Source organism: Limanda limanda, chromosome 10 (genome assembly GCF_963576545.1).
Source record: "Limanda limanda chromosome 10, fLimLim1.1, whole genome shotgun sequence".
Lineage (NCBI taxonomy): Eukaryota > Metazoa > Chordata > Actinopteri > Pleuronectiformes > Pleuronectidae > Limanda > Limanda limanda.
The window spans coordinates 731,468-875,646 of NC_083645.1; the positions used below are offsets into that span (position 1 = coordinate 731,468).

General features: G+C 40.4%; 5 protein-coding genes across 8 annotated transcripts; 4 read left to right on the plus strand and 1 right to left on the minus strand.

Moving 5' to 3' along the window:
• Positions 1-10,986: 10,986 nt before the first annotated feature.
• Positions 10,987-30,529, plus strand: trappc11 (trafficking protein particle complex subunit 11). Of its 2 annotated transcripts, none has more exons than XM_061079111.1 (30): positions 10,987-11,260; positions 13,310-13,538; positions 13,797-13,966; positions 15,420-15,490; positions 15,797-15,911; positions 16,032-16,131; positions 16,291-16,364; positions 17,769-17,865; positions 19,825-19,958; positions 20,990-21,149; positions 22,407-22,500; positions 22,655-22,734; positions 22,989-23,067; positions 23,664-23,718; positions 23,994-24,139; positions 24,710-24,771; positions 24,972-25,104; positions 25,353-25,483; positions 25,821-25,946; positions 26,067-26,260; positions 26,376-26,524; positions 26,699-26,820; positions 26,941-27,060; positions 27,212-27,277; positions 27,659-27,815; positions 27,953-28,064; positions 28,847-28,938; positions 29,097-29,230; positions 29,892-30,059; positions 30,145-30,529. In XM_061079111.1, the coding sequence occupies exons 2-30, from the start codon at positions 13,332-13,334 to the stop codon at positions 30,187-30,189; spliced, it is 3,393 nt and encodes a 1,130-aa protein (XP_060935094.1). In that variant the 5' UTR covers positions 10,987-11,260; positions 13,310-13,331; the 3' UTR covers positions 30,190-30,529. The 2 variants fall into 2 exon arrangements, with proteins under 2 accessions (XP_060935094.1, XP_060935095.1); XM_061079112.1 differs by having other exon boundaries at positions 20,990-21,131.
• Positions 30,530-38,349: 7,820 nt separating this feature from the next.
• spdl1 (spindle apparatus coiled-coil protein 1) lies at positions 38,350-45,103 on the plus strand. Its single transcript, XM_061080000.1, has 14 exons — positions 38,350-38,398; positions 40,119-40,280; positions 40,537-40,713; positions 41,609-41,803; positions 42,049-42,198; positions 42,410-42,508; positions 42,645-42,755; positions 42,847-42,987; positions 43,268-43,374; positions 43,749-43,869; positions 44,222-44,288; positions 44,394-44,585; positions 44,696-44,774; positions 44,922-45,103. Exons 2-14 carry the CDS (start codon positions 40,119-40,121, stop codon positions 45,067-45,069), a joined length of 1,749 nt encoding a protein of 582 aa, XP_060935983.1. The 5' UTR covers positions 38,350-38,398; the 3' UTR covers positions 45,070-45,103.
• Positions 45,104-46,160: 1,057 nt separating this feature from the next.
• Positions 46,161-51,434, plus strand: sil1 (SIL1 nucleotide exchange factor). Its single transcript, XM_061079442.1, has 10 exons — positions 46,161-46,264; positions 46,580-46,815; positions 47,117-47,195; positions 47,379-47,465; positions 48,199-48,294; positions 48,889-49,010; positions 49,429-49,525; positions 49,613-49,777; positions 50,345-50,509; positions 50,663-51,434. The coding sequence occupies exons 1-10, from the start codon at positions 46,163-46,165 to the stop codon at positions 50,858-50,860; spliced, it is 1,347 nt and encodes a 448-aa protein (XP_060935425.1). The 5' UTR covers positions 46,161-46,162; the 3' UTR covers positions 50,861-51,434.
• A 3,853-nt stretch (positions 51,435-55,287) lies between these two features.
• Positions 55,288-97,413, plus strand: uvssa (UV-stimulated scaffold protein A). 3 transcript variants are annotated; one of them, XM_061080143.1, is made up of 15 exons: positions 55,288-55,392; positions 55,687-55,822; positions 56,561-56,714; positions 57,023-57,199; positions 58,134-58,254; positions 59,033-59,500; positions 59,844-59,953; positions 60,150-60,278; positions 81,771-81,888; positions 88,396-88,603; positions 90,002-90,136; positions 90,609-90,792; positions 90,880-90,991; positions 96,275-96,455; positions 96,870-97,413. In XM_061080143.1, the coding sequence occupies exons 2-15, from the start codon at positions 55,698-55,700 to the stop codon at positions 96,961-96,963; spliced, it is 2,316 nt and encodes a 771-aa protein (XP_060936126.1). In that variant the 5' UTR covers positions 55,288-55,392; positions 55,687-55,697; the 3' UTR covers positions 96,964-97,413. The 3 variants fall into 3 exon arrangements, with proteins under 3 accessions (XP_060936126.1, XP_060936127.1, XP_060936128.1); XM_061080144.1 differs by having other exon boundaries at positions 90,005-90,136; XM_061080145.1 differs by lacking the exon at positions 90,002-90,136.
• Positions 97,414-100,792: 3,379 nt separating this feature from the next.
• Positions 100,793-105,888, minus strand: nkx1.2lb (NK1 transcription factor related 2-like,b). The gene is made up of 3 exons (XM_061080146.1): positions 105,583-105,888; positions 103,548-103,761; positions 100,793-101,520 (listed from the first exon to the last, which is right to left on the minus strand). The coding sequence occupies exons 1-3, from the start codon at positions 105,886-105,888 to the stop codon at positions 100,793-100,795; spliced, it is 1,248 nt and encodes a 415-aa protein (XP_060936129.1).
• Positions 105,889-144,179: the final 38,291 nt, after the last annotated feature.

Here is a 144,179-nt window from a genome sequence, read left to right on the forward strand (position 1 = left end):
TGTTTAGGTATACCTGTCATTAACACAGAGAAATCTTATGTTATATTGAACTTTAGGTCCCTACAAGGAGTTTTTAACTGGTTATGAAACAGTCTTACTTTAATATAGCTGCCTCTTTATTACCAACATTAGCATATGAGACAATCAGGGAGAAAATTGTCATTTTCTTGAAATATTCTCAATGTCTGTGTTAGGGTTGGATTAACCGTGAGGTCAGACGCAAACGATTTACTGCAGTCTTCTTCTGCATACTGCTCATGGTGCATCACTGCCACCTACTGTAGTCGGAATTTACAACAGTTAGGCCAGATAAGCCTACGTTTACATTTCCGCCAGTATGAATTTCAGTTTCAACGCTTCTATCCCCCTCGAGATCCTATGTACCCCAGAGACCACCAGCATTACCGTCCCACCAGTGAAATGATGCAGGTTGCGGAGGGAAAAGGAAACCAAAGCAGTTGAAGCGAGCCGGGCTATGCACTAGGCTAAAGGCTAACCCATACAGACTAGCGCTCCTGAATCTGCTCCTCACCAACTCCAGCTGTCATCATCACAGAGGCCTGGATGAACAACAACATCCTGCATGCAGTGATCGAAGTTGTCAGCTGGACTATTTACAGAGGGGCCCTTACGTGGGACTTCAGGAAGAGCAGAGGAGCTGGTGTGTTTTACATGAACAAAAGCTGGTGCATTGCAACAGACATTGTTTACAAACACTGCTTTCCAGACCTAGAGCTCCTCACAGAGAGGTGCAAACCATTCATTCTTCCAAGGCAATTCACAATAATAACAATTATGGCAGTATATAATGCCCAACAAGCTAAGGCTCAGGTAGCATAAGAAAAGCAGCATGACGTCATCAACAAACAGCTTTGTAATAAAAATGGGAATTTCTCCGCCAGAGATGAATCAGAAAGAAAAAAATGCATTACCTCATCGCTATGCATCCTAGAAATAGCTGTATCTGTTTTTCTCTCCTTCCAAAACAAATGAACACGCTTGCTACAATGAGGATTTTACGACAGCAGACAGTGGAAACCCTACCACTTTTGTCCACAGAGGCCGTAAACGTTCATCATATGCAAACTAATTCGTTCAGTTCATCGTTTGCGAAAAATATGAACTTGTTCAATTAAAGGCAACACTGTGCAGCAGGGCTTGGCAACCTAATGGCACGCGGCGCCATAATTATTGGCACGCAGTCGATTTCCTATTAAAGAAATGTTCAAAGGATTTGCTGTCAAGCAGCCTGTATTATTTAGCTTGAATGATGTTAACACCTCCCAGCCACTAGGTGCCAGTAATGCACCATAGGCTGGATGCCAATCGTCATTAAATAATAATAAGAAGAAGCCTCCCAGCCGGCGCTGCTCGCAGTTACCCACATGAATCTCAGCGAATTGCAGCCGCTCAGGTGTATTGCCGATGGCATGTCCACTGTCTAAAAAACTGAAGGCCCGGGCATTTCAGCCCTCATGGGAAGAAGACTATGGCTTAATTTTTAATAAGGACGTGCTGTGTTCATGTATGTTTAGAAAATGTCCAGCGTTTAGGGCCACTTTGAGACAAAGCACGAAAAAACGTTCAAAGACCAGGCAGGGAGAATCCATCAAACGTACAGTGTCCAGGTATGAGAAGCAGGCCAACTCTCTCGAAATATTTGCCACTGCCAAAAACCATGGGGCTGAAGCAAGCTTTCGCATTGCTCACTGCATTGTGAAGTATGGAAAGCCATTTACTGATGGCGAATACTGTATATAAAGGAGGCTTTCCTCTCTAGCTCAGAGGTTCTGTTTGAAGGACTACCAAACCAAGAGACAATCAAATCAAGAAACATCCCCATATCAGCTCGAAGTGTTGAGCGACGCATCGAAGAAATGGCAGAAAATTTCAGGGCGCAGCAAACAGCTGGGTTGAAAGACAATTGATGAGAGCGTTGACGTGAACGACGTACCGCGCTTGGCAGTCACGGCAAAATACTGTGATTCGACTTTAAGAGAGGAGCTCTGCTGCTTCAAGCCAATGTCCGAAACAACAAAAGGTGAGCACATAGCCAGGGTGGTTATGGAACATTTTGAGGAGCGAGGCATTGACATTGGTAAGATTTTTGCAGTAACAACAGATGGCACCCCCACCATGGTCGGGAGACAGAGGGGAGCAGTCAGATTAATAGAAGAAAAATACATGTATACATGTACAATACATGCATAATACACCAAGAAAATCTCTGTGCAAAGATATCAAAGTCAAATATTGAAGAGGTAATGGCTACAGTGGTAAATATTATTAACTTTATGGTTAAGCGATCTTGACTGACGCACCGACTTCCTGGCTGAAAAGGGCCAAGACTTCCCAGAACTTGAGGACGAGAAGTGGGTTGTGAAACTCATGTTTCTCGCAGATATTACGGGTCATCTCAACAAGCTCAATCTCCGGCTGCAAGGTGCAGGGCAAACTGTTTTGGACATGTTCAACACATGGACAGCTTGGACAGTCGGCAAGTTAGGAATATTTGCAAGTGATGTTAATAACTCCACTTTCCACTACTTCAGACACGTAAGGGAGTTTTCCTCGCAGCCCAGCAGTGGTACCGCTGAAATATGCAAATGCTTGAGCAAGCTCCAGCTGGAGTTCACAACACAGTTTGGGGACTTCCAGAAGTATGGACCTATGTTATCTTTCTTGATCAAGCCTGAAAACTTTCATGGACATGAATTCGATGTATCTCTGATAGACTGGTTGGATACACAGGGCATGGAAATGCAGCTGATTGAGCTGAGGAGTTCAACACTGTGGTTGACTAAGTTTGCAGAGCTACGGAAACAGCTGGAAACCACAGCAGTGCAAGATTACAGAACCTTCATCTTCACCTGCTGGACATCTTTACCGGAGAATTTCAACTGTCTCCGGAACGTTGCACTGGCTTTACTGACAGTCTTCGGATCAACGTATCTGTGTGAGCAGATATTCTCACAAAGGAAGAATGTGCTCAGCCCCTCCCGCAGTCGTTTGACCACTGACCACTCCGAAGCATGTGTGCAACCTAAAGTCACTTGTAAATGACCCATTAATGCCTTATTGGTTTTTTGATACGTTTATTTTGAAATGGTTTATTTTATTTTGAAAAGGCACTTCCTGGTAAATAAGGAAGCGATCGCTACTTTGCCGGTGCATGAAAAGTATACTCGTTTGTTGGTTTTAGCGCCTGGCTGGAAAAGGGCACAAGTTCTTACGGTGTGTTTATATGTCACGGACTGTAACAAGAAGGAAAAATAAAGGACTGTGAACCATCAGTAAAGGAGAATCTGACCATCATTCAGCCGGGGATGCTACAGTAAGAACTTCACCTCATCAGTCTCCGCTGCTCTGATCGACACACAGGATTACGGCAGAGGGACTCGATGTGATGGGATAAGATTGTGACTCTCTCTCACAAAATGGAGGCACCTGAGGAATCACTTTTGGACAACGGAGACCAGGTGACGGAGGTTTGTCAGCCTAATGAAGAGGAGAATCTCCGCCGCTCTGATCGACCACGGAACCCCACGGAAAAGATGCTCGCATTTCAGAGAGAGGAGGCTCAAAGAAAAGAAAGAAGGCTCGTCCAACTTTATGAACAATGGAAAACTCAGGCACGCGAAGCAAGAGAACAGCTAAAATTGGACATTTCTGAGAGCAAAATGATAACTCTTATAGAAATCCTGGAGAAAGGTAGGGATGATGTTACCAGTATATATGTGGAAATTAGAGATCACATCACTCCATCTAGAGATATAAGACGTCGTGTGGATGCCTGCGATGCAGTCACAAAAGACATTATAAAAGTTGCATATGAACGGATGTCAGGCATAGATGGAGAATTTGACAGTGATGTAGTAAAACAGCGTCTCCGTGAGCTGCTTAACAGAGACTATGCACGCTCCATCTATGGATCCACAGCCTCACCTTCAAGTCACCACTTTAGTGGCAAATCCAGCATTCACTCTGTGAGCTCCATTGTAGCGGCTAAAAGAGCTGATGCTGCAGCAGAGTTAGCAGTTAAGGAAGCAGAGTATGAGGGGTTATTGGAAGAGGAAAGACAAAAGGAAAGGATTCAGCTCCTAGAGGAACAGCAGAGGAAAGATCTGGAAGTTCAGAAACGTGAGTTGGAAAGACTGAAGGCAGAGAAGGATATTAGAGCTGCATGAGCCAGATTAGTGATTTACAATCAGGAAGTGATGCAAGAGGCCAGTGTGTACCCTGATCACAACACTATGAGACAGCAGCATGTGTTTCAACAGCAAACTGTGTCTTCAACTCCCATCCAGCAGTCTGCTCATGTCCCACAAACTGCATTACCTTCACAAACAGATGTGTCACGTCTTGCTCAAGCAGTTCAAGATTCTATATCCCTGAACAGGCTCCCAATGCCAGAGCCATCTGTATTTACTGGTGACCCCATTCAGTTCATCGAGTGGAAAGCTTCATTCATATCATTGATAGACAGGAGGAACATCTCTTCAGCAGACAAGCTGCATTATTTGAGAAAGTACGTCGGGGGTCCAACCATGCCTCATGTTAAAGGACTTGACATTTTGAATGACTGTGAGGAAAATCAGAAATTAGTTCAAAAGCTCCCAGACTGGGCAGCATCACGGCGGAACCGCCAAGTCACCCAAGTTATGAGAGACAGGCAAGAATTCCCAAGCTTTAAAGAATTTGTTTCCTTCATGGTGATGGAGGCAGAGGTCGCCTGTAATCCTATAACATCATTTTATGCTCTTCATTCTACAGAATCACCTAGAGAGAAGCGTTATGTCTATGAAAAGCTGAACAGTAAATCTAGTGTTCTTCATACTCAAACAGTCACAGAGACCGAAAGCCAAGTAAAATCAAGGCCAAGTTCAAACCCATCATGTATCTTCTGTAAAGACATTAACCACCATCTGCACAGCTGTCCTCAGTTCATAGAGAGGTCACTGGAGGATAAACAGAAATTTGTGAAGGAAGAGAGACTCTGCTACGGCTGTTTAAAACCAGGCAATATTGCCAGAGATTGCCGTCACAGACACATATGTGACACTTGTAAGGGAAGACATCCAACATGTCTCCACGACGACTACCACACTAAAGCCGAACAAGTGCTGGTCTCAAGTTACGACATCATAGATGAGTCAGCAACCTCATTGTCTCTCAGTGTGGACACCGAGGACCAATCTGTAAACACCTCCATGATTGTGCCAGTCTGGGTCTCCTCCATCAGCAATCCAGGTTTGGAAAAGCTTGTTTATGCCCTGCTGGACACACAAAGTGACACAGTCTTCGTTGACCAGGACATTAGCAAAGTCTTACAAACCAAAGCACAACCTGTGAGACTCAAGTTAACAACCATGATGGGAAAGGATGTCTTGAAGTGAAAGAGTTTCAGGCCTCAGAGTGCGTGGATACGACTCAAGAATCCTCATTGATCTTCCTCCAGCTTACACCAAGGATTGCATACCAGTGAATCGAAAACACATTCCTACCTGTGAAACGGCAAGGCACTGGAATCATCTCAGCACCATAGCAGATGAAATTCCACCACAACTGGAGTGTGAAGTTGGTCTCTTAATAGGCTACAACTGTTCAAGGGCACTGGCACCAAAGCAAGTAATCATGGGAGGAGATAATGAACCGCACAGATTTAGGTTGGAGTATCGTGGGATGTTCATCACCTAATCTCGAGTTACCATCTATTGCTAACACGTGTCACAGAGTTGTCGTCAGAGAACTTCCTCCAGTTACCTCATCAGACACTATCCGGGTCTTAAAGCCTGACTTCAAGGACGTGAGTAAGGAAGGCAAAGCTGTGTCTCAAGATGACATTCTCTTCCTGAATATGTTAAACATTGGAATTCAAAGAAATGCTCATGACCATTGTGAGATGCCACTCCCCTTTAAGGAGATAACTGAAGATAGCTCAGAGAGAGGGAGGAGAACAACCAGGAGCAGAGAAAAAGAGAAAACAAAGGATGGAGAAGAAGGAAAGGAGAAAGGTGGATCTCCTGTGGGGGAGGAGCGACAGCGCCACCTGGCGGACAAGAGGGAGAAAATTTTAAAATCTCTTCAAGGTCTGATGCAGGAGGGAAGAAGAGCGACGAAGAGGAGAAAGAAGACGAAGAACACGCAGAGAGTTGGGGACGTAGCAAAGAAGATCAAAATAAAAAAGAGAGTAAGTCAGAGGAAGATGGAAAAAACGACAGACATTCACAAGAAAGGGGAGAAGAACCAGATGAAGACGTCTGACAGCAAGACAACAGCGGAGAAGGCAAAGAGTAAAACAACAGGAGAATTGACAACGAAAGAAAATCAAAGTGGACAGAAGAACGAGGAAACGCAGCAGCAGAGACATGAAGAAAAGAAGGAGGAGAGAAAAATAAGAAAAGATCGTGAAGGCGAAGCCTGGACAGGGAACAAAGTTTCAGATGAAGACGATGATGGGAGGAACACTGGCGGGGGCGTTGATGGACTGGTAAGAAGAGTGACGATTCGTCTTGGAGAGCAGAAAAGGGAAAAGGAAGGACGGCGTCCTGGCAAACCCTCTATCGTCGATCGCCGAGTTCAGAAGCTGATTCTGCTACGAGAGACTGTTTAACCATCCTCTTCACGCCACACCCATATCCTTTATAGTATTGGAGTCATTATTTAGTAAATCATTCGTGTTTGCATCCCATATCGTTCTGAAATTCACTCGTGATTTGGTGGGAGTGTAAATGACCCATTAATGCCTTATTGGTTTTTTGATACGTTTATTTTGAAATGGTTTATTTTATTTTGAAAAGGCACTTCCTGGTAAATAAGGAAGCGATCGCTACTTTGCCGGTGCATGAAAAGTATACTCGTTTGTTGGTTTTAGCGCCTGGCTGGAAAAGGGCACAAGTTCTTACGGTGTGTTTATATGTCACGGACTGTAACAAGAAGGAAAAATAAAGGACTGTGAACCATCAGTAAAGGAGAATCTGACCATCATTCAGCCGGGGATGCTACATCACTAACTACAACCCCTAGATAATAGAGCTCAGCAAAGGAAAGCAAGGACAGGGATCACACTGACTGATAGGCATCAGTGTATTTGTTGCAGGGCCTACACATGTGTTTACATAGTATGTTGCTGTCTGTGCACCTCTTTTTCTATGACTCAGATGTGGATGTTTTCATGAGGTAACATTCTTGTATAGCCCTAGTACTGTTATTTATGTTTGATCTACTTTTGTCCACATTGGACAATTCCAATGCAATACTTGTAAATGAGTTACTGAAGCAGTGTTTTGAAATGGTGTCAGGGCAATCTGTCATGGGGTGGGGAAATTCTGAATATGAGTGTGGTTGGTGGGGTTAATGACAAACCTATTATTGCATAATGAAATAAACAGATTATTTAAAGTGTTGTTGCCATAGCCAATATGGATGGAAACAATGACATGTCTGTTGGATATATGACTGTTGTTCAATAATAAAACTCAATGTTAAAAATAATGTTGATATGGCACACTAATTAACAAGAAAATGTCACATTGGCACTTATTGTGAAAAAGGTTGCCGACCCCTGCTGTACAGGGAGCCATTGCAAAAGGGTTGACGAGCCAAAACCAGGTCCGGGGCGTCAAAAGGTTGCCTGGATGTTGCTTAGAAACCGACACTGCCTGTGGCTGTGTGCACACTGGGCGTCCTGTGAGCTGTGCAGGCAGGCTGGGTGATTTCCCCCAGTCTTGGTGGTGCTGTGTCTTGACAGTGCGCACTCTGGCTGGGCCAGTGAGCTATGCACCCCCTCCTGGGTCCCAGCCCCTACTCTCTGCGCTCTCGCTGGGGCAGTTGAGCTCTGCATGGCTCCCTGGGTCCCTGCCTCGGAATGATATGCTGACATGTGCTTCTGAAAAGCTTCATGTAAACAGCTTAAAGTGCCTGCTAAGTAGTGCAATATATATATGCTCTGCAGAATTTGTTATGTTTTGTACATTTTCTACTGTTTTGTGTGACTAATTGTTAAGTTTTTATTTACTTATTTGTAGCAGCATTGCTGCAACATTGCTAATTAAATTTGTTTTAATTTATTGAAGAAGGTTGATCTTTCAAATAAATATGTGTGTTTGTTGTTGCTTTACCTGTTCTATATTGTAATACATACTGAATTTGCATGTTTTTTCAAATTGTAAGATTCACCAGGCACATCCTGACACCTACTTTCTAGCAAAGATACACAATCAGACTCCCTGCACACTGGACATTTAACTGCGCTTTGCACAGTGCACCATGGCGCACGATGATAGGCCCCTATGTTTTTATTGACTCATAATTACATACACTTCCACCACAGTATGGCCTCAATCAGAGTCAGTGCAAACAGTGTGTGTAAAACTAAACGCAATTATAGAGGCTATGTGATTAAATTAAACATTTCATCTCTCATCCAAGCGGGCTCTTCAGTTCACTTCATCAGTTCTTGTTATTAAGGAACAGATTCATATCTCGTGGCCACGACTTGTTATGTCTTTCCCACCCATTATTATGTTGTGGCCCCTTTGTATATGAAATACTATCAGTAAAGGAAAACAGGGTTGAGACATACGTCTTGTATATTGGGTTGTGTTACATTTTCACAATACTTGTGTAAAATGTTGTTACTGGGTAAGATTGTAATGGAAGGGGACCTTAGATATTTTTCTTGGTAGTTATAAACATTGGACTTTCACCTAGAAAAACTGCATTTTGCTCTCTTAATATGTTTAATTTGCGATAAATCACAAGTTAATCTGAATGTTCTTTGGAGTTATTTTTGGATGTTTTGGCCACAAGTCTGACAAACGGCCTGGCACTCTCCATGTGGTCAAACAATATGGACATTAGGAACAAGGGGTGACAGGACCATCCCAATGGTGTTTTGCCACTACAGTGACATAAGTCGTTATACTTGTAGTCTATAATTCATACTAGGAAAAGCTTTGTGCATTTCTATTTATAGCATGCACTAGGCCTATAGCCTGCGATATATATTTGACTAACTTCCCATGGGACGTCTGGGAACTCTCCGGCTGTACTTTCCCCCACTACTCTCATCCACATTGCAAAATAAGCACAAATTCTGACCATGGAAAGTGTAGAATCCGTCACGTTATCTGAAGGTCATTAAGAATACGTATCTTAGCATCACCAGCTCCACTCCTCTGACCTGCTGTGCGCCTTTAAGGACGAAGCACCGATGTCCCGTTCGACGACCTAGTGAATCACGCATACCACACCTCAATATGAAATATTCAATTAATCGTGGTTTGATTTGTCGGAATCTACACAGCTCTACAACGAACCCGAATACAACACATTCAACAGTATAGCTCTACTCTTTAATTCGGCTGGTACACAACGTATTAATCTTGTTCAAATGTTCAGCTTACCGTTTGTTACCGTTCAAGTAGTGCGCTGTTATTTGGTTATAGACAAATACCATTTAAAGTTTGAGTTGTATAAAATTTGACTTACTCAGGCGAACTAACCACAGGACTTAATCTGCTCCGAAATACACTGGGTCCTATTTAAGTAAGTGTAGCCAACATATTTAATAATATAATAGTATCGTATCTCCATTCAGACCGAAGCTGGAAACATGTGAGAGTTTTGAAGGCAGTGTCGTTTTTCATTTAGCACGCAGGCCTGTTTGTATCCGGTCTGTTCCACCCGATAACGTGGCGGTGGAGATTCACTGCATCATCCTCCCCACCCAGGCAACGATGTGCCGACCACACCGTCATCTTCATATCTGGAGGCGCATTCACCCACAAGGTAGCGTAGCCCGAAAACAATCTCATACTTGACTTCAACCATCCTTATATTCAGATAGCAAATCCACAATCGGCACACAACGGAATGATGTGTAAAAGACACTCACCTTTAATAGCCTGTGGCAGGAAAACCTCCTGGTCCTCTCAGCTGTTCCTGCTGCTGGAATGCTCTTCCATGGCTGCAGCCCGATCCGTGTCCTGACCGCAGCAGGGGATGCGGCTGTCTGTTGAAGAAGGCAGGATGACAGGAAGCTGTGGGCTCCGTACTCCTGCAGCACCTTTGGATTTTAACTTCTTTATCCAGAGGGTGTACGATGCGTGTTGTATCTGTCACGATGCTGTAGTTATCTTTTATCATAAATTAGTATCCTTATAGATTCTATAACTAATAATTTATGTAACCATATTCTGTCATATATACTATTACTTGTAACTTCTAATTATAACTTGTTATTTGCAGATATCTAGCTAAATCTATTTTAAAAATTCAAAGTTTTTAAAAGCTTTGAATCATTTGACCAACTTTAGAACCTGCATTTCTCTTAAAATTAAGGGTAGGTTATCGTCTACAGTCTTCAGATGCTTTAATGTGTTTCCTTAATTGGATTGAACGCACATTCAAATACCTGTCCCTTTTCGAAAAGCTGCTTTCATCTCCGGCCACAGCCTTGTTCAATGTATTATTGTATATTGCGCGCACACACAGGGGTAATGTTAACGTAACCTTCAAGATGTCCTCAATCTAGCTTGACCTACACGTTTTGTGTTTTAATTGTGTAGTTTTGTGGGGTTTTTTTGTTAGTTTTTTGCTATTTGATTGTACAGCATCTTGGTCAACTACTGTTGTTTTAGAACGTTCGTGCTACATATATTTGACTTAACCTTCCGTATTAACAGTTTCCCGTGGAAAATACGATAAAGATGTATGACGGCTACCACCGTCATATTGGTATCATACAAAACTTGTCATAGTAGTTCAAGTTTCTCCAGCTTATCATTTCATATTATTTAATTTCCTCTACCGCTAAGCATTCCAGTTGAAATTTGAATTAGATAAACGATCACCTTCATTTGATGTATATGCCAATATTGATCAAAATAATTAATGTAATCAATTGTAAACGATGAAGTTTGTGCATAGCTGTTTAATTTTGAAAAGTCAGGCCGGAAGTGTTGGTTTTGCCACAGGCAGCTAACTAGGTCACTAGCCGGTTGTTGCCTCAACAGCAGCGGCGGAACTATTCGTTGATATTGACATCGGTGACTAGCTGTCTAATTGCTACTAGAGCTGGGACTTGGTTGAAGCAAAGTCACACAGTCTATTACTGCACCGGATGTGTATATGCTAGTTACATTTCCAACCTCGCCCTCTTGCAAACGCAGACTGGCAACAGTGGAGAGCAGCTTGCTAGCTCGACCAGGCTAGCTGTACCTAGCATTACCAGTTCACTTGAAGTAATGCAGCTGAGGTAAGTTGCTGGGTAATGTTTCCTCAAGTTCACATTTAATTCCATCTAACCCTAACCCATAAAACCGATTTGAAGATTCTAATAAGACAACAGCGATTCTAGTAGTGTTGGCCGAGTCAAGTTAACTAACTTCCGCTTTCGTCTTAACGGTGTGCAATGTGCATTTCTACACACTGCTTGTAATAATATTGCATGTCATCCGCTGATTGTATTTACAGCACATTGTTTAATGGATAATACATGTCCCAGTGTCTATTCACATGTTAGCTCCAGTAGAGGTGAGCTTGTTGAGCTCAGCATGTACGATGTAAACAAGTGTCACCGTTCAAAGACCGACCCGTCAAACATAACTGCAGCATTAGGAGCTAACAAGATCCGCTGTGTACAGCTAACGCTAGCACTCTGATCTCGTGACCTGCAAGTTGCTCGCTACAAAGCCTCTGTCTGTTCAGGTCCGGTTCTTCGATGAGCGTTTGTTGTTGTTTTTCTCTAATGGCATTCCACTGATCTCTCACGCTAGATTTATTTTATATGCATTATAAGGGCCCGAGTACTGATCAAAAGTCAGGTGAGGCCCTATTGAAATTGTAAGGATTATTATTATTATTCAGGCAAATTAATTGGCTTTTTGAGGGCTTTACCATGCTGAAATTCTTACCAAAATTTGCAGAAAGTTAGAAAGTGGTGAAAATTTACGTATTCCGAAGGAAATTTCAATGGGCGTCGCAAAATGGCTCAACGGTGCCCCCCGAGACCCCTGGAACGTGTTCACATTGACCGGTCTTCACAAAAATCAATATACAGGTGTAGCATGACCTGACAAACAAAAAAGTCTTTAGGTGCAATTGGAAAAACACAACAGGAAGCCTGCTATTTTGCATTTAGTGGCCATTTTGGCCATATTCCACATTTTTACTTTGATGTACTTGTACCAGGGCTTTCATCCGTATCAACTTCAAATTGAGATGAGTGTCATCACAACAAGATGGAGATAAAAACTGACTGAGGGATTGATTTTTCGTCACACGGTGTGACCCTGGCGTGGCGTCAAAGTTTGATTACACGCCATTAAAACACGATGTTCTGTAACGCGGGCATACATGGACCATGAATCCTTTGATGCTGAGCCGCAAACAAACAACTCCACTCCTGCAGTGTCAGTCTGCCTAGATCAAAGGAAACCTTATGTCTTGCAAAGGTCACGTCTCTTTCTCGCTCAGAATTGGGACATTTCCTCAAACATTGAGGTACGGCGCACTAAAAGAGTCCACTGTGCATTGTCTTATCACCACCAAACTGCAGCTCTGTGTCAATATTTCCTCAACATCATAGCGCCACCTACTGATTCGCCATGAAACAGGAAGTACTTTGTAAATCCACTCTGCATTATCCAACCCTCCCAAAATTACTGACCCATGATCAGAGTCCAAGCCTGAACAGCTCTGTGTCAATATTTCCTCAGTCATTATTATTTTATTTTTTTTGTTTAAAACCTTACTTACTAATAGCATCATAAGTATACCAAACTGTAGAAACAGAAACGCAACAGAATACTGATTACACGATTCATCAATGTGCAATTTGGTTTTACTACGTTATAGCTGCTGGCGGTAAAAGGCTGTTTTGCTTTGTACATTATTGAATTGCAATTGCCGAAACAGCATTGGAATTCTATTAAGTACTGATAAACATCTAAAATCAAACCCTTGTGAACCCACTATAAGTATAACGTTGAAAAAAACAGAAAAATTAAATTATTTGGAATAAGATACATTTACACAAAAACATCCCTTGAAACCTTTTGTTGGATGATTGAACACAAATTAAATGCAGAAGAACACTGGAGACACTGACTATCAGAGAATGTACAGAAAAGCTGCCTGAATGTGTTGCCACGGTGTGGTTATGCCTGCTTAATGTGTTCTACTGTATTGTTTTCTGTTGTATTCTGTTCCTAACGATCCTTCATTCACTTTAACTTGAAGGAATCCTGAAATGTCCCATTTTAATCAAGTATCTCTTTTCCGGTTGTTGCTCTGCCATGTGAAGGTATATCCATTAGTGAACAATCATGATGGCAGGTTCCCAGTGGGAGCTTCCTCCAGAGTTATGTTGTCGGCCCATGGCCTTTGTGGCTCTGACCGGCCTGGATGTGGTGTACAATGCTGTGCACAGAGCCATCTGGGATGCCTTCTGTGCAAACCGTCGCGCAGACAGAGTCCCCATCTCTTTCAAAGTTCTCCCAGGAGACCATGAGTACCCTAAATGTCGCACCAAGGTGAGTGGCAGATAGAATTCAATGAAAAGTTTGTGAAAAGTTTGTAAAATGTTTGTGAAAAGTTTGTAAAAAGTTTGAAAGTAATGTCCCAACAAACTAAAGTGCATACAATTGTAACACTCGCTAAGTGTACTTGTCTGTGCAGATGGTTAAAACACCAAAACAATATTTTTTGTGAAATATGTTATTTTGTGTGAGAACTGAGAAGGGTGTTTTTCTCAACGTTTCTATACATATGTATCTTTTCTGTCTATGCAGCGAACCTCCTATGAGTGGTACATCCCTAAAGGCATCCTGAAAACAGGCTGGATGAATAAACATCTGAACCTGGTACCTGCTCTGGTTGTTCTCTTTTATGAACTGGATTGGGATGATCCAGTGTGGAAAGAGAAACAGTCAGAATGTGCCACAAAAGTGGAGATTGTCAGGTCAGTTTACCTTCTGTACCCTTTTGCTTCTTGGGGATTGATTGGGACATTTTTCTGCATAGTTTTCATGTATGTTCTGTATATGTGTGGGTCCAAAGATGATATAAATCCTTTTTTAGAGACATTTTGAGTTATTCAATAGGCCCCTGACTTTGAGGTTTTTGCGTAAATGGAGCTATGTACATGTTGTTTCTCTGGCCCGGTACACTCCAGGTAATGACATGTGGTTTTTGTGATCCGATCACAAGTGGAGGGCTCTGAGTGCATGTGTTCACACCTTGCATTTGAATGTGAACCTACATGCGTCTAATGATCAGATCTCAGATTGGATTTCACCTCCCCACGAACATGTTGTCATTTCTTCTCACGAAGACCAAGTTATGTTGTTTTTACTCAGTCTGACAACACAAGTGTGTTCAATGCATGTGTCGGCACGATGAGAGCTAAACAGAGTAAGAGAGATGAGTCTGAATGAATCCTGTGAAGCTGCACTGTGAAGAAAGATTTGACCAATTCAAGGAAAGCATTATTATGGGTTGATCAGTGTGGATTTTGGGGTGGTGGTCACACACAAATCAATGAGAAGAGAAAAAATAAGTTTGATTCATGGTGAATCTCTAGTGGCTCAGAGGATATCAGCTGAGTAAGAAGTCCTTCATATGTGGCCCAGGACAGATATACACTGCTAAAAGAATGTGGACATAAGTGTCCCAGACCACCTCCGAATGTAGTCATGCGTGTCCACTTGTGACAGGATCACCAAAAACCATGTTCATACCAGGTGTGTGAATTCAGTGAGGGACAATTCATTTCAGTTCAAGGATTCATTGGGTCAGTTATAGTATTCTATTTATTCACGATACATTAACCCAGTGTTAAGAATTCTAAAGGTGAACTTACCATCTTGTTGCTACTTTTCTGCACTGTTTATTCTGTTTAGAAAATGGACTCTGCTCATTTTTTCCAGTTCCTTTTACCAATTTATATATGTACAGAATGTCTGTTTATAGTGAGCACTAAGTTTTGAGGTGAGAGATGTTTGCAGAAAGCGCTCTAAGGAACAAGCACAGCTGAATAAAATAGGATTAGTAGATTTATAATTTTTATTTGAATACATTTAATACACACAAACACACATATGCACTCTCCGACCAATGCAGCTCTGAATGATGTTTGTTGTGTGTATGTGTCTGCTGATCTCGGACTGACATGGAGCAGATGGAATTGATAGACAAAACACATCCCTCTGTTGGGTTTCTTAGCATGCTGCTTCCCATGGTCTTAAATAGAACTCTTGGCACTAATTGTAGTTTTCCCCATTGTACCAATTCACAGACATAAGGTAAGGTAGTCAGGGAAGCATTGAGAGGGACTGCCCTGCACATGCTGAGCATTAACTCAACTACTGTAAATTCCACCTGCAGATATCTGTGCTTTCTCTGTTTGTCTTTAGGACCAGCCTTCAGGGCAGGAACACCAAGGTTGCTGTGGTTCTAATCCAGAAGAAAACTCCTCTACCTCCAGGTATAGACCTCCACTGAATCCTATAAAACTAGACATGTCCAATCCACATAAGTTTCTCTCTGTATGTGCACTTATTACCAGTCACTTTCTGACTGGTTATGTTACAAAACAACTTTGTAGTACTGAATGACAAATAACTCTACTTGCTTTCGTTCCCTGGGATTGTTAGACATACTAAAATAAAAGCAGCTTCAAAAACATGAATGTGCATTTTTGTTTAATAATAGTTTTGTGATCATAACAAAACCATTGTAATCTTCTCTGTGTTTAACTGGTTTGAAATCATCAGTATTATTGTGTGTACAGGGGAGGACCTGGTAGCATCAGAGAGAGCAGCAGCTCTTTGTAATGCGTGCGATCTGTCAGGCAAGAGTCTCTTTGTACTGCCGCACACTGACCACTTGGTGGGCTACATTATAAGGTAATTAACTATTTAATAGATACTGTATGGTCACCGATGGGGCAGGAGTGGAAAGTTGGAAGCTAAAGTTAGTACTGCAGCACTCAACTGGTTTGATTCAGAAAATGACTAATCCTGCAGGTTGGAGAATGCCTTCTATGAACATGCTCAAACGTACTACTACACTGAGATTCGTCGTGTCAAATCCCATAAGGAGTTCCTTAACAAGACAACACATCAGGTATGTACAACCACACTGCACCCACTAATTGAGAGTGGAGAAAGTCTGAACATCTGTCCAATCTAATGCAGCATATTCACTGTACACATTTTTTCAAATGGAAGCAAGCAATAAAGTAAAAACTACTTTTACATGTCAGATCCCTCTCTGTGTTTCCAGCTGCTGTTTGTCAGACACCAGTTTAAGATTGCTTTCTTCAGTGAGCTGAAACAGGACACGCAGAACGCTCTGAAGTGAGTCTCAAGCCAACAATTGACATTTGTTTTTCACTGACACATTACTGTGAGCAACTCTTAAGGGTAAGGAGATGCTCATTGAATCAGTGCACTGTTCACAGCTTTAAAATGAAAGAAGATGTACCTCAAATGAAACAGTAAAAACAAAAAATAAATCATTTTCTTGCCACAAATAAATAAAAAATCAGTCAGTAGCGGGCAGAGGATGTCATTTGAGTATATTTGCAATGTGGCCACATGCATCTCAGACCACCTCTGAATACGATGCAAGTGATCAGATCTCAAATATGCCCTCAATGTTTCATGGGTCAACTTCTGAGTGGATCACCTGAACCTGATGTCATATTACATGCCACAGTAGGGCCTCAGAAAGTAAGAAAGTCTTCTTAAGGTCTTCTAAAATAATGACCAACATGTTATGTGTTATTTCTCAAGAAACGTTTTTAAACCACTAAAAATGTCCACTGCTATGCTATGGTATTGAAGCATTTGGACTGCGTTCATACCACTGCACGTCCACCAGGACATGAACAAGATGCTCAAGGTCCTTACACCGCCTCATGTCTGCTGTGTTGTGGCTCGACACACACTCTGTCTGTTAGGTGACTTGTGTTCGAAAGGGTTAAAAACCAAAGTCTGAGGAGTGGGACCATTTCATTTGCTTCTGGAAACTGTTCATGTTTGACTTTGTGACCTGTGCATTTCTCGTTTTTTATTTATAACTTTATTTACTTTGAAGTAGTAGAGGCAAATTCTATGTTTCAGTTGTATGAAATGTTACTGACTTGGGAGCAGAAAGACAACTATAATTTTAAATTATATTTTTCTTAAGATGGTAAATTTTGCACAGTGTGTTGAAAAAGTGCATGCCTTGTGTTTATACTTTCAATGACTTTGTTTAAATTACTTAAATGCACAGTGGCAAAGCCACCGATTTGTTGTTCTTGTTTCTGTAATGAGCAGTTAAATAAAAATGTAATAGTGGGAAAGAATATTTTACACTAAATGTATCTAATATTGTGTTGGTCATATTTAAATCATTCATTACGTTTTGTTTTGGGAAAAAAGAGGATAAAATAAAAAAATCGCATTTTAAATCGCAATATTGGGGTAAAAAAAAATCGCAATAAGATTATTTTCCCAAATCGTTCAGCCCTACTTCAGATGTTTTACCACCATTATTTCCCAAGAGTGTGTAAAACAGAAGATTGAAAAACTGATAGATAGAAATTTTACTTCTATTGTTTAAAGTATTGAAGTCTTCCACTTCATCAGTTCAACAATTTAACTAACCAAGTGCATTTGGGTTATTCTTTGTTCAGATATGATAAATGGTTGCTCTTTACCTGAGCTTATAATTGTCAAAGTGTTACCTTGCTGAGTGTGTTTGTGTTTTTATAGGTATTACAGAACTGCATACAGCCTTGTCCATGAGCTCAGAGCCCACGAGACCAACATGTTAGAAATCAAAACTATGGCTGGATTCATCAACTATAAGGTATGGCTCTCGTTTTTTTTTTGGTGAGTCAAAAATTTTCCTACTGCCACTGGTGGGATGACAAAGAGTGTGAGAGCAGTAGTCATCCCTGGGTGGGCTCTCAATTTCAATCAAAATTTTTAGAAAGATAAGTAACAACAATGGAATAATTTTACATAAATTTAGCCCCTAGTTAATCAGAATAAGACCAAACAGAAGGCCTCCGACCTCTAAAGGTTCATACTGGTCTAGGAGCGGAAATTGATATTTCTGTTGGTGAGAAGACGGTCACTATTCTCTTAGAACAGAGGGAACGTCGGATCCCAGTACATCATCAGTGTACAAGGCTGAAGTTAAATGAGAGTCATAGCTGTAGTAAATCTGCTCATCATAGTGTTAATACACAGACTACTTAGGCCTCTGTAATTATTAAATGATGATTCAATGATTTTCAGGATGTTATCTTAATGTTTACCTGCTGGACCAGTGCAAATAAGGATATGATCTACTGGCCATTGGGAAAAATGTTTGAGACTTGAAATCAACAGTATTATACTTTGGCGTCAGTCCTAAAAAGATTTATTTACCTGAATTAATCATTGTTTTAACAATGTCTAACAGACCCAGTGACCCTAACTGAAAAAAAAAACAATTTTATGTGACCAACATGTATATACTGGTTCTGACAAACCTGCTCATGGTAGATCGCCCAGTAGTAAGTTCTATAGGTTCACTCTAGGGCTGCAACTAACGACTATTCTGATAGTCGATTAGTCACCGATTATTGAAACGATTAATCGACTAATCGTATTATGAATGACACAAATTCTCAATTGCTCTTATTTAGCAAGCAGCTTTTAAATTTAGCTTGAGGTTGTTCGAGGCATGTGATGACTGAAAATAAAGGCAATAAATATTGATACTTCATTAAAAAAAAATGTCTTTTAATAAACTTTGTTTCATATAAGGGTACTGTTGACACAAAAGCAAAGACAAATCAAGTTTTTGTCCATTTAAAAGCAAGGACAGGCAAAGTGCTAATAAAACAAATAAATTAAAAATCAAGTATTCATTTTTCCTGTTAACAAAAATGACAGGGAAAGTAACAGCAATAAAAACATCAACAAACGAAACTACAGTCTTCTTCTGATTAAATAATTGTGATTAAAAAAAGACGTTTGTCAGGCAATAGGATAACATAACAATTTTAAACTCGTTAATAAAAAGTTTAAACCATATTTTTGTAATGGGTGCTAGAATCCTGCGCGCAGGTTTATACGTTTAAATATAACATCTGACAGAGGCGAGTCCGCATCGTCTCCGTTACGAAGTCAAATGTGCGTGTCCTGCTTCCATGGAGAGCAGGTCCGCCGTACAGATACTGCAGATAGTTTTTTTCGGGCTGTTACGGGTGAAGTTCTCCGGAACTTTTTACTTTCTGGTGCGCGATGCTGCTGCAGCGGAGGACGCCATTGGACCGTGTTTTGACGCTATTGCACATGCGCGACTTTCAGAGATAGGAAGGAAGCGAGATGGCTCACTCCTCAGCTACTTTCATCAGCACCTCCGGTAAAACGACGTTTAGTTCAACTGCACGGCACGAAAAACACGTGTTATGACGTAACCAACGAATCATCGACGAGTAAATTCGTCGGCGACTATTCCTGTCATCGATTTTTGTCGACGACGTCGACTAATCGTTGCACCCCTAGTTCACTCAGAAACATTTTCCTTCAATGAGGTGTGCCCATACTACTCTTGACAATCAGTCACAGTTGTGTATGCAGAGAACTTGATCTCAGCTTTGAATTTTTTCGGCAGAGGAACAAGTAAGGTCCAGTGGAAGGGGAGCATTAGTATCAATCAAAAATAAAAAGGAAATCAGAATAAGCAAGTTTGCGCATAAAAATATATAATGCGGTAATAATTCTAGATGCATTTTTCAATACTTTTCCTTTTTATCCTTTATTGTCTGTGTAGATCTGTCGTCTATGTTTCCAGCACAACACTCCTCTAGATGCTATTGCCCAGTTCAGGAAACACATTGACTTGTGTAAGAAGAAGATTGGCAGTGCTGAACTGGCCTTTGAACACGCTGCATGGATGTCTAAACAGTAAGACACAAGCGCATGCACCTTTGATTGTTCTTGAAGAAAGTATTTCCCATTAATTACCTAAACTGTGTTGACCAGTCTTAATTTGTCCTGAGACAGTTTCATTATGATCTGAACGTTTCCGAGGCCCCTTGTATGCCTGCAACAGCCATTGGCCAGAGGCTTTATGTTTTCAGTTTGCCTGTCTGTCCATCCATCCATCCATCCATCCATCCATCCATCCTTCCTTTTCGTGTGAACGTGATATGTCAAAAATACCCAATGTGAATTGTATTACATCTGGCAATACATTCACTTGGACTCATGGATGACCTGATTAGAATTTGCTAGTCAAAGGTCAAGGTCTCTGTGAAATGTTTTGTATTGTGAATGTGATATCTGAGGAACATCTCAAGGAAATTATAAAAATTTGGCACACATGTTTAGGTGGACTCACGGATTAAATAATTCGATTGTAGTGGTCCAAGGGCAAGGTCATGGTAGCTTCAAATTTCGTTTTTGGCCTCTTGATTGTGATGTCTCAAGACTGCCCTGAAGGAACGTCTCCAACTTTTGAGAATTGGCAACTGGGACTCAAAGATAAACTAATACTAGATTGCAGTGGTCATAGGTCACAGTGACCTCATATGAGTATGGAAAAAAAGTTTTTGAAGTCGGAAACTTACCTAGTTAAAAGAATCTCTCAGCTACTCTGTGATGAGACTCTGCTCTGCTGCTGCACAGAGACTTTCGGTCTATAACAGCAGCATCAGAAATCCGTGTTTTTTTAATTACTTCTATTATTAGAGAACCATGGTCAAATTTAGAACCTATTCGTCAATTATGATGCAAATGATCATTCAGCCACTTTGATTCACCAGAGCAAATTTCAAAGGGAAAATACTGTGACCAATACACTAAAAGCACAGTTTTCTTTACAGTCTTCCATACACAAATGTCAGGATCTAGTCCTTAACCCTGCTTGCCTGCCCCTAATGTCTAAAGGTCAGGACTCAACTCTTACTTTTTGTCCATGCTTACTTTTTTGTCAGGTTCCAGTCATTTGGTGAACTGTTTGATGAAGCGATAAAATTGGGTCTGACAGCCATCCAGACCCAAAACCCTGGTTTCTACTACCAGCAGGCTGCCTGTTACAGCCAGGAGAGGAAGCAGCTGGCTCAACAGCTCAGTCAGGTGACAATATTACTGCTGGTAAATCTTCCCTATCTGTTACTGCAAGTAATAGTACTGCTAGTACTACTACTAGACATTTATCATCTCAACTATTACTGCTACACTTGTACTATTACTGCTGCTAGTATCACTCTTAATAATATACATGAAAGCTACCTATCATTTGCACATATACTGTTTGTTTCAATCAGAGCAGGGAGAGTGCCAACATATTACAGGTCCTACTTAATGTTGCTAACTTTGCATAGCTTAAGGCCGGAGCATGCTTCTGCGTTGTCAGGGGCCCGCAAGCACGCAGTTGTAACGCAGGACTCGTTCTCATTCATGGTTTTCCAACCGTTGCGCGTGTTGCCATGCAATCTCCCGCCAGAACACTGGCGGAGTAATGTTTTTTGTCGAAGTCGGCTCTTCTTCGTGTGTGGCACGAAGGAGAGCGATTTATTTACATCGCCACGGCGGCTCCTCAGCCTTTTTCTGGCGGAAAAATCCGCCGGTCAGTGACGGGTTATACTAGTGGACATAGTTTCGGATCTCTTCTGCCAAGTGCTCTTCTATTTGGTCCATATTCGTTCTTCTAAATCTTCCGTGGTTTCCGGGCATGAACCGGAAATGCGACTCAGGAAATGATGTAGTTAGCAGATCAATCTCAGCCCTTGCGGGCGGGTGACGCTTGCGGGGCTTTGCCGTCTAGTTAGAAAAATTGGCCGACGCACTTAAGCACGTAAGAAGGGCTACGATAGCCCTTCCGGGCCCCTTACGCTTCCGGGCCTGTGAAAACGCAGAAGCATGCTCCGGCCTTTAGTGTTAACTGATTAATTAAAGGGACAGTTCCCACAAAAACTCACTCGTTATCTACTATGTCGATGGACGGGTGTGTGTGTGTTTGAATCCACCAAACACTTTTGGAATTTCCACGGTAAACAACATTGCAGCCAAATCCAATACAATTGAGGTAACTGGGGACCACTTCAAACTCAAAAAAACAACAGTAAAAAAAACCTAAAATGTTGTCTGCTGTCCTACCTGGGGCTTCGTTCATGTTGGCATGCACTCACTGCTCATTAGCTCTCACCAAAGGGTGTGCGAGATGACATCAGCAAGAACTCTCAATAAGTACCGGTAGCATCGTTTCCAGGTGAACTATCCCTTTTAATATATTCAGTTGCAGAAGGATATTGCACATATTATTTACCACCTTAAATCTGACATGAACGACAGATATTATTTTAGCTATATTAGTTGAATGTCCAATTAACAGTTTATTTTTGATAATAGGTTGGAGCGAGTTATCCTTCCCCTGACCCACTGGACACCCAAAGTGGAGCACTGGACTTCTATGGGCAGAGATCATGGAGACAAGGACACCAGAGTAAGCACAAACACACTATTTTTTCAATAAGGGAGTCATGCTTTCACAAAAGAAAGTGGAAAAAAATGACGTAATTCAGTCGGCGGATTCAGTCTCTGACATGGTGTTAGAAATGTGTTGGTTATACATGAACTTTGTTATGCTTGTACTTCAGGTATTGATCCTCCAGATGCAGAGAAGGAAAAGACAGCGATTCTGGCTCTGCAGATCAAAGAGGGAGATGTACCACATTCTGTAAGTACAAACACTCCCTTAATATATGGCTGTGGCCACATTGTAGGGTTAAATGTGACAGTGATATCTGTCATATTATTTTGGTTTTATTAATTTGACATGGTTAAATGATGAAGTTTATTTGTAGAGGAATTCATTACTGTGTGCTGCCCACTTTTAAAAAGAATGCACCTTCTGCTGTTACATATTGATATTCCCTGCAGTGCCCCCCCCCCTAATAAAGCATGCTCCTATCTCTGGCTCTGCCTCTACAGGAGCTGATAATAGCACTTCTCAGTAATGCTGTTGCCCAGTTTAAGAAATACAAGTGCCCCCGAATGAAGAGTCACCTCAGTGAGTATCATTGTGCTCTTAATCAATGTTCTGCATACCTCTACAAGAAGATGACATTTTCCCCATGTGAACATTTGAAATAGTAAAATCAATAAGTGGGGGTCGGAGTTGCCACAAATAAATCAATGCAGATGAAACACTGAGACGTGTTTAAGGTTTTCCGTTCATCATGTGAATGTAGCAAGTCAGGGGACATCAGCTACATAGGTGGTCTTTCAATCTGGCCCAGGACACATTTCTGTTCACACTGCTAATATAATTTGGTTACATGCGTCACAGACCACCCCTTGGTCTGAGTTAACGGATCTCAAAATATTGTGTCTTAGGTGTGATCACACTTTTACTTTGAGCTGACCACTTGGGATCAGACTCAAATCAAGCAGGTCTCGTAATGCTTCCAATTGTCCTACAGGGTATTCCACTTGTATCCGCAACTTGTGTTATATATTCAATATTTCATACACTTACACCAATCTGTCTGCTGTCATTGTATTGAGGAGAGCTCATCTTCAGATTGATGATTGGTGATCTTTGTTGTTTTGCTCCATATTGTCCATATTTAGCCTTGTAATGCTACTTATCTGTCTGTCTCTTAGTGGTGCTAATGGGAGAGGAATACTACCATGCTAAAGACTACACCAAAGCCCTAAAGTAAGGAAAATACACATTTGTCTGTAAATGACACTGCTGTGCTCTGATATCCATGTCGCTGTTTACAGAAACAGCTGGTAGTCATGTTTTTGTAGTTCAAACTCTCATGCTCTTGACCTAACAATTGCAAACTTCAAGCACTTTTATAAAGCGTTTAAATTAATTGTCACTCACCACCAGAACATATCATGTGTAGCTTCGAGTCTTGTCGAAAATCCGTGAATAAGATCTCTCCTCATTAAACATTTGTGTGTGCATGTGTGTTATGTTATCAGGCTTTTGGACTATGTGATGTGTGACTATCGTACAGAGCGATGGTGGGGACTCCTGACAGCCATATTGACCACAGCTCTGCGCTGTGCTTATCTAATGGCAAGTGTCAAAGACTACATCATATACTGCATGGAGCTGCTGGGCAGAGGTAAGCAACCAGGCTACCAACAAATACTGAGACCATTGTAAGGTAATATGGTGCATTACCATTGTCTACCAGGTATCCATCGTACAAGAGGTAGACTCTACTCATTGTTTTTAGTCTATTTAACTTAACTTGAGATGGTTCTGACCTGACTTACCGTGGCTGTGATTCCTTAAATAGTGTTTGTGTCCTGGTCAGATGTTTTCTTGAGTATAATATAGAATATAATGAATTCTGAATATGGCCTTTTAAATCAACAGAACTTAACAAAAAGAGCAAATCTAAAGAGTACAAAAGTATTTTTGTCTTTTAAAACCCTCACAATGTTGATAGGCAGCATCTTGTTAATGAGTGCATCAGCCACAAGTCATGTTGTCTGTCTTTTCCTTGATAACGCTTGAGTGAACATTGTTTTTTATTTATTTGAGATCTGCAAAAAAAAGTCATTAAATGAGGTCTCGCTCTGACCTATTCAGGAAATGATAACGTTAATATGTTTTTAATCTGAGGCAGTCGCTGTTTTAGTGCTCTGAACTAACCATACTTAAAGCAGTGACTTAACTGGTTTTCTAGCATCAACACTGAAGCAAGAAGAAAAGGGAAGGATTGAGAAGAATCTCATCAAAGCCATGATGGTGAGCTGACTCAATCTGCTTCAACACAGTTTTTCTACCAAACATGCTTAGATACAATGAAAAAATTAAATACTGTGGAAGAAGTAAAATGGCCTGTGTATGTTATGAAGTTAGTCCAGACCAAGGTGACCAAGGACAGTTTAAGTTTATTCTCTTACTTTGTTCAAATGTTTCCTGTCCTTCTGTTTGATTGTCCCCAGAATGAGGTTCCTGATCCTGAGTCAGAGTGTGATCCAGCCTCTGTTAGTGCAGCCAGGTTGCTGTGGAATGACCGCATGGCTTTAGCTGGATCAAATGACCTCACCATAGAAGTGCAGGACTACATACCATTTAGTTAGTATTCACCAATTACACACATACATTTATTCAAAGTAACTCATGACTATTAGATTCTCTTTAATTACTTTTTCCCCTTGCCGTAAGTCTGGTAAGCCACTAATGAAAACAACAATGTGTCATTTAAAGAGTACATTTTCAAAGTTTTCTTTTTTAAAAGTAATTAATTCTAACACTAACCCTATTAAATTCACATATTTGTGTACAGTAGATGCATAATCAGTTGTTTTTCTCTCCAACTTCAGTCCAATGTAAGGCCAAGTTCCACTCTCCCAGTTTCCATGTAGACCAGCCCATCCAGCTTCAGGTCTTCCTCCGAGCTGACTGTCCTCATCCTGTATCACTTAACAAGCTTGCCGTCAGCCTCAGTAACCAGGTACACACATAAACATACAAAAAACACAAGGAGCACATACAGAGTTCTATATTTCAACATTAGAGTTGGTGTGTTCTAAGTTATATAACCAGTAGCTGCATTTTTTGTGAGTCGCAGTCACAGAGTACTTTACGGTACTTTATTAATCTACCTTGTGTTTTTATCTCCAAAATATATTATTGACCGTCTGCAAACATTAAAGAAACATTATAATAAGGATATACTACACATCAAGTGCAAGATTGTAGCTCATGTGGAACCTCAAATTGAATGTTTAAATTTACAACGTTTTATTCGTTTTTCTTAAATGCTAAAAAAATGATATGTTTGTGTGTAGGAATACAACCAGTGGTGTGTGGTGGAGTCGGCAGGTCAGGAGAGTATGAACTTATTGCCAGGGAAAACCAAATGGTACAACTTCAGCTTTGTAGCCAAGACTGAAGATGTTGGCAAGAAGATTGAGGTAAGTGTGTGTGTGTGTGTGTGTGTGTGTGTGTGTGTGTGTGTGTGTGTGTGTGTGTGTGTGTGTGTGTGTGTGTGTGAAAAAGAGGCAAATTGTTTGTAACTCTGTTATTTTATGTAGATGACAGGTATTGAGGTGATGCTGGGGAGTGACGTTGGCCGCTGTGTGTTTCTGAGCTGGAGAGGGGCAGGTGGAGATGCAGCTTCTACCCATGAAGCCTTGCTGGCCAGTAGGTCATCACGCCGATTGGGGCGAGGCATTGAGACACGGCCAGAAATGGATTGGGACAGCCTGATCATGCAGCAGAGCACCATGTAAGCTTTGGATAAGATATTACACAAACCGAGTATTTCTATTAGTTTTTGGCCACCTTGCACTTAGTGCGACTGATATTAGAAATCTTATGTTTGTTTGTGTTTGTGTGTTGAGGATCATCTCGAGAGTCCCAAAGATCTCAGTTAAGCTGAGCCACCAGCCTCCTGCCCTCAACAATGAAATGTACTGCATCAGCCTCACTGTCCAATCACAGGAGGAGGGTGTGGCAAAGGATGTAAAACTAACAGCTGGCCTCAAACCAGGTACTTTGATAAAAGTACTGCAGAAATACTGTTAGAAAACCAGGCTCCCATTACAAGCACAGTTAGTCTACTTTGTCTTATCCAACAGAATGATAACATTTTTGTTATTTTTAGTTAGTGTAGATCAGTGAAGACTATATATATTTATGTTTGTCTTGATATTGATCTATCCAGGCCAGGATGCCAACCTGAGCCAGACCACACACGTTACATTTGATGGCTCAAAGGTTTGTGATGATTCTGCACCTGCTTTACTTCCTGACGTCCCTCTGGGTGACCTGAAACCAGGGGAAAAGGTACGGACACATTTAAAAGCCTATATTCTCGGTTTGTTTTTCCTCAGAAAATTGTAGAACAACAATGTTTTGTGCATTGTACCTATATACACAAATTATTTTGTATGTGTTTGTTTCTAGTTGGAGAGCTGTATATTTGTGAGGTGTATTTCCACTGGACCACGGGTGTTCCTATTCCATGTGGCCTACAGCATTGATACCACTGTGGATGGACGACAGATTGTCTGCAAATGTCATAAGGTATCTAACCTCATTCTCCTTTAAATGGCCGAAACACCGTTTTCCATATATATGTAAAGTGCTTTCTATGTTATTCTGTTATTTTTATTTAAGATACTGAGTACTTTGTTTTTCAGTTGGTTTACTCTTCTCTTGTTTTGTTGTCTTTCAGGATGAGACGGTTACCATAGAGACTGTGGTCCCATTTGAAGTGTCTGTCAAGTTTGTATCCACCAAGGTGTGTAGCATTATCAGTTATAAGCAAATCAAGTGTAAAAGGGATCTGTTTGCAGTCCCATTCTTTTGAACACGATATTTAAAAAATGCTGTGAGGGAATAAGAATTCCTTCAAATTTGACAAATGATAATTTGGACACAAAGGTGAACTGATAAGAGTTTAGTGGTTAAAAGTCAATAGTCAAGGTTAGAAGACCTCATGTTTCTTGTGAATGTGAAGTTTTTTCTCTCCATAGTCACCTAAAGCCCTTTGGTCACTGTGGGAAATGTTTAAAGTCTCGCTCGACCTTCAACATAAAGTGCCTTGAGATAATGTACAATGATTACATTCCAATTATCTGATTTTGCGCTATACAAATAAAATGGAATTGTGTGATTGCAGTTTGAGCCATTGGACCGTGTAGCAGTTGACATTCCCTTCCTGTTGATGACAGACATCCTCTCCTCATCTCCCTGGCCTCTTCTGTTGGCCTCCTCCTCTCTACAGCTTCTTACTATGACCAGCAACACACCTGAGCTTCATTCACAGCTACAGGAAGGTACTTGACAACTTGTTAAAATTCTCTTCCAGACACTTCTTTAAAAATTCATAGCTGTTATTATTTATTCCAATACAAATATTGATCTGTAAATCTCATGGGTGTAATGTTCTGTGTGTGTGTGTGTGTGTGTGCAGTGGTTTTGCAGGAAGGTGAGTGTGCCAGTGAGTGCTTCTGTCTCCGCTGTCCACCATTGACCAACAGCAATAACACAGTGGCTACAGGACAGTACTTGATATCATGGAGGAGGTACACACACTCACACACAAAGGAATAATACATGAACATCTATTATTTCCTGGACACTTGCCCCAATCCCACCATAACTATAGACCTGAAAATCAGCCTTTTCACAGTTTAGAAGGCATCATCACCCAGGACAAGCTGTGCCCGATTAATGCGTTTTTTGTATGAACATTTTCCACAATGGTAGCCTGAGGCCCTGATCAGATCTGGTCTCAACATCTGTCATAACAGATCCATTGTGGACAGCAAGTGTGTCTGTGTTCAGACCTGGCATTAAGATGCATCCCGCGTGTGTCTCCAGTGACCACTTTTAATCGGATCTCATTTCCCCGCTCTATATGCAAATAATCCCACAATTATGTTGTTTTACCCAGTTTGACTTTACAGATGTGTCAGATGACAATGTGTGTGTGTGTCGGCGTAGCAAAAAAGTATCAATCATTATGTGGTGGTCAGTGTTGATAATGTGACTGTGGCTGCAAACAAATCAACATATGAAACCGGAAAAGCGTAAAAATACTTTAAAACTGCAATGGGTCAAAGGACGTCTGCTGAGTAGGCGATCCTTCATTTGCGGCCCAGATCACCTCCAAATATGGTTTGAGAGACCGGATCTCAGGACACATTAAAGATACATTTTGGTGTGTTCTGACCTGTACTTAGTGCTGACCACTTCAGATCAGATAACTAAGGAGGGATGTTAATATCAGGCCACACACACACACACACACACGCATGCACACACAATGTGTTGGTTTGTTAACTGTTTTTACTATGTTGGACAGGAAACCCTCCAGTGCAGACAGTCCTCTCATCCAGACGACAGTAACTCTACCTCATGTCATCCTGGAGTCTGTCCCTCTCTACATCCACGCTGGTCAGTATATTCCCAGTTCAAGGAATAACACACTCACTGTACACAAATGTAACATTTGTGCACATAACTTTGTGTTAATGGCTCTGATCTTATAGGTCTTGTTTTGCACATACTGTACACGTAAGTTATGTTGTATGTATTGTTTCATTTTGGTGTAGATTTACCCTCATTTGGCCGAGTCAGAGAGTCTCTACCAGTTCGTTACCACATAGAGAACAGAACAGCTGTGGTGCAGGAGGTGGAGATGGCTGTTGAACCTTCTGATGCCTTCATGTTTTCTGGACTCAAACAGGTACAGCTGTGCTCTATTTTAAATAAGGATTTGGCAAACTAAAGAAGACATAACTGCATTTCAATCCGCTGGGTCAAAGCTTATAATAGAGTAATGTCTGAACCCAAGAAGAAATAATTCATTTTTGCTTTTGGTTCTTGTCAGTTTCACACTGATTTACTTAAAACAAATCTTTGCAAGATGTGCAGCGGACATTTTATCAGCTCCATAAGAAACAACTGGAATCATGACAAGACAGTGAGATGTTTAGTTCAGTTTTATAACAGGGAATAGTAAATGTTTGTTTCACAGACTTTTAGTCAGATACTGCTAAATGATGTTGTACCGGAAAGAACCAAACCACAACTCATGCACATATGGGTTTCCATGGTTACCAAGTTATCTAGCAGTGATCTGGACCAGGACCAACTTTTGATCCACAGCTTTCAGATTGAAAAAGACCAAACCAATAGGCAAACAGATACATTTCTTCTGCGGAATATATGTATTTTATGTCACTTCCACTTTATTCATTGTTTTGAATCTATCTGCAGTTTTCATACTATGGCTGTTTAACTGATGCAGCCTTTGTTCACCCTTGGGAAATTTACAGTATGTATTCGAGTAACAAATGCATGAAAAAGAAGATACATTCATGTGGAGTTTGAAAATGTGTGTGCAGGTGCGTCTCCGTATCCTCCCTGGGTCTGAGCAGCAGATGCTGTATAATTACTACCCTCTGATGGCTGGTTACCAAACACTGCCCCAGCTCAACATCAGCCTACCCCGCAGCGCAATGACCGACACACAGACACTGAGACGCTTCCTGCCTCAGCGCATCTTTGTCAAGGTAGCACACACACACACACACAACTGAGATAACCTCAGTCATCGTTTTGTGAACGAAAGATAATTTCCTCTTTGTTTCTCCTCAGCCTCAGGGTCGCCAGCTGGATGATGCCTCCATTGCTGCAGCTTAAAAAGGACATAAACCTGTTGACTGTAATACAAGAGAAATCTGCTTGTTCTTGATATATGAGTCCTCACAGATGCCAATAATAACACATTTGTTTTACGTTGTGTAAAAACACACCAGGAAAAGCATCCATTGACCATCAGGAGTGTAGCGTTGTGAGTGAATGTGAAGCCGTGATGGTAACATGACAGGAAGCTGGTGAATGAACCCTGATATTCTGATGTTCATGTTTAGTAAAAAATCTTGTATTGATCTTGTGTGATGTATATGGAAATGTGGGTAGCGTGTAATACATTATAACTGAATGTAATGAAGGTTTGATTAAACTTAAGTGATGGAACACAGTCGACTGTGTTTTAGTGCAGAGGTCTTCAACAGGGGGTCCGCGGAGGTACTGCAGGGGGGTCGCGAAATCTTTGGTTGATAAGACAAATTTTTAAATTTTTAATAATTTTTTTTCTTTTTTTTTTCGCAAATTTAAATGTCTTTCAATACACATTAACATGCATCCAACATATTGTGAGGCTGATTTGACCCTCTGCCTAACATGCTCCATCCGTCCAAGATTAGATAAGTTGTGTGCTACCCATCAGGGTCCGACATCTCACTAATGTGGGAGTATGTGTGCCATCCACAGATAGCTTGAGGATTCACTGTCTTTTCTACATGTATGTTTAAAATAAAACCATGAATCTGTGAATAACTTTAATAGCTTAGTGTTGTATGCAAGATGTACAGTGGGTACGGAAAGTATTCAGACCAATTTAAATCTTTCACTCTTTGTTTCATTGCAGCAATTTGCAAAAATCAAAAAAGTTCATTATTTCTCATTAATGGACACTCAGCACCCCATCTTGACAGAAAAAAACAGAAATGTAGAAACTTTTGCAAATTTATTAAAAAAGAAAAACTGAAATATCACATGGTCATAAGTATTTAGACCCTTTGCTGTGACACTCATATTTAACTCACATGCTGTCCATTTCTTCTGATCCTCCTTGAGATGGTTCTACTCCTTCATTGGAGTCCAGCTGTGTTTAATTAAACTGATTGGACTTGATTAGGAAAGGCACACACCTGTCTATATAAGACTTTACAGCTCACAGTGCATGTCAGAGAAAATGAGAATCATGAGGTCGAAGGAACTGCCCAAGGAGCTCAGAGTCAGAATTGTGGCAAGGCACAGATCTGGCCAAGGTTAGAAAAAAATTTCTGCAGCACTCAAGGTTCGTAAGAGCACAGTGGCCTCCATAATCCTTAAATGGAAGAAGTTTGGGACGACCAGAACTCTTCCTAGACCTGGCCGTCCAGCCAAACTAAGCAATCGTGGGAGAAGAGCCTTGGTGAGAGAGGTAAAGAAGAACCCAAAGATCACTGTGGCTGAGCTCCAGAGATGCAGTAGGGAGATGGGAGAAAGTTCCACAAACTCAACTAACACTGCAGCCCTCCCCCAGTCGGGGCTTTATGGCAGAGTGGCCCGACGGAAGCCTCTCCTCAGTGCAAGACATACACTGCTCAAAAAAATTAAAGGAACACTTTTATCAGGGTATGGCATGAATTCAATTGCACTTTTTTGATAATTATCTGGTCAGTTAAGTAGCAGAGGGGGTTGTTAATCAGTTTCAGCTGCATTGGTGTTGATGGAATTAACAACAGGTGCACTAGAGGGGCAACAATGAGACGACCCCCAAAATAGGAGTGGTTTTGCATGTGGAGGCCATTTCAAGTTTCTCCCTCTTGATCACTTCGACTGGTTTTCCATTAGTGTTGGTTTTAGCTAGAGTCATTATCTCTACTGGGAGCATGAGGCAATTTCTTAACCCTATAGAAGTTGCACAGATTGTCCAACTCCTCCAGGATGGCACATCCATGCGTGCCGTTGCAAGGAGATTTGATGTGTCTCCCAGCATAATCTCCAGAACATGGAGGAGATTCCAGGAGACAGGCAGTTACTCTAGGAGAGCTGGACAGGGCAGTAGAAGGTCCTCAACCCATCAGCAGGACCGATATCTGCTGCTTTGTGCAAGGAGGAGCAGGTTGAGCACTGCCCGAGCCCTACAGAATGACCTCCAGCAGGCCACTGGTGTGAATGTCTCTGCCCAAACAGTCAGAAACAGACTTCATGAGGGTTGCCTCAGGGCGCGACGTCCTGTAGTGTGCCCTGTGCTCACTGCCCAGCACCGTGGAGCTTGATTGGCATTTGCTATAGAACACCAGAATTGGCAAGTCCGCCACTGGCGCCCTGTGCTTTTCACAGATGAGAGCAGGTTCACCCTGAGCACCTGTGATAGACGTGAAAGGGTCTGGAGAAGCCAAGGAAAACGCTATGCTGCCTGCAACATTGTTCAGCATGACCGGTTTGGTGGTGGGTCAGTGATGGTCTGGGGAGGCATATCCATGGAGGGACGCACAGACCTCTACAGGCTAGAGAACGGCAGTCTTACTGCCATTAGGTATCGGGATGAAATCCTTGAACCCATGGTCAGACCCTACACTGGTGCAGTAGGTCCTGGGTTCCTCCTGATGCACGATAATGCCCGGACTCATGTGGCAAGGGCATGCAGGCAGTACCTGGAGGATGAAGAAATTGATGCAATTGAATGGCCCTCACGATCACCTGACCTAAACCAGATAGAACACCTCTGGGACATTATGTTTCGGTCCATCAGACGCCGCCAGGTGGCTCCTCAGACTTTACAGGAGCTCACTGATGCCCTTAGACAGATCTGGGAGGACATCCCACAAGACACCATCTGTTGTCTCATTAGGAGCATGCCGCGACGTTGTCAAGCATGCATACAAGCACGTGGGGGCCACACAAGATATTGGGAAGCATTTTGAGTTGCAGAAATTGAATTTTGGCAAAATGGACAAGCCTGCCACATCACTTTTTCACTATGATTTTCGGGGTGTCTATACAATTGAGCCCTCTGTAGGCTGAAAACTTTTATTTCCGTCAAAGATGTGGCATCCTTTTGTTCCTAAGACATTAAACTGTCCATATCAGTATAAATATCCAACATAATTTTTTTTCACAATGATATAATAATCCTTTAATTTATTTAATTTATTTGAGCAGTGTATGAAAGCCTGCATAGAATTTGCCAAAAAACACATGAAGGACTCCCAGACTATGAGAAATAAGATTCTCTGGTCTGATGAGGCCAAGATTGAACTTGTTGACGTTAATTCTAAGTGGTATGTGTGGAGAAAACCAGGCACTGCTCATCACCTGCCCAATACAATCCCAACAGTGAAACATGGTGGTGGCAGCATCATGCTATGGGGGTGTTTTTCAGCTGCAGGGACAGGACGACTGGTTGCAATTGAAGGAAAGATGAATGCGGCCAAGTACAGAGATATCCTGGAAAAAAACCCTCTTCCAGAGTGCTCTGGACCTCAGACTGGGCCGAAAGTTTTCCTTCCAACAAGGCAATGACCCTAAGCAGACAGCTAAAATAACAAAGGAGTGGCTTCGGAACAACTCTGTGACCAGGGATGGGCAAAAATACATCAAAATGTATTTTGATACAAAATACAAAATACCCCTCGAATAAATGTATCAAAATAAAATACAAAATACTGGTGCCAGAAAATGTAACAAAATACAATACATGTATTTTGTATTTAAAATATAGAAAATACTTTTTCTGGATTTTCCGTTTTCTCACAATTCGGTATTGCAGAGCATCCAGGTTTGGGCTATATAATGTACACAAAGCTCTGGTGAACCCCAAAAAAGGAAGAACAGTCACAGAATGTCAGTGTAACATCAATTTGATTGATTATGTATATATACAGTACTGCGCAAAAGTTTTAGGCAGGTGTGAAAAAATGCTGTAAACTAAGAATGCTTTGAAAAATGGAACTGTTAACAGTTTATTTTCATCAAATATCAAAATGCACAGTGAGCGAACAAAAGATAAATCTAAATCAAATCAATACTTGGTGTTACTACCCTTTGCCTTTAAACATCAATTCTTATAGGTACACTTGCAAAAAGTCAGGGATTTTGTAGGATTATAGTCAGATGTATGATCAACCAATTATACCAACCAGGTGCTAATTATCATCAATTTCACATGTAGGTTGAAACATAGTCATTAACTGAAACAGAAACAGCTGTGTAGGAGGCTTACAACTGGGTGAGGAACAGCCAAACTCTGCTTCCAATGTGAGGTTGTGAAAGACAGTTTGATGTCACAGGTCACACACCATGGCAAGACTGAGCACAGCAACAAGACACAAGGTCGTTATAGAGCTTCAGCAAGGTCTCTCCCAGACTAAGAGTTCAAAGCAGACTGGGGTTTCCAGATGTGCTGTTCAAGCTCTTTTGAAGAAGCACAAAGAAACGGGCAACGTTGAGGATCATAGACGCAGTGGTCGGCCAAGGAAACTTAGTGCAGCAGATGAAAAATTAGGGCTGTCAATAGATTAAAAAAAATTAACTAATTAATCTCACATTTTGAAATTCATTAATCTAGATTAATGGTGATTAAAAGTTTGTTTTTCTTCTAAAGACTAAATCTTATAAATTAACGAGTAATCACTTCAGACAGCCTGTATTATACACAATGTTGTGTTTTCAAAGAGGCTCAGGCCTATAACACCTACCTATAAAGTGGCAGCCAGGTCGTTAAATATCATGTATGATAAATTGTGTAATAAAAAAAAATTAAAAACCAGCTGAAAATATTCCCAATGTCCTTGGAAATAATAACACTGCTTCTTTCTTCATTGAAACATCCAGATTAGTAAAAGGTAAAAAAAGAGGTGTATTTGAGACACCATTGGTACTGTCATCTTTAACATTGAACAACACACACAACAGCATAACTCGGTCTTGGTAAACTGAACTGACATTCAAATCTGTCATGTTAAAGTGCAAAAACTTAAAGTGCAAACAAAGATAAAAATGAAAATAGGAAGATCTCTGCTACTTCAAAGGTCCCACCGTATGCCCATTTTACCACAGTTGATATGGTTCCTTGGGGTCTTAATGAAATGTCTGAAACATATTTTGGTCAAAATACCACAAGGATCATTTAAAACAGCAGCCTGTTTACCCTGTCTAAAACAGCCCTCCTCAGAGTGACCCGTTTTGAGTGCTGGAGACGAAGATACAATCTTAAAACCATATTGTTTTGAACCAGAGTCAGATGGACCGAAGCCTGGCTGCTAGAGCCCCAGCGCAGGCCCGCAGTGGGCTATGAGCAGTGGGAGCAGTGGGGGCTAGAGCAGTTAGCTCCAGCTCCCACTGCCCATAGCCCACTGCCCAGTGCCCACTGCCCATAGCTCCAGTTAGCAGCCCGGTTAGCTCCGGGGGATAGCGGGCTAGCCCCCGGAGCTAGCGCCGCGCAGACGAACATGCATACACACACACACAGTTCGAGGAAGATTAAAAAAATTGCACATGAGAGGACGGATAGAGTGGAGTTGCCTGCCTGGTTCAAGTAGCTTCTCCAACTTCTCCAGTTTAGCCAGCTCCGGTGAAATCAACATCGAGATGTTGGTCTTGTGCTGAGCGAGGGTTGCATCAAGCGGACCCTTGTTTCGCTGGATCCGTTTGATAACCTCCAAGGGAGAATTCCACCGGGTGGCAACATCTTGAACTAGCGACTCTTCCTGCTGTCCTTGTTTGCTGTGCTTTCATTCAGACGGGACTTTTCTTTTGACGGGCTGTGTTTGAAGTGCGTCGAGGAATTCCTCCACACAGTTCTCCGCTGCATAACGCGACTCTGTTTTTTTTTTACTTCCAACGCAAAATATCTAGTTTTCCATGCATTGTCAATAAAATGAGCTGTGACACCCAGGTAATTGTCATTGCTGAGTGCTGACTGACGTCCAGTGGTCACCGGTGAGGGCGACGCTGGCAGCTTGCTCGAGGAGCTGAATTTTCTTCCGCACACCGGAAGTAAACAAAGTTGCGTTAACTGCGTTAAAATATTTCATCGCATTGATCTCTGGCACAATAATCTCATAGATTAACGCGTTAATTTTGACAGCCCTATGAAAAATACATCAAGCTTATTTCCCTTTGAAATCGAAAGATGTCCAGCAGTGCCATCAGCTCAGAACTGGCAGAGACCAGTGGGACCTGTGTACACCCATCTACTGTCCGGAGAAGTCTGATCAGAAGTGGTGGTTTGTACCCTCAGGGTTGAATGCACTTATTGTAAGTCGCTTTGGATAAAAGCGTCAGCTAAATGAAATGTAATGTAATGTAATGTCTTCATGGAAGAGTTGCAGCCAAAAAGCCTCCGACATGGAAACAAGGCCAAGAGACTCAACTATGCACGAAAACATAGGAACTGGGGTGCAGACAAATGGCAGCAGGTGCTCTGGAATGACGAGTGAAAAGTTGAAGTTGACTCCAGATCAAAAGAGTTGACGCATCAACACTGAAAGAACCTAAATATGTTCAAATAAAACTGATCTTCTGTCTTGTTAACAAAGTTACGCTTCATTGCTGTTTATTTGTTTGTCAGCTGAAGTATTCGAAAACTTCTGAACCTATCACTGGGAATTTTGTTTGGGGGCGGGCTAGGACTTTGTAATAAATAGTGAAGGTATATAATATATAATGATTCAGGAGCTATTGTGACACGTTTTACCACGGCCTGGTTAACTGAGGAAATGTTGGTGTCAGAGGACTCTAAACCCAGCTCAGTGTAAAGTATTAAAAAGAAACTCAAACTCAAACTCTGGACTGATGAGTCAAAAGTTGAAATATTTGGCTTTAGAAGAAGGGAGTTTGTTTGCATAATGGCTAAAGAGCGGTACAATAATGAGTGTCTGCAGGCAGCAGTGAATCATGGTGGAGGTTCCTTGCAAGTATTTTGTTACAAATTACGTTCGATTTTTTATCGGCCCTATCAAATACAAATTACAAAATACTCAAAGTAGTTGAAATACAAGTAATAGAAATACTGCCCATCTCTGTCTGTGACCATTCTTGACTGGCCCAGCCAGAACCCTGACCTAAACCCAGTTGAGCATCTCTGGAGAGACCTGAAAATGGCTGTCCACCAACGTTCACCATCCAACCTGACGGAACTGGAGAGGATCTGCAAGGAAGAATGGCAGATGATCCCCAAATCCAGGTGTGAAAAACTTATTGCATCATTCCCAAGAAGACTCATGGCTGTACTAGCTCAAAAGGATGCTTCTACTCAATACTGAGCAAAGGGTCTGAATACTTATGACCATGTGATATTTCAGTTTTTCTTTTTTAATAAATTTGCAAACATTTCTACATTTCAGTTTTTTTGTCAAGATGGGGACTGAGTGTACATTGATGAGAAATAAAATGAACTTTTTAGATTTTAGCAAATGGCTGCAATGAAACAGTGAAAAATTTAAAGGGGTCTGAATACTTTCAGTACCCACTGTATGTTTATAAATGGCAGTGGCATGGCCACCCTGTACCTTGCACATGTTTAAATTAAAAACATGAATATATGAACCCGTGTAATATTTGAATAGCTTAGTATTGAATGCACAATATCAGGGTAGTTATGTTTATACATGGCACTAGGCCCAGTTTAATATAAAACACAATTTTATACAATATATATAGTAGGGGGTCCCTGCTCCATCTCTCCACCTGTTTGGGGGTCCTTGGCCTGAAAAACGTTTAAGACCCCTGTTTTAGTGTGTAATCAAAAATGGTGCTCAGTTGTACCTGTTCCAAAAACAGACACAAATTTTATTAAGGCTTAAAATTTAACCACAACACTGCAAAGTCGAGAGCAGCCACATTCACAACAACTACATAGTGATTTAAAAGTAAACTTTACATGGTTTGTAGTACTTCAGAATCCATCTTTGCCTTAAGCCTGTTTTGTTTGATGAGAGTGAACATTAACATTTTAGGAGGAACTATTTCGCAATGAAATAAATACATGAGAAATGAAAAACCGGATACCCAGCAGTGCTCCAGCGGAGCAGCACGACTGATATTACTGAAAAATATGCTAGAAAGCCCGTGTTTCCAGATGTGATGGTGAGGGAAGTTCTGGTTGGCTCCACGTGAGGCCGCTGTTTGCTCTGTGACTGGCCAACACTCTCGCCCCTGGCTTTTCATTGGCTGAGCTTGACATGGCCAGTCAGGCACAAGTCTCGTTCGCGCACTCTCGTATCGCGATAGTTTGATGGAACTGAATTCAAACTCTGGCGGTACGTGGTGTTGTTCGAGGATTGTTACTAACAAGGTAAATATGTTTACGTGTGTCGTTTAATCATGTTTGTTTTTAACGTTAGTAAATGTTAGTACTTCCTTATTGACGGTATACTGTCGCCCAAACGGAAATTGAAGCGTTAACGGACTGTGATTAAAAAAAGCTCCTGCGCCAGAATTGCCGACGGTGGTTTAACAGCTGAGTCCGCCACGAAGCCTCAGTTAAGATAAGTGAGTATTTTTCTGAAACCTCGGTTTTAACATTTAATTTAGAACCAATTTTGTATTTATTAGTTACAACAGATATTCTTTTTGAATGGAGCGACTGGCAGTGTAACTCATTACAGTCTGTTTACAAAATAAAAAAAATTGCAAAAGCAGCAACCACAATGAAACACTGAGCAAGTTCAATCTAAATATGCACAAATACAAAAATCATAAATTAGACAACTGACAAATATTCATATTACAGTAGGGCTGTTCCATTTTTTTTCACGGTTACAAAGAATCCCCCAAAATATCCTGAATCTCGGGGTAGTCTTACAGAGTCAATGAGCTTTAAGTTGAGAGTTGTCACTTGAGACAAGTGTCTCATGACAAAATCCATCAAACAGCCAATAAATAAATCAGTTGCCAATGATGAGCTCCAAAAGAAAGTGTTGTTAACTGTAAGAGAAAATAATGTGAAAAGAAAGACAAGTAAATCCTTGCAGAGATTCAGTGAGTTGACGATTGGCAACAGTGATCTGTCTACAGACCTCAAACAATGTTGTTTTTCTAAAAAGCAAACACTGATATATTTACCCCAGTTCAAAGAGAGTGTATATATGTGTTTTATATGTTAAGGAATTGGTCAATTTTATTTTACATTCTCTTTTTCTTGCTGTAGTGTTTGTGGAAAGGTAGTTGAAAATACAGACAGAAAGTCAAAGCAGCTTGTTACTATGAAATCCCATTGTGGATGTCAGAGTTTGAGTCAGACAGAAAAAGATGTCTACTGTCAATACAGACATCAATGAGTGTTGAAATGTTTGGGGGAAATCCAATAACAATACATTGAAGAGATTTGTTTTTCACTAATTATTCTGCAACTTTTTGAGACAGGATGTGCCCTGATTTTTGCAATGTTTTGATGGTGAAAAAAGGCAGTGAATTTAATTTTTAACGGTATCTGAGGATGAGTCCAGATCAAAGATAACTTCCAGATTGCTGGTGGTTTCCATTAGTTTTGATTGGATGGCCTCTAGTTAGGGCACAAGGTAACTGGGAAAGGTTAAGGAATTTGACTCACTCTGGAATATGTAAAAACACAAATTAAGTATAGTGTTACTGGAAGAAAGAACATGGAGGAGCATACGCTCAGGCTCCTTCAACAACTCCGTGGAAAAATAACTGGGAACATCAGTCAGTCAGCCAGTCTTGTCCTGTCCAATGTCATCATTGTTTGGGAATTTCTCTTCTGTCCAGCTGCATACAGCTCTAGCACATTACCACATACACCCGAAATACATCAGGAAACCCTGCTTTATTTTAATCAGGCCCATTGCAGCCACACACTCTTAAAAAGGATATCATAATTAAATGTGTAAACATGCTGACAGTGATAAGCATTTGGTCCCTTTGTTGTCACACAATGAATGTCACCCAAGAGCAGCTGGATGTATAGGTGTAGAGTTAAAAATGTAGTGAGGCGTATGCTGTGGTGCAGTCAGCACTGTGCTTGAAGACGATTATCCCTTTTCCCCCGACTGCAGATGGCAGCAGCAGAGGAGTTCGAGTTGCTCAGGAACCAGCTGAAGGCGAGGGAGGAGCAGGTCCACCAGGCTGCTCAGGCTGGATTAGATCTCCTCAAGCAGCAGATGGAACTACAAAACACACTGGATGAACAGAGAGTAGAGATGACCAACGCAATTGAGGTATGACACTGCACTGAGGTGACGTAAATCACAATAAACCCACACATTTTTTCTCCCACCTCTATTGTCATATACCTGTGCCGATAGTTTCATGTCTCCAGGTCTAAGATATTATCCACTTCTTCAAAACAAACTGAATGCCAACAGTTCTTATAAGTACTATTCTTTCAAGACAATATAGTTGCAAAGAATATTGTTCACAGTAAAGTTTGGGCATTGTCTCTATATCTTACCTTGTGTCATGTGTGTATCATAGGCCCTTGAGCAGGACAAGTACTCCTTGCAGAAGGACTTGGAGTTGAAGACTCGGATACTGGAGTCACTGAAGTCAGACTATGATTGTGTAAAGAACCAGCAGAGACAGCAGCTTCAGGAACAACAGCAGCATCTGGAGAGGAGCCACAGCATGGCACTCAGTGAGCTCACCGACAAGGTACACTAACCTAGTGTGGTCTATTTGTCTCGCTGTCACAGTTTACTGTGACACAGAGCAAATATTAATGTCATTAGTAACACTAACATTAACTGACTGTACCACCACTTAAATATAATGTAAATTATGATTCTTGTTATTCTGTGATATCCTCTCAGAATGACCTTTTAGATGGTTCTGATTTCCAAACACCGAGTGAATTACCACCAATTCTGCAGTTCTGTGGCTTTTTACCATCTTAATTTGTATAATCAGAGAGCTATGTAAGAGCTGTGGAAGTTGTGGCCTTCAGCTTCAGAGTGCTCAATTAGCTATCAGTAATATATTTTTTTCTAGATGCCAAATTAACAGATTAATGAATGCATCTTTGAGTATTTTTTAAGTAGCATTCACTGCATTTGTTATGTGTCAAACCTTTATTAAAAAGCTTGTAGTTTTTGAAAAATGATTTGGCATGTAATTGAGACACAATGACCATGAGGTCATCCAGTTGTATTTCCGAATATCTCTGTAGACCAAAACTTCACTTAGGGAGTTGGTTATATACAACTCTATAGTTGGATTATTCAGATTAGGGTGGAAAACAGGGATAATATTGGGGACCAGATAATTCACAGGCTGGAAATGGATTATGGAGAAGATTACCCTACCCCCAATTCAAATGCAACAGGAAATTAAAAGATTTTGAATCATTAAGCAAGATCCCTTTTCAAGTACAGATTATTTTCTCTCTGTCCTTTTCTAAAGGAAAGATACATCTATGTAATTTCTAAAACATTTTGTATTAAAGTGGCCGAGGGTAAGACTAACAAATGGTTGTGTGTGTATTCAGTACCTCAGAACCATGTGAAGTTAATTGCTTATAGAACTTGATGTATCTGTGTACTTTTTTCAGATACTGAGGTTGGAGTCTGCTCTGGAGGAATCCCAGCTAAATGAGAGACAACTCAAACACAAACTTGAAGTGCAGACTGAGACTCTTAATAACAAAATGGAAGAGTTGCAAGCTCTTAATGAACACACCCAGAGCTCCATGACATCTGAGATGATGGAGGTGCAGATGAACATCATGGAGCTGGAGACAATTAAGGTGAGGGGAGGCCGACTGGCTGCTGCTGCCACTTCCTGAATAAAGCGGCTTTCAGACATGCACTGAACTCTGGAGAACCAGAGAATCTCCTGCTGCATTGTTTATGTGTGAAAGGCAACATCCTGTCTGGACCCAATGTCTGAAAATAGCCTACCTGTATTTCAGCTCATTCCGGATGGTAATGTAATTTTTTTAACCTGGTCGGAGTTGCTATAGTAAATAAGCAGATTTTCTTTGTGTACCAGGTGGAGTTGGAGCAGACTCTGCAGGAATGTCAGTACAGAGAGCAGCAGCTGGAGCTGGCCAATAGCAGCCTGCAGCGTCACCTAGAGCGAATCACAGAGGAGAAAGAGGAGCGAGAGAAAGAGGCTGTCTCCTGGTTTAATGCCTTACAGGTTAATACAGCGTAATTTAACATTTGAGATAAAAAATGTCTGTGTCTGACTCTGAAGTCATTCTTGCAAAGAGAGAAGGGAACATCCATGAGACGGCATAGCTATGCATTGTGAGATAACAAGCATTGTCTATGTATGTCTTTGTTTCTTTGACTCTTCAGTCTGTAAATTATTTTACTGTATGTTTTAATATCACTCTGTCATGGCACAGAAAGCTCGTGAGGGGAACCGGGACCTCCAGATCCAGTTGGACCAAGCTCTACAGCAAGCGCAGGATCCCAACAGCAAAGGGAACTCTCTGTTTGCTGAGGTAAAAACCAACCCTGTCTATCAAAAATCAGGAACAACATGCAACAAAATGTTTAGCATTCAAGGTACTACACAGGAGTCTAAATGAAGGATTGACCCTGTAAAGTCAGTTTATATGTTTACCTTGTGTATTTCAGCTGGAGGATAAGCGGGCTGAGATGGAGAGAAAGCTGATCAGTATGAAGGTCCAGTATCAGTCCCTGCAGAAACAACATGGCTTCAGCAGACAGCAGCTGCAGCGCATGAAGGTACTATATGTCACAATAATAAGCTATAAACATGCACTGTTTTCTGTTTTTAACCAATTGTTACATGTGTGGATAAACATTTGTTGTGCAGGTTCAAGTAGCCACTCTGATGCAGCTCCAAGGTTCCAGGGCTGACCCTGCTCAGCTGGAGAGACTCCAGTCCATGCTGTCAGAGAAGAATGGAGAAATCCAAAATCTCATGACTAAACTACAAAGACTGGAGAAGGTGGAGGTGCGTGCTTATTAACCAACAACCCATATTTTAATGGAGAGAAAAAAAATAAGTCACAATTAAATGGACATCAACAAATCAACTTCTGTCATCTTATCCACAGCTAATCTATCAGTATGTATATAGTAATACAATAATAAATGTCATTATGATTGATAAATCAACACACTAGGAAGACTGACAGATATGTTTAACAAAACATCACATCAAATCTATAAACTTTGTTTAATGATGCATTTGATTTACCTTGTGTTTAATATGTGTTTGTTCGTGTGAGCAGATGATACTGAAGTCTCAGCCAGCTAATTTAGCTCGAGCTGAGAGCGGTGAATGCCAAGATGAAACCTACTACACCGACCTGCTCAAAATGAAGCTCAACAACACTGTGTGAGTCTAATTGACGACCCATGTCTCTAAATGGTGGCTGGAATAAACTTGTTTTACAGAGACAGTTATTTTCCCATCATACATCACGAGACAAAGTCATGTCTATCATTGTTGTGGTCAGAGGATTTTAATATCTGCATTAATTGGTAGCATATTGACTATTATTCGATGAAGCTTAGTGTTGTTGAAATTATCAGTGAAAAAACAAATTGCTAATTTTACTCAACAATGTTATCAAGTAATTTTGGAATGAAATAAAACAATTGATGGGTTACAGAAACACTTGCAGTATCTAATACTGGCATAGGACTTGACTTTGTCATATGTGTATAAATTGCCCCCCTGGCTAACTCCAAGTTTGTGTGTGTCCTCAGTAAAGATGCAGAACGTCTAGGGGACGAGCTTTCCCTGCAGAGGATGAAGTCTTTGTCAGAGAGCCAGAGAGCTCTTGAGCTGGAGAGGAAACTCTTCACATCTGAGCGGCTGCTCAAACAGGTTACAGGCTGCTTCATAAATACTGCATGAAATAGGATTCTGTCTGTAGAATATGAGTATTGTTTAATCACAAAGTCATAAACTTGAAAAGCATAGCTCAGATTTGAAAAGATGGAAAGGGTAATGTCTGCATTATATGAGTGTGACTGTGTTTGATCTGACTGAAACTTCAGCAGCTTGAACAGCCAAGCCAGTCTGTTCTGTCTGCTGTATATATGTTAGACACAATGATTCATGATGTGATGCTCCAAAACACTGAAAATGGTTTCAGAAGAAATTATACACATCCATATACTGTTAATGTACACTGAAAACAATGATACATTGGTAATACTTCTGTTCCCTGCTGCAGACTCAGAGTGACAAGATCAAACTACAGCTGCGAGTAGAAGAGCTACAACACAAATATGAACCCAAAGGTAAGTAGATTAATAACAAACATTTTAACGACATAGATGTAGATACTTTTTAAATGTTATGTTATGACTGAACTGATGCTGCCTCCTGCAAATTTCTGTTTGCAGAGGCAACAATGGTTCTGATCCAGAAAAGGAAGAAAGAGAAACTTCCTGTGGATATTGTACCCTCCTCTCAGGAAAGCACACTTGACAAGGGTGAGCAGATAGTTACTGTGGAGACCGATGTAACACATGATATGACTATAGACCCCAAGGCTGACATCAAACCTAAAACTGAGGCACAAAGTTCCACAAAAGGTGTGTATATTTATAGTCAGGATTGTGTGGTCTGACAGGATCAGAACCTCAAATCAAGATAAAATTAATATAGTGCCAAACTCATTAATCATTGTTGTAATATGTTACAGGTTTAGAGCTGGCTGTGCCACGTGCTGCAAAATGTGTGAAGATCAGTGGAGAGGAACCTGTTGTGATTCCCAACCTCAGGTCAGTGTGTGTACTCACGTCTGCCTCAACCGCTCGAGAAACAACTCTGTGTAGAGATTTAAACTTTTACTGATATCAAATCATATGGCAAGATAAAGAAACAATATTGAGTAATTTTGTAATGTGTTTTTGTTTTGTCCCCTAAAGTTATCCTGTGACTGACAGGACAGAGACTGAGATGGAGGAGAACCAGCAGCAGAACAAGAGAGAGGAGAGGATAAAGAAACAGAGAACAGTGGAGGTGATCCACGTGAGCTCTAACAGCAGTATGGAGAACCAGTGTGCCCAGCAGTAGGCCTCGTCTGGACCACATATCATATCATATTTCTCTCTCTCTCTCTCTCTCTCTCTCTCTCTCTCTCTCTCTCTCTCTCTCTCTCTCTCTCTCTCTCTCTCTATTCACTTTGTTCATATTCTGCCTGATGCTAAAACAATAAAGATTAATACCACATAATGCTTAAGTTAAATTTTTGAAATGTGTAAAAAATGTAAAACTGAAATATCACATTGACATAAGTATTCAGACACTTTGCTACGACACTTGAAATTGACTTTGGAGTTCAGTTCACCTCAAGTTAATTCAGCTATTAAAATAATTTGAATTAATATAGAGCCTTTCAAGGCTCTCACAGCTGACATGGCACATCAGAGCAAAAGCTAAACCATGAAATACTGTACTGTACCTGCAGAGCTCAGAGACAGCAGGGTTTCTGAATACTTCTGCCTGTTTGATGATTTCAATAATTCCTTTTTAATATAAACACACTTGTACAATTTTATCTGACTTGGGTTGGGGGTTGTAGATTAATGAAGGGAGTGATTTTCCTTTTATTGTATCATATTGCTGGTAAAGGTAAAGAGATCTGACCCCTGGATACTCTGATCCATGCTCTTCATATAGGTTTGCACTTTATGGTCATATTGTACAAATGCGTGATGAAAGGATGGGATATTACCTGTAGGAAATACCCACATTTAACCTGATAGGATTGTAACATCATTTTATTATCGGTGTCTTGTCCTATTGGTCTTCCACACCAGCTGGTGGCAGCAGTGTGACGTGCTGATGTTAGACACGCTGAGAACGCTTGAAACGAGGTTTTGTACGTGGACCAATGAGGAGCGAGTGGACAGTGACGACCGCATGACGTCAAACATGTCACTGAAAACACGAGGAAGAATCGCAATTTGTCTTTCCTGTCAAACAGGTGAGTAATGTGAGCCTTGAATATTGTAGTTGTACTGTAAACATGCTCCTCTGATGAAGTATCAACAGACATCAGAACGTCAGATTTGTATAAATAGTGTGGTGAGTTCCTCCGTGTTATGGTTTACATCCAGCGAGCAGACCCAGGACTGTCATTGTGTCTGTGTGTGTTTCAGTCACCATGAAGTTGATATCCAGCTCAGTCACAGCTGCATTGCTTACCTGCATCACTGTGGCCTCTCTCCTGCTGCAGCATTGCCGGCATGTCACAGCAGACCGGAGGGTGAGTAATGTTTGATTCACTATTAAATATACTGACATTCTTAAACCTTGTCTGAAAGTGTATATATTGCTAATACAGGGAATAAAGGTGGTCTTGTACAACCATCCATGTGAAGAACTTCATATGTTGGAACTGAACCTTCTGTGGTGTCTTGATCAAACAGACGAGAACTGGTGAGAAGATGGGGAGATGTCTTGGCCAGAGAACTGTTGCCTTGTGTTTCCTTTAATGCCCCTCTGTGGACAGTAACATAACAGGGCGATATTACAAAACTTAAGTAAAGGGACAACTGTTTTTTTTTCCGTGTATCTACAGTCAGACTCTGCCCTAACTGTGGTGGAGAATGCAGAAGGAGGAGGAGGAGCAGGTGGTGATGAAGAAGAGGAGGCAAATTTAAATTTAGAGGTGATCCAACCTACTGAGCAGTGGCAAACACTCAAACCAGGCCAAGCAGTGCCAGCAGGTTCCCATGTGAAGCTGAATCTGCAGACAGGTCAGAGGGAGGTCAGACTGGGAGAAGAGCAGCTCAAATACTGGACACAGGATCACAGGTATAGATCAGTATGATACAGGATCTAATGTATAGGTCAGTATAACATCTTCACATGACACAGGATCTCATGTGTAGGTCAGTATGACATCTTCACATGACACAATATCTCATGTATAGGTCAGTATAACATCTCCACATGACAGCACTGTTCTCTGTAGCCTAACAGTGATACTGACCTCTGCCTTGAATCTTCCTGTGTTTACTTCCACCAGAAAACGGAGGTCTTCACAATACTGTAAAAGCACAGACTATGAGACAACATATGATTATGATAGTAGTACTAAGTCTGTCTTTCTCAGGAGGGGAGAGGAGTCTCAGTCCTTCAGCCCTGATGAACTGAAACAGGCCATGAAGAATATAAAGGAAGACCTGAACCCAGTAAGCCAGAAGAGAGACCAACAGTTATCCATACAAGGCTGATGTTATCATTATATTTTATGTCTTTGTGTTTCTATTTAATCTCTTACCAAACAACCAAACATGTATGTTGTATGCGCCTTTATCATGAGTAATGCAGCATATCACACTGAAAATACAAACTCTTCTTCTGTATGTTTGTAGGACTCTGTGGCTTCCAAGTATCGCCCCCTAGAGGAGCTGAAGAGAGATATGGCTCAGCTGGACCTGCTGGTTGAGACGGATGGTCAGGTACATCAGTGTTTAGCAATAAAAAAATCAGTAATTAGATACAGTTAATAGTTACCAACAACTGGCTGAAAGCGAGTTAATACTAGACTCCACATGAATCATCATCAATATTGTATGTCAGTGTTGTATTTACAGGTTCTTATGCTTTGCCCAAGTTGGAAAAAAATCTCTGAGTCCATTTTTTAAAAATCTATTAAAAGCTGTGCTGGACAAATTAGAGTATTAGAGTATAGCAGGCAATACAGATTGCTGTGATGTCATGAAGAAGACCCTATACAGGCAGAAAATTACATCATGCATAGTTAAAAAATGCATTTTCCTGGTATCTCTGTATCCTCCAGGTCTGTTGACATGACTAAAAGCCTATATAGATCAACTAATAAATCATCATTATATTTTAAGAGTGACATCATCATGATGACGATTAACACTGAAGTCAGAAAATGATGTGACCTCTATGGCAGCAGAACATGTTACAGTAGCCATCAGAGAAAACGATTAACCTGGACATACACTTAAAGCCAACACTCTGTTAAAGGCTGTAGATATACTAGTACTCATTTAATTGAAAAACAATATATGTTGTAAATAACTATGTCTTATATCAGAGCCAATTTCCCTTTCTCAGTGGTAGAGAACAGAGCATAGTTTCTGTCTTAGACTTATAACGGGAGGGAAACCCCTGTCTTAGTTGTTGGTGAAGCTAAATGAAGTGTGTTGTGATGTTGTTTAGATAATGAGGCGTCTGCTGGACCAATTCAACGGCAGCAACTCAACTACAGAGCAGAGACTGAACATTCTGCTGGAGCTGGAGTATCTGGTGCACCAGGTAACCGAATGCACACCCATTCATTAAGACTGCACGATATTTTGAAAAGTTATCGTCATTGCGATATCAACGTGCCCGTTAAACATAATGCAAAAGACTGTTCAAACTGCCATAAATAGTGTTCCATGCGCTCTGCATGTCAAAATGTTTGGCCAATCACAGGAGCCCTGCTGCCCGAGATGATAAATTAAAGATATTCAGATCATTGTCGGGTGTTACCGTCAATTAATCATTGTCAGAAGAAGCGAAAAACAAGAGAGTAAAGAGAAAACAGAACTGCGAGGCGGCTCCATCAAATCTCGCTCCAACTCTTCCAGACTGAATTTTACTGTGAAACTACGAGTGATCATGTTTGTCCCAAGTCAAAATGATATAAGCGGTTTGTATTTACATAGCGCTTTCACTAGCCTTGATTACCACTCAAAACGCTTTAAATTACAGTTTGCCATTCACACACACATTCATGTCATGTTCCGTGCGGCATATATGAAAATATATTTTCTTAATATCATGCAGTCCTACCATTCATACACATGAGAACTCTGAAGATGTTTGCTTTCCACCTTAAAGTAACTGTGTGTTTGTGTGTGTCAGGTGGATAATGCTCAGACTTTGTGCTCGATGGGGGGTCTCCAGGTCATTCTAGATGGCCTGAACAGCTCTGACTTCAGATTACAGGAAAGATCTGCCTTTGTCCTGGGATCTGCTATGGCCAGGTACAAACAGCAGCACGTTCTGTGTATAGCTAGTGTTTCAATAAAGAGCTTTACTTCTCTACACTACGCTCCTATAGGAAAGGGTTCAGCTTATGAATGAAAAAAACTAAATGGTAAATATGTGGTGTAAAAATGTATTATTTATCACCATTCAAACAAACATAGTAAAGATTCATGTTTTTTCAAACTTTTCATGGATATTGTGATAACATGCATCTGTATTATAATTAATTTGGTGATGATAATGATAGAAAAGTTGGGAAAATCTGATATTGTGACATACATATGGTTACTGTTAAATAAGGTCAGTACCGTTTAATAATTTTCTGGTCTTATTCATGGGAAAATTGAATGAACATGAACATGTTCACAGCTCAGTCTGCATCAGTCTCAGTGTTGATGTGTTTGTGCCCTGCAGTAACCCAGTGGTTCAGGTGAAAGCTGTGGAGAGTGGAGCTCTGCAATTGCTGTTAACTGCACTGGCCACTACACAGCCACTCAGAGTGAAGAAGAAGGTACTGACAGCCACTCACATGACCATCAACTCTCCAGTACCTTTACAAACACGTAATGTTTTCTGTGTGCCATTGTCCTCATGCCAGGTCCTGTTTGCAGTAGCCGCCCTCTTGCGTCACTTCCCCTATACTCAACGTACTTTCCTGTCTCATGGGGGACTACAGGTCCTATCAGAGTTGTTCAGGGCAGATGGAGGTGGAGTTCTCCGAACACGAATTGCCGCCATGTTATATGACATGATCAGCGAGAAGGTACAACACACAACCTGTATTTAAAGTTATTCCAGGAGGTTAACTCTCCCCCAGGCTTCCTTTCGTAGTTACTTTATTACAGTTTTACAAATTACATATCATTTAGCTGACACTTTTATCCAAATTATATTATGGACTGGATTTTCAATTTCTGGCCTGGACACAATGATAATTAGAATGTGTCCAGAAATGAAGAGGGCATACCTTCACCAAGGAGCAAAAGTCAACTTAAATTGCAATCTGCACCAAATTGCACAGATAAATATATTCCAGCTCCCTTAATACTGTTTGTCTGATAAATCTGACAAATGTCCTAAAATTCCCAATATTGCAAAATTTAAGAAAGGAATAAAAATAAAAATCTGCTTCGTGATCTGCATCTGCACCAAGATTTACCTACGTATAATGCACCCGCCGACCAAGTTTCCTGTGGTTTTTGTTCAATGCTGCAACGTTAAGACAAACAAACAAAGGCAGACGACAACATTACCTCCTTGGTGGAGGTAATGATAGTAATGAGGGTGATTTGTAAGATGATGCTGATACTGGTCTTGTCTGTTCTTACAGGAGCTGATCTCTCAGACAGGTCTGGACCCAGTATTGGATGCCGCCCATGAGGACCGTGTGCGGCAGTACTCTGAGGTGTCATTGGAGGGGGAGCTACTGGAGAAAGGCTGGTGCACTTTGGTCCCACAGCTGCTGGAGTCCACTGAGCATGACTACAGAGAGAAGGTGGGCTGAATCTGACACATAAATGAAACGGATAGTAAGCAGCTATGATGCAAAATCAAAGTTTTTGTATTTAAGAATCCATAGACTGGCTAAAATTAAGAACATTATTTATGTACATAATTATAAAGGCTGTTTGTGTCATTTCACTTTCAGGCTCTACGGGCTTTGTTGGCGATGGCTCCAACATGTTTGGATCAGTACCGCTCTGACAGATCTCTGCTGGGCTCCCTGCTCTCTCTCCGAGAACAGTACCAGGAAATGGTCCAGTCAGAAATGATTCTAGGAGAGGAGAACAGCTACTTCGCAGAGATTGCGGAACTTATTGATGCACTACAAGTCAAAATTAAATGACCGTAGGATTGTACAGTGACACTTTACATGGCCACAATGCAGAGACTCAAAACTAACAACCAATCTCCAGCGCATGACCAACCACAGAGTGACAAATTCCTCAAGACAAGAGTCAACTCGAGGATCATGGACGAGGATCATTCAGAAAACATACATCGTATCATTAAGGACGGCTCATGAGCGTAAGCATCCATGTAAGAAAGGTCTGTAATGGAAAATGCTCTTTGTGTTGATAATTTAAAAATGAATTTATATTTTTAAAGTATTTTTGCTCTGAGTTTGGGGATTTCTTGTTGTAATACCTTTCAGTTAAACCAGACATTATTTATAATTAAGTTTAAAGTTGTAAAGCTATAACCTTAGTGATGAAGGGCCATCTGATATACAGTTCAGTAGGTATTCAGACCCCTTCAGGTTTTTTATGCCTCCGCGCCGGTGACAGCCAGGGGCCGGAGGCATTATGTATTTTGGTTGTCCGTCCGTCCCATTCGATCTCAAGAATGCTTTGAGGGAATTTCTTCAAATTTGGTATAAATATGCCCTTGTCACAAAGATAAACAAGGTTAAAACTCAAGGTTACTTTGACAAGCTTATTTTCTGCCTTGTGAAGGTGATATCACTGGAACGCTGTAAAGAAATCGTTTCACATTTGGCATAAACATGCACTTGTATTAAAGGATTTAATCACTTGATTTTGGTAGCCAAAGGTCAAAGTCACAATGGCCTCAAAAAGGGATGCTTATGTTTTTCATGAACGAGATATCTTAAGATCAGCCTGAAGGAATGTCTTCAAATTTGGTTCAAACATTCACTTAGACTTAAAGATGAACTGATTATATTTTGGTAGTCAAAGGTTATTCATACAATAAATTCAGTAAGTAGTATTCAGACCCCTTAATGTTTTTATGCCTCTGCGCTGGTGAAAGCCATTTGCTATAGGCATTATGTTTTTTGTCAGTCAGGTTGACCTGAATTGAACTTGGTGCCCAATGGTCAAGACCTCACAAAGCACCTTTTGTTTTGCCTTGTGAATGCAAAATCTCCAGAACGCCTTGAGGGAATTCCTTCACATTTGGCACAAACATTTACTCGTACTTGGATTTGATTTTGGTAGCCGAGGGTCAAGGTCACAGTAGTCCCACAAGAAATTTTTTTTGTACTTCTTGCAAGTGATATCTTAAGATCAGCTTATGGTTATGTATCCAAATTTGGCACAAACATTCACTTAGACTCAAAGATGAATTAATTAGATGTTAATGCCTTGGGTCAAAGGCAAAGGCACTTCTGGAGTTTCAGGGGCAAACAGTGTTGCAGCACACTCTAATACAATTGAAGTAAATGGTGACCTATCTTCAGGTAAAAACTCAACATGCCTCCATACTGCTTGTGTGGTGTCATCCAAGTGTCCACAAGCCACGACATTCATATTCGACTCGAAACGAGGTACTTGTTGTGTTTTAAGCCTAAAAGTCTTCTGATATTCCTACGAGGTGCATTCACGGACCCTCGGACACACCATCGTGTCGGGCCGCTAGCTTAGATAGCCGCAGTAAAAAAAAAAAGACCTCATTAATGTAACAAAGAAAATGTCATCATGGTAAGCGGGCCAAAACAACTTGGGCCTCCTACCTCTCCACCGTGGAAATGCAGATGTGGATGCAGATTTGAGCATATACTAAAGAAATAAAGGTAATACCTTTGTAAGAGTTTTGATAAGTTATTCCAATTTTACAATATAATTTATATACAGACATAATTTCAGTACAAGCCATTATGATGTTTAGCTTAACATACTTAAACCATCATTCAGTGGCTACATTCACACAGTGCATCTATGTACATTACTTTCTTTATCATACATGGGATTTGGAGAATGTGATTTCAAAATTTGAAACATGATGTGGCTTAAAACTGTTGTAAAAATGTAGCTGAAATGAAGAGAGGCACTTTTCTTGATGAAGTTACAATAATGTGTGTTAAAGTGAGTGTGTGCATGCGGCGTGTGCAAGCCAGTGAGAGACAGGGACAGAGCACAGCCAGGAGGGGCTGTCTGAATCAATATGCTGCCTTATAATAAAATAACATCTTACCCATTTTTAAAAAAGTAAGCAAATGGTGGTCTGTGTTGTTGCCACAAATAATATAATGCGTTCACACCTGTACTTAGAGCTGTTCACTTAAGATTTGATCACACAGGATGTTGTAAACTTGATTAACACTAGGTCTGAACGGAAAGCAAGACTCTGGTCTGAACGAAATAAACTGTTATGACTCATGTCTGGAGAAGAGGAGCCCATGTTTATTATCTGCCCAATAACATCCCAGTGGTAAAGCATGGTGGTGGCATCATCATCCGGTGGAAGGCTATTACAAAAGCAGGGACAGGGAGACTGTTCCTCCTGCTTGTCCAAAATGCTGCAGCACGAGTGCTGACAGGAACTATAAGGAGAGATCATTAGGGCCCGAGCACCAACGGTGGGAGGCCCTATCGTATTTCGAAAGGGCTTTTATGTGGCCATTTTGTCCTTGAACATCTTACACTTGGAAGTATTCCTCCTCATCACTGACTGCAACCATGTCAAACTGTGTCAAAAATGTCTCAAGACATTGATAATAAGATTACTTAGACTTTTCGTCAAACGCCATATTAGTGACAAGGCGTCAAAGTTCATCAATTTGCCGTTAAACACGAAATTGCTGTAACTTCAGTTGTCATGCTTCAGCTCCCTCAAAATACATTTGTGTAACAACAGCACCCCCCCTGAAGATATGTATCTGGTTTTAAGGAATGGGCGTGACAAAATAACTGAAGCCCCGGCACTAAGATTGGCAGACATGTACAAAAGTCGATAGGGACATTTGTCTTTTCATGACAAACAAATAAGTCTGATGAATTTGTCCTTCGGCTTTCATTAGATCAACTTCAACTTCTGTGAATGTCATCTCAACAAGATGGTGATATAAACTAACTCGGTGTATATGATTTCATCACACGGTGTGACCGTGGTGTGGCGTGACATTTTTATGATTCGCCGAAAAAGGGGGATTTATTATAACTCCTCTTTGCATTGTTCTTTTAGCCTCAAACAACATTCACAGTCCCGCCCTGATCAGATCCATATCAATATTGCTGGCTACAGGAAGTGACATTTTTTAAACTTTGATGAACTGCTCTTGGCTGCTTAACAAGAAGACCACTTCAAAATATTCATTAAGCAAATAATTCTTTGTTGGAAGTTTGCTTTAATGTCACATTGTCAGTGATGTTAGAATCCTCTGATGTCTTAGATGCAAAGATGAAAGATTTATACGATCTAAAGAGAGAAAAAAAAGAGTGTTTTTGACCTGAACAGATCTACTACCAAAAGGAGGTAAGCCTCGTTTAAAAACTAAATTTGATTTAGATAAAGTTTTCACTATGGGGTCTAACTTGATGGGATGGACCGTAATGCGTGATTAGTGAGCGTGGTCCAGCAGTGCATGACAGACGCAGGAAGTGAAGCGTTTATCCTTGCCGCAGTGCGAAAAATGCATGCAATGCGGAGACGTGCGCTTGGTCATTGATCGCTCTCTCCAACGACCGCAACAGGCTTCAAAATGCGTGTGCTAGGGCCCGTCAGTGCTACAACGTAGCCCGAGTATTACTCCTGTTTCTGCTTCTCTGCATTGGCTCCTTGTAAAATTCTGAATATAATTCAAGGTACTGCTGCTCACATACAAAGTCCTTAACAATAGAGCCCCTTCATATATCTTCTCTCCCCTATTTTCCACCTATCTCTCCTCTCCCCATTTCCCCCTGCTCACCCAAACCGGTCGAGCCAGATGGCCGCCCACACTGAGTCTGGCTCTGCTAGAGGTTTCAGTTAATTAGGGATTTTTCTCTCCACAGAGTGCTGCTCATCATGGGAATTGTTGGGTTTCCCTATAAAAAAAACTCAAGTCTTGTCCTTCACTGAAAAGTGCATTGAGATAATGTATATTATGATTTGGCGCTTAACTAATATAATTGATTTGAAGTTGTCAGGATTGAGGGAAACCCATGCATCCACCCATCCATGCATGCATGGAGCCAATCCCAGTGGACATTGGGCAAGAGGCTTAGTACACCCCGGACAGGTTGCTAGCGATATGCAGATCATTCCTAATTAAGACCTGGACACAGCCAATAAATCACGGGGAGCAGCTTAGAGACATCTGTAAATGTCTTTGAGTTAGTGGCACAGCCAGAGCTCTGAACAAACATCTCCAGAGATACCTGTCCACTGAGGATCTCCATCCATGGGGATCTGAAGAGATGAATGTCAGAAATCCCTCAAATACTGCAGATTGTCCTAAGTCTTTGGTCCACACACAGTACAAGTAATGTCCCTGCATCTTATTCTGAAAACCTGAACCGGAAGTCGAAATATCCTAGGGAAACAAATGGATACATTTAGAGAAGCAACACAGAGAAGCAGCAGAAGATAGTAACATCTAAACAGGACAACCCAGCTACAGTATACCTCTGAGATTAGGCATGAATGGACAAAAGGGTAATTCCGATTTAACGGTGAAAACGTCCTGCGGCTCAGTGTTTTCTAAGTGTTTTAATGCACTGTTGTTAGCATTGTAGCAGCTAGTAGTTACTAGCACTAGCCTCGCATTGATTCTCCAGCACAACCTGGACATGTTTCTTTCTTTCTGCCTTTAACTCCCTGTGTGTTTATCGCGTGTGTAACTGGTTGTTGGTGGTTCTTCAGTGGCATTGCTGTATTGAGTAAAGCACCCCGTTTCCCCTGTTGTCGAGTGAAGCTGTTTGAGATCTTCACTGGAGGTTTTGGTCACAGGTGCATAGTGGATGAACACAACAGTGATGGAGTTGTCTCAGAGGGAGCGGCTCTCAGAGCTGGTTGAGGAGCTGACCACATCGGGGCAGCCACAGCTCAACCAGGACAAGATGAAGAAAATCAAAAAGATCTGCAAGTAAGTCACAACCTTCACAGAGAGATTCACTGGGCACAGGCCACTGTGGAGCTGAGAGCAAGCGACATGGCAGCCAATCAGGAGACTGAGCTGTGAGCTCTGATCCAAACCAGTGCTCCTAGTTGTGGCATTATTGTCATTTCAGCAGATTATACTGTGAAATGATACAATATGTCCTTTTCAATGATGATGATACTTGTTATTTGTTCAAACATCTGTGAACATCCATGAACAACTTTGGTTGGAAAATAATTTGTAACACCAATGAGCCACTGTCCACAGTAATGATTGAAAAGAAACCAGTTTTTCCAAATAACAATCATCATAATCGTTTCCCACATCTTCTGTCATATACAGTAATACAGTAGTAAAACATCAGTCTTCACCCTATTCCGGACACCTAGTTCAAACCAATACAGTCTAATTCAACTGGCCTGGAGTTACTCATCCATCAAGTCAAGTCCGTCAGGGTTGAATCTGTGTTTAAACTGCGTTAAAGAGGTGTCAATTTAATAAAGGAGGATTTACTGTCTGTTGTATTAGACATACTTATAGACTGATTTAGCAAGGTGTTCTTAGGAAACTGCCAACTGAGTGAATGATCATCCCCCAATCTTTGTCTGATACATGTTCGTCATGTTATTTTATTAATACATCACAATAATTGTATTCCTCATACCATTATATAAAAACAAATCACGGGGCTAACCACTGCTCACTGTCTGCCTGTCATTCTAGAGTATCTAATGACTGCGTCGACAACCTGTACCACTTAGTGATGGCTCAGCTCAACCAAGACCACTGCGAGGTGCGATTGTCAGCCTTCCAGATCGCCTCTGAGCTGTTCTCCAGATCACACCACTTCAGGACGCTGCTGGTAGACAACTTCCAGGTAGATCAATACAGCAACACACTTCACTAAAGGAAAGGTCTGAGCAGAGTTATAAAAACATAATCACTGTTTTCTTTTCATAACAGGGTTTATTGTCAGTACTGTGGGAAAGGCTATATATTCTGTCTGTAATCATGCAATTCAACTTGAGTTTCAAAGCAAAGCTGCATTCAAAAGTGAATATGCTCAATTTACCCATCTATGTCCACATGGAAACTGCATGCAACAAGCTTGGTTTTGAATTTTTTTTTAGTACCTGCTTTGTAAATTCACGTGCATGTCTTTCCTCCTGCCTTCTGCTCCTGCAGGAGTTCTTGGACTTGACAGTGGAGACGGACTTAGACCAGCCCCTCCCTCCTCCTAAAGAAGTAGCCAGGAAACTGAGGTCACTGGCCATCCAAACCGTCCAGTCATGGCAAGCCTCACATGGCACAGCTTATAAGAAGTTGGCCCTGGGCTACCACTTTCTCAAACAGGTTAAGAAGGTGAGAGATAATCTGTGGTACAGTAAGAGAATTGGGTAAACCGCTTCACTTTGATTGGTTTTATTTAGCCCCTCTAATGAAGTCCTCTATGCTGTTCCTACCATTAGTTGATTTGAACTTCCAGATTACGGCATTTGTGTGGTTCTCTCTAAAAAGCTATTTATCATTTGGTTATTGTTGGTGGATATACAGATAATGCCAGTCTCTTTAACTGAGCCTCAGCTGTGCCTCATAGCTGATTTGTTCACCAGACTAGTGAACACCAGGGGCCTCATGCACTAAAGGTTTGCAGATATAAACACTTCTCCTGCACAATATTGGTCAGAGGCATCTCTTCTACAAACCCCTACCATTTTTATTTGCCGAGGTTTTGTTATGAGCTATTTTTTCTTTTGTTCTTCTTCTTCTGTCATGCCATCTTATCTTAATTTTATTGGTTGTTCTTTATGTTTTACCCGCAGAATTTACTTTCTCGCAGATAGTCTCCCATATCGCGTTTCTTTGAGTTATATTAATATTTCTTTGCTGCAGCTCAACAACATGTTTGTGTGCCTCTTCCACTTCCACCTCCAATATCATGGCATTAAATTTTGCTTTGCGCTCGCGGTTGCTCTGCCCTCCGTGATGCTCCATGCTGGAAAACAGTAAGGCACGCAAAACACTCATCAAAATTTACTGCCTCTACCATGTTTGTACCTGTAATTATTTGCGCAATTATTTTTAGTAGATCACCCTCAAAACGGCCAAACCCCAAAAAAGGAATCTGTTTTAATGTACATGCAATTTAGCACTCGTTATATGTTAGTAGTTCAGTCCCCAAGTGTACTATGGGTTTACAAGAAGATTAACATGTAAAATTGTCAACAGTATAAGATTTGTTGCTTAGATGTGTCTACCCATCAGTTCTCTCCCTGTTGAATGTCCATGTTGTCAGATTGACTTCCAGGATGCAGAGGCCAGGACTGTAGCAGAGAGGGGGAGGGAGGAGGAGAGACAAAGGAGAATGGAGAGGATCTACAAGGAGAGAGTGGAGGCAGCATGCAAAGACTTGGAGGGTAAACACCACATCTTTTAACAAAAAAGACACTTGTGATAATCCTCATGATTTTTTTTGTCAAGAACTAGAAAAAGCTAATTTTAGCTGATTGGAATGCTAACAACTTCCTTTAATCCAGTGTGATCCTGCAAATACCTACAGCATGACTAGTGATAGAATGTTAGCAATAACTTTGGACAGTTACCAACAGCAAACCTATGTTGATATGATATCACACATATTTACTTTAAAGGAAAGCACGACGGCATCTTTAGTAGAATGAATTTATCATGTTTGTGGATCTAAACAGTCTTTTCAAGGTGTCCAGTCAAATTACTAGAGCGCACCAGGAACAGCTGTTTCACATCTGTAACAAGCATGTTCTTAGAAAGACTGAGGCTTATCTGCCTCAATAATGTCATCATTCATTCAGGAATGCTGACACATTATTTTGATTTTCCTTTAGCTGTGAGAACCAAAAAAGTTTAAATCTGTGTTTCAGTGACTGGAGGCCTGTTAAACTAAAGCTGATGTAGAATCTGGGTTGGCAGGTCTCCCTCTGTCCTCTGTCTTGTCCAGGCTTTATTGTATTTTGTGATGACCATTTTCTTACAACTGATGTCACTTGATTAAACTGATTTGTAATTTCATAATGGTTATTAATATCAATGGACTGAATGATGTGCATACTAGTGATTCTAAAATTAAAAAGTGGCTGTCATCTGGATTCGTTTTTTTCAGGTTTGAAGTATTGAACTATTATAGGGTTTACTAACAAAGTCATATTTGTTTGTCAGAGTCGTACCAGGGAATTGAGGCAACACTTACAGAGATGGAGTCCTGTTTGAGGCTACTTTTCCCTGAGTTTGGTCTCACAGACATCCACTCAGCCAGCAACAGCCCTTCAAGCTCCCAAAGAGCCAACAAATGCCCATCAGATGACGGACAGCCCTGCTGCAGTAAAGATGTGAGGGATAACATGAAAGAAGAGCTGGAGGAGAGCAGGGAAGTGAAAAATAGGAATGGAATGAAGGAAATAATGTGTCAAAAAGAGGAGAAGGAGCCTGGGAATGAGCAGAAGGAGGAGAAGAAAGATGAGATTGAGAAAGTGCTTGGGGAGGGAGAGGAGGAAGAAGACACAGAAGAGGAGGAGGAGGGGGGAACTAGTGAAGAAGAGGAAGAGAGACCTTTTCGGGAGGACTTGTTTATTCGGAACTCTGGACTTATTTCTCACTCTTACAGTCTGGACCTGAACCTCAGTCCAGGTGAGTAGTTCACTGACGTTTATTGTCGACCCTACAATGGTTTATGTGTATTTTGTTAATGTAGTTTTACTTAGTATGCATTTTCTTATTTGGTTCCTATCTGACCCAGGATGACAGCACATATAGTAAAGTCAGAAGATCATCATCTAAATCCACAACTTGACAACGCCTGGCTTTTAGAATTCAGCCTTTTAAGAGGCAAAACAGATTCCTGCCTGATATTGTGCAGGTGTAGTTAATACAGTGGGGGCTGAGTTTATAAATTCTATTTATTAGTGAATTATTTACCATGAGTAACCAGTAAAATGTTATATTGCTTTCCTTTCCCAATTTTTCCTTTCAGGTTTTCATATAAAGGAGTCAGAGGATAATGAGGCAGTGGTTTCCACAGTGATAGACCTCCACAGACTGATAACAACCAAACACCTCCCAGCTGTGCAGAGCTGGGTGCAGGTTAGTACAAAGCAAATGGAGTTTAGATTTGTAAACTTTTTTTTGGTAAAAAATGACCATGTCAAAGCCTGTACTGGAATATCAGAGGACTGCATATTCTGCAGATAAATATACAACATTCTGCCAAGTACAACCTTTTTGTCTCCATCTGATTTAATGTCTCGCTTGCTGTTGACAAAGGTCTGTGTCTGTCTAGGTGTTCACTAAGGCTGGTGCGGGGGAACAGCTTTTAAGGAGAGCACTGGATCTGAAGACATCTTTAGAAGCAGCACTGCAAAAACACAAAGAGCTCCACATCGACTATAAGACCAGGGTCCGCAAAGTGGTGAGTTTCATACAATATCACAGGGTTTCTCGATGCTGAGCTGATTCCTTTATATACAGTCTATGGCTTATTCATAACACATGAGGTATCCTGTGTCAGAGTTTACCTTACAAACATATGACATGCAGGACAAGATCCTGCTTGTTATTTACCCCTGTTATATTCTTTTGGGAAATGGAAAGTGTGCTTAGTCCTAAGAGGGAAGGAGACTTTAGTCAGAGTTTAGATGTTGACAATGTTGACACTGGAGTAACTTTAAAACAATTTTATTAACATGAAGATACAGTGCTGACTGTTTTAAACAGTTACCAACTTTAACAGAAGTTTTGCCCCTCATCTTAAAAAAGAAAACCCATATGTTTTTTTGTTAAAGAACAGAGAGGCTTTTTCACATTGTTAATCATTATTTTAAAGAATACAACAAATGAAAACAATGTGTACAAAAATAACAGCACCCTTTTGAAGACATTCTCTCTTAAGCCTTGTGGGTTGTTTAACACTGCAGTCCACTCCAGTCAGGCTTTTTTACTTCTGTTATAAAACTGAGCTCCTTCTGTGTTCTTCCATGACCCCCTCTTTCATTCAGTAATTGGGGTATGGACATTTTGATCATTGGACATTGTGATTGGTCATTGTTGTGTTTTGATCCAGGAGTCCTGCTTGTTGGTTGATTTAGTTTTTTGCACCATGAACCTCCCCTCTGTTCCATTTTCCTCTTGTGGTCACATCCAGGGAGGTTGGCTACAGTCTTGTGTACCTTAAACTTCATAACATTGTGATAACAGCAACATCCAGCTGATTGAGATGCTCTTGTAGCCTTTACCTTCCTTATCTTGTATAAGATGGTTCTCTTCTCTCTCTTTTCCATGTACAGTTTAATTTAAACATTGATACCAAACAGCACTGTGAGGGCTTTTCTCTATTAAAGACTCTTTTGATGCTAATAACCGCCTCCATCAGCATGTTTGTTTGGTAGCAATATTACACAAACAAAACTGACTGACAAAAATGACTGAAACAATTTCCATGAATGTTGTAGTGTTGGGCATGTCCCAAGTTCGCAATATGTAGGGCTTTAGCCTTGATGGAATTATGCGCTCTCCACTTGCCCTTCTAGTTGAAGACAATAGTATCACTGCAAAGTACCATCCACTTATTTAACATCATTTCTGAGAGCTACCAACCCTCAAAAATGTAATTTTAGAAGATAGTTGTAGAACAAGTCACAATTCAGCCCTTCTTCTTTTCATAACTTGAAGCAGGTAGGTATGTGTGAGAGAAGAGCTTTTTATCTCAACATTTGTCAGGCAGAGCATTGTTTCAACAAGGTGTAAGGGTTCCAACACCTTCAGCCACATCTGTATATCAAATATTCGCCTTAGGGTGAAATCAGAATCCTTATAAATTTGTATTAGATAGTCGATATTAGTAGTCATAAGGGAGGAAAATCACTTATGACTAATGCTTGTATGTATGTTTACACATACTGTCTGTCCACTGTGTGCAGGGCAATATTTAACTCACTGTCAGTATGGAGTATGGCCAGCAGATGATAGCATTGCACTAAAAATAAAGAGGTCGGACGATGACATGACCACATTCTCAAGGGAGAGGTAATCTTTGTACTTTGCTGGAAACCGCTTCAGAAGAGTGGTGATAACTTGGCTGCTCTTCACTGGATATCATCAGCCTGCATTAACAAACACTAGAGCAGTTTGTTTTCTAGTCATAACAGTTGACTTCCAATCCTCTTCCAAATGAATATGTGATTATACATAATATCAACATGTTTGTGTCTGTAAATCATAACACACATTCGAATAAAGTAAAAGTTTTACTAAAGTAAAAGTTGAATGCCTTTCTGAAAATTGCACAACTTAAAAACAATAAGTTATTAGCCTCAGGCTGTCTAATGGAAAAGAGAATGGCCATACTAAGTCAAATGATAAGCCGATGCTTTGAGGTCAACAAATCATAGGCAAATGTTTGCCAGCAGGATTTCATGTCTTCTTCTTGGGCTTGTTATTTACCCTCTCGAAATGATCTCACACTTTGAATTTCCTGCCCGACATGTGTCATTACTTTCTAATACCAGCAGGGCCCAGCTGTGTTATGTCTGTCTTTGACTTCCCGAAGGACTGTGACTCCTATTGTTTGATCAGATATTATAGGGCATTCCTATAAACCTTGAGGATTGCTTTGAGTGGGGGTTTAGGCGGGTCGTCCACTAATCGGAGGGTCGGTGGTTGAATTTCCTCGGGAAAGACACAGAAATCCTGACTGCTCCTGACAGCTGTGTAGGCAGCGTGTGAATGAGATGCAAATTTGTCCATAGATGCAGCAAAGAGCTCTTAAAAAACTAGTAAAATCAGTTCAAGGAGGCCTGCCCTTTGTTCCAGGAATTCACTTTCTTTGAACATACCTATAAGATATGGAATTTATGATGGTCTGGTGGTCTTTCTGAAAAAAAATATTTGGTTTGAACTGCCACATTTGTTGATTGACTCCAATGACAAAATATTAAGGCGGGTACAGATACTAATATGCTAACAGGATGCAACTGACCGCTATTTGGAGTGCCACAGCAAAGGGAAAGAATTTTCTTAGAGATTTCAGTTTTTGATTTTAAGAAAACAATATCAATGAAGACTGACACTGCAGGAGTGGAGTTGTTTGTTTACGGCTCAGCATCAAAGGATTCATGGTCCATGTATGTCAACATCGTGTTTTAATGGCGTGTAATCAAACTTTGACGCCACGCCACGGTCACACCGAGTGCCGAAAAATTGATCTGTGAATAACGTTTAATCTCTGTCTTGTTGTGATGACAATCACAATTGAAGTTGATCCGATGAAAGCCCTGGTACAAGTAAATCAAAGTAAAAATGTCGAATATGGCCAAAATGGCCACTAAATGCAAAATAGCAGGCTTCCTGTTGCGTTTTTCCAATTGCACCGATAGACTTTTTTGTTTGTCTGGTCATGATACACATGTGTATCGATTTTTGTGAAGATCGGTCAATGTGAACACGTTCCGGGGGTCTCAGGGGGCACCGTTGAGCCATTTTGCGACGCCCGTTGAAAATTCCTTCAGAATACGTACATTTTCAGCATGTTAAAGCCCTCAAAAAGCCAATTCATTTGCCTGAATAAGAATAATCCTGACAATTTCAATAGGGCCTCAACTGTCAGTGCCTGTCAGTGCTCGGGCCCTAATTAATTAAATAAAGCCCAATTTGTGATTGGTGGGCAAAAATGGCAATATTACCAATATACAATTAAAGGTTCAGTGTGTAGAATTTAGTGATTTCAAATGGTGAAGGTACAATAACCTGTGGTAGATTTCAATTGTCATTAAAACTCAAAAGTTTTTAGTTTGTCTAGTTTTGAACTGTAAAAAACATGGCGGCCTCCATAGAGACGACCATCTCCCGATGTACAGTAAATACTAAAAGCCCCCTATTTTAGTATGGGGGATTCAGAGGCTGGACTGGTACCGGCTGGGTGGGGCTGAGAGACGAGGGCAAGCCCATATGACTCCTACGGGGGAGGAAGTATGAAACAGGACGTTTCAATAACATATTTCTTAGAATGGACTGAGTGTAAAAGTCTATGGAGTGACTGTTTTCATACTTTGAGGCTCCCTAGTAACCCCATTCAAGTCATTACGGATAGTAAAAGCCCAGAATATGTATTTTACCAAATATTGGAACATTCTAGGGTAAAGAAAACAACAATTTGTACAATTTAGATGAAACACACAAATGTCACTATGATTATTTATTTATTTATTTCAGTTTTCCTTTTTTAACTTAATCTTACACACTGAGCCTTTAAATCAAAATTTGACTCCACTCAGCTGTTAAGCTAGCTTCTTTAGTGATTACTATTTCAGCAATATTAGTATAAGAGTTCAGGCAGGATTCAAGAAGAGTAAATAAATTCTTGTTTTATCTTTCCACTAAAATAAGCTAAATACATAATGCCAGATATGTAAATGACCAACCGCTGTTACGAGTTCAGTTAAACCTTTTTATTGTGTACTTTCACGTCAGACTCATTGAATCACTCCAATATTGTTATGTGATACTGATAGCTTGCATGGCTCTGTCTGAAATGTGTCATCCCTCTTTTTTAGGACAGGATGGAAATATTTACAGTAAAAACATTTGGAACAGGTGAGATAGGAAGGCACAGCTATAATGCATAATGTATCAAAGACAGAGGGAGAAGAAATTGGGGAGCATTGGGGAAGATGTACCCATTCATTCACTTTACTACCACTAATGTGCTCCATTTCTTGACAGCTGATATGTCTATCTGGGTGTTTCTTTACCGGGGATAAAATCATAGTTTTACTGTTGTCGAGATTAGTAAACAGATCAGTGATGTCTTGAATAAATGATGTGTCATGAGTGTGTTCAGTCAAACATATTACTTATTTGAGAGGTTAATTGGTGTTGAAATGTTTATTAGAAAGCATGCTGGTATTGCTACATACCTGTTGTGCTAGTGCTGAAAAAAGGAGAGAAATCGTATGCAGGCTGCAGTTTCAGGTTTTAAAGGACCAATGAATGAAAACTGCTTTATGAGTTTAAAAAAAGACATAAAGTTGTAGCGTGTAAATCCATCTTTCGCTGAACAGAGCGGCAGAGTGACAGTGACAGAGCACCGGGCGTCTCACTCTGCCTGGTTATCACTGTCAGGGCCCAGTCTGCTGCACCAGCAGGCCCAGCACTGTGATAACCACACAACTTACAGCCCCTTTATCATAATTAGCTTTTCCTTTTTAGCCCTAAAAGGCCTTCCATTACTGGGTCCTTTTCTATCGGGCTGCTGACACACCACACGATTGGGTTCTCTCTCAACAGGCCTCTGAATACAGTCTCCCATAACAGTAAGCTGAAGAGAGAGGAGTGTTATGTAGGCTTATGTAGATAGAGTGACGTGTTTATTGAATGACAGAATAAGACATAGGGTAGAGTAAAAAAGCCTCTACGTGAAGTTGGAAGACAATTGTACCCAAAATAAAGTAAGCTGTTTTTTAAAGGGTTGAGTTCTTGGATTTATAACATTCTTCGCCTTCTGTAAACTTTCAATCTGTGCAAGAGAGGGGGCGAATAATCAAAATCTGCAGCGTGGCTTTGCATGGAGATCAACAAAGGCGATCTTTGACCTGTGACATTTGCCTTTATTTGTGTATGTGTGACTGTGCATAAGAGTTTCAGTTTTTCTCCAAAAAGCAACTTTTGGACTTTGGTATGTCCCACAATTTGTAGAGCTTGACAAAATGTTTGTCAGTTTCCGATGCCCTTTGCAGGTGGCATATTGCTAACGTTGTGGGTGAACTATGAACTTTTTGTCATAAAACCAGGATTGGCCTAACATACTAAACCTTTTTCAGCTTGGTTCTGAATCAAAATAAAATTTTGAATAAATAAATACAAGATTCCCCACCCCAAAATAATGCAAAACATGTTCGAAACATTATTTTTTTCAGGGCTTAAGACCTTAATAGTTTTTATTGTGCATACTCAAAAGTTATTCCACATAGGGCTAGACAGAGCATGTGTTTCCACCTCGGGCAAAGCAAATCGTATTCATCTGCTCTGGCTCTTAATGAACCATAACTGAACTGAATATTGGCCTGATATCTGCAGACAGGTGCTGGATAGCATTACCCACCTGATGGGTAGTAACAAATTGAGCAAAATACTTTTGAGTGGCTTCAACTCATCTAACCAGAAAAAACAGCACACTGACAAAAACATTATATTATCTGGTAAAATGCAGCTGAGTAATGATTCATCTTTTTTATTATGTTAAATATGAATGCTCTTCTTTGACCTTGGATCACTCACTAGCCTTTTCTGATCTTTTCGCCAAATCTCATGGTTTTTATCAGTGGTTGAAATTTCTCACTTAGGCCTAGTTGATCTCAGCTGACAATGACAGATGTCTGCCAAAGGCAGTGAAATGTGGTTGAAAATCTGGGCAAACAATAATTTGAAGTGGGAGTTTTATTGTTGAAATAAAAAAATAACAATGGTACCATACAAATCAGTGGTATTTAATTAATTTAAGTAATATTTTATGTTGTGTATTGCAATTGTTTTAATGTTATGTGATGGGTTTAACTACAACAAAGGGGGAATGTAGCTGTGATTAAACATCACATTAAAGGGATATTTGTTAAGGCAGTTTATGCAATACCTCTCACCTTTCATGCGAACAAGTTTGAGAGGAAGCACTCTGACAAGAGACTCGTATATGCATCCGTTGAGTGCTGCTTAGTGAAAACATGGGTTTAGAAAAGGATAAGACATGCAGACTTATTTGAACATATCTGTTTTTAAGAGTGTATTCAGTCACTCTGGGCTCCTTTCAAACAGGCCCAGGCCTTGTTTACTGCTGATAACCCATCTTATCACAGTACAATGGATGTGACCGCTGGTTTCTCACTGGAGATAAAGAAAGAAAGCCTATCCCTCTATTTATTTCCTCCAAAGTTCCCTCCTTCTCATTTGTACACTCATTCTCTGAATGACTCTTCTTTCCACTCCTTTATACACCATGTCTTTCTCTGACTTACTTTGCTTATATTTCTTTTTCATTTGCATCATACATTAGTTTCATAGACAATCTCTGTGTTTTATAAATTACACAACAGTAAATTGATTGATCTATAATTTAATCCGTACAGGAGGTGAATAAAACACAATAGAAATTTGGGATGTTAAAGAATTCATGATAATAGGGCATTCGATTAAATTGTCTTAATCGATCGTCGGGAGAATTAGCGACGAATTTTCGATTAATCATTAATATTTTTATATTCAAAAATTCACTATTTATAGGCTATATTAAAATGCAGTGAAAATAAAAAAAACAAAGCGTGTTTCTTCATTCAGATCTTTATTACAAGATGAACAAAATATGTGCTACCGTAATCTTAAGCAGCGGAGCCGACAAATAGAAGCCGGTGCTACTAAACACAACTGACCCTCGTTTTTGTTTTTTTTCTCCAAAATAAAATAATAATAATATAAAAAACAATCATGTTATACAATAACTTAACCACAAATATATAATACTTAGGTCTGACAGGTTTTGCCAAATGTAACTCAAAACTATCAAACAAGGCACCGAGTCGAGAAAGCTTTATAAAATAACAAGTAACTCACATACAACTTCAGCACCAGCCTACTGATTTTTGTTGAGAAAGACGACATGTTAACATGCTCTGGGGTCAGACGCGAACGCAGCCTGGTGACGGTCAGTCCAGCCGCTGAAAAAACCCGCTCTGCGGGGACTGACGTCGCCGTGATACGAAGGTAGCTCCTTGCTAACTTGGCTAGCCTGGGGAACCTTATTCCATTCACTTTCCACCTGTTGAGTAATTGTCTCTGCTCGTTGTGCATCGCAGCTCCTCCGTGCCGAGTTCATGCTAGGTTGAGAGTGAGACCGAGAGCAGGATGCGCCGCCATTAACCAAGGTCGGATGTGCGTTCTTCAAGTGGTACATCATTTGAGTCGTGGCCGAGTTGTACTTAAACACAGCTTCGCAGTGTTTGCAGTGAACCAAGTCGTATTTTAGCTCAAAATGGTCCCAAGCTAAACTTCGCCGTGACTTCTTCATGTTTACTATGGAAATGGAAATACATGGTAACTCGCAGGTAAATGAGTAGGTCTGTGGCGTTTTTTTCAAACACTGCCTCCCGTGGTCAAATGTGTAATTACCGAATTTATCGATGAAAAAATTATTTCATCGACGAAATACTTAATGATCAATTAATCGATCGACCTATAGGAGTCTGTTTCGGAGAAACAACCTGCCTGATTGTAACCTGAGTGATGTTTGTAATGCATGATCCAGAAAAAACACCATGTTCAAGTATAAGATGATTCATAAGATTACTTGTTACCAGATAACCTTAGACCACGAGTCATATCATCAGATCTGTGGACATGTTTTGGACACTTGTGGGAAGAAAGAAGCAGAGCTGTCAATTGATCATCACCTGGTAGTGAGTTGGTTCAAATGCTTCCGTAAAGACCAGGGGTCTCATTTGTAACCGTTGCGTACCCACAAAACGGGGCCTGAAAATTGCGTACGCCACTTCTCACGCAAACGTTGGGATTTATAAAAGCAAACTTGACGGGAAGATTTGCGTAGTTCCAAGCAAACTGTGACCCATGCGTACGAACGTTTTGGAGACGGGAAAGTGGGGACGCAGACGTGAGATGGTTGACTGAAGCCAGATTATTGATCCACTTGATTGTTAACATTAAAACGAACAGCGTAGTTTTGATTTAAAAATATATAAAACAACTTACAGCAAATTACGTTCAGATTCGATTTAACAGCGGAGTTACGGAGCCGAGTCATTAATAGCTTTTAATAATATCTTCTAGCACTGTGCGTGTATCATCAAATCGCTGCAGTGAACGTGTCTGTACCATCAGGTGCACAGAGCACACAGGAGATCACTTACAAGACATGAAGAAACCTTCCAAATAATATCCCAGAGTGGAGCTTAGGATCCACTGATGTGATGGAATCGGTCCGATGCTCTAAATAAATAAATACTGCCTTGACAGCGGTGCAGGGTTCTGCGTGATGTGTGCATGCGAATAGAAGGACGAGGAGGAAGCGGGGGTTCAGCGATTTCTGATCTCACACATTGTGATATCCACAGCAGCGGCAGAGTACCAGTTTATTGTCTTTATTAGTGACATCACTGCCGTCCCATGAAGTCGCTCTTCACCTCCACCTCACTAACAAACACCTCGATGTCAGTGTCAGAAAGTTTCACTTCCTCTTCTCCTCGCTTGATGCCGTGACTCCGTCAGGACTCACGGTGGAAACCCATTGGTCAGCAGCATAATTTAGTTTTCATTCCGTGCTTTGCATTGACCATTTATGGTTGAAAGTGGGCATCTGGAGGGCGGATTTGGAGGCAGATCCACGTCCGAACGTTTCCAGGTGGACTGTGATTGATAAAGCGAATATTGCGTTCAGGTGTACGTGCGCATGGTTTTATAAATCGGAACTTTCTTTTGCGTACGCCATTTCCGGCTTTTATAAGTCCGTACACTTTTAGTATGAATCCTACGCTCTCTTTTATAAATGAGACCCCTGGTAAACCCAAATGAGTTGTGATGGTGAACAGGAAACATTTGGTGGACATCCCTTTCTGTAATGTCTTTAACTCCCACCACTGGAATCATTTATTGTGCATCCTAGCCAGTGGGAGCTGTGGTTTAAGTTGGTGCCTGTCTACGAAGCAAAAATGGACAAGAACTTTCGGTTGGCCTTAAAGAAGTCTTGGAAAGCCATTTAATGACTTGGGAAGGGAAAGCAGCTTGGTCCAGACTTTGTATTGTCGGGAAGGGGAACTGCTGACCAGGCTTGAGGACATCATTGGGCAGTTGAAAAATAACTTTGTAGAGCTCCTGAACCTGCCCCATACAGCTTCTATGGATGATGTAGATTCGGAAATCTACGGAGGAGTGAGGCACATATTGAAAAGCCCATATCCCTGGCTTAGGTCATCGAAGTAGTTAAGAATCTCCCCGGCAGCATGGCACCAGGCTTAGATGAGAGTCACCTGCGATATTGAAGACTCCGGATGTTGTTAGGCTGTCTAGGCATGTTGCATGGAGGTTGGGAGCTGTACCTGGAGATTGGGAGACTGGGGTGTGTCCCGAGGAAAGAGGGCTCTAGCCAATTGTTGAACCTTGGATACAGAAGGAGAAATTCTGATTCTATCCTTACTACCGAACTGTGGACCAGCTTTTTACCCCCTACTGGGGGACCCTATGGGGTTTACAATGGGAGTATGGGGCCTTTGCTCATCCAGCCTTGTATAAACAAAGTGGGAGCTGTGACCATATTTTCAGCACAAAGCCCAAACAAATTCATAGTGGACTCCACCAGTGTTACCCTTTTTCACAAATTCTGTTTGTGATTTTCATGGACAGAATCATAACGCGCAACTGGTGAGAAGAGGGTTAATTTGGGATCAATGTGACCTTTTGGCTCCATCAGATCATGCAGTGTGCACAAGGGATTTTTGCAGCAGTGAAGTGGTCTGGATGAGAATCAGCATCTGCTGGAAAATGTCGGCTTGCTCTCTATCTACTCACCACTACGCCGATGAAGGGGTGGGTGAAGTTTTTGAGTGCACATAACTGTTAAGGAGTTTCAGGGGTAAACAGCGTTGCAGCCAGGTCCATTTGAGGTAAATGGCTACCACTTCTTCAAATGCCTTCATACTGCTCCTGAGGTGTGCTGTGGGGTTGGGGCTCTCTCATATGTGCTCCCCTTTGCAGCTATAGTGATTGGTCACTAATCTTGTCTTGTGAGTATCACGAGAACTTGCAATAGCTGCAGTTACGCTGATCTTGTTCCGTGCCCCTTGGGCACAAGCTTAAAGGCAAGAGCTTGTGTGGTGTATGTGTGCAACCATGAACGCGGCTCCGGGCAAGGAGAACAGCTGACATTTAGGCTAAAAACATGGTGTAAATTACGCTTTTTCGAGTTGAATTTGAATGTCTGGGCTTACAGATACTTGGACGAAACCACAGGAGCAGTAGGGAGGCATTTTATGTTTTTTTTCTACGTTATAAGAAATGCTTGCTATTTGCTTCAATTCTATTGGATTTGGCTGCAAGGCTGTTTACCCCTGAAACTCCATTGAGTTTTGTGGACTCAAACACTTCACCCAACCCTCCATCGGCAAAACAGTCAGTAGATAGTAAGTGAACTATCTCTTTAAGTATCTTGGGGGTCTTGTTCACATATGAGCGGAAGATGAAGGGCAAGATGGACACTCGGGTCAGTGCAATGTGAGCCTTAATGTTGGTATTGTACAGGTCTGTTGAGGTGTGGAGCTTCCTTGACACAGTAACGATCTGGTACAACAAGAAGCATGGCTTTGATTTTACTAGTTGATCTACGTTTTGACTCTCACCTATGGTCATGTGCTATGGGTAGTGACCAAAAGAATAAGATCGTAAATACAACTGGGTGAAATTAGATTCTGTCTTTGGTCAGCTGGGCTTAGCCTTAGAGATAAGATGTAAGAAGTAAAATCACTGTTCCTCAATCTTGAAGGCGGACGGTTGAGGTGGTTTGGGCATCTAATCAGGATGCCTCCTGAGCCCCTTCTATTGGAGGTTTACTGGGCATGCCCAACTGAGAGGAGGCCCAGTGGTAGACCCAGAGCTCCCATCCACAACCCAATCTCAGATAAGCGGCAGACATTTGATGGATTGATCAATGGGGAGGAAAAAGTACTTTGTGGTAGGGAGCAAAGAGAGAGCTTACTCCTGACAAAGAGATGAGAGCTTTTTGAACGATATTTTTTTGGTATATTTTGTGGGACCACTCATGAGACCACAAGTTGAAAAATACAAATTCGCAAAAAAAGACTTAACAGACTGTACAGTTTCATTGTATAGCTATATAAGTACAATAATTCTATATATAGACAGTTTGTGAAGTCGGAGTGAAATCTAATGAGTACACTAAAACACTGTGGACACAGTCTGGTACCATGAGATATCTCTGATAGTGTGACAGGAGGTAATCCAGAAGACCTCTGGGCCATTCTGATATCACTAATCACATTGCCAAACTAGGCCCCCAAGGCTCCCTGAAGGGCTCCTGCACCTTTTCAGGACAGGTGTCGTAAAAGAGCTTTCAGGAAATCTCAGTAAAATTAAGAACAGCACTGTGTAATTTCACTATGGCAGTCGGCACAAATGTATAATAATGACCATTTTGATCACAGATTGAGACAGACTGGGAGGGGGAAGTGTACTAGACAGTTGAGAATAAGCTCAGTGACAGGGGAAGGTTTGGAAAGCTCTGGACTGGCTAATAGACCTGCCAGGCTAGGTTAGTGAAATAAAGATGTCACCTTATACATCATATAAGCTGACTGCTCCCCAGAGACAAAGGATGCTTCTCTGTGTGTGTGCGTGTGTGCGTGTCTGTGTGTCTGTGTGTGCTTGTGCGTGCGCTCGTATGTGTCCGGGAAGGTTGGGGGTCGAGGCGTATAATGGGGTTGAGCAGCAGAGAGGAGGCAGTCGAACAGGGGGAGTGGAAAGCTTTTTTCTCATTAGTCTACGATCCCATGGGATCCTTTCTATGTTGTAATGAATAGGAGTGCAAGGTGGTAATAGAGATGTGGGGTGTTGTGGCAAATCAAGACCTAGATAGGTCAGAGTACAATGGAAGTTTAAGGCCTAATTAGTTTGTAAATATGTTAATCAATCAATGAGAGGCAGAACAAATATATTTAAAAAAAAGTTGGTTTGTTAAAGAGACTAGATGTGTACTAGCTTTATTCAAATTGTTTTGTAATAGGGCAGGGAGGTTCAGGCTGCTAGCAGATTTGCTCAGTCCAGCCTGAACTGAATGCTGGTTCAAATGAATCATTCATGCTATTGAGGTTCGTGGAGTTCTAAAACATTTTTTTTACTCCTAATTGTCTTAATTAGTATTAATGTTTGTTATGGCCTTCTTCAGAATGAACCACAGTATTGACAGGTCTCTGGCACACAGACAAATCCTTTCAAGTTAGTCATCCATAGCTGTCCATTAATTTCCAGACTCATTGCTGGGATTCTATCAGCACTTATTTGTCTTTGACCTGTTTTACCAAAACTACCCCTGTCAGTTATAGATGCAGTTGGTAAGATTTCGTAAAATGAGAAGAGGGGTAACAAGAACTTGAGAATTTGAGGTACCTTTCCACTGATGTCCTGATTGCTGTAACTGCAGCAACCAGAAAAAACAACATAGAGAATGCCTGATTCAATGATTTAAGCAACGTTGCAAATGTAATAACAAAGCCCTAACCATCAGTAAAAGTTATAATGGAAAAAAAGCTTACGTTAGCCTAAATTCTTTATTACGTTTTTTAATTATCATTGCCTTTGAATCAGATATGTGGCTAACTCGTGCATGGTCGTAAATCACTACAACAACACTGCTGTACAGAAATATAACTTGTGCACGAGCAGTGATTGACCCTCGGTCAAACACTCCTCCTGGCTCTCATTAGTGGTTTAGAAATGGGAGCTTTGGATTCCTCCAAATTGGATAACAATCAGTAGGTGAAGCCAGAGCATCAGATAGTTTTCTAATACTAAAAATGCCTCACATTTTACATTCAGGTCGTTCTGACAGTTTGTCCTGTGGGAAACCCCGCCTCTGATTAAATTGCCTAATACCGGGTTTGAGAAACTTAAGTAAGACATCTGTCAGTACAGTGTTAAAGTCAACAGTCTACTCTGCACTCATTTATTAACCCGAATATCCTTAGGAAAATGACTTGAGTTTATTAAGCTAATTGTTTCTCACTTGCTCTCTCTTGGGGAAATGTCTTGTGATAATGGTGGCATTAGACAACATTCCCAAAAGACAATTGTGTGTGTGTGTGTGTGTGTGTGTGTGTGTGTGTGTGTGTGTGTGTGTGTGTGTGTGTGTGTGTGTGTGTGTGTGTGTGTGTGTGTGTGTGTGTGTGTGTGTGTGTGTGTGTGTGTGTGTGTGTGTGTGTGTGTGTGTGTGTGTGTGAGATAAACCAGGTGGAGAGTTATATTAACTTGTCAAGGGAGACAATGGAGACATCTCTAAAGGTTTTTTCAGCCCCCTGTGTTTTGCCCTCCTCTCCCCCATCTCCCTCTGCTTTCACGTCCTCCTCCCCTCCTCCATGTGAGTGTGTGATGGTTAACATAACCCTCCCTGCCATACACCTGACTTATGGCTGTGCAGTAATAATTTGCCAGACCTTGGCAGGCTGAGTGTACATTAGCATATAAATAGCAGATGCACTGAGTGCCCATCACAGTCGACTACATTTAATTTTTGGTTTATAAGATTGAATGGGTTTTTAAATGCAGTGCCATCAAACTTGCCAAGAGACAAATGAAGTCACGGGAGCAGTTGTCCGAGGTATAGCACTCACATTTTTTTCTAATTTAAGGGAGGGGAGAGGGCAGGAGAGGGGGGGGATGCCTTAGAAGCTAAATAAGCAAGACACCTGTGGGAATGTAATTACTTAAATCCTGGTCTTACATTTTATAACTCTGTAGTTGATCTTTATGCTGAGCATACATTAAATTACCAAAAGAAGGTGGACACCCAAACATTACAAAAATATTAAGTCTTCAACGTACTACTCTTCTGGTTTCAGTTTTCCCACCAGATGTTTAACCTGGCTTCAGTGAACTACTCCCAGTTCAGCCATAAGAGCACCAGTGCACCAGGTCAAACACTAGTCATAGTTATATAATTGTAATGTTATTGATTCCAATGCCAGAGTTTCTGTGTGCCATACAGGGATTATATGTATGATTTCTCATTTTTGGGAATATCAAAGTGTCACTTGCTTCTAACTAAACATGGTAGACCTTCTTTGGAAACTTATGTTCCATTTAAATACAACACAAAGGCAACCCGGTTGTTTTATTGAATATAAAATGTGTAAAGTCATGTCATTTTAAACACACCTCTCAGATCTAAAAATATGGACCAGGAATACGAAGATTTTCCTTAGCATGACACATTCTATTTGCTTTTAGGATTTATGCATGGATCTACACCACTTACAATGCTTAATTATAATACATATTTTAAAGAATAAATGTAATCATATACTGCTGCAAAGGAACAGTAGCATGTGCTTCATCTAGGTGCCAACATCCACTTAAGTAACCATTGTGTTGACAAGACTGCTTATATCTACACTTAATGTTAGCTAATATAGCCAGCTATTATTCAAGTTATTTCTTAAATTACAATAACCTTTAAATACTCGTAATAATTGATTTCCATCATTTAGATATTTTACACTTCATGCAACATCAGCTGAAACGCAAAAATCCATCTTGTAATTTTAATGATCCATATTGGGGATAACATTCAAATTAAGATTATTTGAAACATATTATATATAAATATTATTATTTTTAAAAAGGCTCCTTCATGGTGATATATCACTTAGATTCTTCAAAATGCTCACATGAAGAGTCAGTTGGTAAATCAACACAAAATTAATAAACAACGAATTTGTTAATTTATTTATCATATAAACTTTTAGCCTCCACATTGAACGCTGGGTCTGTGACAACTGCATCAGATGCGTCTGGTGCAGTGGGTGAATTTCCTTTCACCCATTTCAGTCGAACTAGAATTGTTATTCTAGTAGTTTCATATTGTTAGTTGGATTGGATAAAACAGGCTTTTTAAAAAAAGCTGTAGTGGGCTTTCCCCCAAAACATTTATAGACATAAGGATTCATCGCTTCAGAAAAGTAATTGAAAATGTGGCAGCTTCATAAATACAGTCCAGATCAGCTGTTCAGTTGTGATTAGTTGTACATGGTTGTTGCTGCAACATCCATTCAAACTTTTTTATTGCCCAAGAAAAATATGGTCCCATCTTAAGCAACCACTTCCAACGAAGCTCTATTTTATTTGGGTGTTACTTATTTTTCTTTCTTCCCTATTTGCCTTTCAGGAGCCTCTTATTTTTTTTAATCTTTGAGTAAACATTGCCATTATAGTAACACATAACCCTGCTTTACTTAAACAACTTTACTTAATTCATTCTGCTCTGTGCAGGAATAGTTTTTTTATCTATCTGTGTTGGTATTTAATGTTGAAGTTACCAATATTTGTTTTGTCCCTTTCCTATTACAGTGACACATGGTCCTGCTTTTTTGAAACCATGACTTCTAATTTGTCTGGTAAATCTTGAGGTTTAGTCAAAGATGCAGTTTTAACTGTGGGATTATCTCCCAGTGTGTGTCCCGGAGAATAAACCAAAGCTCTGTTAAAATGCAAAACAGCCCCCCCCCCCCCCCTCCACCCCCATGCAGCCATGTGGGGGAATAGAGGCCATATTTTAGCCATGATCCCCGTCAGCAAAATGTTTCTGGAGGAAAGCTAATTCTACGCTGAGACTTACGGCTCTGCCAGGCTGGCCGACAGCAGTTGATGCTATCAGGATTAAATTAAGGTGAATTAGAGACAAATCTGCAGAAAGAGGGGAAGAAAGGATGATGTTGGGGCAGGATTTTCCTCCAGCTGGGTGATCACTTCTTAGTCTTAGGTCATTGATCAGAACAGAATAAACCAGCCAGGATTAAAGCAGACAAGCACAAAACCTATAGAGAATATATCTGTGTGTGTGTGTGTGTGTGTGTGTGTGTGTGTGTGTGTGTGTGTGTGTGTGTGTGTGTGTGTGTGTGTGTGTGTGTGTGTGTGTGTGTGTGTGTGTGTGTGTGTGTGTGTGTGTGTGTGTGTGTGTGTGTGTGTGTGTGTGTGTGTGTGTGTGTGAATCTATTGTACTGTGAGGATGAATAGTGTAGCAGTGGAGTGGAGTAATGAAGAAAGTTTGGTTTGGTGTTTAAAGTGTTACTCTTCTGTTTAAAAGCATTCTCTCAGGTTTTCTCTTAAGAAACAAACAAGATGCAGTCTCAGTATCTCACAGCTCTAATTCACAATGTGCAGTATCTTTTCTGTGATTCAAAGGATCATTTGTAATAATAACAGCTCTGTTTTATCTGAGTCAGGGGGATTTTACTCCTAATTTTACTGCAGCTCTGCATTTCACACAGTTACAAGTCACTTAATTGTGGGAATTTGTTGTTTCATTTTATGACGAGTTCAGTTTATTCTGGTTATTCATTTTATTCCCTGAAATGTGTGCATGTATACATGAAGACATGGGATTTTTGCATGACAAAACAGAACCAGCACAAGGGTCCATAAGGAGCTTTTGTAAGGTTTTAATTGCACCAGAAGGTCAAGTTTCCCCAGCTAAAAGAAGATGTTTAGGTGACTCATTTGATTTGATGTCAACATAAAAATATCAGTTATCGCAGTTATCAATATTGTCGGACTCAATGCAGAGATTATATCCATTTTTATTAATTCTTGATTTTTATATAAATATTTTAGTATAATGCACTTCTCTTAATTTCTTCAACGATCCTAGATTAGTTCTACCTCCTATAAGTAAGCAACACTAAATATAATACTAAATATGCAAAGTGCATCTTCATTGTTCATAATAAAATAAATACTGTCCCTTATATCTACACTTGGTTGTCAGCAGCAGATTTATCAGCTAAGTAGAGACTCTAGAGTTGTGCACCTGTTTTGGCCTTATACAGGCCGAACTTGAGGGTACGCTGGTCCTACAGTGGTAGTGACAAAATACAAAAGACTATTTTTTGCTGCTCTGAAGGAGTTGCCTTGTTCCACAGGGGTCTACTCTGACCTAGGTCCAAACCTCCTCTACCCTGATGAACGTTGTCAAGGATAGTCCAACAGACTGTATATATTTGTCTCAGGACTCTGAGAGGGTCATCTCCAGCCTTGTCTTGGTACATTTAAACTTCTCTACAACGCTTGATATGGGCAGCTCTAGGTTGCCGTGTCCACAGGCCGATGATGCTTAGGCATCTTGGGTCTCCTCACTACCTTCTCACATAGGCGTTGATCATTTCCATGTTCTCAACTCTTGTAAGGGGAACAACAACTACTGTGGCCACATCAGTCTGGGTAACAGGCCAAACTCTAGGGCCTAGATTACACCCAATGCAGGGGTGTCAAACTCAAATACACAGTGGGCCGAAATTAAAAAATTGCTACAAGTCAAGGGCCAGAAGGGTTCAACATTTATTGAAAACTTATTGAAAGAACCTTAGGGCACATATTGAACCTGGAACTAACAAGGCCTATAGAGTATTGCCTATAAAACAACATTAATTATGAAATAAAAATAATAAATAATACATAAATAAATATAAAAGTAATAAAATCAGTTTCATTAATTGCTTTCTGGCTCTATCTGCAGTATTCCCAGAGTAATTTCCAGTGAAAACATTTTCTACAGGCAAACACCAGCCAAAAATAAGTTACTTCAAAGAAAAATCAAATGTCATGTAGTAGCAAGAGAAAAAAAAGTTTTCCTGCAGCATCTGCGTCTCCCACAGGCGCAGCTTGGTTTTAAAAGCCCTCACTGTAGCGTACATGTCAGTGATGACACGGCCCCGCCCCTGAAGCTGCAGGTAGAGCGCCTTCAGGTGGCTCGTGATGTCACACAGAAATGTTTTATTCCGGAGCTCTGTTGTGCCTTTCCCTTTGCTTTCAATAAACCCACAGATCTCCTCACGCAACTGGAACAAACTTTCCAGCACCTTTCCCTGGCTTAGCCATCGCACCTCTGTGTGATAGTCACCATATTCTGTACTTAACTCCTCCAGAAAATACTTGAACTGGCGGTGATTTAAACCTTTGGCTCTGATAAAGTTAACCGCTAATGTTATGATGCTCATCACATGTTCAATTTTCAAGGCTTTGCCACACAACGACTCCTGGTGTATGATGCAGTGATAAGCTGTCAACTCACTTGTCACTTGTAACTTATCGATGTTCTTGTCTGATTTCTGCAGACTGTTGTTTGCAACAGGGACAGACTAAATAAATTAGAGACTAAAACTGTTCACTCCACTGCCGCAGTCTCACATCTCGTTCCAGAGATAATATCTCTGCAACACAAACATTGCTCAGATCTATAGAGTATTTTCAGTCATCACAGTCCTGAAAACCGCTTGCAGGTCTACATAGACTGTAGTTGTTGTCTACATTGCTTTTAGGACACGTTGTAAAATCTTGATTTTCACAGAGTAGATATTTTAGACATCATGCAGCTCAGACTGAAACACTTACATCAAGTAACCAGCAAGATGGATTGTAAACCCAAAGGCCAAGACCCATGTTGCCTCACAGAAACATGATTTAGGGTATTCAATCAAAATTCAAGGAAGTGCAGATAAAGAAAATTTTCTCCAGCAAAGGTCCAGAACATCATAATGTTTAACCTGCGTTATGATTCAGTTGAATATACTGTATGTTGAAATAGTAGATATTTCAACATCTGTGTGTAGCCAGCAACAGACTGTTGGTGCAGTAATATTTCAACAATGTTTATTTCAGTATTGAACTTGATGGATTATAAATAAGTACTCTATTAAAAAGTAAATGCTCTTTTCTCATGTCAAGTGAAAAATAAATAAGAATACAAAAATCTTTTCTAAAAATGTGCACCTTAACAAAGTGCCAAAAAGAAAAAAACATCTAAATTAAATTTCCCTTTTTCTTCTTTATGTTAACTAATTTTCACAGTCTCGACCAATGTTTTGGAAGCTTTTCTTGTGAGCTCTTGCTCGTCCTGCCAGGATTTTTAAATATGAGATACGAGAAACTTTTGTTTTGGAACTGCCTGTCGGAAGAATGAATAGTCTCCTGCTGTCTCCTTTTCTCTTTTTAAAGAATGCCATGTGAAGTCACTTTTCTTATTTGTTTCTGGCAAACTTCTCACTGTCTTTTTATGCTTTCTCTCATCTGTCTGCGTCTGTCCACTGACTACGGACAAAATGCTCAATTCACAGATTTCATTTCTGTGAGAAGATTTACAAGGCATGAAATTTGTCTTTACGTTTTCTGGGCTATTAAACCAGTGCTGCAAGGGCTAGAAAAACTGCAATAGTTAATAGAAGTTCCACCCTATTTTCATAAAATCAAATAACTAATTAGAAGCAAAATCTGTATTATCTTTATGTATATATAATCAGTGTGATAATTAGAGAGGTAAAATAAGACAATATGAACTTTTTCATTTGAAGGTACCAAATTTTATGAATGAGGCCTAATTTCTCTCCCTTTTACCACCCACCTTGTTTCTGTCACTGTGCATGCATCAATTGCAACTAATTAGGCAATAATTGTTTGGTTGCTGGTTGATTTGTAATATGAACTGTTTTAATTGGTCTCTGTTTGCTGGATCGAGAAGTGTGTACAGACTTGCCACCATGGTTAACTGACTCTCCTCTGGTTCAGTTTTCTGTTCTATCATTCTTAAACCATTTCTACATTTTAATAAGCTTTATCAACAGTAACAGTGCAATCTTCTATCTTATACGCAACCACACTCACACTCTCTTACAAAGGTATTACACATTAATGAAAAATAGGCCTTTGTGAATAAGAGGTTAGTTTAACGTTAGGTTTGACTGCTCCTCATAAAGCTAATCACTGTGATTATTATGCTGCTAGAATGGTGTGTGTGCATGTGCACGTGCGTGTCTGAGTACGAGTGGTAGCTGCTTCGCCTTTAACAGCTGAGGACATGGAAATGACCCCTGTGTGCGTGCGTGCGTGCGTGCGTGTGTGTGTGTGTGTGTGTGTGTGTTCTGCATTGTAGCTCAGGCAATGCCTAACAACCTCACTAGGAAATTAAAAACCGTAAATTCTGCTTAGCATTGATGGGAGCTCATCTCACACACGCACACGCACACACACACACAGTTTAAGAGGAAACTACCACTGTAACCAAGCAATGGCTGGCAACTGTCCTCAGCCCAGCAAGAGAGACACTAAATGAAGAAAAACTCTATTCTTCAATTTCACATGGAAATATACGTTCCAGAGATCCAGCCTTATACAATGTTTTCAACTCATCCTGTTACTGTTTGAGTACACCTTATTGGTGCCCTAGTGTACGACCAAGTGTACTGCCCAACCTAGTGGATGTTGCCATAATTGTCAGTGTGATTGCACTTTGCACTTACTAAACAAGTGCAATTTTGGAGGCTAATATTTAGGTACTTGTGCCGCAGTTATTTGAGGTGTTAGAGCTGTTTTGACTTTCAAAAAACACACTTTTTTATTTTCAATTAAGAATTGTTCATTTGCATAAAGCTGTAAAGTGTTGCAGTGTCGTATCTAGAAGTGGCATCCAGCTAAGACGACTCCAAATACACCAACTAGAATGATTAGTGAGGTAATGAAGATGCTTACACTACCAGCTAAAGGCTTAAAATAGTTTTTAGACCTGGTTAACATCTCTGCCCATGAGTTAACCACTGAAACATCATGGAGCAAAGTGTCCATCTCAGCACACCACTCTTTGGATTTGTTATAATTGGCTCCTAATATACCTATATCTATCAGACTGCCATGCTGCTTTTTCCTCTTGAGTTAATATCTTTCACAGTTCTGCTCCCATGCTAGCTCGCAGGTAATACGTATGCAATGACAGCAGTTGAGAGAGGCAGTGAAATATTTTAACTATTTTATTGCACTAAGTGGGCGAGTGTTGTCCTGCAGTCTTGGCTACAATATAACCTGAAGCTAAGTAGTCTGCAACAATACACTAGTTGAGTTGAAGGTTAATTCTAAACCTTGTAACTAGTAGTTTGATAAACTGTTTACTATAGGTCTTCTAATGACATTGAAATATGGTTGAAGGTCCCAGGACAAGCAAATCTGTAGACCTTATGTCAATATATCAATGTCATTTCACTCAAAACAATATTGTGCAAGTCATGTAATAGTCTTATTTTTTACATTTAAAAATAAATAAATATTTTTCTAGTTTTGATATTAACAAAAGCTGAACCTTCCTCAGATGAAGGCCTCTTCAGACGGACAGGATGATGATGATGATGACGATGATGACTTTGATGAGGTTCCAGAGAAAGAGGGATATGAGCCACACATTCCAGAGCATCTAAGAAGCGAGTATGGTGAGTCCAACTACACAAACATTTGTGTTTTACCTCAATCCTACAAACATATGCGTAAGTGGTGCAAGTCAATGTACCAAAAATCGAAAAAAAAAATTCAAACATAGAAACACACACACACAATCTCTCATACGATGGAGTTTTTATTAGTCATATATTTCTTATCTTCACATGGGTTGCACTTCAATATTTTTAAAAGCACAACATTGATTGCTGATTGCTGCGAACAGCTTAACATACATCTTCATTGATGAAGTCAGTGTCCTGAAGTTATTCACATTATTGTGAGTGATGAACTGTGCACCATACAATATAACACTGGGAAATCAAAGAAATGAAAATGGATTTTAACTAGAATAACCATCATTTGGCTACTATAAAAGTGATCAGTGAGGGAATGTTTTATATGTCATGGTTGGAAAGAAAGATAAAATATCTTGAATCAAGCCTTACTTGGCATTAGTTGGTAATTCCTTTGGTCACCACCACAAGTTGTCAAACAACCTCGACATGTCGCCACCTTCCCAGTTGCTGGTGAATTTATTAGCAATTGGTTGATTTTTCCGAACCAAGCTGATACAGAGTAAAATGAACATTCAGCTGTGTGGGGGAGTGATGTTTGTGTTCACCTCATTACGCTTAAGTACAGTATTCCCTCTTATTTAGCTCTGTGTTGGGTCTCCACCTCTTCCTTAGCGAAATATCTGACTAAATTGAGCAAATTATCCACTTTTTTCATCAGCTGCTCTACGACTGTGTCTGTCTGCTGTTTTCTGCTCAGCAGATAATGGACAATGGCTCTTTGGAGCCTTTTATTTGAAAATAACCAAAAACGAAGAACCATGAGAATTAACCAGAACAGGAAATTTTTGCTCTTGATACAATGAGGTGAAATTCAGCATGAACTAGTTATGCTGGCGGGTTCTACAGATTAGGTTGATAATTCACGTTTTCATAAAAAAATACGCAAATTTTATTTCTGACTTTAAATTTTTTTTCTTTTTTTAGCAGAAAATGACAAACACTTGCTAGAATGTTTTACAAATTTGAGATAAATCAATTATGCGTTATACCTCCTTACTGTGCACGATGCAGAAGCATTCTGGGAGAGGCCAAAAATTGTCAACATTTAGACTACAACCCTTTTTAAATTAACCAAATTAGCCAAACATTTGTGTGATTACCTACACAGGTTGATGTTACAGTGGAGTAAATCAGTTGATAGCCACTAATACAAAGTACTTTTGGTGAGACTGACATGACCATAACTGCTTCCTGAGCCTGGCCAGGCTAAAAGGAGTGAGTAGTGACCTGGCCTAGTCTCACATACTGGGTTCTGATGGTTGAGTGTGTGTTTTTGATTTGAATGCAGCAGTGACTTTTAATGGAGACCGATAGCTCCTTTTTCACAAGCATTTTCCCTGTGTACCTTTGATGAATATTGTCTTGTCAACACATCCATTTACCTCTACACAGAGTCATCACTAGCTACATACGAGTAACTGTTAAAGTATTGGTCCTTCTTGCATCGTGGTTGCATTGGATTCGTATGGATCATGTTTAGCCTCCAGGCATCACAGTAGGTTAGAGGTTAAATGCTGAGGTCATTAACCAACTGCCTGTTCATGTTATTGCTGTGTCAGCTACATAGCAACATGTTTTTTCTAAATATTAGATGGAATTTGAATGCTGTTAGTATCATTATCAGTGAACATGTGAAGGCTCTAGGCAATTGTGAACACTAACTCTCTGACAATGCTGCTCTGTCAGCCATATTCAAACCTCTCGCCATCCCTTGTATAGATTTATATGTGGATTCATAAGTGTTTATGTGAGTGTCTGTATTTATATGTGTTTGTTAATGACACCATAACAGAACAAGTTGACAGTGCCGTTATTGCGAGGTCAGCCATGTTGATGTGGTTGTGAGGTGGCCTCTGACCCCTTCTCTGTACTCCCCTCCTGAGTCGTTACATTCACACTGAGCCTCTTCTTTACCTGTGAGGCCGTCCCTCTCTCCTCCCATGCCCGCCATTACTAATCAATTAGACACAAAAGTAATTAGATTGTATCTGATGGGTCCAAACCAGCTGTGTGTGTGTCAGGGTGATTAGTGGGCTAGATCATTACGATCTGCAGAGGCCATACCAAATTAACAATGCAACCTCTTTAATGAGCCCCTATTAGCCCCGCACACAGATTTTACCACCTCTCACACACACAAACACATGCACGCACTTGCACACGCACACACACACACCTGCCATCTCTTCTGAATTTTAAAGGAATCCTGACAGTTATTTTCAAAAACATGATTTTTTGCTGATGTGACACTTCTCTAACACTTAACACTTGTTCTTTTCAAAAATTAATGTGTTCATATCTAGCTTTAGCTGGAGCAGACAAACCTCAGGTGTAATTGGTGTGTTTAATATGTATATGTTCACTCTATTCATCTGATTACCAGAACCAAAGGAACAATTGGGAGTTAAAAATGTCTCATCATGGAGCTTTATGTCCTCCTCTGACTATTCAACCCAGCCAGTGGTTAAAATCTTATTATAGTTATTTTGTCTTTCTTTCTCTCCTTTCCCCTGTTGATACCTAGAAAAACATGTAACATGTGTTTTCAAGATGTTTCAAGATGTTGATAAGTGAAGTCATAGGGGAATGGTCAGACGGCTTGGAGCTGACAAAGGCTACAGTAATTCAGATAAACACTCTTTAGAACTGTGTTGAGCAAAGAAACATCTCAGAAAGACCAACAAGTCAAACCCAAAGATGGATGGTCTACAACAGCAGAGACAGGTTCCACTCCTGTCAGCAAAGAAAATAAATCTGAGGCTGCAGTGACACAGACTCACGACACACAATCTTGATTTCTGTTGAGGCTGCAGATGTTAGAGTCACAATCTGGAATCAATAGCATGATTCCATTGACCTGAGCTTCCTAATGTCAACACTCCATGCTGCTGCTGGTTGTGTGATGTTAAATGTTTCCTTGAATTACTCTGGGCTCTCAATACCAATCAATCATATTCTGACTGTCACAGTCTATATGAGTAGGGTTGTTGATCATGTTCGTCCATTCATGGTCACAGTTTAGCATCTTATCATGGCTCCTTCAATGAATTGCAATGACCTCCACAATCACCAGCTGTGTATCCAGTAGATTCTTTGTGATGTGGTAGATCAGGAGATTGGCAGCATGAATGTGCACCTGACAAATCTACAGAAATGGTGTTTCTAATAAAGTGCTCAGAGTGTACAGCTGTACTCCGCTCTCACCTTCTTCCTCCCCTCTGTGCTGTTGTGTCATCCTGATTATCAGTTCTCTTATCCCTCTCTCTGCTGTCAGGACACTATCTCTCTCTCAAATTAACATTTTAATTACAGGCCCTCCTTAACCCAAGAAAATCAATACTTCTTTCCGCCTTTCCACTGGCATCTATTTCTCTCCCCTTCCCTTCTCTCTTTTGTCTTCTTCTCTTTTTTCATGCTATTTTGTCTGGTTTGTTTGAAAAGGTGTGAGAGAAGCAGATTGAGACTGTATTTGAAAGAGAGAGTGAACACAGTGTGATTGAAGGGAGAGAGGGTGAGTTTGGGATGATGGTCTGGTCCTAGACTATTGACTAATACGTGGTTGTGTAATAAAAAATTAGCATATTGTAGGACACAGTGTAACAGGACCAAGACCAGGATTTATATTAACACTGGGCTCATTAGTTCTGTTATAAATTTAGTTTTAAGCTAGTTTATTTAGCTAATATACAAATCTGGGAATCAAGCTTATGTGAGCCTTGAAAGCAAACCCCTCCAGTCCCTCCCGATCCCTGCTCCAGCATGCTCCACCCAGCCCTCCACCTACATCCCAGTGTCGTTCACTATCTCAGATAATGCAGGTAATGCAGGACTTAGCTTGTCTGTGAGTTTGTCACTCTAATAATAGATTGACACTTCAGTGCAAAAGGAGTAGTCGAAAATAACAGAAAGATGCTCATGTGTTACTGTTGATTGACTGCCCTGAGCTACTCCCCTGAATCTGGTCATCTCTGATTGAAACATTTTGAAGGGATCTATCCTGTTTTCAAGTAAATGACTAATAGTTTCATCACCTGAAATGATTTCTACAGCTTTTTTTGATTATCAGCTGTGAAACCTGCAACCAGCTGGCAGAATTATGCTGTTATTTTATCCATCCGAGACACAAATAATTTGTGACAGTGTATTGTCTTCACTAGAATTTGTCATTTGCCATAAAAGCAAGAAAATCTTTAACAAATATGTCTTTTTTAAACCCTAGCATCCACAAAATCCTTTGTGACGTTGACAGACTTGTATCAGCAGATCTCTAGTTATTTTTATTTGAATTCGAAACAAGCCCTGCATTTGACACAGACAATCTTTTTATAGAATCAAGTTTTTCTTTCTACGTTTATATTTTTCCACAACTTTATCAGTTAATCAGCTAGTTTAGCTTTATATTTTAATATATTTATTGAAATAAAAAAAATATATAATTGTCTGTCCTATACTCTTTAAACATAGTTTAAAAACTGTCCACTGTGTGAATCTGTTAGTGCACTGTGGCAGCGGTCGACTCTTTGAAGTGTTCAGATCAGCCCTCTTAATGTGTGGGATCAGCATGTTGGCAGATCTCAGCTTACTGCATCCCTCTGATCTCACCTGCAGCACAAGTGCATGGCTTTTTGTGTTTAAATCTGGATCAATCCCCTGAGACTCTGAGAATCCCCTTGGTTTTTGAACAGACACACACAGGCGCATACACAAAATCAGCAGTAAGCGTTTGCACTAAAAAATGTATCACTTACAATTGTGTCTGCTAAAAGAGAATAGGTCCGCCTGGCTGAAATAACATTACAATGTTTATGAATCAAAAATAAATATATATATTTGCTCAATACTTTAACAAAAACACGTGTTTTTGAAGATAAACATTACAACTTATAAGGAATGAGAATGTCATACAGGCATCAGTGTTGGAAAGTGTATGTTAAAGACAGACATAAAATCAACCTAATCTGAAGTGAGGGCCACGTGGAAGACTCCTAGGATGGCAGCCTCTGGATAGTGGACAACCTTCTCTATCACCTGAGCCACAGCTACTCCGCCCCTTAGCACTCCATTTGAGCTTCAAACCAATCAGCAACTTTGTTACAGAGCCACATTTTTCTTTGCCTACGTGATCACACAACTCTCAATATGAGAAAGATGATAAGACTCATCCATTGTGATATTAATTTGTCAAAATCTGTGTGGACTAAAGGTTTGTTCCGGCTTACTTCCTTAATAATAGTAATAATAATAATACACTTTATTTATAAAGCAGCTTTCCAAAACAAGGTTTACAAGGTGCTTTGCATGATAAAAACAACAGGAATCATAAAAGTGTTATCACAATAACAGTATCAATAGAGCAGTATAACAAGCAAAAACATATTAAGAAAGCAAAATAGATAAATACCTGTATAAAAACATTAGGGGGAAGGCTAGGCTATAAAAGTGCGTTTCAAGAAGAGACTAAAACAAGGTGATACATTTCACCATCCTAATCTCCTCACGCAGGTTATTCCAAAGTGTGGGGGCATGAATGGCAAATGCTCACCTTTTAGATATAAGCCTGAACTTTGGAACAACCAGGGGGCAGCATTTGAGGATCTCGGGGCTTGTGACGGTTTATGTGTTTGTGGCAATTGACCATGTCACGGGGCTCTCCCGAGGCCAGAGACAAAGGTGTCACTTTTCAGCATCTTTTATTAATAATGACACGAGCAACCATAAATTTAACTTAACATGAACAACTAGCTTTTCAGCTCAGTCTCTAAGTCCCAGTGTGTCTTGTGTCTCTCTGTGACTCAGTCCTCCGTGAACTTCGCTCATGTCTTGTCTCTCCTTGACTGCCTCAGTCCTTGTGTGTCTCGGTCCTCAGTGTCTCCCTGAGGGAGCTCCGCTGCTGCCTTTTCAACCTGAGAATCAATTGGCTAACAGCTCTCACCTGCGCTGATTGATCCTCTGGTAAAGGTTAAGGTGTTCGCCCAGCCACCTCCACAATGTTGTTAAAACGTCAGCTATGTACCTTGGAGCCAGACCATTCAGGGCTTTAAAAGTGATAAGCAACATTTTTAAATCCACTCTTAATCTAATGGGGAGCCAGTACAAAGATGCAAGAATGGGTGTGATATGTTCATTTTTTTCGGGTATCTGTAAAAATTCTGGCTACTGCATTTTTGATGAGCTGAAGTGAGGAGAGAGATTTTATAGTGCAGACATAGAAAAGGGAGTTGCAATACTCTAACCATGTTGATATAAATGCATGAAGGACGGTTTCTAGAGAGAAAAGGCTGTTTAAATATCTGGCCAATTGGTTTAGTTAGTAAATCAGATGAGAGGTTGTTGAAAAATCCAGGAAAGATGGATACAAGACAAAAGAGGGTCTGTTTATCTTATTAAAGTTTGATCATACTTTCTCCTTGTCCTTGTTGTTAGGTTTGGATCCCACTCCTTCCACCTCAGCAGCACCTGTCACAGCAAAACTTCCTGCTAAGAGACCTTCAGCTCCAGCCCCTCATTCTTCCTCACACTCGTCTACATTCAGGCGTATGAAGCGTCTCACAGAAGAGGAGCAGGATCCAACTTGTGCAGCTGCCACGGTGCGCCTCCTGAGACAGAGCCTTCCTCATTCTGTGGAGCCCAGGTGACAAATCCTTTTGCTTACCTCCTAATTTAACATTTCCACTTTCTTTAACCTCCTCTTGGACAGCCCTTGGTCTATGTTTTCTCATCCTCCATTACCTCTACCTACCATATTTTCCTGTTCTAAACCCTTTTCACCTTCTTTCCATCAGCCTCAGTGTGTACCTGCAGTCACCATCACTCGATAGCACACAGGTCCAGCTTCAAACTTTCCTTCCCTCTTACCTCAAATATTAGAGCATGAGCTCTAGTTAATTACACTGTAGCTGTTAGTCTAATATAAATGTGTTATTATTATAGCATTATACTTGCTTTGTGCAAGTACACTTATAATACACAATGAGCTCAACTTCATGTCACTGAAATAAGCAGACTGGGCAGAAATATGGAAAATGCATACTTGCACATTTCAATTGGGTGCACATTTAAAATATGATTTACATTGTCATATAAAGTGCATTTAAATAAACATTTTTCTTTTACTTCATTACTTTGACATGGAAGAGAGGAAATGCAAGTACTGTGAAGCACGATATCCTCTCCTATTATTTTTAAGGGGACACCTCAGTGGCTGATGTTTATGTTCATTGTTGTTTACGATAATTCTTGGATAAATGAATATCCAGTTTAGGCTCAGCTAAAAAAAATGTTTTTGATAACCATGCAGTTTTGGGCCCCAGTGAGTTAAACATGTAATTGGTAGTAGTAATAGATCATTGAAAGAAGGCATGGTTATGTGTAATTTTAGATTGTTAATTATTTGAAATTTTTCAAAGTAAATTTCATTATAAACATTGAAATGCCAACACAAGCACTAACCTAAAATGGCTATGTTATGTTGGAAATTATGAATGGCTAATCCTAAACCTGTTCATAGCCCTGACATCTAAGACATGGATAGAGATTATCCTGTTTCCCAAATGATGCTGCCCAAACTACACTGGCCTCTGTCAGCAGACATTATCTTGGGTCCCAAGGGCCCAGCATCTAATGACCAGGCTATTAGGTCAGCTGAGCACCCTGGAACCTAATCATGTTCCAGCAGGGCAACAGTCTGTTTAATCACGTATTTTCGTGAGTCAATTAGAAAACTAGTGGTAGAGATGTGTGTCTGCACAGAGCAATGCTGTTATCTGATTAAAACCTCAAATAAATAATTACCGAGGATAACATCAGTTTTGTAGTTCAAGCAGTGAAGTCTGTATTTAATTGCTGCTCTGTTATACTGTTACTCTTTTGCATTAAACACATACACAAGCTCCATTTGATTACAAACACTCGTCCGATCCTTTTTCAAGCCATTATGTGAAATGTTCTGGTTTCCTTCAGCTGCACTCTCACTATTTTGAAGTTTCTGTATGAAGCTAGTTTAACTCTCCCTCAACTCGCCTTCCCAAAGCAGCAGCAGCTCATCAGGTCCCAGTTCATCTCAGTCCAGTTCAGACCAGAAGGCTGTGGATGCTCCTGTGGTTCCATTTGGTTTGGACCTGTACTACTGGGGACAGGAGCAGCCCAATGCTGGCAAGATCATCAAGTAATTAAAAAACCTACATGGAACATATCTCTGATAGATAGATACAAAGGTTGCCCTACATGACTCTGCATATCATTGACCTGTTTAATTATTATCTAAAGACATACATTTTTAGGAATGTTGAACTATTCTCAATAATTTTATCCCTGAGTTTTTTTGTGAATGTATGTGAGTTCATGTTAAAACAGAAGACATTCTATGTCTGCCGTGAAATTCCCTCAAAATATCCACTAGATTTACTCTCATAGAATATGATAATAAACCCAGCATCTGGAAACTACATTTCACACTCTCCTTCTTCACATACTGTCAGCTCCGCAGACAGTTTTAAACAGTGTGCTTATTCAGTGGATGTTGAATACAAAATATTCTATTTTTATACTCCAACAGTTAGTTTCATCATTTTTACATTTTATTGCAGATTACTGGAAGCTATGTGTTATTTGGGATCCTATGTTTTTTCTTTGTACAGAGCGGCTTCTCAGCATCAGTTCTGGGTGCCCATTGAGGTAGAGGAAGAGGTGGAGAATGAGCAGTTGCTGGCAGAGAGCAAGAGCAGATACATCTCCTTCCCTGGAAGCTTCACTCCTGTCAGCCATTACTGTAGAGCTCCACTGGGTAATGGAAAGCTGTGTCAGAGGCAGGACCGGCTCAAGGTATCAGGACAAACACACATTTACATCTGTTTCTGTTTCCTCTAATGGCAACAGTATATGTTTGAGCTATGACTGTGTTTCTTCTAGTGTCCTTTCCATGGCCGGATCATTCCTCGAGACCAGGAGGGTCGACCCTGTAGGCGAGAGGACCAAGTGAGGGAGGAGCAGGAGGAGAGGAGGAAGAGGACAGAGCAGCCTGGTGAGGAATGACACACACATACACACTCACACATACAGTAACCATTACTGAGCTCTGAAAAATGTAAAACACTGAAATATAAGTAAACTGCCTCCATACACGCTCATTTACAGTTACTCAAGGTCCAATAACTAGCTTTTTCCAGAGCTTACAACTTTGTGTACAATTAACATCTATCTACTATTTCCAGAAATCTCTGTCTGTCTGTGGAATGCATAACTCGGAAAACGTTAATTTTATCATCTTTACTCTAGGAATGTGTATAGTTAAGGGCCCATTGAAGGGCAGTGTGGAATTTGGTGCAATGTGGACTTGTGATTCATTCAATATCAATAAGATTGGAATGATAGTGGTCAGTGTGGGTGAAGCAGTGTGAAAACTGAGTAAAACATTAACCCGGTAATAAACAAATGTCAGTCTGAAAAAACATATTCAGACAGCCAGGGTTAGTGATGCCACAAACCTTAGAAACCAAATCTGTCATGAGCGGATAGTTGGGTCTTGTAGTGACATTGGTTTCGTGGCATTGGCTGTTTTGCTGCTGGTCTAAATGCTCAGATCAGTTTGTGAGTAAGTGGCTAGTTCGATGATATATTTTTCTTTTTGTGCACTAGTGATATTGTCTATCTCAGCTTAGAGTGTGTCCAGTCTGAAATGACACAGCAAACAATAAGAGTTCGTAAAGGAAGATAACAGATGAAGTCATCTGTGTGGTCTGTCATACGTGTGTGAGTCTGTGTGTGTGTGTGTGTGTGTGTGTGTGTGTGTGTGTGTGTGTGTGTGTGTGTGTGTGTGTGTGTGTGTGTGTGTGTGTGTGTGTGTGTGTGTGTGTGTGTGTGTGTGTGTGTGTGTGTGTGTGTGTGTGTGTGTGTGTGTGTGTGTGTGCACGCGCGCGTGTGCGCGAAAGTAAGAGTCTCTAGTCTGCAAGATGTCCACTAGCTGCCTGCAGTGTCTCGTTAACTGACAGTGTGTTGGTGTGGAGTGGGGGGTAGCTGAGTCCAGTGAGTTGTGAAATAGCTTCTTTTGTTACAAACAACACTATTGATCCATGAGTCAATCTCACATCTAGTCTCTCTCTCTCACCTCCACGCACGCACACACACAAGGGGGACAGTGGCCTGAGTGAGTTGATGGATGTTTGGCCTCAGCGCCCTCTACCTATTCGGTCTGACATTCACACATTGTATAAATGCTGTTTACAGTGAGGTTAACCAGTCAGGACACCAGTTACCATCTTAACAGATTAGGAGACAACATTTGTAATTTATATACATATGTATAAAATATATTTTGTAAATATATTTAAACGTTGTCAATAAACCAAATTCAAAGGAAATTGGCGATACTTAAAACCTTTGTCATAGTTAACACTGTGTCTGGCTTTATTGTATTGAAATTTGAGGTCAATTTAAAATCTCTTCTGAGCCTTCTTGGGAGACTTCAGCTGTAGCACTCAGGAAATGATTCCTGAGTGCTGGTGAGAAATGCTGGTGAGGAATCATGAGCTTGTTACTCACAGTGTACACCAAAAGTCCATCTACCTGTTCTACATATGTACTAATGCCTCTTGCTGGTCAGTCATCTTACTTCTACTGGAGTCACTATTGCCGTGATGGGTGTCATGGTGCTCCTCACTGACAAAGAATTGGTGACATCCAACCAATGAAGCTCTTTGCTGCCTGCTGTCTCTCCACGACAAGACAGAGAGCTGAAAGTACAGAGGTGCTTTGGTGGAAAAAACAAAAAAATGCACTTCTCATGGAGCTGAATTGGTGTGGTGTGAATAGAGGGTATAAAGCAGAGCCTGATTTATGGGTTGCTTATTTCCCAAATGACTCAACATTGGTATTGGCTTGCAATGTTTGTTTGAAAGATGTATAATGTGACTTTAGCACATATGCCAGTAGCTTAAAGAATCAAAAACAAACCTTGAGAACCCACACTCACTGTCATGTAGCTTAGTTGATTACTACTTAGTAGATCATTGCACATGGTCACCACATCATAAGTTAATAATTTGTAGCTGCCTAAAAGTGCATTATTGAAGTGAAAAACAGCGACAGAGGAAAAGTCCACCTGCAGCCTCGCTTTGTATATCCTTAGATTTACTTGCTTGATGTGGATCATTCTCCCTCAGTTGGGGGTGGTTTGGCTTTGAAAAGACAATGTCCAAAATCACTTGCTCTTGAAAGAAAGCTCAAAAACTTGTTTGACAATCTGCAAACCAATTAGTGCACAGAAGAAGAATATGCAAAGTCAGCTGAAAAAAACATGACTAAAAGTTGGCTAGTACAATAGAAGACTTTCACAAACACATTTTTTAAAGGATGGAAAATATCACCTACTTGTTATTTAAGTAGTCCCAGCAAATATCCTTACCATGGAGTGTCTGGTGTTAAATGTGTCTGTTTTCCTTGGTCTCTCTCCAGCTGTCCCTGGTGGATGACCTTTGACCCCATTCAATCCAATTCTCATTGTTTAAATTCACTCTTCTTCCTCTTACACATGAGTCTGAAACACACATTCACAGCCGGTACTGTTATTTATACCAGCTACATGGCACAAGTCAACACAGGATGACGTGCTACTCCATCACTACACATGTCGTACACTTACTTCCCTTCAGAGGATAGCATGTCTTAATACATCGGTTCCCTAACTGGGGTACGCTTCCCCCCAGGGGTACGTGAGGTGGTTCAGGGGGTACGCGGCGGCCTGCACAGAGCCCCTGGGGGCTGGAATCCCACCTCAGCTGGCACGTGCCGGCCCTCACTTTCACTTTCAGTGCGCGCATTAGACTCCCTGGTCCGTGTTCACCCCCCCTGTTTTTTGTTTGGAACCACTGTCTTAATACAATAGTATGAAAGTGTGTGAGTGTGTTCCTGTACTTATACCTTTGTGAGAACCATTTGCGGCAAAGACGATAAGGACATTATGGCCTTTCGACAATTTTTAAAGAGCTGTTTGAGGGTTTAGACTTTGTTTGAGGGTTAGGGTCAGAATTAGATTTAGACTAGGGTTAGGCGTTAAGGTTATGGTTATTGTAGAGGTTAGGGTAAGGGGCCATGGAATGCATTTGGTTAATGAGTGCCCTCACTAACACTACTGAGGCGGCTGTGGCTGAGGTGTAGAGTGGTTGTCCTCCAACCTGAAGGTTGGCAGTTCGATCCCCAGTCTGACCCATCTGCATGCCGAGGTGTCCTTGGGCAAGATGCTGAACCCTGAATGGCCCCCCATAGAACAACAAAGTGCTGCTAATAGATGCACTGTATGAATGTGTGTGTGAATGGCTGAATGTGAAACTGTACTGTAAAGAGCTTTGAGTGGTCATCAAGACTAGAAAAGCGCTTTATAAATACAAAACCATTTTACAATTTACTAAGGAAGGTGTGTGCGTGTGTGTCTCAGTGTGTGTGAGAGAGAGAGAGTGTCTGATGTTGTGTCTTTAATGTCTACTTGTGAAGGTTTGCATCAGTGTTCATGCAGGTGACAGACAGTTGCAGGGAATTGATGTTCCACTACGCTGTGCTTCTCTGGATTCATTCTGTGCATGCGTGTGTGTGTGTGTGTGTTTATCCAGGAAGTAGCCAGGCCATATACACACACACTCACACACACAGACCCCAGCTGTAAAGGCTAAGAGGTGATGACAGAGTGAAGAGCCCTGCTGTAACATGGATTAAATTCAGAAGACTGTCTTTCTCTCATGGACATCTCTTCTTCCTCTCTCTCTGTCTCTCTCTGTCTCTCTCTGTCTCTCTCTGTCTGTCTCTCTCTGTCTGTCTGTCTGTCACTGTCTCTCTCTCTTCTCTCTCTCTCTCTCTCTCTCTCTCTCTCTCTCTCTCTCTCTCTCTCTCTCTCTCTCTCTCTCTCTCTCTCTCTCTCTCACACACACACTATGTAAATGCAGCTGCTCTCCTTTAAGTAGTAATGATTCTCTTAAATACACCAGCTGCTTTTCAATTACTGCTTGCGTGTGTATGTGTGTGGTGTGTGGTGTGTGGTGTGTGGTGTGTGGTGTGTGGTGTGTGGTGTGTGTGTGTCATGTAATGAGGGATATTTGAAGGTCCATTCAGACCCAGGGTCATACGGGCTGATTAATAACCCCACACCCACACTGATCTGGGGTCAGTGTTTTGACAGAGCAGAGAGCCCAGCTTTAATCCCATCACAATCACAGTGTAATTACTTTGCATTACTGCAGGTTTATCTCAAATTCCAGCGCAGGACATCATTAAGTAGAAGTGTCTCTTCGTTTAGAACATCATTACTCTGCATTACAGCCCCTTTTACTTTATCACCCAGAATTATGACAATACACTTTTCATTAACACCAGAATTGGATCCAAATGGCTCTGTACAACACACTGTTTACTACCTATGGTTTGCAAAACTGGGCATTTTAAGCTCATTTACTTTATCAGCTGCAATTACTTCATTACACTTTTCAGTCAAATTACTTTTTGTGAACATTTGAGTCTGTAATTGCAGCAGATAGAGAGTAGTTTAATGAAGGATTTAACTACGCGCAGATGATGTGAACCTACACAAAGACTTAGTTCCATCACTGCTGTTAAGTTTGTTTTATTCTGTGCTTCAGTCTCAAGTGTCATTTTGTCACTCATTTACAATTATCCTCTGCTCATTCTGACTGATGTCACATAAATAGATGTTACCATTAACATGATAATGTTTCATTAGTTTACCTTATAAAAATGGCAGAATAATTGTCGTTTGTCCCAGCTGTGCTGTCACTGCTCAATGTCCATTTTTTTCTCCAAAGGAGATGTCGACTGTGTTACACTTCTATATATAGCTCTCCTCTGGTATGGGACTCATTGACATGCAGGGCTAGAAGAGCTAGGGATTGTACCTGACCTTCCAATTAGTTGATGACCCGCTCGACATCCTGAGCTACAACAGGTGACGTTAGCAAACATAACTGGAAGAAACAGATTGTTGTTGAAAGAGCTGCCCTTTAATACAAGCACACAAGTACATGAAGATCAAAGCAGGATGTGGTTTTGCATAGTGGTTTTCTCCGAAGTCTTTAAGTTTGACTCTCCTTCCAAAGAAAAAGCAGTCTGAGCAAAATATGTTTTGTTACCCTTACCTTAACCATCACAAGTACATGCCCATCTTAACTGTTATCTTTCATTTGTTTCTTTTGTTCTATGAAAATTGTAAAACATTTTGTTGAATCTTCTATTTTCAATCGCAACTTTTTATCACGGGCAATTCAAGTGTTTAAGAACCGGAATAATGTTTCTTTATCTGCTGTAGACTGGCGTGATGCAGAGCTGATGCGAGACATTGAGGCAGCAACAGGCGAAAATCTGGGTTCGGACAGAGTGGGTAAAAAAGGGAAAGGGAAGGGGAAGAAGAAGAAGTTTCCCAACCTCAGTGATCTGAAGCAGAGCGCCAACACAACCCGTTCAAGACTGGAGAAAAAAGTCTTTAACAAGTATGTACTGAAACCCCCTGTTATAGCAGTGTTATAAAAACAATCACTGTTAGTTTAGTTTGCCATCATGTTGTTGACGAGTCTATCGCTGATCACATTGTGGGTAGAGGCAAGAAACCTGTTTACAAGTCATAAATGCAAGGATCCAGTGATCAAGTGTCTTTATATTATAAATGATTATGGTTCAGATCACATGTTCAAACCAGGTGTAAATGGAGTGAAGGTTGAACTGAGTCGTGTTTGTTGTTTTGTATTGTAGTGTTATGGTGTGTAACTTTATTTTTGCTTTCAATGCACAGCCATGTCTCTGCAGCACATTTGTCCTGCTGTGGTAAGACGTATCTACTTAATATTTTTTTTTGTTTTTCACCTCCCATCTTCCTCTCCTGCCCTTGGTTCTGTCCGTCCCTCCAGGAGCAGCATGCGGAGAGTGGCTCAGGTGATGAGTAAAGCTGACGGAAGAAAACATGACAAGTTCTCCAACCAGTTCAACTATGCTCTCAACTGACCTCCAGCCAGTGTCTTAGGCCTCTGAGAAAAATGAGTGCTTCTCATTGATTCTGTTTGTACTGATCCAAAGGAAGATCTTAATTGTTGAAGTGAAAAGGCTGTATATGAATCTGGTTACCAGATAAATAATTTAATTAGTGTTTAATATTTTAAACACTATTTGAACACAACAGTGCAGTTGGAATGATTTGACTTTTTAAGGAAAGGTAATGTGATCATAAATCAAATGTATTGTTTCATTTTGATGATGTGCCGTTCCTGACATATTCTTTTAATAGTTTTATAGTTTTAATATTGTCTTTGTATCTGCCAAATCCAATTTTCATTTTGTACAACTGAAATTTCCACACTTTGTGTCTGCTGTTTTTACTCGTTAAATTTATGGTTGATTTTATATTTGATTTGTGTTTTGGGGGAATAAGCCATGAAATACACTCCCTTCCCTCAGCTTTATGTGTTTGTGTCCTTATTTTGTCCTCCACTTTGAAGAGGTTGTTTCAAGGTTAGTTGAGCACATGAATAAAAAAAAATGGATATGCAGCTACATAACTGAGAATGAATGTGATTATTTATAAATGAATTCAGTCTGTTTGAGTCCACAAAACGCTTTTAGAGTTTCCGGGGTAAATGGCATTGCGTGAAATATCCCTTTAAGCTACAAATTTTGTATCAGTTTTCCATAAAATGGATCTCTTTAATAGGCTTAAATTGAGGTCATACATACTTAGTATGATTGTTGTTTTTTGAGCAAAGATTAATGAACACACCAAAAGGATGTATCACTATATGGAGGTCGTGTCTACGAAGCACATGTGGGATGCACCCCCCTTGGCTAATCAGTCTGTAGTCCAAACGTGGGTTACATACACACTGGGCTACATTCTCATCTCTGTGGGTAAAGTTAACATATTGAGTTCACATTAAAGGAGTTTGAGTGAAACATCAGCTCTGTTTCGTCACTGGACAGAAATCCAGTGAAATCCTTTTATGACAGAATGAGGGTGGAACAAATTTCTCTACATAATCAAACTGTACAGGCTGCTGCAAGGGCAAGTGTATTCCAACTACTTTATCAAGAGAGGCGAAACCGGGTACTAAAAACCATTAGGAGTCAAGAGTTGAGTCGTAGAAGTATAGTGTGGTAAACTTTCAGATTACTGAAGTTATGGGTGAAAACATGTTTGGTCTCCAGAGGGAAATAAACTGAGCTGTGCCCATAAACCTGCAACTTCTCACAGGAAGAATGGGAGGATCCTCAGATTTCTGACTGACCACCGACCAGCCTACCTTCCTCCCTGAAGGGTGAAACTAGTTTTTAATTTTACAAACTAATTCAGTTGGTATATGCATATGTTTTGGTCGGCTGTGGATGAGAAAAAAAGTGCTGCCCATGCACTGTATGAACGTGCGCGTGAATGGATGAATGATAAAAGAAAATTTTACTAACAAGCGCTTTGAGTCATCAAGACTAGAAAAGCACTGTATAAATACACACCATTCACCAGAAGTGTTTCCACAGCAATATGTATCACATTAACTTTGCAATTGTTATAAAACACAAAATATGCAAACCAAATAAGCTACTGTAGCTGTAGAAAACATTGTGTAGAAAAATGGCTTGTGTAGTATACTTGTGAAATATTTACAGAAGAACAAACACTGAAGGAGGAAAAAAAAGGTATTATCAGGAGGAAGTTTGAGCCATTGTTTTCAGTTCTTCCATCTGTAACACGTGTTTTGTCAGTTTAGCCTCGGCCATATGATAAATGTTTGAAACAATTTCTTTCCCTAGTGAAGCAAAGACGAACATTGAATTTCATAGAGGTTAGAGGTTGGATTGATTGCAGAAATTGGCACGACCACACTTGACACATTTCACAGGCCAGTGTCTGACCTGATCAGTGCAAATCATCTGGAACACCAACAGGAACTCGGTGGTGGTGGAGACGTGGTGTTAAGTGTTGGACGACCTATAAGAACGCAAAAGAATATGGCTAGTGGCAACCTCTGCCTGGAAGCTCCTTTGTTTCAGTGGCTTTTGGACTCCCAATTGGTAGGGTAACACTGGCAGACCCACCATGCATTAACAAGGCCTCAACTTTTTGTACTCCTTTCGCTATGTGTGAAATAGGCCCAACATTGGATATCAAAATATGACTTATTTGTTTGTTTGTTTTATTTACTAAAATGCAAAAATGGTTTCATTCCAATGTTATTATTATCTTTTCACAAGTTTTCTGTTTGCATCGATTGCTTTGAATTGAACAAAAAAAATCTAAACAATTGAAACAACTGAATAATTAAGCTGCTCATGGCCATATTTTGTATTATTCTTCATGACTATTTTAAAAAGTCATATGTGAAGATATGATATTTAAATAACTTGGTTTGTATACATTTTTTCAAGAAATGTGGTCAGTTTTGAAATGTTATATCGGACATGGTTTCAATTTTTGAATGGGCTGAGACCTTTAGTGACAAAAAACAAACCTTTCAGAATTTCCTAGTTTTGTCATATGTGCCAACTATCTAGGCTGCCATTTTGTAAATGTTGTTGTTGTCATGCAAACAAAGTCACATGACATCATGCAGATAGATGTTCAGTATGTGTCTCTTAGGGACTTCATGAGTTTTAGTCAATAGTAAAGCACTCTCTTATTTCTCCCTGGAATTTCAGTTGAAAATTGTGCATGTATTGAACTTATGTGAAGCACATTGAAATGTCCCTGTTTTACTGCACAGAAAGACATGCCTGTAAATGACTCAATGTAATTGTAAATTAACAAATTAATCTGATGATATGAGATGTTGCACATGACATCTGGCATATGGCTATTTTTGACATTTTGTTGGTGTTTGGAGCCTCTGATTTTTTACTTTTTGCAGACTGCATGCGCATTAGCACTGCTACTAGCTGTGAGTGGTAGTAGTAGAGTTAGTTGAATTGAATCTGAAACAAACTGAGCTGAATCAAATCCAGCAGAACTCTAGTCTCTGCTCTATAATGTCAATTCAATTTCACTATCAGTAGTGTCATTATGTTGAGGGTCACATGGTCCGGGACATCAAGTGTCTGCTTGGACCAAGGTTAAAGTCACTGCTATTTGTGAATTCACTTATAAAGATTTCATGCTGAGTTCAATTGTTTAGTCCATCAGATCATACCATCGGCCAACCACGAGTTTACAACACAAAACCTTGGTGCTTTGAGGCTACTAACTGCTGAACCACTGCTCCACTGCTCCAATGCTCCATCCTTCACTTCATAATTAAAAGGTCACTGGACAGGTTTCAATGTTTAATTGTCATTATTTTAATATCAAAGACAATGTTGAGCTTAGGATTTAATACATCCAAGGATTTTCTGGAAACAAATTGAACAGAAACAGTCCAAATGAAAACAATCACAGCTGGAGTTACACGGTACTGACAATAGATCAAGCCATTCCTTAAGTCATAAATAAACATTCAATATTCATACAGATTTAAATTTTTTTCCAAACAAAGAACTCAGCTATTTGTCTATTACATATTTTAAAACAGCATTCAGAGTAGGGAGCTAGAACATAGGTTTATGTACAGTTTCTGGTAGAGATTCACATTCTATCAAAATAATCCATTGAAAGTAAAGCCTTCAAACGTTGGTATTAAAAACAGGAGCAGAGCTGAACATGAACAGTCTGCCTGTTGTGCTGCTGCAGTTCACTCATATCACTGAAACGTTTCAGTCTCTCTGGCTCAGAGTGTTTCTGAGGGGGGATCTGTCAGGTTTGTTTTTGTGTGTGTGTGTGTGTGTGTGTAGCTTCCAACCTCTCTGTGGCGTGTGTCTACAGATGTGTGCTGTAGAAAGCGGGCGCAGCATAGCTCTGCGTCCCCAACATGAATGGGGACAGGACGTGGCTGGCTGTGAGGAAAGGGAGCTGAACCAGGCTGCCGGTGGGAGGGTGATGGTGGCTGGCATAGCCAGCATGCATGGCCAGGTGCCCACTGACTGGTGGGGATGGGCTGAGAGGACTGAGACCCCCCAAGCCTCCTCCCCCTATTCCCCCAGCCCCTCCGGCGCCGGTGGGAGCGGACGTGTCAGCACCAGGGTTTTGTTTCTTCCACTTGGTCCGGCGGTTCTGGAACCAGATCTTGACCTGTGTCTCAGTGAGGGAGAGCGACAGGGCCAGGTTAAGCCGCTCACACACTGACAGGTAGCGGGTGGACTTGAACTTGTTCTCCAGCGCCACCAGCTGCTCGTACGTGAAGGCAGTCCGGGCTCTACGGGGCTTCCCTGACTTGGAGTCTGAGCCTGAGCGCTTCCTCTTGGGCTTGACCCCTTGGCCCCCATTGGTCTGGCCATTGCTGATCTGGCCTGCAGACCCTCCTCCTGGGCTATTGGTGTCTCTGGAGGGGTCTTGGTGGCTATGCTGGCCCTGTTCTCTCTCTCCACTACTGGGCAAGGCTGAGCTGCTCTCTTCACTGCTGTAGGGGCCATCTGGAGCCTCTGAGTCTGGCGTCCCAGATCTGTGATAGTCATCTTCATCTGGGCTTCTGTATGCAAAGCCTTCCTCTGAAAATACACACAGCAAAAGTAATGTCAGATTACAACTATTGTCATAATCACAACTCAGCTAAAGAACTGTTGATGTTAATACCCCTCAGTAACCAGAGGGTTGAGCTACCACCTGACCATTGTCAGTGCTACATTTCAGGCTCAACAAAGTAAAGTACTGAAAAAACAATTGGAAGTGACATGAAAGAGTCAATCTTTGTGAAGGAAATATTCTGTCGAGGAGTGGACTGATCTGCTGTAGAGCCTCAGGATATGGCTTTAGGGCCCATTTCCACCTCCTCTTTCTCTCAGTCTCTCTTCTGATTTTAGCAAACCAAACAGTTTTTCCTTGTACCCTAGATTCCAGAATCCTTTTCTGCCTCAGATTTGTGGTGTGTCAGTGAATTTGTAAATATTTATAGATAATCACCATGAAAGTTGTTGTATTATTTCTTATTATCTATAATGTATTATGTTGCATTATACATTATATGATGTACTTTATTCTATGATAAAGTAGTACCAAAAACTTTTTCTAATTCATCAAATGACAAATTACCACACATATTACAATTATAATTCTCTTTGAGCCGTTATAGTCCAACGTTTGGAAATTGTCCAATTAAGCCAGATCAGTCTCCATAAAGGGTCTGATCGTCTGAAGAGGCCAAAATGAGCTGTGGGACAGCTGGAGTTCTTCCTACTCCTGCTTGGCTGTCTGTCAGTTAGTTTCTGTTATTAAAAAATAATAATGCGAACTAAAAAAATAATTTTAGTGAACACTGTGGTTACGATTTAATAAAATAAAGTATTTAAATTTGCAATTATACAAACAACTGGAGCCTTACATGTTGTTCAAATGTCCAAAAATTTGAGTTATATGTGAAAATGTGAACATTTTGTCTACTTGTAATTAAAATCAGTCCTTACTTTACTATAATTTTAATAAGCCACTTTCATGAAAAAAATAAAACCTACTCTGCCCTGAAATGATAGAAAAGTGACCACAGTGAAGCAACAATTCAAGTAAAAATCTTTCCAACTCATGTTCACATGTGTCTGGAATAAAGAATTCAAAGAAAATACTTTCAACAGGTTTTAACAGGAAGATATGGAAAAAAATGATTAAAAAACAATAAATGTTAAAATATTTTTACTAGTGACTTAGTAAAGTAAAAGCTTGTGTCATTATAAATTCTAGAAATGGTTCAGTAATTATATAGGCTGACATTTTTTTTTACTTATTGTTTGAACCACAACCTCTAATTAACTCACAAGTCTAGCACTGAATCACTATACATTCTACTTCAATATGTATATAATAGGAAAACTTTGCTCTGTAGAACAATAGATGGCAATATTTTTTCAACATATACTGTTGATGACATTTTTAATTAGCACTTAGCTGTTACTTGAATAAACCCTACAGGAAATATAATTTAATTTTATAAGCATATCCACCTTCTCCACGGTCCAGTGGTTTCAATTAATTCATTAGATTAAAATACATGTTTGGTTTTACTTTCTCTCGATGTGAATCAATTTTTCTCTCTGTTAATTTTTTATTTGTGTTGCAATTCTTTAAAAAAATATCGGAGCACATTAAAGCATTGGTACATTTATCTTAATAATTAATTAATTCATGCTTTGAATTTATCTAAATGTTAAAGAAATTTACGAAATAAACGCAACAAATGAAGAATTGAGATAGCAGACAGGAAACACACAGTACAGACTGCTGTTTGAAACCAATATTCACCAATCAATAATACCGATGTCACACACACGCATGCACACGCAAACATTTCCAATTAGCCCACCTCGGGCCTTTTTTCTTTTTGAATTGAGCTTTTCTTTTTATAGTTATATCAATATTTGTTAATATAATAATAGCTGTATTTTGTATTATTATTACGCATTATTAATAATAATTATAATGTATCCATAATATATAAGGACAGGGGGGAGAGGCGAGGGAACATAGCGGAGTGAAAAGAGGCCAGAGCCCGTGTTTAAACGTTAATTCCGTGTAAAGTCACACTTACTCCTCGGGTACTCCTCGGCCCCGTAGCAGCCTTTGGGCTCCAGACCGGGCTCGCGCTCCACCACTCCTCCTCTCCGGTTCTCCGCTCCGTACGCGCTCAGCTCGCGCTCTCCCCGGTGGCTCGCGTGTTGCTGCGGTCGTCGGCTGCTCGTGAACTTGTTTGGGTCCAGGATGTCCAGCACGGAGAAAGAGGTGGTCCGGTGCCCGGTGGGGCCCTGACAAACAACACACCACAATTCGTCATTTCTTTACAAGTTGCGTGTATTCGTCCCTGTGTAAGTGCAGCTGTTCACACGGTACAAACCTGTGGAGCTCACCGTGTCTCATCATGTCTAACCGACTTACAATTACTTATAGCTTCTACCACAACTTCTACCACAACTACCATTATTATTATTATTATTATTTTAGTCACATTATTATTATTATTAATTTTGAATATGTGCCACAATTCTTTACATTACGATGTAATAATAATAATTGTTGTAAAACACAGGCTACATGTAACGCGAGGAATACAATGACAGTAAGAAGAAGAAGAAGAAGAAGAAGAAGCAGAAGCAGAAGCAGAAGAAGAAGAAGAAGAAGAAGAAGAAGAAGAAGAAGAAGAAGAAGAAGAAGAAGAAGAAGAATCTAAGTTTACGATCACGCTGTGACCTGGAGGTAGACAAACAGAAGTGTGAACTGCGCACATCACTTCCAATAAAACGGACTGTAAAGTGTATTCATAAAGCACACAGACACAGCAGCCACATAAATCAACGATATTTCTTGTATCCAATATATAGCGGTCAGTAGGCTATCAGCAGGCAAACGAATCAAGCCCACTTGTACTTTTACACGTCTGCTGTTGAAGGAAAAGCAGAGTGTAGAATAAGGATGAAAAGCCCTTATTATTTTTGATGAGCGAAACCATGTGATTTTCAAAAAGATCGTTTGCATTTATTTTTAAGCCTTGATTTATTATTTCCCTAAAATCACCAACACTCATGAAAGTTACATCAGTTTGACCCCACATGATGCTGATATGCGCATTGAATTTATTTCCTGAAGATTTATGCCAAACCAAAATGGTGCCAAGTGTATGTAGTTCAGTGGGGTTTAGGACCAGTCACTCACTAACGAAGTAAGTCTAGTGCAGGTCTACATGAATAATCTCACATTAATAATATTATTATTCTCTTTTTTAATAATCCGAGGGAGCGTGAGGGTTGGACCATTGGACCTGGTGATAAGAATAATTTCACGACAGCCAACAACAAAAAGACACACAATCTTTTGCATATAAATATACATATATATATATATATATATATATATATATATATATATATATTCTTATCAGGCCATCATAACAAAACCGGGTTGTAATCTACACCAGAGACATTTAATCTGTCTCCAATAAATTGACACGAGGGTCTCCCGACAATTTAAGTCTACTTCTTTAATTGAAGTCTATTTTTAAACGATAATACTTAAGTTTTCGTTTAGCTGATAACTTTTCTAATTAAAGGGAAGGGAAATATTGTTTCATTTACATGCTGCACTTCACAATTCTGATTTCATTCTCCTCTTTATATTATAAAATAGCGTAAGAAGAAGAAGTGAGCGTGTTTCACATATGGAAATGTGTGTGATTTTGTTGCGTTTTTTACTGTTTTAAAACTGGCTCCTCATTTTGATTACATGTCTTAGTTGGCCCTCACCGGAGGACAACATGTCACCACAGGGCCGCAGGACGTTTTACGTGACAAATTCTATCATCATCATCATCATCATCATCATCATCATCATCATCATCATCATCATCATCATCATCATCATCATCATCATCATCATCATCATCATCATCATCATCATCATCAGCAGCATCATCATCATCATCTAACCCAAAACAGTTCGCCACTTACACTCTAAACCTCATTCAACAATCATGAGTTGTCTTCTACTCTTAATTACGTGTAACTTTTGACATGTTGAACCCCCCCCCCCCCCCCACACACACACACACACACAACATTGATCCATGCATCTACCTGCGGTGGCGGGACTAACACCGGGTTTGTCGGCGCGGGATCCGAGTGGTTCTCCCCGGCCTGAACATCTCTGCCTCCGGCCACCGCGTTAGAGAAGAGCCGCTTCTCCCCGGAGGCAACTCCGTCCAGCACGTCTCCGCTGTCCGGGCCCACCACTGTCTGAATCCCGTCCCCGTCTGGCGCTCTGTCCCGGCTCATCACGGACTGGACCGCGTCCACCACGGGCCCGGCTACGGCTCTTTCCCGGCTTATCACGGCCTGGACCCCTTCTCCTCCGGGCCCCGGTACCGCTCTGTCCCGGTTCATCACTTTACTCGCCTTTTCCCATAGATCGAAAATCCGGATTAAATTACAGGTGCGGTGTTGAATGCAAAAAGATTCAGTTTAAACTGTTTTACAGGGACTGCATATTTCAAAATTGTTAAGTTCACACCACGCGGCGGTCAACATCCAGTGTGAGGGGATGTTTTCAGCCCGGTAAAGTTTTCCATCGGTGAGAGTGACGGATGCGGGAGTGAGTGGATCAGGCTACCGGACGTTGTCCCGTCAAACTTTGAACTTCTTCTCTGCGGCTCTGTCCCTTCATCCTCCAGGTCCCAGCTACAACACAGCGTCTGCCCTAGCACTGAGTCTATGAGTCTCGTTCAGCCCCGGTGTCCCGCTCTGGCACTAACACACACACACACACACACACACATAAAACAGCGCAGCGTCCCGACCTCCAGCACCGCGCGCTTAATCTGCTCACCGGAGGGTGCGCGCTCTGGAAGCCTAACGGGAGTTGAGGGCGGAACGGACGCTGATCTATCTCTAATGGTTAAAACGCACACACACACACCCACCTACTCGCTCTCTCTCTTCCTCTCTCCCTCCCTCTCTCCCTCCCTCCCTCCCTCTATTAGTTAAGTGAAGACCCCCACCCCCTCTCTCTTTTAGCTCCTCCAATTCGCAACTCCTTTTTAGGTTTTTAGCCGGCCCCTCTATTCTCTATCCTACATTCACGTATAACCGTGTGTGTGTGTGTGTGTGTGTGTGTGTGTGTGTGTGTGTGTGTGTGTGTGTGTGTGTGTGTGTGTGTGTGTGTGTGTGCGCGCGCGTGTGTGTGTGTGTGTGCGTGCGTGCATGCGTGCGTGCGTGCGTTTCTCCTTGTTTCTGCATTCCAATTGAACTCTGCGGGTTGTAATTGGCTACAAATTAATCCAGTTTCCACTAATGGTCCATTATCTCGGGGCTGCGCGCACACAACGTTGAGGTGCAGACCAGTCCATCACGAGCACGAGGACGACCAGACAGAGCAAAGGAAGCGCGCGCTCGCACCTCTAAGGATGTTAGTTTGTTTGTGCGCGTGCCTGAGCAGGTGAGAGGTGTGTGGCCTGAAGGGAGGCGGACAGCTGCAGGGACACACACGGTTAGAGTGGAACTGAGTGTAAACTATAGCTGATGCGTAAAGCTCGACCAGTGCATCCACATGAATGCAGCTCTTATCTCGGATGCAGATTCCAGGGCAGGGCCTCTCCTCAAAACTCAATTACGGCCTGAATAAAGCCGGTAATGTCTCCGCTGCAGTGAAATATTGATTCCTAATCCTTGGCAGTCATTACTATGCCAGAAAATAATAGACCACAGAATTGGATTTTGATTTAACACACGACGTGTTTATTCTAATGCTGGGGATTTAATATTCCGTTGACTGTCATTTTGAACCGCAGAGGGTAGAGAGCAGTGACGCAACCCTTTTTATATTGTTGTGGAAGAAATTACAAAAAGAAAGAGAGGCGACGGGACATCTTTCCTGTCCTCCTCCCGGGTCCTAATACGCAAGGTCAGCTCCATGTAATTGCCTTGCTCAATGATCCTTAGGGGGACGAAATTAAAAGTTCGGCAAAATAATGACTGAAATAATGAGACATGATTATCCAATCAGAGAGCTGAACCCATTACGAGCCTTTTGATCTACTTCCTGCTTCCGCCCGGAGGCTTTATGACTTTATTTTAAACAGTCAATGTGTGAACTTTATATCACAGCAGCTTATTCACCTTGGGAAATATTAGCATTTTAAGAAGTGAAAGAAAAGCACTACCACCCACTGCAACATGGAGAGTTAACAGAGGGGTATGGAAGGCTCTTATTATTTTTGTTTTATCTGCATGTGAGATGCAGGCGTGAATAAATCCAGGCCCTGTCAAATAAAATACACATGACAACTTTGCTCTTGGTTAAAACATGATGCAGTTTAAATATCAGTCTGACTCCATGACTCTGACAGGTGTGGTTATAGCCAAGTAGACCCTAACATCCGGATACTTACAGAGTATCCAGATCTCTTTTCCCCTCCAGATTTTTTAGATAATAATAGCAACAACAAAAACAAAAACAAAAACAATAATAATACTAATTATATGTGGGTTTAATGATAATAAATACATATGAACAGTATAAAATGATGTTATTATATAAATAGAAAATAAATTAAAAAGAGCAGTCAACAAAAAGAGAACATTATCAGAACAATTTAATATTGTTATAATATAGTATTGTCTAAATTTCACAAGTTAATTAGGCTTATGTATGTCTGTGTGTGAGCATGTGCGTGTGTGTCCTTTTCCCACAGTGTGTGCCAACTGACTCCCTCTCTCTAGTCACAAGTGTACGTGTGTGCATGTGTGTGAATGTGTGAGTGAGAATGTGTGTGTGTGTCTTGTGTCTATAATTATTCTAATGAAGGTTAACGAGCTCTGCTCAACCTCCTCTTTATTAAATTAATCTCAGCCAGTAATGAATCATAATTACTATAATTAGCAGCTTGAGCTGCTTGATCTCACAGTGGTGGCTGGTAAGAGTGAGTTGATTATACAGAGGCTTCCATTTCCTCGTCCCTCTGCTGATACTGTCTCTGCTCAGTTACATATATGTGCTCCACACAAGTTCGCACGACTATACCTCCCCCCTGTTATTATTAGAAAACCTGAAAATCATGTCATGAAATGCTTTGTATTAAAATGCTTTTATATTTTGCCAGCATTTGTTTGAACAATTTCAGTTCACAATTCAAATGTTGTTTCTGAGTTTCTGAGCCAAGACTCATAAAGCCTACTTATATAATTCAAAAATTTAAAAAAAGTGAATACTGACACGAATGTCTGCTATCAACAAATACCAAAAAATCTATGTCATCTAAATTAAATGACTTTTATGTCTGTTACTCCTTCTTCTCGTCCTCCTTTTTCATACATCTCTCTGCTTCTGTCACATCTCTGCTTTTTTTCAAGGTTCTTTATTTTAGATCAGCACTCCTCCTCCTCCCCATTGCAGGAGTTATAGTCCCCCTTGCTCTACTCACACACATTTGACCCACCGACCCCCCACACACACACACTCACACGGTTCGACCACAATACATACTGACAGTTAGACACTCAGATAGCATCTGACCTGAAGAATTAATTAAATATGATAGCTGATTAAAAATAGCATAACTAATAGTGTAATATCTCAAGCTGTCGTCTTTAATAGTCAACATTGTGTGTGAGTGTCTTATCTGCTGCAGACAGACGCTCTCACTATTGATTCCTGTTCATTTCAGTTGTCAGGCAGACCGTTCAGCTCATCTGGAATCATTAAACTCTACTGTCTACCTGTCTTTGTCTCTCACTCACTCTCTCTCTCTCTCTGTAGCACTGTGTGTGTGTACGTCTTATTCCTACATCTTCAGTAGCATCCGTGAAACTCATCAGCAAGCCATCCTGCTGCATTAACATGTTCCTTCATAAACACATGCTGATTACAACTGACTCATACTGTTTGTAAACTTCATTTACAAAAAGAATAAATTATTTTTTCAAATTCCGCTTTTTTTATTAAGTTACACTGTATTTGTTACAGGGACTTTTTCCAGCTGAGGAATCAGAAAGATGGATTAATTGATAGTCCCAGGATGACGAGAAGTGACGTACCCTTAGTTTGATTGTGGTGCTGCAAAATAAATCTTGTGAAGATCAGTCATTTACACAACTTATTCCACACCAGGAAATAATGTGTACTTCCCTTTCAAATTAACTCACACCTTTCACATGACTTCCCTCGAGACATTCAGGGTCAAGTCTCTCTGACTTACTTGCAACATGAATGTGTTTTCAATCTACTACGAGGCCCCTGTGTTGCTTCGCTTGATCTAACAAACAATGGCACTCAACTGCTGACCATGCAGGCACTGTGCTAACATAAATACACACACTCACAAACACACATATGACCATCAGATCAATATTTATAAACTATCGTGCTCCTGAAAAACCAGTGAGCCACATCCAAGTTATGGCAAACAATCAGCACAGACTAAAATTCAGAAGAGCCATTTTATTGTCTGCTAATTGATTAATGCAGTTAATCCTTCAACAGCTTCTATTGCGATCCTGCTTCTAGAAAGATGTTCTGCCCTACAACTGTCTATTTGGCCATGTAAACATGTTGTTGGTTCAGTTCAATTCACTGTGGAGGGTGCTTTGATGTGTCTGGAATCATGTAAATTCCAGGAAGCCGATAAAAAGCTGGTTTGACTGCTCTCTCTGATATAATTATGAAACCATGTCAAATTTTGTTCAGTTCTGCCGTATACATCGGGCTGGATTACTTACTGGACAAACTGGCCAAGCCCTCAATCCCATGCACACTGTCAGGGCCTCACATTCATTATCTGCATTTATCCAGTAGTAATTTGATTGTATCAATAAAGGGACTCTATATGTAGCTCTATGTAGCACCTTACTTTAGCGTGAATTCACATATCCAGGTCCCTATGTCAAAATGAACATGACCATATTCCTATAGAATGTTTTATTGAACTAAAGCAGGGTAATTTAACCATGTGTGGTCTGGAAATTACCTTTAAGCACTAGAGGAGGTAAACATGAGCGAGGGGTATAGAGTACTCCTTTGCTTTGTTAAAGGTTTTAATTCAGCTCCATGATCAAGTTTAAACTGAACGATGTTTATTGTTTTTTAATTGAATTATATTGAGACATCTATTTAATATTTTCTTTCCTTGACAGTACAAAAAGTTTCCGGGTACAGTACAAATAGCAGCGGGGAACAATATATTTGGGTGCAGCAGACCTCTGATATAGAAGGTTATACATTATGCTATAGCTCACACTATACAAGCTATGCTAACATATAGTACATACTTTACATGTCCAATAACAGCTGGCCACTTTTGAGTGGATACTGTACATTTGACAACACAATTAAAATCATCATATTCCAGCTGCTGCCAAAGATCTGCCTCCTGTAAGAAAGAATTGCAGAATAAAATTTACCTTTTTTCATTTGATTTCTACTCTTTGTGCTTGCCTCCTTCAGATAATTGGAAAAAGTAGTAATAGAAGTAGTAATAACATGTTTATAAGCTGCATCTACACAACATTACACTGTTCTCACTGTGGTAGTGCAATGAAATACAACATTAAACACAATGAAAATAATGGATTTTTAGGAAAGTAAAATGTTAATAGTGTTCATCTGTGCAATACTCTGTTCCTGGATGAGAGGGTTGTGAAGTGATGAGAGGTGATGTCCAGCTTTAAAAACCTGAAATCACTTAAATGTCTTTGTGGATCCTCAGGGCTAAAATGGTTAAACATATCACTTTATTCTCATAGTGGCGCTTTCACACAGTAGCAATGATATCTTTGCAGCGCAGTCCTTCCTTTTGTGTGTGTGTGTGTGTGTGTGTGTGTGTGTGTGTGTGTGTGTGTGTGTGTGTATGTGTGTGTCAGTGATTGGTTTCTGTTTTATGGACTGGCTAGCAGAGTGCTAGTAATCCGCAGAAATAAATCTGCTTTATTTGACCTTAGTGTTAACTGCAATAAAGTACACTTTACTGCTGGACAGAGACATGTACACACACACACACACACACACACACACACACACACACACACACACACACACACACACACACACACACACACACACACACACACACACACACACACACACACACACACATAAACACACACGCACACACACACACACACACGCACACAAACACACAAACACACACACACACACACACACACACACACACACACACACACACACACACACACACATACACACACACACACGCAAACACACACACAGTTATCACAAACACAGTGGCCAGCTATCGGGTCATTGCTGGCCACTTGACAACATTTATAAGGACATAGAGAGTGAAATCTTTGCTACGCGGACTGTTGTCTTGTAGCTACACATTACACATACACACACACACACACACACACACACACACACACACACACACACACACACACACACACACACACCTGTTTACCATGTCTGTTGCAAATAGATGCATACTGTGGTTCCTATTATTACGTTATTGTTTAACTTGGTCTCATTCATCTCTGATATAATAACCAGGCCTATTTAATGTATATTCTCCAAGAATTCAGGCTTGCTGTCAGGTTCGGGTTGGACTTAACAACTCTGTTGAACTCTGTTCTGTGCAGTACACTGTTTCCATGATAATGATATGACCAATTGTTTTCACAGAAGACATCACTAACTTCCATCTCTTGTCTTCCCGTTTCATGTCCCTATTGTCGTCAGCTATCTTGTTTCTGTCACATCCAATAACAGTAGAAGAAAGTCTCCCACTCTTTATACTTATGAGGAGATGTTCCAATTTGAAGATCTTCAGCCTTGATAATTAAGTCATATTCTTGGACAATTATAACATCTCCAGCTACATACAAAGTTTTGAAAGTGTTGTAATCATCCTGAACATCGAAGAAAGGGGTTAAAATGTTTAACTTTTACCTTCAGCGCTATGATGCCAATAACATTATGATCAATGTTGTATTTGAGTTTGCTGTTCTTAAACATGGCAATTCTTGTAGCTCAGAGGAATCTATTAGAGGAAAAAATGTGGTGGACAATAGGTTCTGAGGAGAATTAAAACAATTACACAAAATAGGATCAAGTAAGTAAATATCATCAGTGTTGTGCCAATATTAGTGTGACCACACAGCTATGGGTGCTGACTGAGATACTGGTTCCCAGCTGAGACACTGAGCTCCACATAAAATGTAATGTATTCAAAAAGTATGAATTATGAAAGCCATTAAATTATAGCTGTCTTAGAAAGTCCAAGAAACGATTAGACAAAATAAGTTTGAGACGACAATGTTCCAACATCAGAATGTATAGACAGTTTTCTACACTGCTTCAGTTCAGTGGATTGTGGGTTTCAGAGGAGACAAACTGTTTGTACCTATTAAAGTAGTTGTGTGGCTGGCTGCCACTTGAGGTGAATGAGAGAATAAACCCAGTGAGACCGAATAAAAAACACAGACTCCTGTTTCAGTATGGACCAAAACTAGACATATCGCTTTCTCTTAAGCCACTGAATTAAACTGATAGCCATCTGTATTGTCAAAGACTGAATAAGGGACTAAATAAATCTCAAACATGCACACACACACACGCACGCACACACAAACACACACACACACATGCCTGCTCAAACACACGCATTTTCCAATTCTACCACTACAGTAAATATTCTAAGTATTGTAGGCTTCTTTTGCTATACCTCCTAAAGATAAAGCATTCGGTATATATATTGTGCACAAATATTATATTTCTGCCTCAACTATAATGTATAAGAGCTATATGTAAAGTAGCTTTTCTTCAGGTCGACAAGGAAAATACTGGGAACATAGAAAAAGCCAATTTACCTTAGTTACTGTACATTTTATATGTGACCTGTTCCTTGTAATCTTGAGAAAAATAAACTGAATGGTCAGAAAATTTGACACAACAGAGATGAGTAAGTTAAAAAAAAAGATAATTTAAAACAGAGGAATTTGCATATTATATTTGTATGTGTGTTTATTTCATGCTTGTATGTAGTAGGTTAAATTTTCTTCTCATCGCTTGGGCTCAAATAAGGCACTTAAAGGAAAAAGTTGGAGGAACTGAATAACCACAGTAATGTTATAACGAATGAAAATAATATGCAGCACTTACTTTTTACTATAATAAAACGTAAAAGCTGCTCTGAAGTTTATGTCGGGACCAAAGTTATTCTTCATTTTGCAGCTTATAATGTAATGATATGATAAGAACACGCACACACACACACACACACACACACACACACACACACACACACACACACACACACACACACACACACACACACACACACACACACACACACACACACACACACACACACACACACACACACACACACACACACACACACACACACACACACACACACTGAGAGAGAGAGCTGTCAAGTATAACATCAGAGCTCCAGGCAGAGAAATGTGGCTTGTGTGCAGCAGCAGAAAAAAAGCAAATAAAGCAAATGGTGTTATCAGTAATTTAACAGCAGGCTGATATGGCCTATTGATCTGTCCAGTGGAATCTTTTATCTCCACAACACAATGTATCCACTCTGCTGTTTATGACCCCACCACACCACACCACCACCAACAACCCACCACTAGCACCACACATAGTCTATAACAAGTCTTGGGTCTATCAACACATAGTGTAGGGACACACTTATCACAATATAAACACATAAGAACACACCCAGGAGAGCAATGCAACACAATTGGACCAAGAATGTTTATGATCCTGAGCTGTGTATTTTTTTGGCTCTACCACTAGTGGTCACTAAACTTGCAAAATAAAAAAATGTTGCCGCATCAATTTAGAATCATTGTTGTATGAGTGCTCATTATTAATGGGGCTGTTGCAGTGGTGTGCATGTGTGTGTGTGTGTGTGTGTGTGTGTGTGTGTGTGTGTGTGTGTGTGTGTGTGTGTGTGTGTGTACAGTATGTGAATGCTACTCTGAACCAAGTTGATGGTTAATACATTTGCTTCATAAATGATAACAATATGCTTGCTAATTACTGAAAGGCAGATACTTTGCTTAGTATCCATGACTTTACAAACAGGTGTAGTTCCTTGTCAAGCTCTGTTAATCCTTCTTTTGTTGATATTGTTAATTCCCTTTCTTCGGTTCTGAAATGGTTCATGACTAACAATGTTATTTATGCCATTACTGCTGAATTGGCTTGTTTTCACACTGGATGGGAGGAGTGATCAGATGTCAGAGTTGTGACTGTGTTCAGACAGACTGGTCCAGACTATGAGAAAAAACTCAAACATTTTGGTAACTCCAAGTATTTATATATTACCTGCATACATTAAAGGGGAAATATTATGCCCATTTTACTACAAGTTGATATGGTTCCTTGGGCTCTTAATGACATGTCTGTAACATATTTTGGTCAAAATACCACAAGGATCATTTAAAACAGCACCCTTTTTGCCCTGTCTAAAACAGCCCTCCTCAGATTGACCTGTTTTGAGTGCCTGTTCCTTTAAAAGCTCATGAGCCAGCTCCCCCTCTCCTCCTCACCCCTCCTCCACGAGATACGAGCGCCCAGATTTTTGGCTATCCATTATCTTTGTAGAAATATGGCTACTGGAGATGAAGATACAATCCTGCAACCATATCGTTTTGAACCAGAGTCAGTGGGAGTAGTGGGAGCTGGAGCTGGCACAGCAGCAGCATCCTTTCACACTGTTGAGTCAACGTTGCATCTGTGAGGAGGCAGCGGCGGATCTGCTGATGCGATGACATAGCGGCTGGGATCAACTAACGTCGCCGCCTCGGACACCCCCGGATCGCACCGTGTTACCACCACTTCCCCTGTCGCTTTTGCCGCGTGTTTACTCGCCGCTTACCTTGAACCGGCTACACCGCAGGGAAGTCTCCAATGCTCCCAGTGAGCTACCCTCACGTAGATTTCGATCTAGGTTGCTGCAAGCTAGCGTTAGCTCGCTGCTGCTACCCGTCAGACATCGAAGTGGCTGCATAAACATGCGGATCGTTGAGGCAGAGACCCCTCGCAGATCTGTGCAGCCGACCACAGCGCATCTTGAGTTCTTCATTTGCTTCATGCTGCTAGCTAGCTATTCCAGGTGTATCTGAGGTTTGCAAAAACGATGTGAAGTGCTTTGGCAAATATCATATCTATAATGAGTGTAGGAGGGGCGGGGGGATGAGATGGGGGGGCATGTAAGATAGACTCCCATTTCGCTTGTGACGAGAGAAGCATATGGAAGCTCATTCCCAGTAATTCAAGCATGAAGTTTCTGACTTAGAGGAACCATAACAAATTGCGGGAGTTGTTTTTTTCCTGAGTTTTTGGGTTGGTGGTAATGCCTGATACCCAAATTAACGTGTAGAAGCACTACAAAAGTGGAATTTTCATAATATGTCCCCTTTAAGGAGCAGGGGTTTGTTCAGAGAAAAGAAAAAAGCCTAATTTGACCTGAAATGTAACTAATTACTTTGTCTGTTGGGTCATTAGCAGAGTGATGTAATTACATTTTTAATGAATCAATCATTACAATTAGTATCGTGTGATGAGCCCCCGTAGAGCACAACCCAGCATTATGTGTATTAATCAGTTGTTAGACAATTCTTTTAGTGGTTTAAAGGGGTCAGTCAGAAGAGAATCATTCTTACCGTCTGCAACACCTCTATAGTTCAGCAACAAACTCTGCTGTGTGACCTCTTTAATGCTACATATCTGATTGTCATAATAACTGGCACACACACAACCACACACACACGCTCCTCTATTCACTCTGTAATCTCTCTGCTTTATTTGTCTATTCTATCCATCACAAAATTAAAAGACACACACTGTAGTTAAAATGCCCAATAAATCCATGTTCATCAAGCAAGGTGCAGCAATTATATCTCCTTTATGGCAGCCCTGTTGCCAGCGGTACCCGCAAATCTTTTGTTAATTAAGATCATCCCATTAAGAAACTAATTAACAATTAGCATAAACATAATTAGTGAATGCTGACATTTGGCGTGCTCCATTGTTGAAATAATTTCTAGAAATTGCCCTCAGAGGTTTTTGTCAGGGGGGGATAATGGTGGTACTTTGTCACATATAGCCATAAACACAAAAAGGAACATACAGGAGCCGCGCCAGCTAATTTTCATAAAGTGTATGAATGTATGTGTGCTTGCCTGCGTGCATGTGTGTGAGTTTGTGAGTTTGTGAGTGTGTGTGTGAGAGAGAGAGAGAGAGAGAGAGAGAAACAGAGAAAGAGAGAGAGAGGCAGTTAAGCATACAAAACATAATAGAACGGTTGTCTTGAAGAGATACATACCCTCATGTTCTTTCCTATCTACAGAAGGTGTCAGTTCCAAAAAGTTTGACTTATTACCTTCATGTTGTTAATTTGTGTGTAATTGTACCTTTGCTTTGACTTAATGTTCTATCTGAACCAAGAATAGATGCAGTCAATCATCAAACTCAATGTCGGACACTGAGGACAGTCAATGAACAAAGAAAAACAGGCTTTGGCTCAGTAAGTTGAGTGGTAGAGCGTCCACTAATCAGAAGGTTTGATTTTCTGCTCCAACTGTCCACATGCCAAAGAGTCCGTGGTCAAGACAGTGGACCCCCAAACTGACCCCTGGTGGGTATTGCTGGCAGTGTGTGAATGATGTGTGACAGAAAGAAAGAAGATCCATACAGGACATAATGCGAAACAGACCGCAGACTATCAGTTATAGACCATGTCCATCCTGGAGGCTACTTTAGACTTGCACTCTTGTTGTATATTGTCTCCCTTTTTTCTGTTCTAGGGCTTTTTCTCTTGGCTTTATAGAAACAAGACAAAGCCAATGTGGCAAGTACTGGGTTTTCTACTGTTAATTGCACAACACAGTGTAATGTGTTGCATTACCCTGTCTGCATCTCAAGACTGAATGAAATGAGAGAAAACTCTTTGTCTAAACAGCCACCAGAACAGGAAGTCTGCAGACAGAAGTGCAGCTGAATAATACTGACATCACATCCCCCACGCACACACACACACACACACACACACACACACACACACACACACACACACACACACACACACACATACACAGTGGCCAGTCTCCTCTTTCATCTCCTCTCCTCTCCAATGGGCAGCAGTCTTTAGAAAATTAACTTTGAAAAGTCCAGAAGAGACATACAATTTATCACATGCAGCTCTGTCAACCACAACACTATTAGAGACAGGGGTAGAACCAGAACATGTGTGTGTGTATGTGCATGTGTGTGTTGCAATGACAACCATCCCACAGAAGCATTTACTGTAGGTCTGTCTGGGGATGTCTCTGCATCTCAGTGTGTGTGCGTGTCTGTGTGTATGTGTGTGTGCGTGTTGCCATCTTCAGAGGCTTTGATAAATGTTTCTATTTGCTGGTGTGTTTCAGGCACACTGGCTGTGTGTGATGGATGGATAGAAAGAAGCTGCTAATATGCGGGATCGTACTAAACACTACTACACTGCTATCACCTACACCCATCCTGCTATTAACACATCAGCTGTACATACTTAGTGCAAGAGGCCACCACCGACAGGCAATATTATTATCCATGCTATTATACTTCTGAAATGTTAAGTTGTAGACTTAAATATTAATGGCAATCTCAGTCTGTTATTCTGTATGTATTACCTTCTAATCTAACATGATATGGGAGAAATAATATTCTTGTTTATTTTCCCATCAAAATTATATTCTTATCATGCTAATTAGCATATAGAGCTGATGTGATTAACACCTTCATCTACTTAGTGCTTCTGCCTGGGTAAAGTTCATTGTCAGTGTGTGCAAGTGTAAAGCTGTTAAGAGATCAAATATTTGTGTCTGCACTAGTGAGATTATCAATAGGGCACCTTCAGAGTGGAAAATGGTCCAGTGGGGTATATCAAAACCCCTGTGCACCATATCCTCCTATTGAAGCCAATTGTTGCCAGGTGAATATAATGGTCAGAGGGGCATTCACTTCAGATGAACAGAATGAGTTACAAGCAGCTCCACGGTGCATGCTGACATTGCCCTCCCACATTAGGAGAAAAAGTGGGAAAATTAGACCATCAAGAGTATCTTTGAGGTTTGAATTTGTGATCAGAGATCAAAACTGTGCTCTAATTCCATACAGTTGTACCACAGGACTGTTCTGACAAAAAGCCCTGCAGCCCATGGAACAGGATTCCACAGCTGCAATCTACAACCACTGAACCCATTTGATTTTTAAGTAAGGTTTTGGCTGAGATAATTGTTCCTTAATGGACTTTGCAGGACCTTGTAGCTGAAAGAAAAGTGCAATACCACAGTCTAATGTCAGTTGGCACAGTGATAGTCTTGTAAGCTCTAGTGTGTCTCACTGGAAACTGAAGATAAACAGAACAGCTTCAATATTCAATAAGAGGCCAAGAAACACATATGCTGAAATACATGTTTTCTTGAAAATAGACTAAAAGATCATGAAAGATAGTAATTACTGTGGAGCCAAGCTTAGCTAATGTGCTTGAGTGCTGAACACTGAACGCCCCTGAAATTGCGGTGCACTTGATGGTGCAATCGTGGTGCACTTGATATGCCCACTTGGTAATCTAGCCTTGGTGCAAGTTAGGGTGACTGTTGATAATTCAAACATATTCTGGTGGGTTCATGCCTAAGAACTAAGTCTTACTCATGGATACAGCAGGTACATTCAGACTATATAGAGTCTACTATGTATTGTTAGCAGCACTGTAGTGATGTAACTCAGTCCTGTCATCTGTTGTGTGTATACAAAAGGTTTTTGAGTTTATCTTGCACATCTTCAGGTCAACATGTCCATATGACCTTCTACACCTTCCTTCATCATCCCCCTCACTAACAAAGACTTTACACACACAAGGCATTATTAACACTGACACAATCACAGGCTCGGCCTAAACCACCAACAGTTTTATTATGTCACCCAGTGAATTTAACCATGTGTTTTCCTGAATTCTTAGCAAAGACTGCTCCGTGTGGGGCAGTGAAATACGAGGTGTATTGTCTGCTGGTTGTGTTGCTTCATTGTAGCTGAACCTTCAGTGTCAGTCTGAGGAGACTATTGATTTTAATTAGCGTCTGCCCACAGGGAGCTGGCTGATGATTGGAGAAGAATAGGATGTCCTCAAAACTATGATAAAAATCACCCACACACACAGCTAATTATTAGGTTTAATCAGTGGTGGAATGGCTCTAGGTCCTATCCAAGGTGCTTAGAGGTGGAAGGAAACACAAAGAGATGGAGGGTGGGTTTTGAATCCACATGTAGAACAAATTTTAACCGAATTTGAGGATAATTCTACAAAAGAAATGTACACAGGGAGAAGTAAAAGCATCTGTGAACATTTTTTCACCATCACCAAGGAGGTTATGTTTTCATTTATGTTTGTCTGTCTGTTAGCAGGATTACGCAGAGCTACTGAACTAAATGTATTGGAACTTGATGGAAGAGTGGGGTGTGTGCCAAGGAAGGTCTCATTATTGTGAAAAGGCAGATCCATGAATTATTTTTCAGTTTCTTTCTTGAGAACCTATGGTGGCCTTCATTTGTCAAAATAACTCCAAAGATGATCAGTTTGTCCAGTCTGGGCTACTGTCAAAAACATGGCGGCCTCTGTATAGAGAGGACCCGCTCCCATTGTAAAAATAAAGTATTTAAATTAAACGGCCCATTCTAGGGTAAAACCTACAATTAATACAATTTAGATGAAACACACTAGTAAAATCATCACTAGGCTTATTTTATATTCAATTTCGGGCCTGAATATTACACACTGGATGTTTAAAGAAAGTAAACTGGAGTGTGAGAGAGAGAGTAGTATGGAGAGAGATAGAATTATACTAATTGTAAGGGGCTTTGCTGGACATCGTATTTAATTGAAACATGTAGTGAAAAATAATAGAAAGAGTTAAAACTACAGGTATCACTTTAATATAAGGTAAGATAAGACTTGTTTAATCCCAAAGGAAATTCTTGTCTGCAGAAGCATGTAACAGCTTGTATTAAAAATGAAAATGTTAAAATGTCCAGCATGTACATATAAAGTTGATGGTCCAGTGTTCATTTTGCTACTGAAAAGCATGACTTAAAATACTATTCGACAACCCTGTCTTTAAGACAAAAACTTGTAGAAATATTTGAAAATGAAGACTATGATTAAATGTAGCCTAGTACATATTTCATTGAAGAGCAAAAACAAATCAACAATGGCGGGAACAATATTAGACACATTGAAATAAGACCTCAAAGCACTGCTCTCATGATTTGTAAATATACATTTTTCACAACATAATAATATCCTCTTTAACAACAAAAGACAATAGAAGAAACACACCAAAGAATAAGCACTTGGCGCTTTAGTGTGAGATATAAGGCAACTTCAACAGATGCTGCCTTGTATGTTTAATGGTAGATATTTCCCATTGTGTTGGGCGCCAACACTCTCCGGGGGGGGGGGGCGCGGTGTCACAGATGGAGACATTTTTTATAAATTTAAATGTAAAAAAAAATAAAAGGACCGCCGACCTGTCACTGGTTAGTGTAAGCTCCCTCAGTGGCGAAATGCAAGGGGCTTGACTGACATAAAAACAAAACAAATACTGTTTCTTTCCTGATCCACCAATCAAAAGAGGAGTGTTATCATTTGAACGCGAGTTGCATCTACGCTTCCGAGTATAAAAGTAACCGCAGGCATGGTCAGCGCTCACCCTCACTGAGACGACACCCTGCAGAGTTTGAGCGATTGCTCTTGTTTCCTCTATCATTCAGATATTCATTGCTTTATAAACAGTCTTTTTAAAGACTCACTCCTTCCTTAGTAATACCTTCCTGCACGTGCAGTAGGCCTATTCATAGCCTCATCTAAGGAGTAATTTGCTCAAACGTCTTTTTAGAAAGCTCGTAGCCCCAAGAGCTAGCCTTCTAGCTAGCTGACTTCTTCCAACTGCAGCTAGCCCTTTTCTCCTTAACACCTACCTTTACATCTTCAATCATCCACTGTGTTGCAACAAATAAAACACCGGCACTTGAATACTATTCTGTGCTGTCCCTGTCTACATTGTGTACTGTTCGTTTTGTTAGGAATCATTGCCTAGCACAGCCTTATTCATTATTCGTGTGCAAGTCGCTCACAGCCACACATACAAACACACTCACAAGACCACGACGTTGCAATTAGAACTTTATTAACTTTACACACACTGTATAATATAATAATAATTGTCTGTATGGGCCTAACAATAACAATAGCCTAACCTTGACATGTCAGGCCAATCAATAACAATATGCTATCTATCTATCTATCTATCTATCTATCTATATATGGTGGTGTAGTTGAGGGCGGCGGTGGCGGGTGGCGGGCGGCGGGGGGATGGGGGGGCCCCAACTACCCCTAACCAGCTTTGGGGGGGCCCAGCTTGCAAAAGTTTGAGAACCCCTGTCATACAGAGATAATGAAGGTCACAGGTGGAGACAGGTGCCTCATCAAGAGTGTCTCACATCCTGATTACTAGTGGACTAAAGATGTTTTGGTTTCTGAGTTTCTTTACACTAGAGACTGTTTCCGTTGCTCGGCTCAAGCCAACTACTTTCTGGATTTACCTTCAGCAAACTAAATGCTAAACAAATCTTTAAATTCCTTTAAAAACTTTTATTTTAAAATATCTGATGTTTTCGCAAAGATTTGTTCTTAAAAAATTCTTCTTAAAATTAAAGTAACTGGAATGTAAGTAAGCAAATAAAAACAATATTTTGGTTAAAAAGAAACCTGGATCAGCAGAGTATAACATGACTGTGTGGTCGATGTGTTGGTGAATTCGTTCTGATGAAATGTACATAATATTAAATAAGGTAAACACTGTGTGCTTCTGAGATCACAGTGCTGCAAACTGCATCAATAGTAAATCAAAATGGGCTCAGATCAGATACCACTTAGCAAAAATGTTCTTATTAAAGACAGATATCTAAAACTGGTAAAATTAGAGGTATTTCTTCATTTCTTTCTTTGTGTCTTTCTGAACTTTTCCTGGCTAATGAAAATCCAGATCCATGCATCTCTTCCACTTTCCATCATCCATCCTGTAAAACTGTGGGAATTTGTTTTGCTGTTATATTTGAACCCTTAACTGGCGGGAAGTGTGACCGGTCAGAGTGAGTGCGTGTAATATCCTCGCCCAATCAGAGCACAGGAAGGACCGGATTGCTGTCGCTACACAATTACTGTTAAATGTCAATTTCATGGAGGCAATATTGAGGAGATTAGCACTTACCCATACCATCTCTCTCTCTCTCTCTCTCTCTCTCTCTCTCTCTCTCTCTCTCTCTCTGTATCTCTCTGTATCTCTCTGTATCTCTCTCTCTCTCTCTCTCTCTCTCTCTCTCTCTCTCTCTCTCACACACACACACACACACACACACACACACACAAACATACACCCATATTTGTTTTCATACGTACTTTTTGGGGACATTACATAGACCAGCATTAACTGATCCTAACACTTGCCCTTACTTACTGGTCTTTTTTCTTAAAATTGTCCCAAAGGATAAAATATGACAGAAAGACAGACACACACACAGACACACAGCGACACACACACACACACAAACACACATTGACGTATTCACAGAGACACAAACAGGAAAAATGGCAGCAAGACAGTCACATAGACACACACAGGGCAGACATGGCGGTAATGTTAATGTATGGCCTGAGGAAGAGTGAAAGTGAAGGTGACTGAATCCTGTCTAGACTAATGGAAATCTGGCCAACCTTAACCCTATCACTAGAAAACACCTGCACACCCAACATAGCTGCTAAACATACCTCATCATACACAACTCGACACAGTGTAATTCATATGACCTGTCCTGGCATTCAGTCTGTGCTGCAGCATCTTTACCTTCCTGCATTGAACTAACAATAACTCAGCCTTCAGACTGACACAGTACCTGTTGTCACAGCTATTACTGGAACTCAGGCTGCCTGTAAACTGTTTACCACCAGAATGAATGCTGCAGTGAGATGGCCTTTTTCTGAGAACACAATTTCCACGGAAGAGTCAACAGGAACAGTCCTTTTTCACTCTCCTAACATGATTTCAGTTACCAGAGTCTACTTTTTTTAACAAGCTGCTAAGGCGTACTAGCTTGTTGACATTTTTAACTCAGCTGAAAGGTAGCTTATAATTTACTTAATTATTCTAATGATTACTAATGATAACTAAAGTTAGCATTTCTTTGTTGCCTGGCTGTAGTCTGACAGTGTTAGAAATGAAGCACCTTGCTAGTTTGAAAGGATTCAAGACATTCTTGACATTATGAACACTTCATGATAAATGGTAAATGGTTTGTTATTATATTGACGTTTTCTTGTCTTCATGAAATCTCAAAGCACTTTACAGTACAGTTTGCCATTCACCCGATCGCATGCACATTTATATATTGCATTTATGGGCAGAACTTCAATCATTCATTAAAGGTTCAGCATCTTGCCCAAGGACACTTCGGCATTCAGATGGTGAAGACTGGGATTGAGCCAAACCTGAGATAGATGGTCTGTATTTATATAGCACTTTTCTAGTTTTGATGACCACTCAAAGAAATTTACAGTACAGTTTTTTTTTGCGTTTCACCCATTACAGTGCATCTATTTTTCAGCAAGTTGATTTGACAGTCTTGTGCGATGAAATGTATATTACATCCCAGAAGAATTATTGTAAAGACAATGTGAATCAGGAAGCCACACCCAAACATGGACATACAAGCATAAGAAGGAAGAGAAAAGATAGGGCAGGATGTAATAATCCCACACAATAGTTTCAATAGTAAAACATTAAAACATGTTGGCACTGAAAGTTTTCTAATATACAAGTTCTGATTTTTAACAGAGCTTTTCAAGATATTTTGTAAATCATAGGGGAGGAAAATCATCGACATAAATAATTAAATGAACAACATCTAATACACACACACACATACACACACACACACACACACACAGACCCACATGTGACGTCATTGGGATTAGAGAAGGGTTAAAACAGAACATAGTTTGAAAGCAACTGCATGATTGGCTGGATGAGTTTGTGGCTGAATCTGATTGGCCTATGACATGCCCCGAACCGGTTTTTTAAGTGAGAGGAAGAGATAATTGTGAGTGATTGAATATGACAAAGTCTTCCTGACGGAACTTAAGTTGAGCTTCATTAAATCTCAATAAAACCGCCCTTTGAATGTGTGTCCTCACTTTCCCAAAATTGCCTCATACTGTAAGGTCTTTTATAACTGGTCCTTGCAAAAATAGAATAGAAATAGAAAATACATATTCACACACATACACACACACACACACACACACACACACACACACACACACACACACACACACGTACACAAACAAACAATCACTCTTTCACATGGTCTACCAGGCTTGACTCTGAGCTTCAAAGCTTTGTTCTGAGTGATTGACTGGTCACTGACTCTCTGACAGTGTGTGTGTGCGTGTGTGTGGCTTAGAGATGTCAGTTCACCTGACATACACACATTTAGAGTACCTGACTGATCCCATAATCCATTATGGGAGGTTTTCTTACTGAATAAAGTGGTCAGCACATTGACTGGTGTTAAATAGGTGTCAGGCACTACTGCTGGAGGCCACTCAACGCTCAACACCCACTAAATCTGCAGAGTGTAAACACATGCTACACACAACACTGTATATGCCAAGCATTCTATCACATTCTGAGAGAACACCCAAGTTAACGTAGGGTTATAGAGAATTTCAGAAAAAGTGAATACACTTGATTGTTCTGTCAACCAGTTAACCCTCTGAGCGGAGCTTCCATGTGGTGGAAGGTTATAGTCAGGTAGTATGAAGGTGTTGTGCCATGGTGGGAATCTTGATCACGACTGATTCTTGTTCCAGGAGAATTATGCTATCTACTCTTAGATCCACTTGGCATTTCTGATGTATGATGCCTATTTCTCACATATGTCTTTCTATAATTTCTCAGTCTCAGCTCTGGGTGGGTCTATAACTTTGCAACTAGGAAAAAGGCCTGGATGAGTCTGTGGAGAACGAGTCATTTATTCTCTTGGCCTCTGCTTCTCAGGTGTATCTCTTCAGCTAAGTGGCCAGAGTTGTGGGTCCTAGTTTGGCCGTCTCTGGAACCTCAACTTATGGTGAATTCGGGAACATTTGGTAATGTGGGACTACTAAGCTTCAGTCTATTTATTTCCTGTTCTGAAAAAATCTAGTCAATAGCACCTTTACAAAGATTTAGCATGGACATCATGTGACTTTTTTTGTTGTGCCACTTTATCAAATATGACTGATAATGTGGGTTAGAATGCTTTAGTGTTAATGCTACAGTGTTCCCATGTTCTCTAAATGAGGAAATATGCAGTTAAACTTAAAGGGAAAACAAGATACACTTAAGAGATGTAACATATGATCTGCAGTTGTTAGACAGGAGTTAATAGTGAATACAGTCTGTCCCTGTCTGTTTAAAGTGATTGTCATCTTAGCTAACTAGCTCATAATCCGTTTGACCCCTAGGACAGAGATGATCCAAAAAGCACAGAGGAGTTACTGTCCTGTGGTCTGCAGCCACTCGTTTCACCAAACATGTGGAGAAGACAATTGGGTGATCAATGATGACGTTCTATTACCTGCAGGTGCCTGAATAGCCCCAATAGAAAACAGCGAATTATTGAATTCTAAATTATATTAAATAAAATGTGATGCACCTCTAAAATAATGTTTTAATGAATATCATAATTTCTTTATTTAAGACAGGGTTCTAAAAAAGTATGACGTTAACATGTTACTGTGAAGCAATAATATTACCTAGAATAATATAAATATACTTATTCATCTCTCCATGGGTAAGATTGTAATTGATAATTGGTAATATTGAGGTTGAGATGCATACAGCAAGGTGACCTGTCCCAGTTTATAAAATCAGGAAGAATTTCCTTTTTTGGCAAAAAAAACACAAAAAGCTTTGCCATGTCTCCTCTAGAATAGAACACAATCTTTTATTGTCATGCATTGTGTAAACCAAAATTCAGCAGCAATCCTCAAGATGCATAATATAACAAAAAAAAGGTAAAAAGGTGCAATAAAATAGAGTATATATGAGGTAGAAGAAATCTAAATATAAAAACAGTTCAGCAGATGTATAAATGTGTACATGTAGTGCAATTTAGAATATGTACAGAAGTTGCATTAGAGTGGATGTAAACATCTATAAACATTGTGAATGTTTCAGGTCCCAAACAATTAGTGTGTCAGTTATTTAGCAGGGTTCAGTTCTCTTATGGCCGTGGGGTAGAAGCTGTTTTTCAATTTGTTTGTCCATGATTTGATTGACCTGAAGCATCTGCCAGACGGCAGCAGGTCAAACAGATGATGTCCATGGTGAAAAGGGTCTTTCAGGAAGTTGGCTGGTCTCCTGCAGCAGCGCGACCTGAAAAAGTCTTCCAGAGAGGGCAGTGGGCAGCCAATGATCCTCTGGGCTGTGTTGATGACCCTCTGAAGAGCTCTACTGTCTGCTGCTGAGCATCCAGTGTACCTCACTGAGATGCAGTACATCAGCATGCTCTCGATGGAGCTGGGATAGAAGGACACCATCAGCTTCTCTGGCAGGATGTTTTTGTCCTGAGGATCCTCAGGAAGTAGAGCTGCTGCTGTACCTTCTTCACTGCTGCAATGGTGTTGTCCATCCAGGAAGTGATCCTCAGCGATGAGGGTGCCCAGGAAACTGAAGATGGGGACCCTTTCCACGCAGTCCCTGTTGATGTAAAGTGGATCGGGGGTCTGCTCGGTCTCTGCGGAAGTCTTTAATGATTTCTTTGGTTTTTGTGGAGTTCACGACCAGATTATTTTCAGTGCACCATGTAGCATGTCTTTGGACCTCATCTCTGTAGGCCATTGGTCTACAGATTTGATTTGCATTTTGCATAGTTCACCATCCTTCGGGTCCTATCGCACGCACTGCACTGCACCAATGGTGCGGGCGAGACGGGCCGGTGGTGTGCACGGAGTGCTGGGATCCCACCTCCCCCCACCGTTCTGAGGCGCGCAGAGGACAGTCTGTCCCGGTCAACAGTCGCAACCCCGTCCAGGGCAGGGGGGCATGGCGGCGGTTACCGACATGAAAAAAAAACGGGGGGTACGTAGCTGGAGATTGAATGTCTGAAGGGTTACGGGACTGTACAAAGTTTGGTATCCACTGCTGTAGGCTATCTCATCTTCTCCTGAGATGAGTCCAACCACAGTTGTGTCATCTGCGGTGCTGGTGTTGGTGGGGTGGGTAGGGGCATAGTCATGAGTTTGGAGGGAGTAGAGGAGGGGACTCAGCATGCAGCTCTGGGGGGCGCCGATGCTAAGGATGAGGGTGGAGTAGACAAATCCTTAATCCAGTTTTCCTCCAGGTTTGTGGGAGTCAAGGTCTGTCAGTTTTGTGACCAGTCTGCCCGGTATGACAGGGCAGAGCTGAAGTCTATGAAGAGCATCGTCACATAGCTCCCCTGGTGTTCAAGGTGAGTCACTGCAGTATGAAGAGCAGTGGTGATGGCGTCTTCAGTAGACCTGTTGGCTCTATATTTAAATTGGTGTGGATCCAAAGTCTGTGGGAGGTTTGTTTTGATGTGTTGCAGAACCAGCCTCTCAAGGCACTTCATCATGACCGGAGTAAGTGCGACAGAACGCTAGTCACCGATGACAGTTTAGTTTCTCTGCCAGAGAGCGTTGGGCTTCTGCTCCTGTAGTAAGTGATGGGCTGGATCCCCTGCCAAACACGCCATGGGTTGTTGGTGCTGAAGTGGTCTTTATACTTGTTTCTTTAGTGTGCTTTTGCCATCCTGATGCCTCTCCTCAGGTTGGCTCTAGCAGTGCTGTACAGGGATCTGTCGCTGGATCTGAAGGTTGTGTCCCGATTTTTTAGAAGAGATTTAACTTCCTATCTCATCAAGGGTTAGTTGGTGAGAAGAATGTTGGGCAGTGGCGGTTTGTGTGGCTGTTTTCTTAGCCTAGCAAGTAGGCCCGACCAGTATCCGCACTTCTGCTTCTCTATACCTGCGGGAGCCAAAAACAATCCACAGAGAGCTGGTGTTCTGGCTATCTCCTCCTGTATGTTGTGTGAGTTAATAAATGTACTCATAACCGTTTTGCTGTATTCCAATGGTCAAAAAAGCTTGACGGTTGTAGGTGGGATTCGCCTTACAAAATTTAAGGTGTAGGAACAGACATACTAACACAAACATACTCAAAGAGCCGCTGCTCTTAGTATGTTATCTCCATTCTTTCTTCTGGTGTGGTTAGAAAACATCTTAAGGATTACAGAAAGGTATACTATGTTTCAAAATTGAAAATAAATCCTATGTGTTGTTTTCACTTTCAGTGCAGTAGTCTTCCCTGTAATTGTGAAGGCAAGTTTGACATCCTAAATTTCCCCCGATTTCTCCAACTATGTTTCTCACTAATGCACATTTTTCATCGCCATCATCACCACACAAAAAGTCTGAATAAAAAGGGGACACAATCACCAGTTGAATTGCTCAGAACCCAAGGAAATGCTCTGCTGTTTTGATGATGCTCTCAAGAAACTGGATTAACCCAGGCCGTGTTCAATGGGCACTGCACAATATTGTTCATTTAAATAACTGATAGCAATGTCACATTCCAAAATATTAATATTAATTAATAATCACACGAAACACCATCATAGTGGTTTTTGAACATTTAGCATTAAAACATATTTTTCATACTGCAGTACTAAGAATAAGTAATGAGTTGAACATGTTTTTTTTGTCTGTGAGCGGCATTGGACCTTACCGGTCAATTTTATATTTGTTATCTGATTTTGATCTGTTGCTGATAAAATCTGTGCAAAAATTATAAAGTGAAACATAAATGACTGAAAAAAGATAAAAGGAAGGGATCCATATCATTTCCCGTCTGGTGCTCTCCATGTAAAAGGCCATGTGGTGTGTCAGTGGGCAGCTGAGGCTGCAGGCTGCAGCTAAATCTGCTCCACATCTTGTCTGCAGGCCACAGTCTTAAATCTACAACATTCTGTTGAGCACAGCTTTGCTAACCTCAGACAGCCACCTCTGTGGCACCACTATCACTCACTGTGTGTGTGTGTGTGCGACCAGACCACAGTGCAGATAACCTGATGTTATTGATGCCCAAGACCACAGAGCCACTGCTATCTACATGTGCTGCATAACACACACGCTCACATACACACGCACGCACGTACACACATACACAAACGCACAAACACACACCGAGAGACCATATTAACAACTAGCTCATGTCTGAGAGCTTTGGATAGTCTTCTCTCCTCCCCTTCCTATCTCTCTCTCCTGGTGAAAAACCTTCTTTCTTTCCATCTTTCTGTTTTCCCTTCAACTTGTTTTCTCTCCCTCCTTCCATCTTTAGGTCTTCCCCACAAATTCCCATCCATCTCCTCCTCTCTTTTGTCTCTCCACCCCATTCTCCCCAATTCCGTCTTCTCTCCCCCTCTCTCCTGCCCATTTATCTAAATCTGTGCTCTCCTTAACCACTTCTTATCAAAAGTGGCGGTCGTTTTCCATCCTAAATGCGCCTCTCCAGATTTTAATTTTCTTTAGATTAATGTCCTCCCATCCTCTCTTAATGCCTCCACAGCCTTCAGCTGTCTGGCTCCCTGATGTCTATCAGCGTGCACACACACAGACTCACACACTCACACACACACACACACACACACACACACACACACACAAACACACACACACACACATACACACACACACACACACACACAAAACATAGACACTGTTCCAACCAACCTGGGAAAATGGAATAGAACAATTTTCTCAAATTTCCTGTAAATTAGAAAGAGTTGGGATGAAGTGAGAACAAAATCAACTCAGGACTCTTTTCATTACAAAGGAGCCTACAGAAAACAAACTAGACCAGCAGAGCAGATGGAACCAAACAGACCAGATCAAATAAGGCCTCCGGAAGATTATGGATACTGGATACTAAGGCTAGAATTTAAAGCCTTGAGCTACCAACAGCTAGGGGAGTAAATACTTTGGAGTGACACTGTAAGTTTTTGTGCTAACGCTGTACGAATAGAGTATCAATAATCATATTTACTATATGTAGTTGGAAATAAAATGTGAAGCGGTGGAATACAGTGGTAACAATTCATGATTTGAATTGAGAATTTACAGTGGGTTACCAATGGAGTACTTATATGGTATATTGACCACTGATATATAATCTTGGACATTTCAGGAAAGATGAGTGATGACTTCTGCATCACTTAATGACACCCAGAAAAAGCATACCTCCACCAAGGCTGGAGCCCTATCTTGCCATGGATCGGCCCATTTATCTGGATCTGCTAAGAAATGTACTTGGTTCCTTCTTGGCCATGGTCTTTACCTCCACAAAATTTCCTGGAAATTGCTTCAGTAGTTTTTCAGTAATCCAGCTGACTGCAAAATAAAATGACAGTGAATACATAACCTCCGTGGCAAGGGTAATATTATAATTCAGCATTGGTTTGGAGTTGGTGACATAGAAGTTATTGAAAAAGCATGATTTAAAATATATTTCTTATAAAATATAACAAGCACTAAAATCGAGCAAAACGAGTAAAGTCACGTGACATGGAAGTAATAACAAGTTTCACATACAAATATTCATGGTCAACAGTGGACACACTGAAATTTAACAAAAAGAGGTGTGTCCTATTTGTTTAGGACAGCCATACCATAACATGGCAGCTTTTATAAACTTGGTAGAGTGCATACATCTGCCAGGGCCTAGCAGATCCTTTATGAAACCATGTTTAAATTCATGAGGCCAGGATTTTTATTCTGATCTGCACAATATTGCACACTGGTAAATAGCAATACCCTAAATTATGCCAGATTTTTTTTCATCAATTTGGGAAATCCGTTAAACACCTCATCTTAGAATGTAAATGATCCAGATCTGCCCCAAAATTAAATGACTTCTTCCCTGACCCATACCACATCGTTTCTTGAAGTTTTGAGGTAATGTTTCCAGTATTTTTTGCATTATCTTGCATACAATCAAACCAACCAAGAAACAAACAGTCAGGTTGAAAATATATCCTTCTTGACGGAAGTCATAATCAATTCTGGTGTGTGTGGGGACACTGTGGATCCCTATAGCTGTAATTTAATAAGACACCATATTTTTATAATCTTACAACAAACCACATCATTCTACTGTATATCAGAGGTTGGCAAGTAAGTTTGGCAAAATACATTTTTTTTTTCTTAGGAAATATATGGTAGGTTAGAGCATCATTGAAGAATTCATTAAAAAAAAAGCTCCTGGAAGTGACAGGCTCTAGGCGTTTTCAGACATGACCTCTGGGTTAATTCCGGAGACTTGGCTATGGAGTTTACCCAGAGTTTCCCTTTCACACATGCACAACACAGCGGGAGGTTCCCTGCACAGACGCGGTCACAACAACGTCAAATCCTCTGCATTATTTAGGCCTGAGGTGGAGCAGCTGGATGCAGCAGACAGAGGCAGGAAGTGACGTATTATCTCAGCTGCAGAAATCATTTGATTTTCTTGACAACACACAGACACTGGCATCAACTCTTATCACCAAAAACTCTCTTGACACCTTTGTTGATGTCAAGAGAGTTTGTGAAACCTTTTTTTTTTCCGTCTTTTGCGGGTTAGAAGGATCATCAACCCCCCCATCAAAAATGTTCTTAGCTGTGCAGGTCATGAGAAAAGAGAGTATGTGTTGTTGATGGAATTTTAAACTGGTAGGCTTGTAAGAGTGACTCATATATGTCTTGATTCAGCAACTTGGTACTTGGGTCCAAGATAAAAGGTCATTGCATCTCGCAGCCATCCAATGACCATGAGTAATTCTGGGCTTTGTCATTCTTTTCATTCTTTGTCAGAGGGTAGTGGGTCGGCTGTCAGAGGGTAGAGGACAACCAGACTTGAAGGCCTTCAGTTTATCTGGGAAAGACTGTCCGTGGGACTTTGAGAGCAGTATCTGCACATTGTGGATTGTTGGTTCGGGTGTGTTTTAGATGGTTCAGCATAGGGATTTCCTGTTCGCAGCATTTCCAACAGATGTAGTTGAATGGTATCATTCCAACCAACACTTGACTAACACAAGGCGGCTATGGCTTAGGAGGTAGAGTGGGTCAGCCACCAACCAGAAGGTCAGCAGTTTGATAGTATCAGCTTGCCACATAGCCAGCCTGTACAAGTTTGTTCTTATCATTGCAGTCAGCTGTGCCTATTCGGTGGGCTTTAGCCAGCCTCTGCTCCAAACTGCTTGGACATGGAAGCACAGCTTCTTTAAGAGATTATAAAGTGATAAATGGGTGGCAGCGAAGCAGGCTGTTTGTATAGCACTGGATACCGTCAATATAGATCAGCATAGAGCAGGGGTGGGCAAACTTTTTGACTCGCGGGCCACAATGGGTTCCAAAATTTGACAGAGGGGCCGGGCCAGGAACAGATGGATGGAGTGTTTTTGTGAACTAATATATATGACATGGAAAAATCATTACATGAAAGGATTTGGCCTTTACCAAGTAGCAAAGCACTTATTTGCAAGGCCATTTAACAAAAACCCGCCTTCAGAAAAAGGCTTGCTAGCCTTTGTATTTCGAATGCCCCCCAAAAAACATGCCTTGGTAGATGACTCTTTAATCGCAGTTTGTCTGTGAAAAAAAATGTTGCTGAGTCTGTAAATAAGTCGCCAACCTCTGAGCTGCAGCAACCCGTTCTTATGAATGGATGGCCAGTACAGTCCCTTGAGATGCTCATGGCTTTTCTTAAGTGTTGCTACCGAGTAAGTGTGGTCAGATAAGCTTAAGTAATGTAAGTGCAGGCAGTGGCTGTGTGAGTGAGTGGGGGCGTAGGGGCGGAGCCCCGGGGCCTGTGTTTGTCCCCGCTGTCTGAGAGCGCACACACAAACATTCGCCCGCTCCTGGTATTTTTATGACAGTGTGACGTTCACTCATGTTCATCGTGACGTTCACGTTCTTCATATGAAAACTGATTCGTTAAGTTCACAGTTCGCAAAGAATATGTGCAAAATGCACAACACTGTACAGGGAGCCATTGCAGAGGGGCTGAAGAGCCGCATGCGGCTCCAGAGCCGGGGGTTGCTGACCCCTCGTCTAGTCCAATTAAATTGCCATAGTGGCACTAGAGTAATTTGTCATTTAAGGTAAGTGTGGCATGGAACACCAAGAAAGGAACAGACCCTGCTGGCGGCAATGTAGTAACTAGAACTTGCACACGACCGAATTAGTGTTGGAAGAACGTTAGTGGGTGGATGCGACAAGGTTAGTACCATAACATGGGAGGATTGATATCCATCTGAAGAGGCATCATATCCTGGGGACATGTGGCTTTGTTGATTAGCAATTGCTGGTGTGCATAAGGGAGCAAAACTGACAAGGCTGTAAAAATAGGGTGACAAACTTGGCAATGGCTAGCTCGTTCTCCACTTTCTGTTGGTGTATTTGCTGCTCTTCTGCTTGATCATGATTAATTCAGTCTGGAGGGACTCCTCTTGTAAGTGTCCTCCTGTAGGCCAGAAAAGGCTTGGGGATTTTTAATTTCCACTTAAGGTGTGCCTAATTTTCATTTTCTGGCTGCTGAAGTTCAGTGAGTTCCAACCTTGTCCTCTAGCACTACTGATTGGACACCAAATAGAGCCTGACTTGGAAGGAATCCAAGCTGAATATCCTTATCCCACATATGACCGGGAACTGGATATACTGTCTCCCATGGCTGCCTTCTTCTGGCCAATTTGTCCTACTTGGGCTGTGGGGTCGTAGGGTGCCAAATGCCAAATGCTGAGGGAACAATGCTTTCAGTGAGGTAGAGTGTCTAACTGAATGGACTTGAATAGACTAATGTGATGAAGTGGAACCTCTGGTCACTGGTATGGGTTTGGATATGATAGAAATGATTCAAATCAGAAAATCCTGAGGCAGGAAGAAAGTTTATTGGCTACCTATGTTTGTTTGTGGTCTGTAATAAAACAAGGAACAGATACATTGAATGTATTGAAATAAGAAATCCTTTAAACAGAAATTAAACAACAAAAATAAATGCATTAAACTGACAACTTATTTTATATAACATAGGCCTACCTGAATTAGCATCAACAACTCTGATGACAAAGTAGTTCCATGTAGTAGTGGAGCTAAAATTTGCAACTCACCAGCAAGCATGCTGAGTGAACAGGAACAGAAAAGGTAATGTATTCAAGCGTTATTATTTATAACGGGAGTCTATGACCTTGACGCACACCTCAGGAAGACTTACCGCAGTGTTGTCTGTTTGTACGTTTCCACTACATGACTGACTGAAAGAAAACTCCTCAATAACTATGGCTTTGCTTGTTAACTGCTGCACTCTGCTACGCTACGCAGTGAGAGAGAAAGAGAGTGAACTTATCACATTGATAAGTTCTGTCCATATTACCATCTTTCTAATGTTCACATAAAAGCCTTGACTATATGAAATTTGTTATTAACAAAAAACATGAGCCACAAAAACAAAAGTACAATAGAGAGAAACATTTGACAGTCTACTTAAGTCGAATCAAGCATTTGGTATGTGTGTTTTCAATTACATCCCTGTGCAAATATGTGAAATTAAATGTTAAAGGATAAGGCTACTGATATATTTAAATGTCAATTAATCTCATGAAATGACCAAAACCGATAATGAATAAAAGCATTCTGTGTGTATCAGAGCCTGATATATCTTATCCCTCTGAGCCACAGAGCTCCACTGTTGTCCAGAAACTATTTAAAACACATCAGCGAGGAGGTCACATGTATCTTTATTTTGATACACTGTCCTGTTGCCATAAATACTACATCACCAAATATGGATTATTCCAGCACCAAAAATTGTCCTAAACAAATGCAGGATTTCCCCCTCTTTGAGTAAGAGTTGATTAAAACTACATCTCTTACCCCAACAGCAGTTGTAAAAAGTAATTTTTAAGAAATGTTACTATTTATTTGTGAGTTAATTTTAAATATTTGTTTGGCAGAAATCTAGAATGATGTGAGTGTGTGAGTGTGCGCCTTTTTATATACAGTCTATGGTGTGTGCACATTAAAATAGTAAGTAATAAAATCTGATTTCTCCTTCACCCATATTTCCTGCCTCTCTTGTATAATCACTATCTCTTTATATGTATCCACACAGTTATGCCACTGTAACATATCATTCTTTGACCTAACCTATAAAACAAGAATAACTAAACATTGTCATGATAAACAACAATTCAATATTTATGGATTTTGCACAAAATAAAGATTTTGTATCCATTATTTTTAAAGTGCTCTTCAGTGTGATTATTTTGTAATGATGTAATTTCATGTAGAAATAATTATTTCTTAATAGGTCTAGTAAAAGTGAATGTAGAAGCAATACATTCTAATTAATCTTGAGGCTGATGTAAAGCAGCAATAAAATTAGCTGGCAATCACTATTAGCAGAGTCAATTATTACACATTAGTAGGCCACGCACACACACACACTCAGATTTATATTGTATTTGAGCGTATGAGGGCACTCTGTCTCGCTTGCTTTCTCTGCTTTTTGTAGCACACACACACACACACACACACATGAATACACGTGTGAGAGATATCCCAGGCCTCCATAATTATTTTAATAGGATTTTCTCTCTATTCAGCCTGAGCTTGTTGCTTTAATAACACCATTACAACCTGAATATAACCTCAATATATTACTGCATGATATCGCTTTGCAGACCGCCGCTGTGCTCTGTGTGTGTGCGTGTGTGTGCATGTTGGGGTTAATAAGCTGCTGTGTGTTTAAGAAGAGGCACTTGGCCTTGCTGGGCTCTCTCTTTGTCTCTGAGCATTGTGCGGCTGGGGGACAGGGAGAGAGAGAGAGAGAGAGTGAGAGAGAGAGCGCGATAGAGAGAGAGAGAGCGATAGAGAGAGAGAGAGATCGCTGACAACGACAGAATAGCCTCTGGAGAATAAAACACCGGTCATTGTTTTCTATTAGCTAACTCTCCTCCCTGCATTCTCTAACCTCAACTCCACATTTTACACTGAAATGAAATTGGCTGGGGAAATGTGAATAAATATATGTCCGTCACAGAGAAATACACTCCTTCTTTACTGAGCGAGATATTAAAGTGGCTCCTACCAGAATGCTCTTTTCTCTCCAGCACAATGTGTAATTCCCTTAAACATGAGAATTAATTAGTGCAGATCTGCATCTCAAAAGCGGGTTCATGATGTGGCCTATTGCGGAGGCCTTTCTGGGCCCTGTCACAAACACCAGCATCACATCACAACCCTGTGACCGGTACAAGAGTGAGGAAAAGCCAGCCATTACTGTTAGACTGAATCAGCACATAAGGAACGACAGCAAACCAGAGTTCAGAACAGAAAACACCATGAAGCTGTTTTCACACTCTCTGAAATTTCCAATCATATACTCTGTCCTTAGTGCTAGTAACTTAACTTTTGCTTTTCTGAATCAAATCATATAGCTTACAGGATGTATTGGTATTGATGTAGTCAGTTGATTATTACGGTCTACTCCTTCGAAAGTTAGCCGATTTACTGATGGATTAATCTACAGAAAATTAAGTAACAACTATTTTGAAAATCGATAAAATGAGAATCATTTTGAAATGTAAAACTATCAAACATTCCCTGGCAACAACGTCTCAGAACTACGTTGGCTGTGGCTGGGGGTTAGAGCAGTTCTTCCAACCAGAAGGTCGACGGTTTGATCCCAGTCTTCCCCATCTGCATGCCGAAGTGTCCTTGGGCAAGATGCTGAACGCCGAATTGCCCCTCATAGAAAAAATAGGTGCTGTACTAGAATAGTTAATACCATTTAACTGAGGATTCTGCTTTTCATTGTCATGTATAATAGTAATATGAATATTTTTGGTTTTAAGATTGTTAGTGGAACAAAAAAGGGTATTCTGAAATTATTTCAGATAAAAATGTGGTAGTATTACCAGGAAAATAATCAGGAGATGAACTGATACAGAAAACAATCATTAGTGACAGTAGAATCTTTTTAATTAAATAAATCTTTTTTTATATATTAGCGCCGGGCAATATTGCAGAAAGCTGAAACAAAACATTTCAGGATTTAACACAACAAGCCCCTCATAGATGTTTTATGCACTAATTGTAAGTCGCTTTGGATAGAAGCGTCTGCCAAATGACATGTAATGTAATATAACATGATTAACTGAATGAAAAATCTGTTCACAATGTACTGAAATGATAAGAATCAAACTTACAGGTGACTCCAATAGCCATCTCATCAACAGAACTTTTACAGTAGGTGAAAATCATCGAGCATAGCCCTATCTGAATCAACATTTTGTGATAGTCAGAGCCTCGGTTGATTAATTCAAACCCTTCTAATAATTTAAGATTACTGCTATAATGCCTGTAATTCAGGTTGCTAATTCAGGCATGAGATCATCATGCATGTTCAAAAGGAATTTAAAAATGACTGGTGATAATATTGACTCAATGTTTTTGAGTTGTTTGCATAATTTTATGTATATTAAAATGTTATGGATAATTAAAAAATAATAACAAAAAGACAGAGGAGAAAGGATGAACAGTTACATATATAGTTATCTCCTTCTGAAGAGTATCACTATATAATCCTAGCTGCCAGTTCTGAAGCTGTAATTTTAGCCTGGCTGTCACTCTGAATCACAATTGATTCCTCCCTGCTTAAATAAAGGTTAGATTAAAGGAGACAAATTAGAGGAAAATGTTGAATTAAAGTAGAAAATAATAAAGTTATTCATCGGTGAGTTGTCACTGTTGATCACCTCCTCTAACTGTAGTTTCAATGTCCTAATTGATTATCTCAGCAATAACCTCACACTCTCAGCCTAGTCAAAATACATTATCTACCTTGAATGACATTATCACTGACGACTTCAAGCATGTCAGTTAGACTGAGAGGCGCACATCCAATACAACGCATGGCTGCTTCCTTAGGAGCCTCAGACAGCCAATCAGCTGTCAGAGCCACAGATGTCTCCTCCTCTTAGGCTGAAGAGCAAACATTCAGTCAGTCAGAACCAGGACATTGGTTAACTGCGCACAGGCCGAGAAGACATTACATTTCCATGATAGGTCTTGTTCACATTAAATAGTTCCCATTTTTTAATCACAATGTGTTTAAGTTCAAAGGTTCCGAGTTAAACTGAAATTTGAATTCTCGTCTTGTGTGTTAAGTGTGTAAAGATTGCTTCCTATTAGTACCAAAACAAAGCCCCTGTCCTGATTACCAAATAAACAGACAGGGATCAAGCAATTAGGACTGCAAAGGTTTTTGATCGGCTGGACCCATAAAAGAAGTGGGTGAGCCTAGGACCACCCAGTTCCATACATAGCCATACCCCTGCTGGCAGATACACCAAGAAGTTTCTAGGCTTAGTAAATATGAATTTAACCCTCCATTTTGCTCCTCTGGCTATGCTGACTGACTAAATGTACCCCACCACCTTTGTCTGGCTTTGACAATTGACTTCCTTCTGTCTCCTTGCACACCCCGATTGGCTGTAAACTAATATACTGTATGACCTCATTGAGATTTTTCAAATATCTTTTGAATGAATGTTTCAAAAGTAAATAATAGTTCACTTCTGAATGAACAGAGATGATAATTTAATTCAATTTCAATTCCATTTTATTTGTACAGCACCAAATCATTACATACATTATATCAAGGCACTTAACATCGTAATGATCAAGACCGTACAAAATTAAAGAGAAACACAGCTGTTCCCACAACGAGAAAGCACTTTGGTGCTTCTGAGGAAAAAAATAATCCTCATTAGCTGGAAGGAACCTTTCTAGGAGAAGCAGTGAAAAGTATCGGTCCAAGGACAGAACCTTGTGGAACACCATGACTAACTTCTGTGTGTGTGGAGGAGTCATTGTTAACATTAATAAATGTAATTTATCTGATAAGGACAAGAAAACCAATCTAGTGCTGTTCGTTTGATCCCTACGCCTTCCAGCCTCTGTAACATAATCTCACAATCTAGTAGTCAAATAAGGAACTAAAATCAAGCGGGACAATTACAGAGATGAGTCCATTGTCTTGGGCCATTAAAGGTCCTTGGTAAATTTGAACAGTTAACAGTGCTGTTTATGGGCTGTGATGAAATATAAATCCTAATTGACACTCTGTTCTTACCAACAGCTTTTTTCAACGATTTTGGAAATGAATGGAAGGTTTGATATGGGTCTATATTTAGCAGAAACATCTGAATCAAGAGTGGGCTTTTCAAGCAGAAGTTTATTACTGTTACCTTAAAAGCATAAAGCACATAGCTGAGCTATGTTTGCGCCAAGTCTAGTTTGGATAGGGTCCAACACAGGGGTCTTCAACGTTTTTCAGGCCAAGGACCCCCAAACTGATGGAGAGATGGAGCAGGGACCCACTACTATATATTTTGTATAAAATTGTGTTTTATATTAAACTGGGCCATGTATAAACATAGCTACCCTGTTATTGTGCATTCAATACTAAGCTATTCAAATAATACACAGGTTCATATATTCACTTTTTTATTTTATTTTAAACATGTGCAAGGTGGCCGTGTCACTGCCATTTATAAACATACAAACATACAACACTGAGCTATTAAAATAATTCACAGATTCATGTTAATGTGTATTAAAAGACTTTTAAATTTGTGAATTTTTTTTTTTTTTAATGAAATTTCCTTTTTAAATTGTCAACCTAAACTTTTGCAACCCCCCTGCAGTACCCCCTCTTGAAGACCTCTGGTCTAACAGACAAGTTTATAGTTTAGAGGCGGAACAGGTGACGTAGGCTCAGAAAGATCTACTATTGAATAAAATTGCTCTTAATATACTATATCTGGTGCTGCAGTTGGTTTTGAGGTTTCTCTACTGGACAGTATATGTGCATGTGTTTCAGAATTATGCCATGGAGGTAACCTCCTATGATGTACTATCTTCTTCTTTAGAGGGGCGATAGTGTCAAGGGTTGTTTTGTAATGAGGCTGCTATACTAGTAAATGGATTTAATCTTCTCACCATACACTGGAAAATAATGCCCATGAGCATCCTAAATGTTGAACTATTACTTAAGGAAATACAGTTTTAATGCCGAAAAACATCTCTTTGGTTAATACTAAAAAAGCATCTGCTAACCAAGTTTGTTTCCAGCCTGTTGTCATGTTTCCTAAACGCAACCTCTTTTTTAGTTTAATATGATTACTTACAGAAAGAGCTTGTGGTGGAGGAAGAACTCAAACATTTTACTTCACTAAAAGTACAAATACATAGACAGACATGTACTCAAGTAAAAGTAAAAGTACCAAAATAACATCTCTTCTTGAGTAAAATTAAGTAAGCATCTGCTTTAAATGTACTTAAAGTAGCAACAGTCAACTTGGTCATTGTTGCTAAGGTGGCCTCTTCAGAATCCATTTTAGATGTTTCTTCTTCACCAGCGAGTTCTGCTGCTGAAGGAGTTCTGGTATAACATTACCTGCCAGCTATGATTGAACCTATTCCCCTCTCATTGTTACTTTTAAAAATTAAAAATGTATTATTGTAAAAGTGAAAAGTATCCAAAAATACAGACTCATGAAAAATGTTATGTCGGTAACAAAGGAAATGCACTTTGTTAGATCCCACAACTGAAAGTAACAGACATAAAGATGCACTCTTACACAGAAAAAACACTTGATTTGTTTGTGTTTAGTTCAGAAGACAAGAGGTAAAATAACAAGAAGCTGAAATAGTTTATTCTTAACTGCCAAATCTCCTAAAGCATAATATTGAATTTCACAGAGTAGATATATAGTACAGTATAGTATTAAAACATGACATTACACATGTGTCGTTGAGGGGGAGAGAAATTGATACACTTTTAGCACATTGCTTTCTGTGGATTAATCGTAATAGAATTTGTTAGAATAAGAATCAAATAAGGTATAAGTGTGTCCTGCTCTGTGAGATTTCAAATTAGCTGCCTGCTGACTTCCATTTCAGTAGACTGATGTTTAACCAATGTCAAACTCAGCAGGTGGTGAAATCTGGAAAATATTAACAAATTGTTGTGACCATAATTAATTATTTATCTCAGAAAATGTGCTGATGGTGGGATAAGCATCTTCAAACCATTTAAAGAATTGATTTGTAGATTTGACATGTCTGTTTAATATTTGAGTTTATTTATGACACAGATTGTCAGAAATGTAATCAGCTATCTTTTTTATCGCATCCTCAGTTTAAATGCTTTACTACCAATTGGGTTATTGTTGTCTTCTAAAACCAAAACCAAACCAAACCCCAGTCTCTGTTTTGTTTAACTATTTAGTAAAGCTGCCATCCACATCCATCCATATGTACCACTTCATTCATTTAAAAATTAATATTGCCTTATCCAACCAGCCACTGTATTGCTTTAGGAAAACATTTTTGCTGTATTTTAATCAAATTTCCAAGAGACCGCAAAGCTAACAGGATTCATACTCTGGTTTCCATTGACTGCATGCTGAATGTGCTACTTCCTGCATTAGCACTGGACATCGCTGCTGAAGGTCAATTGTGAGGTGCAACTTTTCAAATTAATATCATCCGTGCAACGCTGGCAGTGACCCCTCCTTTCCCAGCCCACAGGAAAACTCCTTACAAGGCCTATGTAATTGTTTGTAGCAAGTACTATTATATCTGAGCTTTAGGCCAGTGTGATGAAGCCTGACAAGCTACAAAGCCAGACTTCAGGTCAGGGCCAGACTGGTTTTCAGGGACACCAATTCACATGTGCAAATCAAAAGAGAGAGTGAGGAGATAATAATGGAACAAATGAAATGCACTCCCCATTATGGCCATGGCTGCATCAGGATAGTGAATATCTGGAAGGGAGCAAGATACTAGTGCTTTAGGTAATAGACTTATCCATGATATGAAATTCCAGTTAATAGTCTAATCTAGTCCCATGCCTGCTGTTTCCAGGGTATAGCCCTATCCCTTCTACAGCCCATTCACAGAGATAATAAACGAGCATGGTGATGGGCTGTATATCTCTTCTCAGCCTGATAAGACACCGGCAGGGAAATTAAATTCTGCTTTTGCTGAAACATTATGATTTATGGATTGGGGGCACAGCACCAGTGGCCTGCACATTGTCCATGAGCACTCATATCTGTGTGTGTCCCTGTGTGGAAAGAAAATGTGTGCATGTTTATGTGCAAGTGCTGTATGCATGTGTGTGTGCTAACCATAGAGCGTATATGAAGGTGGAAGTCCTTGTTTGCGTCCTGGTTCGCCAACGATCAATCAAATTTTGTACAATTATTATTTATTATAACTTTTTATATTATAAAAAAATCATAGGTTGTCTCACTGGGCTTTAACAAGAGTAAGGAAAAAACGACAAAAAAAAAACTTTTCACAGTGTAAAAATAATGCAGAAACCTCAGAGAGAGCCATGTGTGAGGGATCCCTCTCCCAGGACGGACAGAAGTGCAAAAGATGCCGATCCCACCTCCTCCATGCTAGCAGAAGGTATATACACCATAACAATCAATTAACACTGCTAATGATTAAAACTATTGACAGTTGTGATAATCCATCCATCCATTTGTTATGTTGAGAGCCGGAGCCAATCCCATTTTGGCAAGAGGTAGACAATCTGAACAGGTCACCATCGTATCGCAGGGCCCACCAAATACACAAGCACCTTTAAACCTATGTACAATTTAGAGTCCCCTATTAATCCACATCGTTTTTCGGACTGTTGGAGAAACCCAGAATACCAAAAGAGAACTCATGCAGACACGAGGAGAACAACTCTACACAGAAAGACCCCGGCTGAACAAGGATTAAAACCATGAACCTTTTTGCTGTGAGGTTATCAATATTAATATTAATAGATTTGTACTCTGTATTGAATTCATTCAAGCTGGACCATATTGCCCACATTCATAGATATCACTTACCTATAGTAAATATGCCAGATTTTTTCCCATTAAATCCAGATTATTCACTGAGAAATTTGTGACAATGTCAAAATATCTCACAATGTTAAAGAAAGTGATTAAAACTTCTTGCATCTTTTTCCACACCAAATTTCCCTGGTTCTGCTCCCGCCAACTTTATTGAAATCCATTCAGTAGCCTTCAGCATAATCCTACTGAGATACAAGCAAATCAACAAAAAAACAAATAAATATGCATTAGTGAAACATAATAAGGATTCATACGAAGATTTTGATTACAGACTTTACAGAATTAAAGAATCTTTGATGAACCTACCAGCCTTTCTCATCTCCTGTTTGGATCCTTAAAAAACGAATTTCAAAATAAGAAAAGACAGCAAGCCTTTAATCGGGCTTGCTGTAAAGTTTAAAAAAGTACGGAGAATACTTTTTTTGCCTGACCCATCAGCTATAGTTCCAGCCTTGCAAGTTGGTTAGCATTGGACTCACAGTTTTCTGATCTTTCCTTGACCAACCGCCTGTAAAATTCAGACCCGGAAGACCCTGAGCAACTTGCCTGGCCATTTCCCTGGGGATCCATGGAGGCTG

Coding starts and splice junctions, on each gene's coding strand:
- sil1 (XM_061079442.1), top strand. CDS start 46,163: ATGAAGTTGATATCCAGCTCAGTCACAGCTGCATTGCTTACCTGCATC. Junction 47,196..47,378: donor TAAAGGAAGACCTGAACCCA/GTAAGCCAGAAG, acceptor GTATGTTTGTAG/GACTCTGTGGCTTCCAAGTA. Junction 49,526..49,612: donor CACTCAGAGTGAAGAAGAAG/GTACTGACAGCC, acceptor TCCTCATGCCAG/GTCCTGTTTGCAGTAGCCGC.
- nkx1.2lb (XM_061080146.1), bottom strand. CDS start 105,888: ATGAACCGGGACAGAGCGGTACCGGGGCCCGGAGGAGAAGGGGTCCAG. Junction 103,762..105,582: donor TGTTAGTCCCGCCACCGCAG/GTAGATGCATGG, acceptor GTTGTTTGTCAG/GGCCCCACCGGGCACCGGAC. Junction 101,521..103,547: donor GGCCGAGGAGTACCCGAGGA/GTAAGTGTGACT, acceptor GTGTATTTTCAG/AGGAAGGCTTTGCATACAGA.
- uvssa (XM_061080143.1), top strand. CDS start 55,698: ATGAACACAACAGTGATGGAGTTGTCTCAGAGGGAGCGGCTCTCAGAG. Junction 88,604..90,001: donor CCTCATTCTGTGGAGCCCAG/GTGACAAATCCT, acceptor GCCTTCCCAAAG/CAGCAGCAGCTCATCAGGTC. Junction 90,137..90,608: donor AATGCTGGCAAGATCATCAA/GTAATTAAAAAA, acceptor TTCTTTGTACAG/AGCGGCTTCTCAGCATCAGT.
- trappc11 (XM_061079111.1), top strand. CDS start 13,332: ATGATGGCAGGTTCCCAGTGGGAGCTTCCTCCAGAGTTATGTTGTCGG. Junction 25,484..25,820: donor CCGTCAGCCTCAGTAACCAG/GTACACACATAA, acceptor GTTTGTGTGTAG/GAATACAACCAGTGGTGTGT. Junction 30,060..30,144: donor CTCAGCGCATCTTTGTCAAG/GTAGCACACACA, acceptor GTTTCTCCTCAG/CCTCAGGGTCGCCAGCTGGA.
- spdl1 (XM_061080000.1), top strand. CDS start 40,119: ATGGCAGCAGCAGAGGAGTTCGAGTTGCTCAGGAACCAGCTGAAGGCG. Junction 40,281..40,536: donor AGATGACCAACGCAATTGAG/GTATGACACTGC, acceptor TGTGTATCATAG/GCCCTTGAGCAGGACAAGTA. Junction 42,199..42,409: donor CCTGGTTTAATGCCTTACAG/GTTAATACAGCG, acceptor GTCATGGCACAG/AAAGCTCGTGAGGGGAACCG.